A 121,896-nucleotide genomic window follows, 5' to 3' on the forward strand; every position below is an offset into this window, starting at 1 on the left:
TTTTGGCCCTCTGAGCAGCAGGCCTCACCTGGTCCTCCTCCCTCATGTTTCACTCCCTCTGTCAACACGCAATTTCCCTCGGGAGAATAAAGTTGTATCTTATCTTATCTGAAATGTTAGTGTTCTTCTGATGAAGGCATCATGTAAATTGTGATATACATGAACTTGAGTGTAGTCATGTGTACACGGTGACTTGAACTGGGTCTGTCTCACCTATAAAGAGCCTCTGTGTGGCTGCTCTCCTCGTTTACGGCCATACCACTCTGAACAAGCCCGATCTTGTCTGATCTCGGAAGCTAAGCAGCGTCCGGCCAGCTTAGTACTTGGATGGGAGACCGCCTGGGAATACCCGGTGCCGTAAGCATTTTGGCCCTCTGAGCAGCAGGCCTCACCTGGTCCTCCTCCCTCATGTTTCACTCCCTCTGTCAACACGCAATTTCCCTCGGGAGAATGGAGTTGTATCTTATCTTATCTGAAATGTAAGTGTTCTTCTGATGAAGGCATCATGTAAATTGTGATATACATGAACTTGAGTGTAGTCATGTGTACACGGTGACTTGAACTGGGTCTGTCTCACCTATAAAGAGCCTCTGTGTGGCTGGTGTCCTCGTTTATGGCCATACCACTCTGAACACGCAGGATCTCTTCTGATCTCGAAAGCTAAGCAGTGTCGGGCCAGGTTAGTACTTGGATGGGAGACCGCCTGGGAATACCCGGTGCCGTAAGCATTTTGGCCCTCTGAGCAGCAGGCCTCACCTGGTCCTCCTCCCTCACGTTCTACTCCCTCTGTGAACACGCAATTTCCCTCGGGAGAATAAAGTTGTATCTTATCTTATCTTATATGAAAGCATACATTCAGAAAATGAGTATTGCACATGCGCATAATATGAGATCATTGAATGCACATGAGAAGTGAAGTACACGAGCCACTGTGTGACGATGATGATGATGAGGATGAAAGTGAGCGTCAGAGATGTAAGTGGTCCCTCTGTATGTTCTATGTGATGATTATCAGTTTCATTAGGTTAGACTTCATTATCCAGAAATGTGTGTTTCTGGTGAAGGCATCATGTAAATTGTGATATACATGAACTTGAGTGTAGTTATGTGTACACGGTGACTTGAACTGGGTCTGTCTCACCTATAAAGAGCCTCTGTGTGGCTGCTCTACTCGTTTACGGCCATACCACTCTGAACACGCCCGATCTCGTCTGATCTCGGAAGCTAATCAGCGTCGGGCCAGTTCAGTACTTGGATGGGAGACCGCCTGGGAATACCCGGTGCTGTAAGCATTTTGGCCCTCTGAGCAGCAGGCCTCACCTGGTCCTCCTCCCTCATGTTTCACTCCCTCTGTCAACACGCAATTTCCCTCGGAGAATAAAGTTGAATCTTATCTTATCTGAAATGTTAGTGTTCTTCTAATGAAGGCATCATGTAAATTGTGATATACATGAACTTGAGTGTAGTCATGTGTACACGGTGACTTGAACTGGGTCTGTCTCAACTATAAAGAGCCTCTGTGTGGCTGCTCTCCTCGTTTACGGCCATACCACTCTGAACACGCCCAATCTGATCTGATCTCTGAAGCTAATCAGCGTCGGGCCAGGTTAGTACTTGGATGGGAGACCGCCTGGGAATACCCGGTGCAGTAAGCATTTTGGCCCTCTGAGCAGCAGGCCTCACCTGGTCCTCCTCCCTCATGTTTCACTCCCTCTGTCAACACGCAATTGCCCTCGGGAGAATACAGTTGTATCTTATCTTATCTGAAATGTTAGTGTTCTTCTGATGAAGGCATCATGTAAATTGTGATATACATGAACTTGAGTGTAGTCATGTGTACACGGTGACTTGAACTGCGTCTGTCTCACCTATAAAGAGCCTCTGTGTGGCTGCTCTCCTCGTTTACGTCCATACGACTCTGAACACGCCTGATCTCGTCTGATCTCGGAAGCTTATCAGCGTCGGGCCAGGTTAGTACTTGGATGGGAGACCGCCTGGGAATACCCGGTGCCGTAAGTATTTTGGCCCTCTGAGCAGCAGGCCTCACCTGGTCCTCCTCCCTCATGTTTCACTCCCTCTGTCAACACGCAATTTCCCTCGGGAGAATAAAGTTGTATCTTATCTTATCTGAAATGTGTGCTTATGATGAAGGCATCATGTCCATTGTGATATACATGAACTTGAGTGTAGTCATGTGTACACGGTGACTTGAACTGGGTCTGTCTCACCTATAAAGAGCCTCTGTGTGGCTGCTCTACTCGTTTACGGCCATACCACTCTGAACACGCCCGATCTCGTCTGATCTCGGAAGCTAATCAGCGTCGGGCCAGGTTAGTACTTGGATGGGAGACCGCCTGGGAATACCCGGTGCTGTAAGCATTTTGGCCCTCTGAGCAGCAGGCCTCACCTGGTCCTCCTCCCTCATGTTTCACTCCCTCTGTCAACACGCAATTTCCCTCGGAGAATAAAGTTGTATCTTATCTGATCTGAAATGTTAGTGTTCTTCTAATGAAGGCATCATGTAAATTGTGATATACATGAACTTGAGTGTAGTCATGTGTACACGGTGACTTGAACTGGGTCTGTCTCAACTATAAAGAGCCTCTGTGTGGCTGCTCTCCTCGTTTACGGCCATACCACTCTGAACACGCCCGATCTCGTCTGATCTCGGAAGCTAATCAGCATCGGGCCAGGTTAGTACTTGGATGGGAGACCGCCTGGGATTCCCGGTGCCGTAAGCATTTTGGCCCTCTGAGCAGCAGGCCTCACCTGGTCCTCCTCCCTCATGTTTCACTCCCTCTGTCAACACGCAATTTCCCTCGGGAGAATAAAGTTGTATCTTATCTTATCTGAAATGTTAGTGTTCTTCTGATAAAGGCGTCATGTAAATTGTGATATACATGAACTTGAGTGTAGTCATGTGTACACGGTGACTTGAACTGGGTCTGTCTCACCTATAAAGAGCCTCTGTGTGGCTGTTCTCCTCGTTTACGGCCATACCACTCTGAACAAGCCCGATCTTGTCTGATCTTGGAAGCTAAGCAGCGTCGGGCCAGCTTAGTACTTGGATGGGAGACCGCCTGGCAATACCCGGTGCCGTAAGCATTTTGGCCCTCTGAGCAGCAGGCCTCACCTGGTCCTCCTCCCTCATGTTTCACTCCCCCGGCCACAGCAATTTCCCTCGGGAGAATGGAGTTGTATCTTATCTTATCTGAAATGTTAGTGTTCTTCTGATGAAGGCATAATGTAAATTGTGATATACATGAACTTGAGTGTAGTCATGCGTACACGGTGACTTGAACTGGGTCTGTCTCACCTATAAAGAGCCTCTGTGTGGCTGCTCTCCTCGTTTACGTCCATACCACTCTGAACAAGCCCGATCTTGTCTGATCTCGGAAGCTAAGCTGCGTCCGGCCAGCTTAGTACTTGGATGGGAGACCGCCTGGGAATACCCGGTGCCGTAAGCATTTTGGCCCTCTGAGCAGCAGGCCTCACCTGGTCGTCCTCCCTCATGTTTCACTCCCCCGGCCACAGCAATTTCCCTCGGGAGAATGGAGTTGTATCTTATCTTATCTGAAATGTTAGTGTTCTTCTGATGAAGGCATCATGTAAATTGTGATATACATGAACTTGAGTGTAGTCATGCGTACACGGTGACTTGAACTGGGTCTGTCTCACCTATAAAGAGCCTCTGTGTGGCTGCTCTCCTCGTTTACAGCCATACCACTCTGAACACGCCCAATCTTATCTGATCTCTGAAGCTAATCAGCGTCGGGCCAGGTTAGTACTTGGATGGGAGACCGCCTGGGAATACCCGGTGCCGTAAGCATTTTGGCCCTCTGAGCAGCAGGCCTCACCTGGTCCTCCTCCCTCATGTTTCACTCCCTCTGTCAACACGCAATTGCCCTCGGGAGAATACAGTTGTATCTTATCTTATCTGAAATGTGTGCTTATGATGAAGGCATCATGTCAATTGTGATATACATGAACTTGAGTGTAGTCATGTGTACACGGTGACTTGAACTGGGTCTGTCTCACTTATAAAGAGCCTCTGTGTGGCTGCTCTCCTCGTTTACGGCCATACTGCTCTGAACACGCCCGATCTCGTCTGATCTCGGAAGCTAATCAGCGTCGGGCCAGGTTAGTACTTGGATGGGAGACCGCCTGGGAATACCCGGTGCCGTAAGCATTTTGGCCCTCTGAGCAGCAGGCCTCACCTGGTCCTCCTCCCTCATGTTTCACTCCCTCTGTCAACACGCAATTTCCCTCGGGAGAATAAAGTTGTATCTTATCTTATCTGAAATGTTAGTGTTCTTCTGATGAAGGCATCATGTAAATTGTGATATACATGAACTTGAGTGTAGTCATGCTTACACGGTGACTTGAACTGGGTCTGTCTCACCTATAAAGAGCCTCTGTGTGGCTGCTCTCCTCGTTTACGGCCATACCACTCTGAACACGCCTGATCTCGTCTGATCTCGGAAGCTAAGCAGCGTCGGGCCAGGTTAGTACTTGGATGGGAGACCGCCTGGGAATACCCGGTGCCGTAAGCGTTTTGGCCCTCTGAGCAGCAAGCCTCACCTGGTCCTCCTCCCTCATGTTTCACTCCCTCTGTCAACACCCAATGTCCCTCAGGAGAATAAAGTTGTATCTTATCTTATCTTATATGGAAGCATACATTCAGAAAATGAGTATTGCACATGGGCATAATATGAGATGATTGAATGCACATGAGGAGTGAAGTACACGAGCCACTGTGTGACGATGATGATGATGATGATGATGATGATGAGGATAAAAGTGAGCGCCAGAGATGTAAGTGGTCCCTCTGTATGTTCTATGTGATGATTATCAGTTTCATTAGGTAAGACTTCATTATCCAGAAATGTGTGTTTCTGATAAAGGCATCATGTAAATTGTGATATACATGAACTTGAGTGTAGTCATGTGTACACGGTGACTTGAACTGGGTCTGTCTCACCTATAAAGAGGCTCTGAGTGGCTGCTTTCCTCGTTTACGGCCATACCACTCTGAACACGCCCGATCTTGTCTGATCTCGGAAGCTAAGCAGCGTCGGGCCAGGTTAGTACTTGGATGGGAGACCGCCTGGGAATACCCGGTGCAGTAAGCATTTTGGCCCTCTGAGCAGCAGGCCTCACCTGGTCCTCCTCCCTCATGTTTCACTCCCTCTGTCAACACCCAATGTCCCTCGGGAGAATAAAGTTGTATCTTATCTTATCTTATATGAAATCATACATTCATAAATGAGTATTGCACATGGGCATAATATGAGATGATTGAATGCACATGAGGAGTGAAGTACACGAGCCACTGTGTGACGATGATGATGATGATGATGATGATGATGAGAAGGATGAAAGTGAGCGCCAGAGATGTAAGTGGTCCCTCTGTATGTTCTATGTGATGATTATCAGTTTCATTAGGTAAGACTTCATTATCCAGAAATGTGTGTTTCTGATGAAGGCATCATGTAAATTGTGATATACATGAACTTGAGTGTAGTCATGTGTACACGGTGACTTGAACTGGGTCTGTCTCACCTACAAAGAGCCTCTGTGTGGCTTCTCTCCTCGATTACGTCCATACCACTCTGAACACGCCCGATCTCGTCTGATCTCGGAAGCTAATCAGCTTCGGGCCAGGTTAGTACTTGGATGGGAGACCGCCTGGGAATACCTGGTGCCGTAAGCATTTTGGCACTCTGAGCAGCAGGCCTCACCTGGTCCTCCTCCCTCATGTTTCACTCCCTCTGTGAACACGCAATTTCCCTCGGGAGAATAAAGTTGTTTCTTATCTTTTCTGAAATGTTAGTGTTCTTCTTATGAAGGCATCATGTAAACGAGGAGAGCAGCCACACAGAGGCTCTTTATAGGTGAGACAGACCCAGTTCAAGTCACCGTGTACACATGACTACACTCAAGTTCATGTATATCACAATTTACATGATGCCTTCATCAGAAACACACATTTCTGGATAATGAAGTCTTACCTAATGAAACTGATAATCATCACATAGAACATAAAGAGGGACCACTAACATCTCTGACGCTCACTTTCATCATCATCATCATCATCATCATCATCGTCACGCAGTGGCTCGTGTACTTCACTTCTCATATGCATTCAATCTTCTCATATTTTGACCATGTGCAATACTCATTATCTGAATGTATGCTATCATATAAGATAAGATAAGATACAACTTTATTCTCCCGAGGGAAATTGCGTTTTGACAGAGGGAGTGAAGCATGAGGGAGGAGGACCAGGTGAGGCCTGATGCTCAGAAGGCTAAAATGCGTACGGCACCAGGTATTCCCAGGTGGTCTCCCATCCAAGTACTAACCTGGCCCGACGCTGCTTAGCTTCCGAGATCAGACGAGATCGGGCGTGTTCAGAGTGGTATGGCCGCAAACGAGGAGAGCAGCCACACAGAGGCTCTTTATAGGTGAGACAGACCAGGTACAAGTCACCGTGTACACATGACTACACTCAAGTTCATGTATATCACAATTTACATGACGCCTTCATCAGAAACACACATTTCTGGATAATGAAGTCTTACCTAATGAAACTAATAATCACATAGAACATACAGAGGGACCACTAACAACTCTGACGCTCACTTTCATCATCATCATCATCATCGTCACACAGTGGCTCGTGTACTTCACTTCTCATGTGCATTCATTCTTCATATATTATGACCATGTACAATACTCATTTTCTGAATGTATTGTGACGCCTACCTGTGCCCCTTCAGGCTCGGCCCTGCCAGTGCACGGGTAGAGGCTGAACCTGAGCCTGAGTGCTTAATCGTCTGCACCTGTGTTAGGGTGGGGGCCTATATAAAGGGTGCTGTCTCTCTCATCTGTTGCTCTTCTTTACCTACTGACGCATTCATGCACGCACCCCCATGCAACATCTAAGATTACCTTGGTTATTCACACACTCATGCACGACCTCTAACATTACTTTTGTCATACTCCTATTTTTGATTGATTGATTGCTACAAAGAGTAATACATTCTTATTAGTCTTTTGTCTTGTCCCTCATTATGTGACGGTAAATGAGTCTGCCGTGACATAATTTGGGGGCTCGTCTGGGAACGCCTGTTGAAAAACCTGGATCAGGGACTTTCATGAGTTCAGGTGAGAACGTCTGTCTGCTTGCATTGGCTATTAGTTCTTTTCGTGCAGTCTCTGGCGTAGGAAGAGTGCTCCAGCTGGGCTTTGCCTTTCCTTAGGAGCACTGTTTATTGTTTTACCTTTGTTGTTTTAGTTTGTTATTTTTGAGACAATCCTGGTCCGAAGTTGTCATAACTTCTGTCAGGGGCACGCTTCGTACAGCTTGTCTGTAGCGAGCTCAGCGTTAACCAGTCGCCCCAAGGCCGGCACATCTCAGAAGAGCTAGCTAGGACAGGTAGCTTCTTGGGCTAGGTATTCAGGGACGCCAGTAGACTGCTTTATTAGACACACCTTGTCAGTGGGAATTAGCGCTGGCAAACGGACGATTTCACCTGGATGCATGGGAATATTTTGGTTTGTGCTTGCGAAGGTAGTGAGTGCTTGTTGATTGTTTGAACTTTAATGTTCTTGGTGTTTAGCTAAGCTAAAGCTTGGTAAACAATTAGCTGTTTGTAGATTTGTGTCTACTTGGTTCTGGTTATTGGCTGTCAGTTCATTTATGTGGTGCACGGCTTAGTGTATCACAGTCTGTTTGCCATTGTGGAGAACTAGTGGCCTAGCCTGTCATTTTCTTTGTGCAAAAAAATAAATAAAATAAAATAAAATTAGATTTTGTTTTTGTAGCTGCTAGTGGCCGCTTGGTAGCCCATTGCTGTGCACTAGAGGGTAGCTTGTGCTTCCTTAAACACCTATTGTGGCAGAATATGTAGCACATGGATATTTTGTGTGAACTGGGCATAGTGTTTGTACTGGCTAGTGAGTTTGACTGAGTTAAAATGGCAACCCCTGAAAGTTTTGTTGACGAGCCGTCTTTGGAGGTGTTGTCTAGTTTAACCAAGGTGCAACTCTGTACAGTGGCTGAGCATTATGACCTTGACAACTCAAGAAAAAAGCTTGAAAGAGACATTGTTTCAGTCTGTAAGAAGCCAGCTTGTACTTAAAGGAGTGTTGGAATCGGAAGCTGCTCCGTCAGACCGGTTGGAACTTGAGAAATTGAAGGCTGAGAAAGAGGTTAGGGTTCTTAAAGAGAAAGAGCTTGACTCAAAAAGGAAACTCGAATATGAGCTCGAGTTGAAGCGGATGGAGAATGAGGAGCGTGAGCATGGCCGAGAGCATGCTTTGAACATGATGAAGCTTGAGCTCGACTTGAAACAGCTGCCACCTCAGCCCACTTCTCCTGTCCATCCACAACCTGGTTTTGATATCACTAAGAATATTTGCCTTGTTCCACCCTTTATAGAAAAAGATGTTGAGAAATATTTTTCTCATTTTGAGAGAGTGGCGACCAAATGGCGACCAAATGAAATGGCCCAACGAGGTGTGGCCTCTGTTGCTACAATGTGTGTTTACAGGGAAGGCGCAGGAGGTGTTCTCTGCCCTAAGCTTAGAACAGGCTATGCAGTATGAGGATTTGAAAACCTCATCCTCCAAGCCTATGAGCTTGTCCCTGAGGCGTATCGACAAAGGTTCAGGAAGACGGAACAGCAAACGTTTGTAGAGTTTGCACGTGAGAAGGAGCATCTGTTTGATAGGTGGTGCTGTTCACAAAAAGCAGATTCCAGGGAAGACATACGACAACTTGTACTCGTAGAGGATTTCATGAATTGTCTCCCTGAGTCTGTGGCTGTCCACCTGTCTGAACAGGAAGTACAAAAGTTAAACGAGGCTGCTGTTCTTGCCGATAAGTTTGTGCTTACGCATAAGCGTGTACCTGGTAGTGGCTGCGTAAGCCATCAGAACAGAACACGACACCCTTAAGTATCAGCAACAGTCTGGAGGTGGAAATGATGCTCCGCGCTCATCTCCCCCTGTTAATTCTAGCCATCCTCCTACTAACAACACAGAGGTAATTTGCAACTATTGCAAGAAGGTTGGCCATATGAAATATGACTGTGTGGACCTTCGAAAGAGGAAAGAGAAAGAAAAGGCCAAGAGTTTTGGCCTGGTGGCTTCCTGTGGAAGCGCCCTGTCTTCTTGGAATGGTACTCTGAGTGTTGGACCTGTGGTTGCTCCTAAACAAGATAGATGTAGGGTCGACGCCGATTACACTCCCTTTGTCACCAAAGGCTCTGTGTCTTTGCCTGATGGACATTGTAGTGTGCCAGTACGCATACTAAGACACTGGGGCAGCTCAGTCTTTTATGCTGGCTGGTGTTTTGCCTTTGTCTGACAGTACTTCCACCGGAACACATGTTCTAGTCAAGGGTTTTGAAATGACTCCTGTTCAGGTGCCGTTGCATCGAGTTTGCCTCTCTTCGAAACTGGTCAAAGGTGATGTGGTGGTGGGAGTTCGGCAATATCTCCCTGTACCAGGTATTTCATTCATCTTGGGCAATGACTTAGCTCGGGGGAAGGTTTGGGGTAACACCGAGGCCGTCTCGCCACCCGCTGTCTTGGATTCGGTGCCTGAAGTACCACCAAAACCTGATGAGTGCTCACGGCGGCATCCTGATGTGTTTCCTAGTTGTGCTGTCACCCGTGCCATGGTAAAACGTGGCCTTGATTCTGATTTGGTGTCTCTAAACGACACTTTTCTCACTAAACCTGATGTTGCAAGTAGTGGTTCCTCACACTCACCTGTAGGGGAGCTAGGAACTACCAGCACTAACTTTGATGACTCCAATGGAGGAGGTGATGACTCAAATGTTGAGACCAAGACTGTGAAAGTAGTCCCTCCTTTGGGAGTGAGTAATGGTGAGTCCACAGTCACCATTTTGAGTTTGAATGAGCTTGAGCGCTGTTCTTTGCCTGATTTGTTCAAGATTTCACGTGAAGAATTGATTAGAGAGCAGTTAGTTGACTCTTCTCTTACATCTTTATTTGTGTTAGCATCTCAAGAGAAGCCTGAGGATGAATCCTCCTACTTTGTGCAAGATGGCTTGTTGTGTAGAAAGTATGTGTTCAAGAAAGAGACTTTTTCCAACTCTTTTGTACAGGTCGTAGTTCCTTGTAAGTTCAGGAAGGTGGCGCTAGACCTAGCTCACAAGGAGGTCGCTGGACACACTGGGGTGCGGAAGACTTATGACCGATTGTGCGTCGGTTTTGTTGGCCTAAGTTCAGGAAAGATGTTTCCTTGTATATAAAATCATGTCATGTGTGCCAGTTAACCGGAAAACCTTATTTTTCTTCTGTACCAGATGTACCTGTTGGGTTAATTGCCACCACGCCTCTAGGGGGCTCTACTGATCCAGACCATGTGGTTTCTTCGGTTGGTAATAGTTCTGAAAGTCTGGGTGCGGTCAGTGAGGAGTCCAGTGAGGTAGTGAGAGGTCCATCACAAGCGATGGTGGAGGGTCGTCTGCGAAATTCTGAGTTCCTAGCAGAGGTACCTTTGCATATTTCCCATATCATTGGTTTGATTAAGTCTTGTCCTGCTCTGTTCCCTGATGTCCCTACCCGTACATCTGCGATTGAACATGATATTGACGTTGGCGGAGCTTTGCCAATTAAACAACATGCCTATCGTGTCAATCCTAGGAAGAGGGAATTGTTGCAGAAGAAAGTGGACTATCTGTTAGCCCATAATCTCGCTGAGCCTAGCTTTAGTGCATGGAGTTCACCCTGTTTGTTATTGAACAAACCAGATGGGACCTTTCGTTTCTGCACTGACTATCGTAGACTTAATTCAGTCACCAAGCCAGACTGCTATCCATTACCCCGATGTGATGATTGTATAGACCGTGTTGGCTCAGCCAAATTTGTGAGCAAATTTGACCTTCTAAAAGGATATTGGCAGGTCCCTTTAACAGCCAGGGCTAAGGAATTATCTGCTTTCGTTACATCTGATAGTTTCCTGCAGTACCGCGTGATGCCATTTGGGGTCAAAAATGCTCCCGCCACTTTTCAGAGGCTCATCAACCGGATCTTGGCAGGTATGCAAGGTTGTGATGCCTACCTTGATGATGTTGTTCTGTATAGTACCAACTGGACCCATCATTTAGACCTGATCAGAGCTCTTTACTCGTCTTGCTGCCGCTAACCTCACTATAAACCTTGCCAAGTGTGAGTTTGGCAAGGCTAGTGTTACTTATCTTGGTAAGATAGTTGGTGGAGGACAAGTTCGACCTGTAGGAGCCAAGATTGAAGCAATATGCAACTTTACCATACCGGAGAACCGCCGGGAACTCCGGAGGTTTCTTGGTATGGCAGGTTACTATAGGGCCTTTTGTAAGAACTTTTCTTCTGTCGTTACACCTTTGACAAACCTCCTTAGCCCTAAAGTTCTATTTCATTGGTCTCCCAGATGTCAAGAAGCGTTTGACAATGTCAAGCTTTTGCTTGCTTCTTCCCCTGTGCTATCTGCTCCAAACTTTGACCGTCCTTTCAGTGTGGCTGTTGATGCCAGTGAGAGTGGCGCTGGTGCAGTTCTGTTACAGCTAGGATCAGATGGGGTAGAACACCCGGTAGGATATTTCTCAAAGAAATTTAATCGCCATCAGCAAGTCTAGTCCACCATGGAGAGAGAAGCGCTAGCTTTAATCCTGACCTCAAACACTTTGAGGTCTACTTGGGCTCATCTTAGAGTCCAATAGACATTTTCACTGACCACAACCCATTGGTCTTTATCAATCGTATGCAAAACCAGAATCGGCGCATTATGCGTTGGAGCTTAATTCTCCAACAGTATCCTTTAAACATTCAACATATCAGAGGCAAGGACAACATTGTGGCAGATGCGTTGTCCAGAGTCTAAAGGAGTTTTTGTCTGTCCCCACTGTGGTGTGGTAGAAATCTGTAGTATGTGTGTTTGTGTTACATTTCCCTCGTCCTAGGGGCCCCAGGATGAAAGAAAATGTGGCACACAGGAGGTCTTACTTTTAGTTTAGTTTGTTTGTTTGAGGTTTACTTATAGCAAACCTCTTAGTGAGGGTGGTGTGACGCCTACCTGCGCCCCTTCAGGCTCGGCCCTGCCAGTGCACGGGTAGAGGATGAACCTGAGCCTGAGCGCTTAATCGTCTGCACCTGTGTTAGGGTGGGGGCCTATATAAAGGGTGCTGTCTCTCTCATCTGTCGCTCTTCTTTACCTACTGACGCTTTCATGCACGCACCCCCATGCAACATCTAAGATTACCTTGGTTATTCACAAACTCATGCACGACCTCTAACATTACTTTTGTCATACTCCTATTTTTGATTAATTGATTGCTACAAAGAGTAATACATTCTTACTATTTGAACAGGATCGGGCTTGTTTTTGTTTTTTTTCTTTTATTTTCAAAAAATAAATATTTTTACAAATACATTTTACACAAGTAAATACAAGTCATTTCAAATCAAATCATTTCCAACAATCCATAACACCATTCATCACATCTTTTTTTTTTTTTTCCTTCACCCCTCACCCTTGACCTATTGACATTTGCACCCCGCCCTGATTTCCACACACAAATAGACAGTTATCTTCCAGCACCTTTTGTTTGAAATTCTTGTCCCCACCATCCCACAGCAGACTCGCATTCCTTTTCATAAAGTTACAGAAAAATCTCCAGATGTTCACTTTTTTGTCCTCGAAATGTGAATAGTTTCTCTGAAGTCTGATGACATGTTTGGCATAACTCAGAATGTAATTGATAAGCCATTTGTTCACCCCTGCTTTCCTTTCCTTATACCCAAATAGAAAAAATCTCTCCCAATTTTCCTTTCCCGTGATTGTGACTCCACATTTTTGAAAGCATTGGTGCAGTTTCTCAAAAAACACTTAACTCCTTACATTCAAAAATAAAGTGCCTAAATGTCTCCACTTCCACCCCACATATATCACAAACCTTGCTGTTGTGTCTATTTATCTGGTTTAGCACCAAATTGACAAATATTCTATTGTGTCTGAGCATGAAATTTGAATCAAAGCACTCTGATGAAATGAACTTCACATTTAGATCTGACCAAATGTGCTCCCTCTGAAGTCCATGGAACTGCCTTAGTCATATTTCCTCAGCTGCCGCTTTCTTCTTTTCCTTTCCCAAAAAGACTCTATATAGTATCTTGGAGTTAACTGATTGTATGTCATGCTCTTTCCCTTCTTGGATGAGGGAGAAACTGCCCAACTCCAGAGCCTCCTCCCCTTCACCAGCGCCACCCAGCTACGAGGTAACTCCTCTAAAATTATCTGGCATAGTCTTTTGATCTCTATTGGTCTTACTTTCCCTAATCTTCCCCTGACCTCCTGGATCACCTCCTCCTGCAGAAATCCACCACCTCTTTGGATAAAGTGCTTCACCTGATTTAAACCTAGTTCCTCCAAGTACCTCCCTGAAAATACCTTCCCCTGACACCTTATTGCCGGATTTCTGAAAACTGGTTGGTGTAACACCTGCTCCGCAGTCTCACATCTAAACTTTAAATCCCCCAGTAAAATATTCCACGCTTCAAGTATTTCCCCTGTAAATGCATTTACTTGTGCTCTTTCCCTTTGCTCCGTTTCCCTACATAGAATAAACACTCTATTATCCCACCCCCGTAGGCAAGAGTCGAGACACTTCTGCCACGCGTAAATCTTTGCGTTTCCCATAAATTTCCCTAACAGTCGAATCCTTGCACTAAGCTTTTTACTTTTCAGGTCCACCAATTTCAAACCGCCCTCCTTCTGCCCATTGATGAGCACCTTCCTGGCTATCAAATGTTGTTTTTTATTCCAGATGAAAGCACTCATCATGTCATTCAGCTTTCCTATCACCCTGTCCGGCATTTCACAGACTCTTAGCGCATACTGACACTTGGACAGGAGGAGGGCGTTAGTTACTATCACTTTACCCCTTAGATTCAATTTCCTCCCGGACCAGAAATCCAATCGCATTTTGATTTTTCCCTCTATTTCACCCCACGTTTGTTTTGTTGCTGCATCTCGATTCTTACCTACGTATACACCCAAAACCTTCACCATTTCATTTCTCTTTACAAAATTCCATTTATTTACACAGTCGAAACCATCACCAAAGCCCATTAGCTCGGTTTTTTCCCCATTGATTTTGGCCCCAGATGCCCTCTCATAGCACTCTACATGCTGCAGAACCCTGTCTACACTCCTCTCATCCCTAACCGTAATACTTATGTCATCTGCGTACTGGTAGATTTTCGTGTCCGTTTTATCTTCCATTTCAATCCCCAAAATCCCTGGGTCCCTCCTAATGAGGGCAGACAAGGGTTCTGCCGCTACGGAGTATAACATAGCTGAAAGCGGGCATCCTTGCCTGATTGACCTCTCCAGAGCGAAGCTCTCAGTCAACCTCCCGTTTATTTTCACCCTACTGATGGCATTCCTATATATTGACCTAATCCATTTAGTGAAACCTTCCCCGAAACCCATCTTTTCCAGTGTTTTAAACAAAAAATCATGATCCACCCTATCAAACGCCTTCTCTAAATCAACCCCTATGTACAGCCCTCCCTTCTGATTCATTTTGTCAAAGATGTCCTGGATCGATAAGATGATGTCACTAATGTCTCTCCCTACCACACCATAACACTGACAGGGATTCACCACTGTGCCTATCACCTCCAATCTGTTTGCCAGGATTTTAGTCAGTATTTTACAATCTGTATTTAGCAGACTAATTGGCCTATAATTCCCCAAATCACCTTTGTCACCCTTATTTTTATACACCACTCGGATTAACCCTGTGAAGAAGTCCCCAGATGCTTTCCCCTCCCGCTCCATGCATTGAAAGATTCTCAGGAGAATTGGCTTCATCACCTGTTTAAAGGTGATGTAAAATTCCCCCGATAACCCATCCAGCCCTGGACTTTTGTTCTTATTCAAACCTTTTCTTGCTCTTTCCAATTCTTCCTCTGTTATGTTTTTATCACAGTCTGCTCTGTCCTCTTCCCCTAATTTTTTTTCTATCCCTTCAAAAACCCTGTGGTATGTACAGTTTACCTCCATCTTTGAAAAAAGTGTTTTAAAATGTTTATGAGCCACCTCCAGCATTTCCTCTGTCTTCTCCATTGTCTTCCCCTCTTCATTTTTCAGGTTTTGCAGATGAGCTTTCTTTTGCTGTCTTTTTTCAAGCCCTAAAAAGACACTTGTATTCTTTTCCCCTTCTAAAATGTCCTTCATCCTCGATCTGATAGCTGCCCCTCTGCTCCGTTTCTTCTCAAGCTCATCTAATTGTTTTCTCAGCATGAGATATTTTAGATTGTTGAAGTTTTCCTCTGCAATCGACCTTTCCATCTCTTTATTAATCTGGTCTCTTAAACTATACTCAGTCCTTCTTTCCTTCTCCATTTTATTTTTACAATAGTTTATTGTCACTTTTTTGATGTGCAATTTCACCTCTTCCCACCACTCCCCCATATTTATACAACCCTCTCCCTGCAGTTCTCTTTTTCTTTCTTTCAGTAGATTTTCAACTTTCTCCCTATATTTTTCATCCAGCAAAACACTGTTATTTAAACACCATAACCCTCCACCTTTGTGCTCTTTCTCCCCCAGCTCCACCCATAACCTTGCATGATCGCTAAACCCTGTGAACTCATACCAGCATTTTGAAATCTTTTTTTCCAGCCCAGATGCTAATAGACATAAGTCAATCCTGGACTGTTTAAGTTTCCCCAGAACCGTCTGTCATCTGGAAAAGCCCCTTTCTCCCATATTGCGCACCCTCCACAGATCTACCAGGTTGAAATAGTCAAAAAGCTCATTTAGCGATTTCCTACTTACATCACTTTTGTATGTATTGTTGCTTGATATATCCAACCTCGTAAGTGCACAGTTAAAATCCCCCACTACACAAATGTTCCCTCCCAAATGCGGTTTTAGTTGATCAAAGAAAATTCCACGCTTGTTGTCCTCATTCAGTGCATAAATATTCAAAAGTTTGTAAAGCACATTCCTGTAAATAAATTCAATACCAATCACCCTTCCCTCATCATCCTTCACTATTTCCTTAACATTTTTTATCTTATCTCCTTTAGCAATAATAGCGACTCCAGCTCATCCATTTACACCGTTGTTTGCCCAAACTTTTCCAGCCCATGTATCCCTCAGATAGCTTCTCCACTCCCTTGTCCACTTAGTCTCTTGTACACAGAGGATGTCAAAAGTATCCACCCTTAAAACATCTCTCATCTTGTTAATACATCTTAAGCCGTTTGTGTTTTGCGATAGTATTTTTAACATTGTAAATACATAGAGATAAATCAGGCCCATCATCTTTATGCTACAGTTCACGTCTTACTTTTTCCTCTTTTTGATCCCCTTGCCTTCAGCATCCATTGCAGTCTTCTCTTCCCCAGCTCCTGGCTGTTTCCGAGGTCCATATCAGCCTCCGAGTTCCCCGACTCTTGAGACCCCGTCAAGCATATCTCTGAGTCTGATTCTGGGGGCCGCTGAAGCTAAACAATTTTCACCTTCCTCTCCTTTCTCTCCGATGTATCCACACTCTGTCCCTCTGCTGCGTCTCCATGTCCCGACACCTCAGCTGTCGATCCTCTCACCACCATTCCTTGCTCTCCATCCGACTCCAGTATGTCTCTTCCTTTCTCCGCTTCCCACTCCGCACGATCCTTCTCGGTCTCCTCCCTCTCAGAGATATTCTCTCTCGATTCTTCCTGCTCCTCACGTTGATTTCCTCCCGTCCCTGGAGCATGATCAATGTCCTCACAAACACATCCGCTGCTCTCCTTTTTGCAGCTCTGGCATTTGTTCCCTCTGCCCATGCACTCCCTTGCATAGTGCCCCTGCTCTCCACATTTTCTACAAAGGAAATCTGGACAGTCGCTCAGGATATGACCAGTCTGTATGCACTGTCTGCACACTTTCACCTGTTTGTCGTGTAAAACTCTGAAGAACTCTGCTCCAAAAGCCGTCTCAAACTTGGTCGAATATGGGAGTGATTGGACCGTCTCTGTGAATTTAACTTTCACGTATCTTGTTCCGTCAGCAAATCTAGTTCCCGGCCACATTCTCCTGATGATCGGGGATACTGCACTCACTCCCAAACTGTTCAGCTTGGCCAGAATGAGGCTGTCCGTGAAATACGCCGGCAGCCCCAGAAACGAGACCACCAGCTCATCATTACATAACTCCTTGGACATGATCGCGGTCTGTCCAATTTTTATGCCGTCCAAAAGTCTTTCTTTCCCCTTCGGGTGATTCATTGTGATCTCGTATTTATTTCTGCCCGTGTACCGGCAGGCGATGATTTTCCCACAAGTGTCTTGTGTAGGGGCAAATACCAGTTCGCAAGCATTAAATTGTGAGGCCTACCACACAGGTCAAAACCTTAGCCACATGGCCTCCATGTGGCCTGAAGATAAGCAGGATCCTTTGTCTCAGGACAGAACTACAAAACTACATCACCCACTGTACCTGGGGTCAACCCCTTTTCACATCTTATCAGTGGGGAGCTATAAAAGGTTTGATTTGTCCCCAAGACTTTCTCTCTGTGCTACTGCTCGACTGCTGAAGACGTCAAGAGAGATCTCTCTCTCCCTGAACAAAGGCCCAAACTTTGTTTCAGTGAACACCTTTTTCCTCTCTCTAAACCCGTGGAGATCCCCCCCTTTGGTTGCTCGACCTGAATCCTGATTACACCCGAGGAAAGAAGCGTTTCCTCCTGTTTTCTTCCAATTCCCCATCGACCAACTACCAGGCCTTCCCTGGATCTTCAACACAATGGACTGCTCGACTACCTCTACGGTGAATTACCACACAGACGTAATTCCACCAAGTAAGGCTTAGACGTCTGGGCAGACAAAGAGTTAGGAAGTGATATTATGTGCATTAGATATAGGATACCATGTGTTCTTAACTAAGCTTAATATTACAAGTGTGTTCTTTAATTTTTCCTCGGTGTTAATCAACACCGATTGCATGTGCGCCGTTCTCTCTCTCTTTCTCTCTCTCTCTCAATCCTTTGTTCTGGTAAACTGCTAATGTGCTACACCGGCGTGTGTCTGTGATGTTGTGTATTGTAAGCCTTGCTTTGAGCCTCTCAGCCTGCCTCACAAGTTACCTGATTCAAGACTGTCTCTACCCCATCTTCTGCCGTGTCGAGGGGCGGAGCACGCACGCACGCACGCACGCACCAGCACACACCCACATATAGGGAAGCTAGGAAGAAAGCCACCATCTTGGGACCCCTCCCATTCACATGTGTTTAGCCGCCATTGCTACATAGCCTGTTTCTAAGCTGGATCCCGCCATCTTAGTTTGATCCAGATCCTACTAGTGGGCGCGTTATAACTCCACCACTTCCTGTACATCATTCCCTCCCACACACACTCGCGCACACACACACACACACACACACACACTCCAGTTTTGTCTTCCTTGCATTCAAATCTGTTGCCTGAACTTCTTGACATTGTTTATGTTTTCTGATTTGTTCTATTGATGGTAATGACCTTAGTTATTATTGTGAGTAAATAAATCTTTTCATATTTTCACAAGAAGTGTCTGAAATTGTTTGCTCTGAATGTCTATGATTATCAGCCTCTACGCGCGTCAAGTCTCACCCTTCTAGATTGATTTCGAGCGCAAAACTAATCTTTAAATTATTCCCGTTTTATTAATTTATTAATTAATCTGATCATTTTAATTGATAATTAAGACTTATGGTGAATCTTTAAGGTTAGGTCAATTATCTGCTATCTTGGTTCCCTGTGCCAACAAACAGGGTGGTGCCCCGAGGACATTCATCTATTAAAGTTATTAATGTTATTTATTTTATTTTTATTTTATTTTATTTCATTTTTGATAGCAATCTTTGATAACGCAATATCACCCACACTTGTATTGCCTGGATCAGCTCCATTGCGGTCACTTTATCTTCTCCAATCAGCTCCAGGGCCAGCGTTAAATTTTGCTGAAACACTTCAGCTTTATCCTTAATAATCTGTATCTCTTCCTCTCTGATGATCTCTCTCTCCTGCCCTATTCCTCCTTCCGCATTTTCGGCCACGTCAGGAGCCGTCACCGCACGTGTGTCCTCCATTTCTCCTGTCATATTCTGACCGTCCACCGTCTTTCACCATCGGCTCTTTTGCCTGGAACGTCTGGTCCGGGCCCGGTGCAGCGACTCTGGCTCCCTTTCCTCTGGTTCTCACCACACTTGGAGCACAGTATAAACTATTTACCATCCAGAAAACACAAACCAAACAGACAAAAAACTTAAAGTGTCCCCCAGACTGTCGAAACTGCTGGGGGTGGATCCAAAAACCCAGCTATCAAAGAAACGAAAAATCTTTATAGGTGAGACAGACCAGGTTCAAGTCACCGTGTACACATGACTGCAATCATGTATATCACAATTTACATGATGCCTTCATCAGAAACACACATTTCTGGATAATGAAGTCCTACTTAATGAAACTGATAATCATCACATAGAACATAAAGAGGGACCACTAACATCTCTGACGCTCACTTTCATCATCGTCATCATCATCATCATCGTCACACAGTGGCTCATGTACTTCACTTCTCATGTGCATTCAATCTTCTCATATTATGACCATGTGCAATACTCATTTTCTGAATGTATGATTTCATATAAGATAAGATAAGATGCAACTTTATTCTCCCGAGGGAAATTGCGTGTTCACAGAGGGAGTAAAACATGAGGGAGGAGGACCAGGTGAGGCCTGCTGCTCAGAGGGCCAAAATGCTTACGGCACAGGGTATTCCCAGGCAGTCTCCCATCCAAGTATTAACCTGGCACGACGCTGCTTAGCTTCCGAGATCGGACGAGATCAGGTGTGTTCAGATTGGTATGGACGTAAACGAGGAGAGCAGCCACACAGAGGCTCTTTATAGGTGAGACAGAGCCGGATTCCTTCTCAACCGAAATGTATCCCAGCTTTTTCATGTCAAATCAATATTTACATTTTAGCCACAGATCTTTTGTTATTTGTTTTCCTCCACTGCACAGATGGATTCCTTCAATTAAATGTGAGTCCATTCTAAGGCACCTTGTGTTTGAAAGGTAGAAGTTACTTTGAAGTTCTCAGTAGTTATTTACCATTTTACATCTCCTGAAATGTTTTGGTAACTTTGTAAAGCTGTGCAGCATTGAATGAAGTGTAAAAAGTAAAAAGCCACTGATCTACAGCAGCAATCATATTCCTGAAATTGGACTGAAGGAGAAACATCTCCCCCTGCTGCTCAGAGGGCCAAAATGCTTACAGCACCGGGTATTCCCAGGCGGTCTCCCATCCAAGTACTAACCTGGCACGACGCTGCTTAGCTTCCGAGATCAGACGAGATCAGGCGTGTTCAGAGTGGTATGGCCGCAAACGAGGGGAGCAGCCACACAGAGGCTCTTTATCGGTGAGACTACCCGGTTAAAGTCACCGTGTATGTTGCACACTTGAAGAAAGTAACACTCTCAACGGTGTGCTGGGAAAAGTTTTTTCGTTTAATCCAAAGTTTCCACAATACAGCTCACTTCACAATTCACATCTCCCTCCTGCCGTTCTCAGTGGCTGCTTCTTCTCTGTCTCACCGTCATGCAACTGCATTATATCCCAGTACTACAGCGCCACTTCTGGCCAAAACATGCAACAACATCGTAACAAAAGAAAATAAAAGGCCACAACTTAATGGAAAGGGACCAAAGAAAAGACAAAATGGAGGGTATGCCACACTCTCCCCTGCTTAACTAAATGTCGTCCCGACATTTCCCGTCTCAGTTCATCCTGTTTTAGACAATTTGATCACTTCCAGGTTAGAGTCCATTATTCAAGACACATATCTAATGACAGATTTCACATCACACTTATCTCCCCTTAATGTCATGTGTTAAACAGAGGAAGTCATTGTGCACTATGAAAACCATCTATTTACTCCGCTGTGTTCATGGGCAGCTTGTCTTGACTGGAATAGGCGTGACCTTTGACCTGTAGCGAAATCACATAGAATCTCGCACTTCACATATACTAATAACTCTTTTCTTCATATCGTTTCGTTATTAGAGTCTCTTTACAGTTAGTCTTTTCAACCATACTTCTGTAAATACAATATCTTACAACCACCATTTCCTCTTCAGTTATATTTGTGCGATTCTAAATGTGAGAACTGACTTTGTGTGGGCCTATATAAACTAAAAGTATTTTTTTCTTTTAAACAACACATTAACATTTTCCATCCATCATATGACTTTGACATGAACTGACAAATTGTATTCATCTTAAAACTGGATGGCTTGAACTTACAACTCTAAAATGGATCATATAATCTCATAACTTTAATTCAATTAACTGTGGGCTGCCCCAACCTATCATATGTGAGTGTTTTGGGTGCAGGTCTATTTCTGAAAGGATATCGTCTCGCAGGTGGTGAAGATGATGGATACTCTTCTCCCTCATTGCTTGCGGTCTCCAGCTCAGCATCTTCTATATCCTCACTCAGGCCTGCTGTCACAGTCACTTCATTTTCCAGTCCAGTCCTTATCTGTTCTTCTTGCTCTCTGTCCGTGTCTGATGTCCACAGGGTCTGTTCTCCCATCACATCGTCTCCCTCAGGTGCTGGTGTTGCAGCCCGTGGCTGGAACTCTGTAGCCTCTGGTCTGAGGTTGCTTCTGGTTTGTGCTGCGGAGTCTCCTTGGGGCCATCTGGACATGCATCGCCAGTCATCCTCTTCAGAGTCAGATGAACACTCGGGTTCTGCATTCTGTTTTGTAGGTGTCTTTTTCTCTTTGTGTGGTCTCTCACCTCTTTTCTTTTCAGGCTTGTGTGACTCAACTGGCAGGAAGTCACAGGGGAGCAGCAGATTTCGATGAAGCACTCTGGTGCGGCCCTGGCTATCCTCTGGTTGTACTTCATAAACTGGACTTTCTGGGTGTTTTCTCTTGACCACTACATGGACTTTGTCTTCCCAGAATGACCTGAGTTTTCCGGGTCCACCTCTTTCAGTCAAGTTCCTAATGAGAACTCTGCAGCCAGGATACAGCTCTGCACCTTGAACCTTCCGGTCATACAGGTTTTTCCCCCTCTCTCCGCTTGCCTTGCCTTGGAGGCTAACTGGTACGCCTCCTCCATCCTCTGTTTCCATTTCTCGGCGTAGTCATCATGAGATGCACTGCCATCACTGTGAGGGATACTGAACATGATGTCAATAGGCAATCTGGGGTTACGACCAAAGAGCAGGTCCCCTGACACTGCCACTGATCTTCTTCTCTCTGGACAATCCCTGCCCCCTTATCTCCAGGCCTGCACGCCCAACTCCACCGGCCCCTTGGTTGTCGGACTCGGTGCGCACTCAGAGACGGAGCTTGAGAGCGGCTGAGCGCAAATGGAGGAACGGCAAACTCCTGGAGGACCTTTATGCCTTCCAATCGCTACTTTCCTCTTTCTCCTCCTCTTTCTCTGCAGCTAAAGCTGCCTTCTTCTGCACGAAAATTCAAACCTCTGCTTCCAACCCCAAAAAACTCTCAAACTTTCTCATCCCTTCTCCAACCCCCACCCCCTCCTCCTTTCTCCTTTCTCCTCCCAGACGATTTCGCCAACTTCTTTGACAAGAAGGTCAACGACATCCGATCCTCCTTCCATCATCCACCAGCAGTCCTGTCTCTACCACCCTCTCCATCATCTCCCTCCCCAACTCCCTCTCTGTCCCAATTCTCTCCCCTCTCTGCCCAGGAGGTCCTCCAGCTCATCACATCTAGCCGCCCCACCACCTGCTCTCTTGACCCTGTCCCCTCCTCTCTCCTTCAGTCTGCTGCACCGGATCTTCTTCCCTACCTGACCCACGTCATCAACACGTCTCTGGCCTCTGGCTCTTTCCCCTCTGCTTTCAAGACTGCTAGAGTCACTCCGCTTCTAAAGAAACCAACTCTTGACCCTTCAGACATCAAGAACTACAGACCGGTATCCCTTCTACCCTTCCTATCTAAAACTCTTGAACGTGCTGTCTTCAACCAACTGTCCCTGTACCTCCACCAGAACAACCTTTTGGACCCCCACCAGTCCGGCTTCAAGGTGGGCCACTCGACCGAGACGGCCCTCCTGGCAGTGACCGAGTCACTCCAAACTGCTAGAGCGAACTCTCTCTCCTCTGTCCTGATTCTCCTGGACCTGACTGCAGCATTCGACACGGTGAACCACCAGATCCTTCTCTCTACCCTTGAGGGAATGGGTGTCTCTGGCTTTGCGCTCTCCATGTTCGCGTTCTACCTGACAGGTCGCTCCTACCAGGTAACACTGAGAGGTTCTGTTTCAAAGCCACGTAGGCTCACCACTGGGGTTCCGCAAGGTTCGGTCTTGGGCCCTCTTCTTTTCTCCCTCTACACAACATCTCTTGGTTTGGTTATCCACTCCCATAACTTCTCCTACCACTGCTATGCTGATGACACCCAGCTGATTCTGTCGTTTCCTCCTTCTGACGCCCAAGTGGAGACGCGCATCGCTGCTTGCCTGGCAGACATCTCGGGGTGGATGTCGAAGCACCACCTGAAGCTCAACCTGGACAAGACTGAGATGGTGTTTCTCCCAGGGCAGGGCTGCCCGCACCGAGACCTGGCCATCACCATAGATGACTCCGTGGTGACGTCTACTCGGACCGCGAGGAATCTGGGTGTGACCCTGGACGACCAACTGTCGTTCTCGGCAAACATCGCTTCGGTGACGCGTTCCTGCAGATTCCTCCTCTACAACATCCGTAGGATTTGTCCCTTCCTCACCGACAAGGCAGCGCAGGTGCTGATCCAGGCTCTTGTCATCTCCCGCCTGGACTACTGCAACTCCCTCCTTGCTGGCGCCCCGGCTTCCGCCATCAGACCTGGAGCTCGTCCAGAAAGCTGCTGATCGTCTGGTGTTCAACCTTCACAAGTTCTCCCACACAACTTGCCTTCTCCGTTCTCTACACTGGCTCCCCGTAGCTGCTCGCATCCAGTTTAAAACTCTGGTGCTAGCCTACAGGGCAGTGAAAGGAACAGCTCCTTCATACCTCCAGGCTATGGTCAAGCCCTACACCCCCGGCCGACCACTTCGCTCTGCTGCCTCCAGGCGACTGGCTGCCCCGGCGCTCAGCGGCCCCTGCTTGCGATCGATGCGGTCACGGCTTTTCTCTGTTCTGGCACCTCAGTGGTGGAATGATCTCCCGACTGATGTCAGGACAGCGGAGTCGCTGCCCATCTTTCGCCGCAGGCTGAAGACCCATCTCTTCAAGAAACACTACTCGGATCCTCCCTCTTCAAGAAACACTACCCGGATCCTCCCTCTTAGGACATCACCTACTCTGTCCTAGCTCTTCTGATGCTCTTGTTTTCTAATCTTTCATTTCTAATCTGTCCTTTTTTTTTCTCATTCATCATAGTACCTAACTTATTGCACTTCTACTCTAGCGGGGTGGTGCGAGAACCTTGGATGCCAGAGTATTTTTGGAGCTCTGCTGCAGCTCTGCTGCAGTTCGAGCACTGTTGTTAGTACATGCATACGCCTGAGCGAATCGTGTAAAATGGTACATGACCACCAGAATGTACTCATATCCTCCTTTACACTTCTCTAGGTGCATGAAGTCAATTGAGACCAGCTCAAAGGGGTATGTTGTCACAATACTGGTAAGTGGTGCTCTTACTGCTTTCTGTGGTCTTTTCCGTTTCACACAGCTACAGACCTTGTTGATGTGATGCATTACATTTACATTACATTACGAGCATTTGGCAGACGCTTTTATCCAAAGCGACTTAAATTACATTACCACCCTACGCAGAGGGGGGAGCAATTGAGGGTTCGGTGCCTTGCTCAGGGGCACCTTGGCAGGGACTCGAACCGGCGACCCTCCAGTTCCCAAGCGGACGCTCTACCCACTGAGCTACTGCTCAACGTCTCTCTGCATATGAGGCCAAAAGAAACGCTCACGGATCAGATGGAGTGTCCGTTCAACGCCCAAGTGTCCCATCTCTTCATGCAGCTCTCTCAGGATGAGGGGACGGAACTTTGGAGGCACAACCAGTTGTGTTCGTGTTGCTGTCTGTCGCCAGAGAACATCCTCAGCATCAATCACCAACTTCGCTTTCTCCCTTGCAAACACTGCCAACTCACTGTGAGTGTCTTTCACCCTCGGCCACTGATGTTGTGCGACCTGCTGTTTCACCTGCTTCAGCAGTAGATCCTCGTCTTGAGCGGCTCTCAGTGCTTGAGGGGCGATCTGCTTTGCTGCGTTCATCCGCGGCTCACTGCTCAGCTCTGCGATGGCTGTGGTGATGGTCACTGGACACAGCAACGGCTCTCTCTCCACCTGGTGAACTGACAACCCTTTGGAGACACTGGCCAAGATCTCAGACTGTATCTGTTGTGAACAGGTTAGCATATACTTCTATATGTCAAGGGGCATTCTCGATAGCCCGTCTGCGTCAGAATTAGACTTCCCTGGCCTGTACTTAATTGAAAATCGGAAGTCTGCCAATTCAGCCACCAATCTCAGCAATGTGGCATTCAATTTAGCTGTTGTCAGCACATATGTCAGAGGGTTATTATCTGTATATACTACAAACGATGGAGTGTAATACAAATAATCCCTAAACCTCTCGCATATAGCCCATTTCATTGCTAAAAACTCTAGCTTACCAGAATGTAGATGGTAATTCTTCTCTGGAGTAGAGAGTGTGCGGGAGCCATACGCAATGACCTTTAACCTTCCCTCCTGTTTTTGATAGAGCACCGCTCCAAGTCCCTCCTGGGACGCATCACAATGCTGATGAAGGGTTCTTCAAAGTTTGGGTAGCCCAGCGCAGGAGGACTGGAGAGGTAATCTATCAGCTGACTGAGAACTTTACTGTGTTCTTCTGTCCACCTGATACGTTGATGTGAGGGTACCTGGCTTTGAATTGTCTTTCTCACCCCAGCCTGCTTCTTTGTGCCTTTTAGGGGTCTCACTGCCTGGTATCTCAGTGCACAGCAGTGCATAGAGAGGCTTAGCTATGCGAGAGAAGTTTGGGATATAGGCTCGGTAGTATGAGATGAATCCTAGCACTTTCCGCACCTCACCCACTGTCGCTGGCTTCCTCTGCTTCATCTCTTGCACTGGGGCTACTTCTGCAGGATCCATTGTGTAGCCTTCCTTCGATACGATCTTTCCCAGAAATCTGACCTGGTTCTTAAAGAGCTCACATTTCTTTGCAGTCAATTTCACCCCGTGCTGTTGGTAGCGCTGAAGCACTTTTCTCACATCATTCAGGTGATTATTAAATGTTTGGCTATGAACCAGATTATCGTCTAGATATGGCTCGCAAATTTCATCTCTGAGTCCAGATAGACACTCTTCCATGCTGCGCTGGAATGCGGAGGGTGCTGTAGACAAGCCAAAAGGGATTCGGATCCACTCATATAGGCCCCAGGGTGTTATAAAAGCTGTGAGTGGTCTACTACTTTCTTCCACGAACCCCTGATGGTAGGCCTTGCCTTGATCTAACACTGAAAACCATGCACTCCCATGTAAACTATCTAGCATATCTTGAATGCGGGGAATAGGGTGGCGATCTGGCAGAGACTTACGGTTGAGTTCTCTGTAGTCACAGCACAGACGGAGGTTCCCATCTTTTTTCCGCACACAGACAATGGGAGATGAGTAATGTGACCTAGATTTTTGGATCCAGCCCCTATTTAACAAGTCCTCTAAGTACTGTTTTACTTCTTTGTGAAGTGGCTTAGGCACAGACACATAGGTACGTCTTACCGGTGTTGTATCTGTGAGTCTGATTTTCAGTTGTAGGGAAGGGATGTATCCCACATCATCATCGTCTCTGGCGAACGCTCTGCATTCCTCCCTCAACATCTGCTTCACTTGTCGCTGCTGAGCAAGGGGGAGGTGAATCAGTGTGATTGGTGGGTCCCACCTTTCCTCGTCCACCGCTGTCCTTCCATCAGGCTCAGGCTCATCCTCTCTGCTGACCTCTGGACGTTCGACTGGAGAAGTTGGTCGGGGAGTGACTGGCTTGGCGTCCACTGGATAGACAGCTTTGACCAGTTGAACCTGCCCCAACACTGTGCGTGGGCTCAGGGTGACATCATGACAGGTGTTATTGGTGATGGGCAGTGCTATGTGAGAATATGTCCCTTCGTTAAGAGTCATCATGCTCTCTGACATACTCAGGCCATCTTGCCAGGGGGCATGTTCATCAGGCAGAAAAAGGGCTTCTTGACTGGACAGTAGAGGACCTGTTCTCACAGCACATTTTATAGTTCTCACCTGACCCGCTGGGATCACTTCCTTCTGCCTGCCCACTCTCACTAGGCCGTCACTGCACTCAGGGTCACTGTTTTGAATAATTTTCACTAACATTTCAGTCTTTTTACAGCTAAAAGAGAAAGCTGTGCTCACAACCTGTGTTATTACTTCATGTGGACCCTCCACACCATTCTTTAACAACAGTTCAATTACATTGTAACCAATGATTGGCTCTTCTGCTGCTCCTTTCTCACCTGTCACGAGCATGGGCACCTGAAGCGTGAACTCTGGAGCATGTGATGGTTCTAGGTGGAACGTGACCTCCACCCAGCCTAGGAAAGGGATGTCGGTCTGGTTGACGGCTTTCCCCACAAGAGGACCAGGGCCGAGGAGTTCTTCAGTGCTCCGTACCTTCACCTTTGGGATGCAGTTCTTCCTCCAGGTCTCATTGATAAGGCAGACTTGCGATCCAGTGTCCCATAAGGCTTGAGTCTTCACCCCATCTAGGTAGCAACTCACCATGCACTTCTTTCCAATAAGTCTCAGCAGCTGTGAATGGTGACGAGGGGAGATGTGGCTAATATAAGCAGAACCTGCCAATCTTCCACCTGGGGAACACCTTTCTGCTCGCAATCTCTCTTCTAATTGGACAATGCTTTCTCTGCGAATAGTAGGGGTGTTGAGTGACCTGCTATGCTGTTCTTGAGTGTCAGGGGAGGTACATTCTACACTCTGTCCTTTGATATTAGCTGAATCGGTGTTGCCTCTTGAGTTCCTTTGGCCTCTGCATCCTCTTGAGAGGTGTCCACTCAGGCCACATTTGAAGCAGTGGTCACACTGTTCCTCTTCACCCCGGTCTTGACATCCTCTGCATGCCCTCTTCCCTCTGTTTTGGAACTGGTGAGATGGTCGTGCTGAGTACTGAACATTCTTCCTCAGCTCAGCCACTTCCTCTCTCAGCTGTTTCACTGCATCCATCAGTTCAGTTTCTGAAGAGCTTTTTGGAGTTTTTATCTTCTGGCTTTTAACACAGGCCTTGACTGAAGTGCTGTGTTCAGATGGCTGGTCATGGTCTGTTTCCCTGTCACTATACAGCTGGTAAGTAGTTGTTTCTGTTTTTAGCTCATTTATTCTGGCTGGCTTATTTGGGATACTTTTCTTCAATTTCTGCTGTGTCTCCCAATCAACAGCAGCAGCATCATTCATTTTCTCTATCAATATCTCGTCAGTCACTCCTAGATCATCTAGGTGAGGTTTCAGCTGCATTTTTACATTACCACTCAGTAGTCCTGTACTGACTGGCCTAAGAAACTTCTTCTGAATGAGGTCTGGGCTATACTGTACATCTGAGCTGGCATCTTCTGCAGCCGCCAGTAGCCTCTCTTTGAGTTCAACTGCACGTAAAAAGGAAATTCTGAGGAGATTCTTTTGCATCTTGAGTTATGTTAATGAGTCTGTGGAACATATCTGTAGTGCTGTTTTCTTTGAAATGGGCTTTAAGAATCGTCTTCAACTGCACGAGTGTCAAATTATTTTTAGCTTCCAGCATATCACGTAAACTGAGCCCTGGTGTAGCAGCTTTTACTACGGCTTAAACAATTTCTACATCACTGTGGCCTTTACGTTTTCCAGAGTCTATTTGGTGCATGAGGTTAGTGTATGATAACTTGTCTTTCTACCCCAATTCTCCTATCTGGCCATTAATCCGAAATTCGCGTCTGATAACCACTTGAGGGGCTCTGGAGAATGGGAGTTCTGGCGGGCTAGCCGTCCTGTTCATTTTTTCCCGAAGCCGACTCATTTCCTCCTCGAGCATTTTGGTCGACGTCTGGAATGTCAACTGCATTTCAGCATACTGTTTTTGTAGACTTTGTAGCTCCTCTTCATTTTTATCATACCTCTCTGGTTTGGGCGCGTTTTCTCTCAATCGCTTAGCTGTAGCTAACAGCTCTTGCCCAAATGTCTCTGCTACATCTTGTTCCTCCACTTCAAAAGCATTCACTACTAACTCATTAATTGCTCAGATCAACGTGTGTTTCTTCTCCTTGTCTGATGAAACTTTAGCTCGGATACACACCTCTTTTAGCTGTTCCACGTTTAGCCGACACAGTAGCTCCGTTAGCTGATCCTGTAACTGCTCCAGCTCCATTTTTACGTGTTCCAACGTTCGTTCTTTTTTTTTCTTAAGACTGCTTTTTGCATCACGTTGAGTCCCTGTTCAGGCGCCAATTTTGTTGCACACTTGAAGAAAGTAACACTCTCAACGGTGTGCTGGGAAAAGTTTTTTCGTTTAATCCAAAGTTTCCACAATACAGCTCACTTCACAATTCACATCTCCCTCCTTCCGTTCTCAGTGGCTGCTTCTTCTCTGTCTCACCGTCATGCAACTGCATTATATCCCAGTACTACAGCGCCACATCTGGCCAAAACATACAACAACATCGTAACAAAAGAAAAATAAAAGGCCACAACTTAATGGAAAGGGACCAAAGAAAAGACAAAATGGAGGGTATGCCACATGTACACATGACTACACTCAAGTTCATGTATATCACAATTTACATGATGCCTTCATCAGAAACACACATTTCTGGATAATGAGTCTTACCTAATGAAACTGATAATCATCACATAGAACATAAAGAGGGACCACTAACATCTCTGACGCTCACTTTCATCATCATCATCATCATCATCATCATCCTCATCATCGTCACACAGTGGCCTCCTTTCTTTGGCCCTTTGTCATTTCAAAGAGCTCTATGGACAAATGCTGCTAGAAATGCTTGCTTGCCTGACTGACACCACAAACAAGTTGGGATTCTGCCTTATTTCCCAACATTTTTGATTTGTAAATGGTTGGATGTTCTCAATAGCCCAGTTTTCTAAAACAAGCGCCCAACGTGGGGCTCGAACCCACGACCCTGAGATTAAGAGTCTCATGCTCTACCGACTGAGCTAGCCGGGCGTATTTAACTGCTATCTTTTGAGATTTTTCAGAGCAATTTTGAATAGTAAAAAAAACATCATATTTCACTGTTATACATTTTACTCAAAAGCTGCTTTGAAATAGGACTTCAAAGGTCCAACTGTTGTTTTGGCATTTCAAAGGACTCTGTTGACGACTGCTGCTAGAAATGCTTCCTTGCCTGACTGACACCACAAACAAGTGGGATTCTAAGTCAGTACCTCACATTTGGGTACTCAAATGGTTGGGTATTCTCAAGAGCTCCTCCTTTCTTTGGCCCGTTGGCATTTCAAGGAGCTCTATGGACAAATGCTGCTAGAAATGCTTACGTGCCTGACTGACACCACAAACAAGTGGGATTCTACGTTAGTACCTCACATTTGGGTACCCAAATGGTTGGCTATTCTTTATAGCTCCTCCTTTCTTTGTCCCGTTGGCATATCAAGGAGCTCTATGGACAACTGCTGCTAGAAATGCTTGCTTGCCTGACTGACACCACAAACAAGGTGGAATTCTGCCTTATTTCCCAACATTTGTCATTTGTAAATGGTTGGATGTTCTCAGTAGCTCCTCTTTCAAAACCAATCACCAAACGTGGGGCTCCAACCCACGACCCTGAGATTTAGAGTCTCATGCTCTACCGACTGAGCTAGCCGGGCATATTTAACCGTCATCTTTTGAGATTTTTTGTAGCAATTTAGAATAGTAAAAAAACTGATTATATTTCACTGGTATACATTTTACCCAAAAGCTGCTTTGAAATAGGACTTCAAAGGTCTGACTGTTGTTCTGGAATTTCAAAGGACTCTATTGAAGACTGCTGCTAGAAATGCTTCCTTGCATGACTGACACCGCAAAGAAGTGGGATTCTACTTCAGTACCTCACATTTGGGTACTCAAATGGATGGCTATTCTTAATAGCGCCTCCTTTCTTTGACCCGTTGGCATATCAAGGAGCTCTATGGACAACTGCTGCTAGAAATGCTTGCTTGCCTGACTGACACCACAAAGGAGGTGGGATTGTGCCTTATTTCCCAACATTTTTGATTTGTAAATGGTTGGAAGTTCCCAGTAGCTCCTCTTTCAAAACCAACGTGGGGCTCGAACCCACGACCCTGAGATTAAGAGTCTCATGCTCTACAGACTGAGCTAGCCGGGCATGTTAACAAGGCATCTTCTGAGATTTTTTGTAGCAATTTAGAATGGAAAAAAAACAGATTATATTTCACTGGTATACATTTTACCCAAAAGCTGCTTTGAAATAGGACTTCAAAGGTCTGACTGTTGTTTTGGCATTTCAAAGGACTCTATTGAATACTGCTGCTAGAAATGCTTCCTTGCCTGACTGACACCGCAAACAAGTGGGATTCTACTTCAGTACCTCATGCTCTACCGACTGAGCTAGCCGGGCATATTTAACTGTTATCTTTTGAGATCTTTCGGAGCAATTTAGAATAGTAAAAAAACTGATTATATTTCACTGGTATACATTTTACCCAAAAGCTGCTTTGAAATAGGACTTCAAAGGTCTGACTGTTGTTCTGGAATTTCAAAGGACTCTATTGAAGACTGCTGCTAGAAATGCTTCCTTGCATGATTGACACCGCAAAGAAGTGGGATTCTACTTCAGTACCTCACATTTGGGTACTCAAATGGATGGATATTTTTAATTGCTCCTCCTTTCTTTGACCCTTTGGCATTTCAAGGAGCTCTATGGACATCTGCTGCTAGAAATGCTTCCTTGCCTGACTCCCCAAACAAGTGGCATTCTACTTCAGTACCTCACATTTGGGTACTCAAATGGATGGCTATTCTTAATAGCGCCTCCTTTCTTTGACCCGTTGGCATATCAAGGAGCTCTATGGACAACGGCTGCTAAGAATGTTTGCTTGCCTGACTGACTGACACCACAAACAAGGTGGGATGCTGCTTTATTTCCCAACATTTGTGATTTGTAATGGTTGGATGTTCTCAGTAGCTCCTCTTTCAAAACCAATCGCCCAACGTGGGGCTCGAAACCACGACCCTGAGATTAAGAGTCTCATGCTGCTAGAAATGCTAGAAATGCTTCCTTGCCTGACTCCCCAAACAAGTGGCATTCTACTTCAGTACCTCACATTTGGGTACTCAAATGGATGGCTATTCTTAATAGCGCCTCCTTTCTTTGACCCGTTGGCATATCAAGGAGCTCTATGGACAACTGCTGCTAGAAATGCTTCCTTGCCTGACTGACACCGCAAACAAGTGGGATTCTACTTCAGTACCTCACATTTGGGTACTCAAATGGATAGCTATTCTTAATAGCGCCCCCTTTCTTTGACCCTTTGGCATTTCAAGGGGATCTATGGACAACTGCTGCTAGAAATGCTTGCTTGCCTGACTGACTGACACCACAAACAAGGTGGGATGCTGCTTTATTTCCCAACATTTTTTATTTGTAAATGGTTGGATGTTCTCAGTAGCCCCCTTTTCTAAAACAATAGCCCACTAGGGGCTCAAACCCACGACCCTGAGATTAAGAGTCTCATGCTCTACCGACTGAGCTAGCCGGGCATATTTAACTGTCATCTTTTGAGATTTTTTGTAGCAATTTAGAATAGTAAAAAAACTGATTATATTTCACTGGTATACATTTTACCCAAAAGCTGCTTTGAAATAGGACTTCAAAGGTCTGACTGTTGTTCTGGAATTTCAAAGGACTCTATTGAAGACTGCTGCTAGAAATGCTTCCTTGCATGACTGACACCGCAAAGAAGTGGGATTCTACTTCAGTACCTCACATTTGGGTACTCAAATGGATGGCTATTTTTAATAGCGCCTCCTTTCTTTGACCCGTTGGCATATCAAGGAGCTCTATGGACAACTGCTGCTAGAAATGCTTGCTTGCCTGACTGACATCACAAAGGAGGTTGGATTCTGCCTTATTTCTCAACATTTGTGATGTTTAAATGGTTGGATGTTCTCAGTAGCTCCTCTTTCAAAACCAATCACCCAAAATGGGGCTCGAACCCACGACCCTGAGATTAAGAGTCTCATGCTCTACAGACTGAGCTAGCCGGGCTGTTTAGCAGGCATCTTCTGAGATTTTTTGTATCAATTTAGAATGGAAAAAAAAACAGATTATATTTCACTGGTATACATTTTACCCAAAAGCTGCTTTGAAATAGGACTTCAAAGGTCTGACTGTTGTTTTGGCATTTCAAAGGACTCTATTGAATACTGCCGCTAGAAATGCTTCCGTGCCTGACTGACACCGCAAACAAGTGGGATTCTACTTCAGTACCTCACATTTGGGTACTCAAATGGATGGCTATTCTTAATAGCGCCCCCTTTCTTTGACCCTTTGGCATTTCAAGGGGATCTATGGACAACTGCTGCTAGAAATGCTTGCTTGCCTGACTGACTGACACCACAAACAAGGTGGGATGCTGCTTTATTTCCCAACATTTTTTATTTGTAAATGGTTGGATGTTCTCAGTAGCCCCCTTTTCTAAAACAATAGCCCAACGTGGGGCTCAAACCCACGACCCTGAGATTAAGAGTCTCATGCTCTACCGACTGAGCTAGCCGGGCATATTTAACTGTCATCTTTTGAGATTTTTTGTAGCAATTTAGAATAGTAAAAAAACTGATTATATTTCACTGGTATACATTTTACCCAAAAGCTGCTTTGAAATAGGACTTCAACGGTCTGACTGTTGTTCTGGAATTTCAAAGGACTCTATTGAAGACTGCTGCTAGAAATGCTTCCTTGCATGACTGACACCGCAAAGAAGTGGGATTCTACTTCAGTACCTCACATTTGGGTACTCAAATGGATGGCTATTTTTAATAGCGCCTCCTTTCTTTGACCCGTTGGCATATCAAGGAGCTCTATGGACAACTGCTGCTAGAAATGCTTGCTTGCCTGACTGACACCACAAAGGAGGTTGGATTCTGCCTTATTTCTCAACATTTGTGATGATTAAATGGTTGGATGTTCTCAGTAGCTCCTCTTTCAAAACCAATCACCCAACATGGGGCTCGAACCCACGACCCTGAGATTAAGAGTCTCATGCTCTACAGACTGAGCTAGCCGGGCTGTTTAGCAGGCATATTCTGAGATTTTTTGTAGCAATTTAGAATGGAAAAAAAAACAGATTATATTTCACTGGTATACATTTTACCCAAAAGCTGCTTTGAAATAGGACTTCAAAGGTCTGACTGTTGTTTTGGCATTTCAAAGGACTCTATTGAATACTGCTGCTAGAAATGCTTCCGTGCCTGACTGACACCGCAAACAAGTGGGATTCTACTTCAGTACCTCACATTTGGGTACTCAAATGGATGGCTATTCTTTATAACGCCCCCTTTCTTTGACCCTTTGGCATTTCAAGGGGATCTATGGACAACTGCTGCTAGAAATGCTTGCTTGCCTGACTGACTGACACCACAAACAAGGTGGGATGCTGCTTTATTTCCCAACATTTTTTATTTGTAAATGGTTGGATGTTCTCAGTAGCCCCCTTTTCTAAAACAATAGCCCAACGTGGGGCTCAAACCCACGACCCTGAGATTTAGAGTCTCATGCTCTACCGACTGAGCTAGCCGGGCATATTTAACTGTCATCTTTTGAGATTTTTTGTAGCAATTTAGAATAGTAAAAAAACTGATTATATTTCACTGGTATACATTTTACCCAAAAGCTGCTTTGAAATAGGACTTCAACGGTCTGACTGTTGTTCTGGAATTTCAAAGGACTCTATTGAAGACTGCTGCTAGAAATGCTTCCTTGCATGACTGACACCGCAAAGAAGTGGGATTCTACTTCAGTACCTCACATTTGGGTACTCAAATGGATGGCTATTTTTAATAGCGCCTCTTTTCTTTGACCCGTTGGCATATCAAGGAGCTCTATGGACAACTGCTGCTAGAAATGCTTGCTTGCCTGACTGACACCACAAAGGAGGTTGGATTCTGCCTTATTTCTCAACATTTGTGATGTTTAAATGGTTGGATGTTCTCAGTAGCTCCTCTTTCAAAACCAATCACCCAACTTGGGGCTCGAACCCACGACCCTGAGATTAAGAGTCTCATGCTCTACCGACTGGATAGCCGGGCTGTTTAGCAGGCATCTTCTGAGATTTTTTGTAGCAATTTAGAATGGAAAAAAAAACAGATTAAATTTCACTGGTATACATTTTACCCAAAAGCTGCTTTGAAATAGGACTTCAAAGGTCTGACTGTTGTTTTGGCATTTCAAAGGACTCTATTGAATACTGCTGCTAGAAATGCTTCCTTGCCTGACTGACACCGCAAACAAGTGGGATTCTACTTCAGTACCTCACATTTGGGTACTCAAATGGATGGCTATTCTTAATAGCGCCCCCTTTCTTTGACCCTTTGGCATTTCAAGGGGATCTATGGACAACTGCTGCTAGAAATGCTTGCTTGCCTGACTGACTGACACCACAAACAAGGTGGGATGCTGCTTTATTTCCCAACATTTTTTATTTGTAAATGGTTGGATGTTCTCAGTAGCCCCCTTTTCTAAAACAATAGCCCAACGTGGGGCTCAAACCCACGACCCTGAGATTAAGAGTCTCATGCTCTACAGACTGAGCTAGCCAGGCATATTTAACTGTCATCTTTTGAGATTTTTTGTAGCAATTTAGAATAGTAAAAAAACTGATTATATTTCACTGGTATACATTTTACCCAAAAGCTGCTTTGAAATAGGACTTCAAAGGTCTGACTGTTGTTCCGGAATTTCAAAGGACTCTATTGAAGACTGCTGCTAGAAATGCTTCCTTGCATGACTGACACCGCAAAGAAGTGGGATTCTACTTCAGTACCTCACATTTGGGTACTCAAATGGATGGCTATTTTTAATAGCGCCTCTTTTCTTTGACCCGTTGGCATATCAAGGAGCTCTATGGACAACTGCTGCTAGAAATGCTTGCTTGCCTGACTGACACCACAAAGGAGGTTGGATTCTGCCTTATTTCTCAACATTTGTGATGTGTAAATGGTTGGATGTTCTCAGTAGCTCCTCTTTCAAAACCAATCACCCAACGTGGGGCTCGAACCCACGACCCTGAGATTAAGAGTCTCATGCTCTACAGACTGAGCTAGCCGGGCTGTTTAGTAAGGCATCTTCTGAGATTTTTTGTAGCAATTTAGAATAGTAAAAAAACTGATTATATTTCACTGGTATACATTTTACCCAAAAGCTGCTTTGAAATAGGACTTAAAAAGGTCTGACTGTTGTTTTGGCATTTCAAAGGACTCTATTGAATACTGCTGCTAGAAATGCTTCCTTGCCTGACTGACACCGCAAACAAGTGGGATTCTACTTCAGTACCTCACATATGGGTACTCAAATGGATGGCTATTCTTAATAGCGCCCCCTTTCTTTGACCCTTTGGCATTTCAAGGGGATCTATGGACAACTGCTGCTAGAAATGCTTGCTTGCCTGACTGACTGACACCACAAACAAGGTGGGATGCTGCTTTATTTCCCAACATTTTTTATTTGTAAATGGTTGGATGTTCTCAGTAGCCCCCTTTTCTAAAACAATAGCCCAACGTGGGGCTCAAACCCACGACCCTGAGATTAAGAGTCTCATGCTCTACCGACTGAGCTAGCCGGGCATATTTAACTGTCATCTTTTGAGATTTTTTGTAGCAATTTAGAATAGTAAAAAAACTGATTATATTTCACTGGTATACATTTTACCCAAAAGCTGCTTTGAAATAGGACTTCAAAGGTCTGACTGTTGTTCTGGAATTTCAAAGGACTCTATTGAAGACTGCTGCTAGAAATGCTTCCTTGCATGACTGACACCGCAAAGAAGTGGGATTCTACTTCAGTACCTCACATTTGGGTACTCAAATGGATGGCTATTTTTAATAGCGCCTCTTTTCTTTGACCCGTTGGCATATCAAGGAGCTCTATGGACAACTGCTGCTAGAAATGCTTGCTTGCCTGACTGACACCACAAAGGAGGTTGGATTCTGCCTTATTTCTCAACATTTGTGATGTGTAAATGGTTGGATGTTCTCAGTAGCTCCTCTTTCAAAACCAATCACCCAACGTGGGGCTCGAACCCACGACCCTGAGATTAAGAGTCTCATGCTCTACAGACTGAGCTAGCCGGGGTGTTTAGCAAGGCATCTTCTGAGATTTTTTGTAGCAATTTAGAATAGTAAAAAAACTGATTATATTTCACTGGTATACATTTTACCCAAAAGCTGCTTTGAAATAGGACTTCAAAGGTCTGACTGTTGTTCTGGAATTTCAAAGGACTCTATTGAAGACTGCTGCTAGAAATGCTTCCTTGCATGACTGACACCGCAAAGAAGTGGGATTCTACTTCAGTACCTCACATTTGGGTACTCAAATGGATGGCTATTTTTAATAGCGCCTCTTTTCTTTGACCCGTTGGCATATCAAGGAGCTCTATGGACAACTGCTGCTAGAAATGCTTGCTTGCCTGACTGACACCACAAAGGAGGTTGGATTCTGCCTTATTTCTCAACATTTGTGATGTGTAAATGGTTGGATGTTCTCAGTAGCTCCTCTTTCAAAACCAATCACCCAACGTGGGGCTCGAACCCACGACCCTGAGATTAAGAGTCTCATGCTCTACAGACTGAGCTAGCCGGGGTGTTTAGCAAGGCATCTTCTGAGATTTTTTGTAGCAATTTAGAATAGTAAAAAAACTGATTATATTTCACTGGTATACATTTTACCCAAAAGCTGCTTTGAAATAGGACTTCAAAGGTCTGACTGTTGTACTGGAATTTCAAAGGACTCTATTGAAGACTGCTGCTAGAAATGCTTCCTTGCATGATTGACACCGCAAAGAAGTGGGATTCTACTTCAGTACCTCACATTTGGGCACTCAAATGGATGGCTATTCTTAATTGCTCCTCCTTTCTTTGACCCTTTGGCATTTCAAGGAGCTCTATGGACATCTACTGCTAGAAATGCTTGCTTGCCTGACTGACACCACAAAGGAGGTGGGATTCTGCCTTATTTCCCAACATTTTTGATTTGTAAATGGTTGGAAGTTCTCAGTAGCTCCTCTCTCAAAACCAACCGCCCAACATGGGGCTCGAACCCACGACCCTGAGATTAAGAGTCTCATGCTCTACCGACTGAGCTAGCCGGGCTGTTTAGCAAGCATCTTCTGAGATTTTTTGAAGCAATTTAGAATGGGAAAAAAAACAGATTATGTTTCACTGGTATACATTTTACCCAAAAGCTGCTTTGAAATAGGACTTCAAAGGTCTGACTGCTGTTTGGCAATGCAAAGGACTCTGTTGACGACTGCTGCTAGAAATGCTTCCTTGCCTGACTGACACCGCAAACAAGTGGGATTCTACTTCAGTACCTCACATTTGGGTACTCAAATGGATGGCTATTCTTAATAGCGCCTCCTTTCTTTGACCCGTTGGCATATCAAGGAGCTCTATGGACAACTGCTGCTCAGAATGCTTGCTTGCCTGACTGACTGACACCACAAACAAGGTGGGATGCTGCTTTATTTCCCAACATTTGTGATTTGTAATGGTTGGATGTTCTCAGTAGCTCCTCTTTCAAAACCAATCGCCCAACGTGAGGCTCAACCCACGACCCTGAGATTAAGAGTCTCATGCTCTACCGACTGAGCTAGCCAGGCAGGCATCTTCTGAGATTTTTTGTAGCAATTTAGAATGGAAAAAAAAACAGATTATATTTCACTGGTATACATTTTACCCAAAAGCTGCTTTGAAATAGGACTTCAAAGGTCTGACTGTTGTTTTGGCATTTCAAAGGACTCTACTGAATACTGCTGCTAGAAATGCTTCCTTGCCTGACTGACACCGCAAACAAGTGGGATTCTACTTCAGTACCTCACATTTGGGTACTCAAATGGATGGCTATTCTTAATAGTGCCTCCTTTCTTTGACCCGTTGGCATATCAAGGAGCTCTATGGACAACTGCTGCTCAGAATGCTTGCTTGCCTGACTGACTGACACCACAAACAAGGTGGGATGCTGCTTTATTTCCCAACATTTGTGATTTGTAATGGTTGGATGTTCTCAGTAGCTCCTCTTTCAAAACCAATCGCCCAACGTGGGGCTCAAACCCACGACCCTGAGATTAAGAGTCTCATGCTCTACCGACTGAGCTAGCCAGGCAGGCATCTTCTGAGATTTGTTGTAGTAGTTCAGAATGGAAAAAAAAACAGATCATATTTCACTGGTATACATTTTACCCAAAAGCTGCTTTGAAATAGGACTTCAAAGGTCTGACTGTTGTACTGGAATTTCAAAGGACTCTATTGAAGACTGCTGCTAGAAATGCTTCCTTGCATGATTGACACCGCAAAGAAGTGGGATTCTACTTCAGTACCTCACATTTGGGTACTCAAATGGATGGCTATTCTTAATTGCTCCTCCTTTCTTTGACCCTTTGGCATTTCAAGGAGCTCTATGGACATCTACTGCTAGAAATGCTTGCTTGCCTGACTGACACCACAAAGGAGGTGGGATTCTGCCTTATTTCCCAACATTTTTGATTTGTAAATGGTTGGAAGTTCTCAGTAGCTCCTCTCTCAAAACCAACCGCCCAACGTGGGGCTCGAACCCACGACCCTGAGATTAAGAGTCTCATGCTCTACCGACTGAGCTAGCCGGGCTGTGTAGCAGGCATATTCTGAGATTTTTTGAAGCAATTTAGAATGGGAAAAAAAACAGATTATGTTTCACTGGTATACATTTTACCCAAAAGCTGCTTTGAAATAGGACTTCAAAGGTCTGACTGTTGTTTTGGCATTTCAAAGGACTCTATTGAATACTGCTGCTAGAAATGCTTCCTTGCCTGACTGACACCGCAAACAAGTGGGATTCTACTTCAGTACCTCACATTTGGGTACTCAAATGGATGGCTATTCTTAATAGCGCCTCCTTTCTTTGACCCGTTGGCATATCAAGGAGCTCTATGGACAACTGCTGCTCAGAATGCTTGCTTGCCTGACTGACTGACACCACAAACAAGGTGGGATGCTGCTTTATTTCCCAACATTTGTGATTTGTAATGGTTGGATGTTCTCAGTAGCTCCTCTTTCAAAACCAATCGCCCAACGTGGGGCTCGAACCCACGACCCTGAGATTAAGAGTCTCATGCTCTACCGACTGAGCTAGCCGGGCATGTTAACAAGTCATCTTCTGAGATTTTTTGTAGCAATTTAGAATGGAAAAAAAAACAGATTATATTTCACTGGTATACATTTTACCCAAAAGCTGCTTTGAAATAGGACTTCAAAGGTCTGACTGTTGTTTTGGCATTTCAAAGGACTCTATTGAATACTGCTGCTAGAAATGCTTCCTTGCCTGACTGACACCGCAAACAAGTGGGATTCTACTTCAGTACCTCACATTTGGGTACTCAAATGGATGGCTATTCTTAATTGCTCCTCCTTTCTTTGACCCTTTGGCATTTCAAGGAGCTCTATGGACATCTACTGCTAGAAATGCTTGCTTGCCTGACTGACACCACAAAGGAGGTGGGATTCTGCCTTATTTCCCAACATTTTTGATTTGTAAATGGTTGGAAGTTCTCAGTAGCTCCTCTCTCAAAACCAACCGCCCAACGTGGGGCTCGAACCCACGACCCTGAGATTAAGAGTCTCATGCTCTACCGACTGAGCTAGCCGGGCTGTTTAGCAAGCATCTTCTGAGATTTTTTGAACCAATTTAGACTTGGAAAAAAAACAGATTATGTTTCACTGGTATACATTTTACCCAAAAGCTGCTTTGAAATAGGACTTCAAAGGTCTGACTGCTGTTTGGCAATGCAAAGGACTCTGTTGACGACTGCTGCTAGAAATGCTTCCTTGCCTGACTGACACCGCAAACAAGTGGGATTCTACTTCAGTACCTCACATTTGGGTACTCAAATGGATGGCTATTCTTAATAGCGCCTCCTTTCTTTGACCCTTTGGCATATCAAGGAGCTCTATGGACAACTGCTGCTCAGAATGCTTGCTTGCCTGACTGACTGACACCACAAACAAGGTGGGATGCTGCTTTATTTCCCAACATTTGTGATTTGTAATGGTTGGATGTTCTCAGTAGCTCCTCTTTCAAAACCAATCGCCCAACGTGAGGCTCAACCCACGACCCTGAGATTAAGAGTCTCATGCTTTACCGACTGAGCTAGCCAGGCAGGCATCTTCTGAGATTTTTTGTAGCAATTTAGAATGGAAAAAAAAACAGATTATATTTCACTGGTATACATTTTACCCAAAAGCTGCTTTGAAATAGGACTTCAAAGGTCTGACTGTTGTTTTGGCATTTCAAAGGACTCTACTGAATACTGCTGCTAGAAATGCTTCCTTGCCTGACTGACACCGCAAACAAGTGGGATTCTACTTCAGTACCTCACATTTGGGTACTCAAATGGATGGCTATTCTTAATAGTGCCTCCTTTCTTTGACCCGTTGGCATATCAAGGAGCTCTATGGACAACTGCTGCTCAGAATGCTTGCTTGCCTGACTGACTGACACCACAAACAAGGTGGGATGCTGCTTTATTTCCCAACATTTGTGATTTGTAATGGTTGGATGTTCTCAGTAGCTCCTCTTTCAAAACCAATCGCCCAACGTGGGGCTCAAACCCACGACCCTGAGATTAAGAGTCTCATGCTCTACCGACTGAGCTAGCCAGGCAGGCATCTTCTGAGATTTGTTGTAGTAGTTCAGAATGGAAAAAAAAACAGATCATATTTCACTGGTATACATTTTACCCAAAAGCTGCTTTGAAATAGGACTTCAAAGGTCTGACTGTTGTACTGGAATTTCAGAGGACTCTATTGAAGACTGCTGCTAGAAATGCTTCCTTGCATGATTGACACCGCAAAGAAGTGGGATTCTACTTCAGTACCTCACATTTGGGTACTCAAATGGATGGCTATTCTTAATTGCTCCTCCTTTCTTTGACCCTTTGGCATTTCAAGGAGCTCTATGGACATCTACTGCTAGAAATGCTTGCTTGCCTGACTGACACCACAAAGGAGGCGGGATTCTGCCTTATTTCCCAACATTTTTGATTTGTAAATGGTTGGAAGTTCTCAGTAGCTCCTCTCTCAAAACCAACCGCCCAACGTGGGGCTCGAACCCACGACCCTGAGATTAAGAGTCTCATGCTCTACCGACTGAGCTAGCCGGGCTGTGTAGCAGGCATATTCTGAGATTTTTTGAAGCAATTTAGAATGGGAAAAAAAACAGATTATGTTTCACTGGTATACATTTTACCCAAAAGCTGCTTTGAAATAGGACTTCAAAGGTCTGACTGTTGTTTTGGCATTTCAAAGGACTCTATTGAATACTGCTGCTAGAAATGCTTCCTTGCCTGACTGACACCGCAAACAAGTGGGATTCTACTTCAGTACCTCACATTTGGGTACTCAAATGGATGGCTATTCTTAATAGCGCCTCCTTTCTTTGACCCGTTGGCATATCAAGGAGCTCTATGGACAACTGCTGCTCAGAATGCTTGCTTGCCTGACTGACTGACACCACAAACAAGGTGGGATGCTGCTTTATTTCCCAACATTTGTGATTTGTAATGGTTGGATGTTCTCAGTAGCTCCTCTTTCAAAACCAATCGCCCAACGTGGGGCTCGAACCCACGACCCTGAGATTAAGAGTCTCATGCTCTACCGACTGAGCTAGCCGGGCATGTAACCAAGTCATCTTCTGAGATTTTTTGTAGCAATTTAGAATGGGGAAAAAAACAGATTATATTTCACTGGTATACATTTTACCCAAAAGCTGCTTTGAAATAGGACTTCAAAGGTCTGACTGTTGTTTTGGCATTTCAAAGGACTCTATTGAATACTGCTGCTAGAAATGCTTCCTTGCCTGACTGACACCGCAAACAAGTGGGATTCTACTTCAGTACCTCACATTTGGGTACTCAAATGGATAGCTATTCTTAATTGCTCCTCCTTTCTTTGACCCTTTGGCATTTCAAGGAGCTCTATGGACATCTACTGCTAGAAATGCTTGCTTGCCTGACTGACACCACAAAGGAGGTTGGATTCTGCCTTATTTCTCAACATTTGTGATGTGTAAATGGTTGGATGTTCTCAGTAGCTCCTCTTTCAAAAACAACCCCCCGGGGGGCCGAACCCACGACCCTGAGATTAAGAGTCTCATGCTCTACCGACTGAGCTAGCCGGGCATGTTAACAAGTCATCTTCTGAGATTTTTTGTAGCAATTTAGAATGGAAAAAAAAACAGATTATATTTCACTGGTATACATTTTACCCAAAAGCTGCTTTGAAATAGGACTTCAAAGGTCTGACTGTTGTTTTGGCATTTCAAAGGACTCTATTGAATACTGCTGCTAGAAATGCTTCCTTGCCTGACTGACACCGCAAACAAGTGGGATTCTACTTCAGTACCTCACATTTGGGTACTCAAATGGATGGCTATTCTTAATTGCTCCTCCTTTCTTTGACCCTTTGGCATTTCAAGGAGCTCTATGGACATCTACTGCTAGAAATGCTTGCTTGCCTGACTGACACCACAAAGGAGGTGGGATTCTGCCTTATTTCCCAACATTTTTGATTTGTAAATGGTTGGAAGTTCTCAGTAGCTCCTCTCTCAAAACCAACCGCCCAACGTGGGGCTCGAACCCACGACCCTGAGATTAAGAGTCTCATGCTCTACCGACTGAGCTAGCCGGGCTGTGTAGCAGGCATATTCTGAGATTTTTTGAAGCAATTTAGAATGGGAAAAAAAACAGATTATGTTTCACTGGTATACATTTTACCCAAAAGCTGCTTTGAAATAGGACTTCAAAGGTCTGACTGTTGTTTTGGCATTTCAAAGGACTCTATTGAATACTGCTGCTAGAAATGCTTCCTTGCCTGACTGACACCGCAAACAAGTGGGATTCTACTTCAGTACCTCACATTTGGGTACTCAAATGGATGGCTATTCTTAATAGCGCCTCCTTTCTTTGACCCGTTGGCATATCAAGGAGCTCTATGGACAACTGCTGCTCAGAATGCTTGCTTGCCTGACTGACTGACACCACAAACAAGGTGGGATGCTGCTTTATTTCCCAACATTTGTGATTTGTAATGGTTGGATGTTCTCAGTAGCTCCTCTTTCAAAACCAATCGCCCAACGTGGGGCTCGAACCCACGACCCTGAGATTAAGAGTCTCATGCTCTACCGACTGAGCTAGCCGGGCTGTGTAGCAGGCATATTCTGAGATTTTTTGAAGCAATTTAGAATGGGAAAAAAAACAGATTATGTTTCACTGGTATACATTTTACCCAAAAGCTGCTTTGAAATAGGACTTCAAAGGTCTGACTGTTGTTTTGGCATTTCAAAGGACTCTATTGAATACTGCTGCTAGAAATGCTTCCTTGCCTGACTGACACCGCAAACAAGTGGGATTCTACTTCAGTACCTCACATTTGGGTACTCAAATGGATGGCTATTCTTAATAGCGCCTCCTTTCTTTGACCCGTTGGCATATCAAGGAGCTCTATGGACAACTGCTGCTCAGAATGCTTGCTTGCCTGACTGACTGACACCACAAACAAGGTGGGATGCTGCTTTATTTCCCAACATTTGTGATTTGTAATGGTTGGATGTTCTCAGTAGCTCCTCTTTCAAAACCAATCGCCCAACGTGGGGCTCGAACCCACGACCCTGAGATTAAGAGTCTCATGCTCTACCGACTGAGCTAGCCGGGCATATTTAACTGTCATCTTTTGAGATTTTTTGTAGCAATTTAGAATAGTAAAAAAACAGATTATATTTCACTGGTATACATTTTACCCAAAAGCTGCTTTGAAATAGGACTTCAAAGGTCTGACTGTTGTTTTGGCATTTCAAAGGACTCTATTGAATACTGCTGCTAGAAATGCTTCCTTGCCTGACTGACACCGCAAACAAGTGGGATTCTACTTCAGTACCTCACATTTGGGTACTCAAATGGATAGCTATTCTTAATTGCTCCTCCTTTCTTTGACCCTTTGGCATTTCAAGGAGCTCTATGGACATCTACTGCTAGAAATGCTTGCTTGCCTGACTGACACCACAAAGGAGGTTGGATTCTGCCTTATTTCTCAACATTTGTGATGTGTAAATGGTTGGATGTTCTCAGTAGCTCCTCTTTCAAAAACAACCCCCCGGGGGGCCGAACCCACGACCCTGAGATTAAGAGTCTCATGCTCTACCGACTGAGCTAGCCGGGCATGTTAGCAAGTCATCTTCTGAGATTTTTTGTAGCAATTTAGAATGGAAAAAAAAACAGATTATATTTCACTGGTATACATTTTACCCAAAAGCTGCTTTGAAATAGGACTTCAAAGGTCTGACTGTTGTTTTGGCATTTCAAAGGACTCTATTGAATACTGCTGCTAGAAATGCTTCCTTGCCTGACTGACACCGCAAACAAGTGGGATTCTACTTCAGTACCTCACATTTGGGTACTCAAATGGATGGCTATTCTTAATAGCGCCTCCTTTCTTTGACCCGTTGGCATATCAAGGAGCTCTATGGACAACTGCTGCTCAGAATGCTTGCTTGCCTGACTGACTGACACCACAAACAAGGTGGGATGCTGCTTTATTTCCCAACATTTGTGATTTGTAATGGTTGGATGTTCTCAGTAGCTCCTCTTTCAAAACCAATCGCCCAACGTGGGGCTCGAACCCACGACCCTGAGATTAAGAGTCTCATGCTCTACCGACTGAGCTAGCCGGGCATGTAACCAAGTCATCTTCTGAGATTTTTTGTAGCAATTTAGAATGGAAAAAAAAACAGATTATATTTCACTGGTATACATTTTACCCAAAAGCTGCTTTGAAATAGGACTTCAAAGGTCTGACTGTTGTTTTGGCATTTCAAAGGACTCTATTGAATACTGCTGCTAGAAATGCTTCCTTGCCTGACTGACACCGCAAACAAGTGGGATTCTACTTCAGTACCTCACATTTGGGTACTCAAATGGATAGCTATTCTTAATTGCTCCTCCTTTCTTTGACCCTTTGGCATTTCAAGGAGCTCTATGGACATCTACTGCTAGAAATGCTTGCTTGCCTGACTGACACCACAAAGGAGGTTGGATTCTGCCTTATTTCTCAACATTTGTGATGTGTAAATGGTTGGATGTTCTCAGTAGCTCCTCTTTCAAAAACAACCCCCCGGGGGGCCGAACCCACGACCCTGAGATTAAGAGTCTCATGCTCTACCGACTGAGCTAGCCGGGCATGTTAACAAGTCATCTTCTGAGATTTTTTGTAGCAATTTAGAATGGAAAAAAAAACAGATTATATTTCACTGGTATACATTTTACCCAAAAGCTGCTTTGAAATAGGACTTCAAAGGTCTGACTGTTGTTTTGGCATTTCAAAGGACTCTATTGAATACTGCTGCTAGAAATGCTTCCTTGCCTGACTGACACCGCAAACAAGTGGGATTCTACTTCAGTACCTCACATTTGGGTACTCAAATGGATGGCTATTCTTAATTGCTCCTCCTTTCTTTGACCCTTTGGCATTTCAAGGAGCTCTATGGACATCTACTGCTAGAAATGCTTGCTTGCCTGACTGACACCACAAAGGAGGTGGGATTCTGCCTTATTTCCCAACATTTTTGATTTGTAAATGGTTGGAAGTTCTCAGTAGCTCCTCTCTCAAAACCAACCGCCCAACGTGGGGCTCGAACCCACGACCCTGAGATTAAGAGTCTCATGCTCTACCGACTGAGCTAGCCGGGCTGTTTAGCAAGCATCTTCTGAGATTTTTTGAAGCAATTTAGAATGGGAAAAAAAACAGATTATGTTTCACTGGTATACATTTTACCCAAAAGCTGCTTTGAAATAGAACTTCAAAGGTCTGACTGCTGTTTGGCAATGCAAAGGACTCTGTTGACGACTGCTGCTAGAAATGCTTCCTTGCCTGACTGACACATTACATTACATTACATTACATTACGATCATTTGGCAGACGCTTTTATCCAAAGCGACTTACATTACATTATATTACCACCCTTCGCAGAGGGGGGAGCAATCGAGGGTTCGGTGCCTTGCTCAGGGGCACCTCGGCAGGGACTCGAACCGGCAACCCTCCGCTTCTCCGGAAGCTCTACCCACTCGACTACTGTTTCCCTGTACCGCAAACAAGTGGGATTCTACTTCAGTACCTCACATTTGGGTACTCAAATGGATGGCTATTCTTAATAGCGCCTCCTTTCTTTGACCCGTTGGCATATCAAGGAGCTCTATGGACAACTGCTGCTCAGAATGCTTGCTTGCCTGACTGACTGACACCACAAACAAGGTGGGATGCTGCTTTATTTCCCAACATTTGTGATTTGTAATGGTTGGATGTTCTCAGTAGCTCCTCTTTCAAAACCAATCGCCCAACGTGAGGCTCAACCCACGACCCTGAGATTAAGAGTCTCATGCTCTACCGACTGAGCTAGCCGGGCTGTTTAGCAGGCATATTCTGAGATTTTTTGAAGCAATTTAGAATGGGAAAAAAAACAGATTATGTTTCACTGGTATACATTTTACCCAAAAGCTGCTTTGAAATAGGACTTCAAAGGTCTGACTGTTGTTTTGGCATTTCAAAGGACTCTATTGAATACTGCTGCTAGAAATGCTTCCTTGCCTGACTGACACCGCAAACAAGTGGGATTCTACTTCAGTACCTCACATTTGGGTACTCAAATGGATGGCTATTCTTAATAGCGCCCCCTTTCTTTGACCCTTTGGCATTTCAAGGGGATCTATGGACAACTGCTGCTAGAAATGCTTGCTTGCCTGACTGACTGACACCACAAACAAGGTGGGATGCTGCTTTATTTCCCAACATTTTTTATTTGTAAATGGTTGGATGTTCTCAGTAGCCCCCTTTTCTAAAACAATAGCCCAACGTGGGGCTCAAACCCACGACCCTGAGGTTAAGAGTCTCATGCTCTACCGACTGAGCTAGCCGGGCATATTTAACTGTCATCTTTTGAGATTTTTTGTAGCAATTTAGAATAGTAAAAAAACTGATTATATTTCACTGGTATACATTTTACCCAAAAGCTGCTTTGAAATAGGACTTCAAAGGTCTGACTGTTGTTCTGGAATTTCAAAGGACTCTATTGAAGACTGCTGCTAGAAATGCTTCCTTGCATGACTGACACCGCAAAGAAGTGGGATTCTGCCTTATTTCCCAACATTTTTGATTTGTAAATGGTTGGAAGTTCTCAGTAGCTCCTCTCTCAAAACCAACCGCCCAACGTGGGGCTCGAACCCACGACCCTGAGATTAAGAGTCTCATGCTCTACCGACTGAGCTAGCCGGGCTGTTTAGCAAGCATCTTCTGAGATTTTTTGAAGCAATTTAGAATGGGAAAAAAAACAGATTATGTTTCACTGGTATACATTTTACCCAAAAGCTGCTTTGAAATAGGACTTCAAAGGTCTGACTGCTGTTTGGCAATGCAAAGGACTCTGTTGACGACTGCTGCTAGAAATGCTTCCTTGCCTGACTGACACCGCAAACAAGTGGGATTCTACTTCAGTACCTCACATATGGGAACTCAAATGGATGGCTATTCTTAATAGCGCCCCCTTTCTTTGACCCTTTGGCATTTCAAGGGGATCTATGGACAACTGCTGCTAGAAATGCTTGCTTGCCTGACTGACTGACACCACAAACAAGGTGGGATGCTGCTTTATTTCCCAACATTTTTTATTTGTAAATGGTTGGATGTTCTCAGTAGCCCCCTTTTCTAAAACAATAGCCCAACGTGGGGCTCAAACCCACGACCCTGAGATTAAGAGTCTCATGCTCTATCGACTGAGCTAGCCAGGCATATTTAACTGTCATCTTTTGAGATTTTTTGTAGCAATTTAGAATAGTAAAAAAACTGATTATATTTCACTGGTATACATTTTACCCAAAAGCTGCTTTGAAATAGGACTTCAAAGGTCTGACTGTTGTTCTGGAATTTCAAAGGACTCTATTGAAGACTGCTGCTAGAAATGCTTCCTTGCATGACTGACACCGCAAAGAAGTGGGATTCTACTTCATTACCTCACATTTGGGTACTCAAATGGATGGCTATTTTTAATAGCGCCTCTTTTCTTTGACCCGTTGGCATATCAAGGAGCTCTATGGACAACTGCTGCTAGAAATGCTTGCTTGCCTGACTGACACCACAAAGGAGGTTGGATTCTGCCTTATTTCTCAACATTTGTGATGTGTAAATGGTTGGATGTTCTCAGTAGCTCCTCTTTCAAAACCAATCACGCAACGTGGGGCTCGAACCCACGACCCTGAGATTAAGAGTCTCATGCTCTACAGACTGAGCTAGCCGGGGTGTTTAGCAAGGCATCTTCTGAGATTTTTTGTAGCAATTTAGAATAGTAAAAAAACTGATTATATTTCACTGGTATACATTTTACCCAAAAGTTGCTTTGAAATAGGACTTAAAAAGGTCTGACTGTTGTTTTGGCATTTCAAAGGACTCTATTGAATACTGCTGCTAGAAATGCTTCCTTGCCTGACTGACACCGCAAACAAGTGGGATTCTACTTCAGTACCTCACATTTGGGTACTCAAATGGATGGCTATTCTTAATAGCGCCCCCTTTCTTTGACCCTTTGGCATTTCAAGGGGATCTATGGACAACTGCTGCTAGAAATGCTTGCTTGCCTGACTGACTGACACCACAAACAAGGTGGGATGCTGCTTTATTTCCCAACATTTTTTATTTGTAAATGGTTGGATGTTCTCAGTAGCCCCCTTTTCTAAAACAATAGCCCAACGTGGGGCTCAAACCCAAGACCCTGAGATTAAGAGTCTCATGCTCTACCGACTGAGCTAGCCGGGCATATTTAACTGTCATCTTTTGAGATTTTTTGTAGCAATTTAGAATAGTAAAAAAACTGATTATATTTCACTGGTATACATTTTACCCAAAAGCTGCTTTGAAATAGGACTTCAAAGGTCTGACTGTTGTTCTGGAATTTCAAAGGACTCTATTGAAGACTGCTGCTAGAAATGCTTCCTTGCATGACTGACACCGCAAACAAGTGGGATTCTACTTCAGTACCTCACATTTGGGTACTCAAATGGATGGCTATTTTTAATAGCGCCTCTTTTCTTTGACCCGTTGGCATATCAAGGAGCTCTATGGACAACTGCTGCTAGAAATGCTTGCTTGCCTGACTGACACCACAAAGGAGGTTGGATTCTGCCTTATTTCTCAACATTTTTTATTTGTAAATGGTTGGATGTTCTCAGTAGCCCCCTTTTCTAAAACAATAGCCCAACGTGGGGCTCAAACCCACGACCCTGAGATTAAGAGTCTCATGCTCTACCGACTGAGCTAGCCGGGCATATTTAACTGTCATCTTTTGAGATTTTTTGTAGCAATTTAGAATAGTAAAAAAACTGATTATATTTCACTGGTATACATTTTACCCAAAAGCTGCTTTGAAATAGGACTTCAAAGGTCTGACTGTTGTTCTGGAATTTCAAAGGACTCTATTGAAGACTGCTGCTAGAAATGCTTCCTTGCATGACTGACACCGCAAACAAGTGGGATTCTACTTCAGTACCTCACATTTGGGCACTCAAATGGATGGCTATTCTTAATTGCTCCTCCTTTCTTTGACCCTTTGGCATTTCAAGGAGCTCTATGGACATCTACTGCTAGAAATGCTTGCTTGCCTGACTGACACCACAAAGGAGGTGGGATTCTGCCTTATTTCCCAACATTTTTGATTTGTAAATGGTTGGAAGTTCTCAGTAGCTCCTCTCTCAAAACCAACCGCCCAACGTGGGGCTCGAACCCACGACCCTGAGATTAAGAGTCTCATGCTCTACCGACTGAGCTAGCCGGGCTGTTTAGTAAGCATCTTCTGAGATTTTTTGAAGCAATTTAGAATGGGAAAAAAAACAGATTATGTTTCACTGGTATACATTTTACCCAAAAGCTGCTTTGAAATAGGACTTCAAAGGTCTGACTGTTGTTTGGCAATGCAAAGGACTCTGTTGACAACTGCTGCTAGAAATGCTTCCTTGCCTGACTGACACCGCAAACAAGTGGGATTCTACTTCAGTACCTCACATTTGGGTACTCAAATGGATGGCTATTCTTAATAGCGCCTCCTTTCTTTGACCCGTTGGCATATCAAGGAGCTCTATGGACAACTGCTGCTCAGAATGCTTGCTTGCCTGACTGACTGACACCACAAACAAGGTGGGATGCTGCTTTATTTCCCAACATTTGTGATTTGTAATGGTTGGATGTTCTCAGTAGCTCCTCTTTCAAAACCAATCGCCCAACGTGAGGCTCAACCCACGACCCTGAGATTAAGAGTCTCATGCTCTACCGACTGAGCTAGCCGGGCATGTTACCAAGTCATCTTCTGAGATTTTTTGAAGCAATTTAGAATGGGAAAAAAAACAGATTATGTTTCACTGGTATACATTTTACCCAAAAGCTGCTTTGAAATAGGACTTCAAAGGTCTGACTGTTGTTCTGGAATTTCAAAGGACTCTATTGAAGACTGCTGCTAGAAATGCTTCCTTGCATGACTGACACCGCAAAGAAGTGGGATTCTACTTCAGTACCTCACATTTGGGTACTCAAATGGATGGCTATTCTTAATTGCTCCTCCTTTCTTTGACCCTTTGGCATTTCAAGGAGCTCTATGGACATCTACTGCTAGAAATGCTTGCTTGCCTGACTGACACCACAAAGGAGGTTGGATTCTGCCTTATTTCTCAACATTTGTGATGTGTAAATGGTTGGATGTTCTCAGTAGCTCCTCTTTCAAAAACCACCCCCCGGGGGGCTCGAACCCACGACCCTGAGATTAAGAGTCTCATGCTCTACCGACTGAGCTAGCCAGGCATGTCAACAAGTCATCTTCTGAGATTTTTTGTAGCAATTTAGAATGGAAAAAAAAACATTATATTTCACTGGTATACATTTTACCCAAAAGCTGCTTTGAAATAGGACTTCAAAGGTCTGACTGCTGTTTGGCAATGCAAAGGACTCTGTTGACGACTGCTGCTAGAAATGCTTCCTTGCCTGACTGACACCGCAAACAAGTGGGATTCTACTTCAGTACCTCACATTTGGGTACTCAAATGGATGGCTATTCTTAATTGCTCCTCCTTTCTTTGACCCTTTGGCATTTCAAGGAGCTCTATGGACATCTACTGCTAGAAATGCTTGCTTGCCTGACTGACACCACAAAGGAGGTGGGATTCTGCCTTATTTTCCAACATTTTTGATTTGTAAATGGTTGGAAGTTCTCAGTAGCTCCTCTCTCAAAACCAACCGCCCAACGTGGGGCTCGAACCCACGACCCTGAGATTAAGAGTCTCATGCTCTACCGACTGAGCTAGCCGGGCTGTTTAGCAAGCATCTTCTAAGATTTTTTGAAGCAATTTAGAATGGGAAAAAAAACAGATTATGTTTCACTGGTATACATTTTACCCAAAAGCTGCTTTGAAATAGGACTTCAAAGGTCTGACAGCTGTTGGGCAATGCAAAGGACTCTCTTGACGACTGCTGCTAGAAATGCTTCCTTGCCTGACTGACACCGCAAACAAGTGGGATTCTACTTCAGTACCTCATGCTCTACCGACTGAGCTAGCCGGGCATATTTAACTGTTATCTTTTGAGATCTTTCGGAGCAATTTAGAATAGTAAAAAAACTGATTATATTTCACTGGTATACATTTTACCCAAAAGCTGCTTTGAAATAGGACTTCAAAGGTCTGACTGTTGTACTGGAATTTCAAAGGACTCTATTGAAGACTGCTGCTAGAAATGCTTCCTTGCATGATTGACACCGCAAAGAAGTGGGATTCTACTTCAGTACCTCACATTTGGGTACTCAAATGGATGGCTATTCTTAATAGCGCCTCCTTTCTTTGACCCTTTGGCATTTCAAGGAGCTCTATGGACATCTACTGCTAGAAATGCTTGCTTGCCTGACTGACACCACAAAGGAGGTGGGATGCTGCCTTATTTCCCAACATTTTTGATTTGTAAATGGTTGGAAGTTCTCAGCAGCTCCTCTCTCAAAACAACCACCCAACGTGGGGCTCGAACCCAGGACCCTGAGATTAAGAGTCTCATGCTCTACCGACTGAGCTAGCCGGGCTGTTTAGCAAGCATCTTCTGAGATTTTTTGAAGCAATTTAGAATGGGAAAAAAAAACAGATTATGTTTCACTGGTATACATTTTACCCAAAAGCTGCTTTGAAATAGGACTTCAAAGGTCTGACTGCTGTTTGGCAATGCAAAGGACTCTGTTGACGACTGCTGCTAGAAATGCTTCCTTGCCTGACTGACACCGCAAACAAGTGGGATTCTACTTCAGTACCTCACATTTGGGTACTCAAATGGATGGCTATTCTTAATAGCGCCTCCTTTCTTTGACCCATTGGCATATCAAGGAGCTCTATGGACAACTGCTGCTCAGAATGCTTGCTTGCCTGACTGACTGACACCACAAACAAGGTGGGATGCTGCTTTATTTCCCAACATTTGTGATTTGTAATGGTTGGATGTTCTCAGTAGCTCCTCTTTCAAAACCAATCGCCCAACGTGAGGCTCAACCCACGACCCTGAGATTAAGAGTCTCATGCTCTACCGACTGAGCTAGCCAGGCAGGCATCTTCTGAGATTTTTTGTAGCAATTTAGAATGGAAAAAAAAACAGATTATATTTCACTGGTATACATTTTACCCAAAAGCTGCTTTGAAATAGGACTTCAAAGGTCCGACTGTTGTTTTGGCATTTCAAAGGACTCTATTGAATACTGCTGCTAGAAATGCTTCCTTGCCTGACTGACACCGCAAACAAGTGGGATTCTACTTCAGTACCTCACATTTGGGTACTCAAATGGATGGCTATTCTTAATAGCGCCTCCTTTCTTTGACCCGTTGGCATATCAAGGAGCTCTATGGACAACTGCTGCTCAGAATGCTTGCTTGCCTGACTGACTGACACCACAAACAAGGTGGGATGCTGCTTTATTTCCCAACATTTGTGATTTGTAATGGTTGGATGTTCTCAGTAGCTCCTCTTTCAAAACCAATCGCCCAACTTGGGGCTCGAACCCACGACCCTGAGATTAAGAGTCTCATGCTCTACCGACTGAGCTAGCCGGGCATGTTACCAAGTCATCTTCTGAGTTTTTTTGTAGCAATTTAGAATGGAAAAAAAAACAGATTATATTTCACTGGTATACATTTTACCCAAAAGCTGCTTTGAAATAGGACTTCAAAGGTCTGACTGTTGTTTTGGCATTTCAAAGGACTCTACTGAATACTGCTGCTAGAAATGCTTCCTTGCCTGACTGACACCGCAAACAAGTGGGATTCTACTTCAGTACCTCACATTTGGGTACTCAAATGGATGGCTATTCTTAATTGCTCCTCCTTTCTTTGACCCTTTGGCATTTCAAGGAGCTCTATGGACATCTACTGCTAGAAATGCTTGCTTGCCTGACTGACACCACAAAGGAGGTGGGATTCTGCCTTATTTCCCAACATTTTTGATTTGTAAATGGTTGGAAGTTCTCAGTAGCTCCTCTCTCAAAACCAACCGCCCAACGTGGGGCTCGAAGCCACGACCCTGAGATTAAGAGTCTCATGCTCTACCGACTGAGCTAGCCGGGCTGTTTAGCAAGCATCTTCTGAGATTTTTTGAAGCAATTTAGAATGGGAAAAAAAAACAGATTATGTTTCACTGGTATACATTTTACCCAAAAGCTGCTTTGAAATAGGACTTCAAAGGTCTGACTGTTGTTTTGGCATTTCAAAGGACTCTACTGAATACTGCTGCTAGAAATGCTTCCTTGCCTGACTGACACCGCAAACAAGTGGGATTCTACTTCAGTACCTCACATTTGGGTACTCAAATGGATGGCTATTCTTAATTGCTCCTCCTTTCTTTGACCCTTTGGCATTTCAAGGAGCTCTATGGACATCTACTGCTAGAAATGCTTGCTTGCCTGACTGACACCACAAAGGAGGTGGGATTCTGCCTTATTTCCCAACATTTTTGATTTGTAAATGGTTGGAAGTTCTCAGTAGCTCCTCTCTCAAAACCAACCGCCCAACGTGGGGCTCGAAGCCACGACCCTGAGATTAAGAGTCTCATGCTCTACCGACTGAGCTAGCCGGGCTGTTTAGCAAGCATCTTCTGAGATTTTTTGAAGCAATTTAGAATGGGAAAAAAAAACAGATTATGTTTCACTGGTATACATTTTACCCAAAAGCTGCTTTGAAATAGGACTTCAAAGGTCTGACTGCTGTTTGGCAATGCAAAGGACTCTGTTGACGACTGCTGCTAGAAATGCTTCCTTGCCTGACTGACACCACAAACAAGGTGGGATGCTGCTTTATTTCCCAACATTTGTGATTTGTAATGGTTGGATGTTCTCAGTAGCTCCTCTTTCAAAACCAATCGCCCAACGTGAGGCTCAACCCACGACCCTGAGATTAAGAGTCTCATGCTCTACCGACTGAGCTAGCCGGGCATGTTACCAAGTCATCTTCTGAGATTTTTTGAAGCAATTTAGAATGGGAAAAAAAACAGATTATGTTTCACTGGTATACATTTTACCCAAAAGCTGCTTTGAAATAGGACTTCAAAGGTCTGACTGTTGTTCTGGAATTTCAAAGGACTCTATTGAAGACTGCTGCTAGAAATGCTTCCTTGCATGACTGACACCGCAAAGAAGTGGGATTCTACTTCAGTACCTCACATTTGGGTACTCAAATGGATGGCTATTCTTAATTGCTCCTCCTTTCTTTGACCCTTTGGCATTTCAAGGAGCTCTATGGACATCTACTGCTAGAAATGCTTGCTTGCCTGACTGACACCACAAAGGAGGTTGGATTCTGCCTTATTTCTCAACATTTGTGATGTGTAAATGGTTGGATGTTCTCAGTAGCTCCTCTTTCAAAAACCACCCCCCGGGGGGCTCGAACCCACGACCCTGAGATTAAGAGTCTCATGCTCTACCGACTGAGCTAGCCAGGCATGTCAACAAGTCATCTTCTGAGATTTTTTGTAGCAATTTAGAATGGAAAAAAAAACATTATATTTCACTGGTATACATTTTACCCAAAAGCTGCTTTGAAATAGGACTTCAAAGGTCTGACTGCTGTTTGGCAATGCAAAGGACTCTGTTGACGACTGCTGCTAGAAATGCTTCCTTGCCTGACTGACACCGCAAACAAGTGGGATTCTACTTCAGTACCTCACATTTGGGTACTCAAATGGATGGCTATTCTTAATTGCTCCTCCTTTCTTTGACCCTTTGGCATTTCAAGGAGCTCTATGGACATCTACTGCTAGAAATGCTTGCTTGCCTGACTGACACCACAAAGGAGGTGGGATTCTGCCTTATTTTCCAACATTTTTGATTTGTAAATGGTTGGAAGTTCTCAGTAGCTCCTCTCTCAAAACCAACCGCCCAACGTGGGGCTCGAACCCACGACCCTGAGATTAAGAGTCTCATGCTCTACCGACTGAGCTAGCCGGGCTGTTTAGCAAGCATCTTCTAAGATTTTTTGAAGCAATTTAGAATGGGAAAAAAAACAGATTATGTTTCACTGGTATACATTTTACCCAAAAGCTGCTTTGAAATAGGACTTCAAAGGTCTGACTGCTGTTGGGCAATGCAAAGGACTCTCTTGACGACTGCTGCTAGAAATGCTTCCTTGCCTGACTGACACCGCAAACAAGTGGGATTCTACTTCAGTACCTCATGCTCTACCGACTGAGCTAGCCGGGCATATTTAACTGTTATCTTTTGAGATCTTTCGGAGCAATTTAGAATAGTAAAAAAACTGATTATATTTCACTGGTATACATTTTACCCAAAAGCTGCTTTGAAATAGGACTTCAAAGGTCTGACTGTTGTACTGGAATTTCAAAGGACTCTATTGAAGACTGCTGCTAGAAATGCTTCCTTGCATGATTGACACCGCAAAGAAGTGGGATTCTACTTCAGTACCTCACATTTGGGTACTCAAATGGATGGCTATTCTTAATAGCGCCTCCTTTCTTTGACCCTTTGGCATTTCAAGGAGCTCTATGGACATCTACTGCTAGAAATGCTTGCTTGCCTGACTGACACCACAAAGGAGGTGGGATGCTGCCTTATTTCCCAACATTTTTGATTTGTAAATGGTTGGAAGTTCTCAGCAGCTCCTCTCTCAAAACAACCACCCAACGTGGGGCTCGAACCCAGGACCCTGAGATTAAGAGTCTCATGCTCTACCGACTGAGCTAGCCGGGCTGTTTAGCAAGCATCTTCTGAGATTTTTTGAAGCAATTTAGAATGGGAAAAAAAAACAGATTATGTTTCACTGGTATACATTTTACCCAAAAGCTGCTTTGAAATAGGACTTCAAAGGTCTGACTGCTGTTTGGCAATGCAAAGGACTCTGTTGACGACTGCTGCTAGAAATGCTTCCTTGCCTGACTGACACCGCAAACAAGTGGGATTCTACTTCAGTACCTCACATTTGGGTACTCAAATGGATGGCTATTCTTAATAGCGCCTCCTTTCTTTGACCCATTGGCATATCAAGGAGCTCTATGGACAACTGCTGCTCAGAATGCTTGCTTGCCTGACTGACTGACACCACAAACAAGGTGGGATGCTGCTTTATTTCCCAACATTTGTGATTTGTAATGGTTGGATGTTCTCAGTAGCTCCTCTTTCAAAACCAATCGCCCAACGTGAGGCTCAACCCACGACCCTGAGATTAAGAGTCTCATGCTCTACCGACTGAGCTAGCCAGGCAGGCATCTTCTGAGATTTTTTGTAGCAATTTAGAATGGAAAAAAAAACAGATTATATTTCACTGGTATACATTTTACCCAAAAGCTGCTTTGAAATAGGACTTCAAAGGTCCGACTGTTGTTTTGGCATTTCAAAGGACTCTATTGAATACTGCTGCTAGAAATGCTCCCTTGCCTGACTGACACCGCAAACAAGTGGGATTCTACTTCAGTACCTCACATTTGGGTACTCAAATGGATGGCTATTCTTAATAGCGCCTCCTTTCTTTGACCCATTGGCATATCAAGGAGCTCTATGGACAACTGCTGCTCAGAATGCTTGCTTGCCTGACTGACTGACACCACAAACAAGGTGGGATGCTGCTTTATTTCCCAACATTTGTGATTTGTAATGGTTGGATGTTCTCAGTAGCTCCTCTTTCAAAACCAATCGCCCAACTTGGGGCTCGAACCCACGACCCTGAGATTAAGAGTCTCATGCTCTACCGACTGAGCTAGCCGGGCATGTTACCAAGTCATCTTCTGAGTTTTTTTGTAGCAATTTAGAATGGAAAAAAAAACAGATTATATTTCACTGGTATACATTTTACCCAAAAGCTGCTTTGAAATAGGACTTCAAAGGTCTGACTGTTGTTTTGGCATTTCAAAGGACTCTACTGAATACTGCTGCTAGAAATGCTTCCTTGCCTGACTGACACCGCAAACAAGTGGGATTCTACTTCAGTACCTCACATTTGGGTACTCAAATGGATGGCTATTCTTAATTGCTCCTCCTTTCTTTGACCCTTTGGCATTTCAAGGAGCTCTATGGACATCTACTGCTAGAAATGCTTGCTTGCCTGACTGACACCACAAAGGAGGTGGGATTCTGCCTTATTTCCCAACATTTTTGATTTGTAAATGGTTGGAAGTTCTCAGTAGCTCCTCTCTCAAAACCAACCGCCCAACGTTGGGCTCGAAGCCACGACCCTGAGATTAAGAGTCTCATGCTCTACCGACTGAGCTAGCCAGGCTGTTTAGCAAGCATCTTCTGAGATTTTTTGAAGCAATTTAGAATGGGAAAAAAAAACAGATTATGTTTCACTGGTATACATTTTACCCAAAAGCTGCTTTGAAATAGGACTTCAAAGGTCTGACTGCTGTTTGGCAATGCAAAGGACTCTGTTGACGACTGCTGCTAGAAATGCTTCCTTGCCTGACTGACACCGCAAACAAGTGGGATTCTACTTCAGTACCTCACATTTGGGTACTCAAATGGATGGCTATTCTTAATAGCGCCTCCTTTCTTTGACCCGTTGGCATATCAAGGAGCTCTATGGACAACTGCTGCTCAGAATGCTTGCTTGCCTGACTGACTGACACCACAAACAAGGTGGGATGCTGCTTTATTTCCCAGCATTTGTGATTTGTAATGGTTGGATGTTCTCAGTAGCTCCTCTTTCAAAACCAATCGCCCAACGTGAGGCTCAACCCACGACCCTGAGATTAAGAGTCTCATGCTCTACCGACTGAGCTAGCCGGGCTGTTTAGCAGGCATATTCTGAGATTTTTTGAAGCAATTTAGAATAGGAAAAAAAACAGATTATGTTTCACTGGTATACATTTTACCCAAAAGCTGCTTTGAAATAGGACTTCAAAGGTCTGACTGTTGTTCTGGAATTTCAAAGGACTCTATTGAAGACTGCTGCTAGAAATGCTTCCTTGCATGACTGACACCGCAAAGAAGTGGGATTCTACTTCAGTACCTCACATTTGGGTACTCAAATGGATGGCTATTCTTAATTGCTCCTCCTTTCTTTGACCCTTTGGCATTTCAAGGAGCTCTATGGACATCTACTGCTAGAAATGCTTGCTTGCCTGACTGACACCACAAAGGAGGTGGGATTCTGCCTTATTTCTCAACATTTGTGATGTGTAAATGGTTGGATGTTCTCAGTAGCTCCTCTTTCAAAAACAACCCCCCGGGGGGCTCGAACCCACGACCCTGAGATTAAGAGTCCCATGCTCTACCGACTGAGCTAGCCGGGCATGTTAACAAGTCATCTTCTGAGATTTTTTGTAGCAATTTAGAATGGAAAAAAAAACATTATATTTCACTGGTATACATTTTACCCAAAAGCAGCTTTGAAATAGGACTTCAAAGGTCTGACTGTTGTTTTGGCATTTCAAAGGACTCTATTGAATACTGCTGCTAGAAATGCTTCCTTGCCTGACTGACACCGCAAACAAGTGGGATTCTACTTCAGTACCTCACATTTGGGTACTCAAATGGATGGCTATTCTTAATTGCTCCTCCTTTCTTTGACCCTTTGGCATTTCAAGGAGCTCTATGGACATCTACTGCTAGAAATGCTTGCTTGCCTGACTGACACCACAAAGGAGGTGGGATTCTGCCTTATTTCCCAACATTTTTGATTTGTAAATGGTTGGAAGTTCTCAGTAGCTCCTCTCTCAAAACCAACCACCCAACGTGGGGCTCGAAGCCACGACCCTGAGATTAAGAGTCTCATGCTCTACCGACTGAGCTAGCCGGGCTGTTTAGCAAGCATCTTCTGAGATTTTTTGAAGCAATTTAGAATGGGAAAAAAAACAGATTATGTTTCACTGGTATACATTTTACCGAAAGGTGATTTGAAATAGGACTTCAAAGGTCTGACTGCTGTTTGGCAATGCAAAGGACTCTGTTGACGACTGCTGCTAGAAATGCTTCCTTGCCTGACTGACACCTCAAACAAGTGGGATTCTACTTCAGTACCTCACATTTGGGTACTCAAATGGATGGCTATTCTTAATAGCGCCTCCTTTCTTTGACCCGTTGGCATATCAAGGAGCTCTATGGACAACTGCTGCTCAGAATGCTTGCTTTCCTGACTGACTGACACCACAAACAAGGTGGGATGCTGCTTTATTTCCCAACATTTGTGATTTGTAATGGTTGGATGTTCTCAGTAGCTCCTCTTTCAAAACCAATCGCCCAACGTGAGGCTCAACCCACGACCCTGAGATTAAGAGTCTCATGCTCTACCGACTGAGCTAGCCGGGCTGTTTAGCAGGCATATTCTGAGATTTTTTGAAGCAATTTAGAATGGGAAAAAAAACAGATTATGTTTCACTGGTATACATTTTACCCAAAAGCTGCTTTGAAATAGGACTTCAAAGGTCTGACTGTTGTTTTGGCATTTCAAAGGACTCTATTGAATACTGCTGCTAGAAATGCTTCCTTGCCTGACTGACACCGCAAACAAGTGGGATTCTACTTCAGTACCTCACATTTGGGTACTCAAATGGATGGCTATTCTTAAAAGCGCCTCCTTTCTTTGACCCGTTGGCATATCAAGGAGCTCTATGGACAACTGCTGCTCAGAATGCTTGATTGCCTGACTGACTGACACCACAAACAAGGTGGGATGCTGCTTTATTTCCCAACATTTACATGTAATGGTTGGATGTTCTCAGTAGCTCCTCTTTCAAAACCAATCGCCCAACGTGGGGCTCGAACCCACGACCCTGAGATTAAGAGTCTCATGCTCTACTGACTGAGCTAGCCGGGCATGTTACCAAGTCATCTTCTGAGATTTTTTGTAGCAATTTAGAATGGAAAAAAAAACAGATTATATTTCACTGGTATACATTTTACCCAAAAGCTGCTTTGAAATAGGACTTCAAAGGTCTGACTGTTGTTTTGGCATTTCAAAGGACTCTATTGAATACTGCTGCTAGAAATGCTTACTTGCCTGACTGACACCGCAAACAAGTGGGATTCTACTTCAGTACCTCACATTTGGGTACTCAAATGGATGGCTATTCTTAATTGCTCCTCCTTTCTTTGACCCTTTGGCATTTCAAGGAGCTCTATGGACATCTACTGCTAGATATGCTTGCTTGCCTGACTGACACCACAAAGGAGGTGGGATTCTGCCTTATTTCCCAACATTTTTGATTTGTAAATGGTTGGAAGTTCTCAGTAGCTCCTCTCTCAAAACCAACCGCCCAACGTGGGGCTCGAACCCACGACCCTGAGATTAAGAGTCTCATGCTCTACCGACTGAGCTAGCCGGGCTGTTTAGCAGGCATCTTCTGAGATTTTTTGAAGCAATTTAGAATGGGAAAAAAAACAGATTATGTTTCACTGGTATACATTTTACCCAAAAGCTGCTTTGAAATAGGACTTCAAAGGTCTGACTGCTGTTTGGCAATGCAAAGGACTCTGTTGACGACTGCTGCTAGAAATGCTTCCTTGCCTGACTGACACCGCAAACAAGTGGGATTCTACTTCAGTACCTCACATTTGGGTACTCAAATGGATGGCTATTCTTAATAGCGCCTCCTTTCTTTGACCCGTTGGCATATCAAGGAGCTCTATGGACAACTGCTGCTCAGAATGCTTGCTTGCCTGACTGACTGACACCACAAACAAGGTGGGATGCTGCTTTATTTCCCAACATTTGTGATTTGTAATGGTTGGATGTTCTCAGTAGCTCCTCTTTCAAAACCAATCGCCCAACGTGAGGCTCAACCCACGACCCTGAGATTAAGAGTCTCATGCTCTACCGACTGAGCTAGCCGGGCTGTTTAGCAGGCATATTCTGAGATTTTTTGAAGCAATTTAGAATGGGAAAAAAAACAGATTATGTTTCACTGGTATACATTTTACCCAAAAGCTGCTTTGAAATAGGACTTCAAAGGTCTGACTGTTGTTCTGGAATTTCAAAGGACTCTATTGAAGACTGCTGCTAGAAATGCTTCCTTGCATGACTGACACCGCAAAGAAGTGGGATTCTACTTCAGTACCTCACATTTGGGTACTCAAATGGATGGCTATTCTTAATTGCTCCTCCTTTCTTTGACCCTTTGGCATTTCAAGGAGCTCTATGGACATCTACTGCTAGAAATGCTTGCTTGCCTGACTGACACCACAAAGGAGGTGGGATTCTGCCTTATTTCCCAACATTTTTGATTTGTAAATGGTTGGAAGTTCTCAGTAGCTCCTCTCTCAAAACCAACCGCCCAACGTGGGGCTCGAACCCACGACCCTGAGATTAAGAGTCTCATGCTCTACCGACTGAGCTAGCCGGGCTGTTTAGCAAGCATCTTCTGAGATTTTTTGAAGCAATTTAGAATGGGAAAAAAAACAGATTATGTTTCACTGGTATACATTTTGCCCAAAAGCTGCTTTGAAATAGGACTTCAAAGGTCTGACTGCTGTTTGGCAATGCAAAGGACTCTGTTGACGACTGCTGCTAGAAATGCTTCCTTGCCTGACTGACACCGCAAACAAGTGGGATTCTACTTCAGTACCTCACATTTGGGTACTCAAATGGATGGCTATTCTTAATAGCGCCTCCTTTCTTTGACCCGTTGGCATATCAAGGAGCTCTATGGACAACTGCTGCTCAGAATGCTTGCTTGCCTGACTGACTGACACCACAAACAAGGTGGGATGCTGCTTTATTTCCCAACATTTGTGATTTGTAATGGTTGGATGTTCTCAGTAGCTCCTCTTTCAAAACCAATCGCCCAACGTGAGGCTCAACCCACGACCCTGAGATTAAGAGTCTCATGCTTTACCGACTAAACTAGCCGGGCTGTTTAGCAGGCATATTCTGAGATTTTTTGAAGCAATTTAGAATGGGAAAAAAAACAGATTATGTTTCACTGGTATACATTTTACCCAAAAGCTGCTTTGAAATAGGACTTCAAAGGTCTGACTGTTGTTTTGGCATTTCAAAGGACTCTATTGAATACTGCTGCTAGAAATGCTTCCTTGCCTGACTGACACCGCAAACAAGTGGGATTCTACTTCAGTACCTCACATTTGGGTACTCAAATGGATGGCTATTCTTAATAGCGCCTCCTTTCTTTGACCCGTTGGCATATCAAGGAGCTCTATGGACAACTGCTGCTCAGAATGCTTGCTTGCCTGACTGACTGACACCACAAACAAGGTGGGATGCTGCTTTATTTCCCAACATTTGTGATTTGTAATGGTTGGATGTTCTCAGTAGCTCCTCTTTCAAAACCAATCGCCCAACGTGGGGCTCGAACCCAGGACCCTGAGATTAAGAGTCTCATGCTCTACCGACTGAGCTAGCCGGGCATGTTAACAAGTTATCTTCTGAGATTTTTTGTAGCAATTTAGAATGGAAAAAAAAACAGATTATATTTCACTGGTATACATTTTACCCAAAAGCTGCTTTGAAACAGGACTTCAAAGGTCTGACTGTTGTTTTGGCATTTCAAAGGACTCTATTGAATACTGCTGCTAGAAATGCTTCCTTGCCTGACTGACACCGCAAACAAGTGGGATTCTACTTCAGTACCTCACATTTGGGTACTCAAATGGATGGCTATTCTTAATAGCGCCTCCTTTCTTTGACCCGTTGGCATATCAAGGAGCTCTATGGACAACTGCTGCTCAGAATGCTTGCTTGCCTGACTGACTGACACCACAAACAAGGTGGGATTCTGCCTTATTTCCGGACATTTTTGATTTGTAAATGGTTGGAAGTTCTCAGTAGCTCCTCTCTCAAAACCAACCGCCCAACGTGGGGCTCGAACCCACGACCCTGAGATTAAGAGTCTCATGCTCTACCGACTGAGCTAGCCGGGCTGTTTAGCAAGCATCTTCTAAGATTTTTTGAAGCAATTTAGAATGGGAAAAAAAACAGATTATGTTTCACTGGTATACATTTTACCCAAAAGCTGCTTTGAAATAGGACTTCAAAGGTCTGACTGCTGTTGGGCAATGCAAAGGACTCTGTTGACGACTGCTGCTAGAAATGCTTCCTTGCCTGACTGACACCGCAAACAAGTGGGATTCTACTTCAGTACCTCATGCTCTACCGACTGAGCTAGCCGGGCATATTTAACTGTTATCTTTTGAGATCTTTCGGAGCAATTTAGAATAGTAAAAAAACTGATTATATTTCACTGGTATACATTTTACCCAAAAGCTGCTTTGAAATAGGACTTCAAAGGTCTGACTGTTGTACTGGAATTTCAAAGGACTCTATTGAAGACTGCTGCTAGAAATGCTTCCTTGCATGATTGACACCGCAAAGAAGTGGGATTCTACTTCAGTACCTCACATTTGGGTACTCAAATGGATGGCTATTCTTAATTGCTCCTCCTTTCTTTGACCCTTTGGCATTTCAAGGAGCTCTATGGACATCTACTGCTAGAAATGCTTGCTTGCCTGACTGACACCACAAAGGAGGTGGGATTCTGCCTTATTTCCCAACATTTTTGATTTGTAAATGGTTGGAAGTTCTCAGTAGCTCCTCTCTCAAAACCAACCGCCCAACGTGGGGCTCGAACCCAGGACCCTGAGATTAAGAGTCTCATGCTCTACCGACTGAGCTAGCCGGGCTGTTTAGCAAGCATCTTCTGAGATTTTTTGAAGCAATTTAGAATGGGAAAAAAAAACAGATTATGTTTCACTGGTATACATTTTACCCAAAAGCTGCTTTGAAATAGGACTTCAAAGGTCTGACTGCTGTTTGGCAATGCAAAGGACTCTGTTGACGACTGCTGCTAGAAATGCTTCCTTGCCTGACTGACACCGCAAACAAGTGGGATTCTACTTCAGTACCTCACATTTGGGTACTCAAATGGATGGCTATTCTTAATAGCGCCTCCTTTCTTTGACCCGTTGGCATATCAAGGAGCTCTATGGACAACTGCTGCTCAGAATGCTTGCTTGCCTGACTGACTGACACCACAAACAAGGTGGGATGCTGCTTTATTTCCCAACATTTGTGATTTGTAATGGTTGGATGTTCTCAGTATCTCCTCTTTCAAAACCAATCGCCCAACGTGAGGCTCAACCCACGACCCTGAGATTAAGAGTCTCATGCTCTACCGACTGAGCTAGCCAGGCAGGCATCTTCTGAGATTTTTTGTAGCAATTTAGAATGGAAAAAAAAACAGATTATATTTCACTGGTATACATTTTACCCAAAAGCTGCTTTGAAATAGGACTTCAAAGGTCCGACTATTGTTTTGGCATTTCAAAGGACTCTATTGAATACTGCTGCTAGAAATGCTTCCTTGCCTGACTGACACCGCAAACAAGTGGGATTCTACTTCAGTACCTCACATTTGGGTACTCAAATGGATGGCTATTCTTAATAGCGCCTCCTTTCTTTGACCCGTTGGCATATCAAGGTGCTCTATGGACAACTGCTGCTCAGAATGCTTGCTTGCCTGACTGACTGACACCACAAACAAGGTGGGATGCTGCTTTATTTCCCAACATTTGTGATTTGTAATGGTTGGATGTTCTCAGTAGCTCCTCTTTCAAAACCAATCGCCCAACGTGAGGCTCAACCCACGACCCTGAGATTAAGAGTCTCATGCTCTACCGACTGAGCTAGCCGGGCTGTTTAGCAGGCATCTTCTGAGATTTTTTGTAGCAATCTAGAATGGAAAAAAAAACAGATTATATTTCACTGGTATACATTTTACCCAAAAGCTGCTTTGAAATAGGACTTCAAAGGTCTGACTGTTGTTTTGGCATTTCAAAGGACTCTATTGAATACTGCTGCTAGAAATGCTTCCTTGCCTGACTGACACCGCAAACAAGTGGGATTCTACTTCAGTACCTCACATTTGGGTACTCAAATGGATGGCTATTCTTAATTGCTCCTCCTTTCTTTGACCCTTTGGCATTTCAAGGAGCTCTATGGACAACTACTGCTAGAAATGCTTGCTTGCCTGACTGACACCACAAAGGAGGTGGGATTCTGCCTTATTTCCCAACATTTTTGATTTGTAAATGGTTGGAAGTTCTCAGTAGCTCCTCTCTCAAAACCAACCGCCCAACGTGGGGCTCGAACCCACGACCCTGAGATTAAGAGTCTCATGCTTTACCGACTGAGCTAGCCGGGCTGTTTAGCAAGCATCTTCTGAGATTTTTTGAAGCAATTTAGAATGGGAAAAAAAAACAGATTATGTTTCACTGGTATACATTTTACCCAAAAGCTGCTTTGAAATAGGACTTCAAAGGTCTGACTGCTGTTTGGCAATGCAAAGGACTCTGTTGACGACTGCTGCTAGAAATGCTTCCTTGCCTGACTGACACCGCAAACAAGTGGGATTCTACTTCAGTACCTCACATTTGGGTACTCAAATGGATGGCTATTCTTAATAGCGCCTCCTTTCTTTGACCCGTTGGCATATCAAGGAGCTCTATGGACAACTGCTGCTCAGAATGCTTGCTTGCCTGACTGACTGACACCACAAACAAGGTGGGATGCTGCTTTATTTCCCAGCATTTGTGATTTGTAATGGTTGGATGTTCTCAGTAGCTCCTCTTTCAAAACCAATCGCCCAACGTGAGGCTCAACCCACGACCCTGAGATTAAGAGTCTCATGCTCTACCGACTGAGCTAGCCGGGCTGTTTAGCAGGCATATTCTGAGATTTTTTGAAGCAATTTAGAATGAGAAAAAAAACAGATTATGTTTCACTGGTATACATTTTACCCAAAAGCTGCTTTGAAATAGGACTTCAAAGGTCTGACTGTTGTTCTGGAATTTCAAAGGACTCTATTGAAGACTGCTGCTAGAAATGCTTCCTTGCATGACTGACACCGCAAAGAAGTGGGATTCTACTTCAGTACCTCACATTTGGGTACTCAAATGGATGGCTATTCTTAATTGCTCCTCCTTTCTTTGACCCTTTGGCATTTCAAGGAGCTCTATGGACATCTACTGCTAGAAATGCTTGCTTGCCTGACTGACACCACAAAGGAGGTTGGATTCTGCCTTATTTCTCAACATTTGTGATGTGTAAATGGTTGGATGTTCTCAGTAGCTCCTCTTTCAAAAACAACCCCCCGGGGGGCTCGAACCCACGACCCTGTGATTAAGAGTCTCATGCTCTACCGACTGAGCTAGCCGGGCATGTTAACAAGTCATCTTCTGAGATTTTTTGTAGCAATTTAGAATGAAAAAAAAAACATTATATTTCACTGGTATACATTTTACCCAAAAGCAGCTTTGAAATAGGACTTCAAAGGTCTGACTGTTGTTTAGGCATTTCAAAGGACTCTATTGAATACTGCTGCTAGAAATGCTTCCTTGCCTGACTGCCACCGCAAACAAGTGGGATTCTACTTCAGTACCTCACATTTGGGTACTCAAATGGATGGCTATTCTTAATTGCTCCTCCTTTCTTTGACCCTTTGGCATTTCAAGGAGCTCTATGGACATCTACTGCTAGAAATGCTTGCTTGCCTGACTGACACCACAAAGGAGGTGGGATTCTGCCTTATTTCCCAACATTTTTGATTTGTAATGGTTGGAAGTTCTCAGTAGCTCCTCTCTCAAAACCAACCGCCCAACATGGGGCTCGAACCCACGACCCTGAGATTAAGAGTCTCATGCTCTACCGACTGAGCTAGCCGGGCTGTTTAACAGGCATGTTCTGAGATTTTTTGAAGCAATTTAGAATGGGAAAAAAAACAGATTATGTTTCACTGGTATACATTTTACCCAAAAGCTGCTTTGAAATAGGACTTCAAAGGTCTGACTGTTGTTTTGGCATTTCAAAGGACTCTATTGAATACTGCTGCTAGAAATGCTTCCTTGCCTGACTGACACCGCAAACAAGTGGGATTCTACTTCAGTACCTCACATTTGGATACTCAAATGGATGGCTATTCTTAATAGCGCCTCCTTTCTTTGACCCGTTGGCATATCAAGGAGCTCTATGGACAACTGCTGCTCAGAATGCTTGCTTGCCTGACTGACTGACACCACAAACAAGGTGGGATGCTGCTTTATTTCCCAACATTTGTGATTTGTAATGGTTGGATGTTCTCAGTAGCTCCTCTTTCAAAACCAATCACCCAACGTGGGGCTCGAACCCAGGACCCTGAGATTAAGAGTCTCATGCTCTACCGACTGAGCTAGCCGGGCATGTTAACAAGTCATCTTCTGAGATTTTTTGTAGCAATTTAGAATAGTAAAAAAAACATTATATTTCACTGGTATACATTTTACCCAAAAGCTGCTTTGAAATAGGACTTCAAAGGTCTGACTGTTGTTTTGGCATTTCAAAGGACTCTATTGAATACTGCTGCTAGAAATGCTTCCTTGCCTGACTGACACCGCAAACAAGTGGGATTCTACTTCAGTACCTCATGCTCTACCGACTGAGCTAGCCGGGCATATTTAACTGTTATCTTTTGAGATCTTTCGGAGCAATTTAGAATAGTAAAAAAACTGATTATATTTCACTGGTATACATTTTACCCAAAAGCTGCTTTGAAATAGGACTTCAAAGGTCTGACTGTTGTACTGGAATTTCAAAGGACTCTATTGAAGACTGCTGCTAGAAATGCTTCCTTGCATGATTGACACCGCAAAGAAGTGGGATTCTACTTCAGTACCTCACATTTGGGTACTCAAATGGATGGCTATTCTTAATTGCTCCTCCTTTCTTTGACCCTTTGGCATTTCAAGGAGCTCTATGGACATCTACTGCTAGAAATGCTTGCTTGCCTGACTGACACCACAAAGGAGGTGGGATTCTGCCTTATTTCCCAACATTTTTGATTTGTAAATGGTTGGAAGTTCTCAGTAGCTCCTCTCTCAAAACCAACCGCCCAACGTGGGGCTCGAACCCAGGACCCTGAGAGTAAGAGTCTCATGCTCTACCGACTGAGCTAGCCGGGCTGTTTAGCAAGCATCTTCTGAGATTTTTTTTAAGCAATTTAGAATGGGAAAAAAAAACAGATTATGTTTCACTGGTATACATTTTACCCAAAAGCTGCTTTGAAATAGGACTTCAAAGGTCTGACTGCTGTTTGGCAATGCAAAGGACTCTGTTGACGACTGCTGCTAGAAATGCTTCCTTGCCTGACTGACACCTCAAACAAGTGGGATTCTACTTCAGTACCTCATGCTCCACCGACTGAGCTAGCCGGGCATATTTAACTGTTATCTTTTGAGATCTTTCGGAGCAATTTAGAATAGTAAAAAAACGGATTATATTTCACTGGTATACATTTTACCCAAAAGCTGCTTTGAAATAAGACTTCAAAGGTTTGACTGTTGTACTGGAATTTTAAAGGACTCTATTGAAGACTGCTGCTAGAAATGCTTCCTTGCATGATTGACACCGCAAAGAAGTGGGATTCTACTTCAGTACCTCACATTTGGGTACTCAAATGGATGGCTATTCTTAATTGCTCCTCCTTTCTTTGACCCTTTGGCATTTCAAGGAGCTCTATGGACATCTACTGCTAGAAATGCTTGCTTGCCTGACTGACACCACAAAGGAGGTGGGATTCTGCCTTATTTCCCAACATTTGTGATTTGTAATGGTTGGATGTTCTCAGTAGCTCCTCTTTCAAAACCAATCGCCCAACGTGAGGCTCAACCCACGACCCTGAGATTAAGAGTCTCATGCTCTACCGACTGAGCTAGCCAGGCAGGCATCTTCTGAGATTTTTTGTAGCAATTTAGAATGGAAAAAAAAACTGATTATATTTCACTGGTATACATTTTACCCAAAAGCTGCTTTGAAATAGGACTTCAAAGGTCTGACTGCTGTTTGGCAATGCAAAGGACTCTATTGAATACTGCTGCTAGAAATGCTTCCTTGCCTGACTGACACCGCAAACAAGTGGGATTCTACTTCAGTACCTCACATTTGGGTACTCAAATGGATGGCTATTCTTAATAGCGCCTCCTTTCTTTGACCCGTTGGCATATCAAGGAGCTCTATGGACAACTGCTGCTCAGAATGCTTGCTTGCCTGACTGACTGACACCACAAACAAGGTGGGATGCTGCTTTATTTCCCAACATTTGTGATTTGTAATGGTTGGATGTTCTCAGTAGCTCCTCTTTCAAAACCAATAACCCAACGTGGGGCTCGAACCCAGGACCCTGAGATTAAGAGTCTCATGCTCTACCGACTGAGCTAGCCGGGCATGTTAACAAGTCATCTTCTGAGATTTTTTGTAGCAATTTAGAATGGAAAAAAAAACATTATATTTCACTGGTATACATTTTACCCAAAAGCTGCTTTGAAATAGGACTTCAAAGGTCTGACTGTTGTTTTGGCATTTCAAAGGACTCTATTGAATACTGCTGCTAGAAATGCTTCCTTGCCTGACTGACACCGCAAACAAGTGGGATTCTACTTCAGTACCTCATGCTCTACCGACTGAGCTAGCCAAGCATATTTAACTGTTATCTTTTGAGATCTTTCGGAGCAATTTAGAATAGTAAAAAAACTGATTATATTTCACTGGTATACATTTTACCCAAAAGCTGCTTTGAAATAGGACTTCAAAGGTCTGACTGTTGTACTGGAATTTCAAAGGACTCTATTGAAGACTGCTGCTAGAAATGCTTCCTTGCATGATTGACACCGCAAAGAAGTGGGATTCTACTTCAGTACCTCACATTTGGGTACTCAAATGGATGGCTATTCTTAATTGCTCCTCCTTTCTTTGACCCTTTGGCATTTCAAGGAGCTCTATGGACATCTACTGCTAGAAATGCTTGCTTGCCTGACTGACACCACAAAGGAGGTGGGATTCTGCCTTATTTCCCAACATTTTTGATTTGTAAATGGTTGGAAGTTCTCAGTAGCTCCTCTCTCAAAACCAACCGCCCAACGTGGGGCTCGAACCCAGGACCCTGAGAGTAAGAGTCTCATGCTCTACTGACTGAGCTAGCCGGGGTGTTTAGCAAGCATCTTCTGAGATTTTTTTGAAGCAATTTAGAATGGGAAAAAAAAACAGATTATGTTTCACTGGTATACATTTTACCCAAAAGCTGCTTTGAAATAGGACTTCAAAGGTCTGACTGCTGTTTGGCAATGCAAAGGACTCTGTTGACGACTGCTGCTAAAAATGCTTCCTTGCCTGACTGACACCGCAAACAAGTGGGATTCTACTTCAGTACCTCATGCTCCACCGACTGAGCTAGCCGGGCATATTTAACTGTTATCTTTTGAGATCTTTCGGAGCAATTTAGAATAGTAAAAAAACGGATTATATTTCACTGGTATACATTTTACCCAAAAGCTGCTTTGAAATAAGACTTCAAAGGTTTGACTGTTGTACTGGAATTTCAAAGGACTCTATTGAAGACTGCTGCTAGAAATGCTTCCTTGCATGATTGACACCGCAAAGAAGTGGGATTCTACTTCAGTACCTCACATTTGGGTACTCAAATGGATGGCTATTCTTAATTGCTCCTCCTTTCTTTGACCCTTTGGCATTTCAAGGAGCTCTATGGACATCTACTGCTAGAAATGCTTGCTTGCCTGACTGACACCACAAAGGAGGTGGGATTCTGCCTTATTTCCCAACATTTGTGATTTGTAATGGTTGGATGTTCTCAGTAGCTCCTCTTTCAAAACCAATCGCCCAACGTGAGGCTCAACCCACGACCCTGAGATTAAGAGTCTCATGCTCTACCGACTGAGCTAGCCAGGCAGGCATCTTCTGAGATTTTTTGTAGCAATTTAGAATGGAAAAAAAAACTGATTATATTTCACTGGTATACATTTTACCCAAAAGCTGCTTTGAAATAGGACTTCAAAGGTCTGACTGCTGTTTGGCAATGCAAAGGACTCTATTGAATACTGCTGCTAGAAATGCTTCCTTGCCTGACTGACACCGCAAACAAGTGGGATTCTACTTCAGTACCTCACATTTGGGTACTCAAATGGATGGCTATTCTTAATAGCGCCTCCTTTCTTTGACCCGTTGGCATATCAAGGAGCTCTATGGACAACTGCTGCTCAGAATGCTTGCTTGCCTGACTGACTGACACCACAAACAAGGTGGGATGCTGCTTTATTTCCCAACATTTGTGATTTGTAATGGTTGGATGTTCTCAGTAGCTCCTCTTTCAAAACCAATCGCCCAACTTGGGGCTCAAACCCACGACCCTGAGATTAAGAGTCTCATGCTCTGCCGACTGAGCTAAAAGGGCTGTTTAGCAAGCATCTTCTGAGATTTTTTTGAAGCAATTTAGAATGGGAAAAAAAAACAGATTATGTTTCACTGGTATACATTTTACCCAAAAGCTGCTTTGAAATAGGACTTCAAAGGTCTGACTGCTGTTTGGCAATGCAAAGGACTCTGTTGACGACTGCTGCTAGAAATGCTTCCTTGCCTGACTGACACCGCAAACAAGTGGGATTCTACTTCAGTACCTCATGCTCCACCGACTGAGCTAGCCGGGCATATTTAACTGTTATCTTTTGAGATCTTTCGGAGCAATTTAGAATAGTAAAAAAACGGATTATATTTCACTGGTATACATTTTACCCAAAAGCTGCTTTGAAATAGGACTTCAAAGGTCTGACTGCTGTTTGGCAATGCAAAGGACTCTGTTGACGACTGCTGCTAGAAATGCTTCCTTGCCTGACTGACACCGCAAACAAGTGGGATTCTACTTCAGTACCTCATGCTCCACCGACTGAGCTAGCCGGGCATATTTAACTGTTATCTTTTGAGATCTTTCGGAGCAATTTAGAATAGTAAAAAAACGGATTATATTTCACTGGTATACATTTTACCCAAAAGCTGCTTTGAAATAAGACTTCAAAGGTTTGACTGTTGTACTGGAATTTCAAAGGACTCTATTGAATACTGCTGCTAGAAATGCTTCCTTGCATGATTGACACCGCAAAGAAGTGGGATTCTACTTCAGTACCTCACATTTGGGTACTCAAATGGATGGCTATTCTTAATTGCTCCTCCTTTCTTTGACCTGTTGGCATATCAAGGAGCTCTATGGACAACTGCTGCTCAGAATGCTTGCTTGCCTGACTGACTGACACCACAAACAAGGTGGGATGCTGCTTTATTTCCCAACATTTGTGATTTGTAATGGTTGGATGTTCTCAGTAGCTCCTCTTTCAAAACCAATCGCCCAACGTGGGGCTCGAACCCACGACCCTGAGATTAAGAGTCTCATGCTCTACCGACTGAGCTAGCCAGGCAGGCATCTTCTGAGATTTTTTGTAGCAATTTAGAATGGAAAAAAAAACTGATTATATTTCACTGGTATACATTTTACCGAAAGGTGATTTGAAATAGGACTTCAAAGGTCTGACTGTTGTTTTGGCATTTCAAAGGACTCTATTGAATACTGCTGCTAGAAATGCTTCCTTGCCTGACTGACACCGCAAACAAGTGGGATTCTACTTCAGTACCTCACATTTGGGTACTCAAATGGATGGCTATTCTTAATAGCGCCTCCTTTCTTTGACCCGTTGGCATATCAAGGAGCTCTATGGACAACTGCTGCTCAGAATGCTTGCTTGCCTGACTGACTGACACCACAAACAAGGTGGGATGCTGCTTTATTTCCCAACATTTGTGATTTGTAATGGTTGGATGTTCTCAGTAGCTCCTCTTTCAAAACCAATCGCCCAACGTGGGGCTCGAACCCACGACCCTGAGATTAAGAGTCTCATGCTCTACCGACTGAGCTAGCCAGGCAGGCATCTTCTGAGATTTTTTGTAGGAGTTAAGAATGGAAAAAAAAACAGATCATATTTCACTGGTATACATTTTACCCAAAAGCTGCTTTGAAATAGGACTTCAAAGGTCTGACTGTTGTACTGGAATTTCAAAGGACTCTATTGAAGACTGCTGCTAGAAATGCTTCCTTGCATGATTGACACCGCAAAGAAGTGGGATTCTACTTCAGTACCTCACATTTGGGTACTCAAATGGATGGCTATTCTTAATTGCTCCTCCTTTCTTTGACCCTTTGGCATTTCAAGGAGCTCTATGGACATCTACTGCTAGAAATGCTTGCTTGCCTGACTGACACCACAAAGGAGGTGGGATTCTGCCTTATTTCCCAACATTTTTGATTTGTAAATGGTTGGAAGTTCTCAGTAGCTCCTCTCTCAAAACCAACCGCCCAACGTGGGGCTCGAACCCACGACCCTGAGATTAAGAGTCTCATGCTCTACCGACTGAGCTAGCCGGGCTGTTTGGCAATTTCTGAGATTTTTTGAAGCAATTTAGAATGGGAAAAAAAACAGATTATGTTTCACTGGTATACATTTTACCCAAAAGCTGCTTTGAAATAGGACTTCAAAGGTCTGACTGCTGTTGGGCAATGCAAAGGACTCTGTTGACGACTGCTGCTAGAAATGCTTCCTTGCCTGACTGACACCGCAAACAAGTGGGATTCTACTTCAGTACCTCACATTTGGGTACTCAAATGGATGGCTATTCTTAATAGCGCCTCCTTTCTTTGACCCGTTGGCATATCAAGGAGCTCTATGGACAACTGCTGCTCAGAATGCTTGCTTGCCTGACTGACTGACACCACAAACAAGGTGGGATGCTGCTTTATTTCCCAACATTTGTGATTTGTAATGGTTGGATGTTCTCAGTAGCTCCTCTCTCAAAACCAATCGCCCAACGTGAGGCTCAACCCACGACCCTGAGATTAAGAGTCTCATGCTCTACCGACTGAGCTAGCCAGGCAGGCATCTTCTGAGATTTTTTGTAGCAATTTAGAATGGAAAAAAAAACAGATTATATTTCACTGGTATACATTTTACCCAAAAGCTGCTTTGAAATAGGACTTCAAAGGTCTGACTGTTGTTTTGGCATTTCAAAGGACTCTATTGAATACTGCTGCTAGAAATGCTTCCTTGCCTGACTGACACCGCAAACAAGTGGGATTCTACTTCAGTACCTCACATTTGGGTACTCAAATGGATGGCTATTCTTAATAGCGCCTCCTTTCTTTGACCCGTTGGCATATCAAGGAGCTCTATGGACAACTGCTGCTCAGAATGCTTGCTTGCCTGACTGACTGACACCACAAACAAGGTGGGATGCTGCTTTATTTCCCAACATTTGTGATTTGTAATGGTTGGATGTTCTCAGTAGCTCCTCTTTCAAAACCAATCGCCCAACGTGGGGCTCAAACCCACGACCCTGAGATTAAGAGTCTCATGCTCTACCGACTGAGCTAGCCAGGCAGGCATTTCCGAGATTTTTTGAAGCAATTTAGAATGGGAAAAAAAACAGATCATATTTCACTGGTATACATTTTACCCAAAAGCTGCTTTGAAATAGGACTTCAAAGGTCTGACTGTTGTACTGGAATTTCAAAGGACTCTATTGAAGACTGCTGCTAGAAATGCTTCCTTGCATGATTGACACCGCAAAGAAGTGGGATTCTACTTCAGTACCTCACATGTGGGTACTCAAATGGATGGCTATTCTTAATTGCTCCTCCTTTCTTTGACCCTTTGGCATTTCAAGGAGCTCTATGGACATCTACTGCTAGAAATGCTTGCTTGCCTGACTGACACCACAAAGGAGGTGGGATTCTGCCTTATTTCCCAACATTTTTGATTTGTAAATGGTTGGAAGTTCTCAGTAGCTCCTCTCTCAAAACTTACCGCCCAACGTGGGGCTCGAACCCACGACCCTGAGATTAAGAGTCTCATGCTCTACCGACTGAGCTAGCCGGGCTGTTTAGCAAGCATTTTTGAGATTTTTTGAAGCAATTTAGAATGGGAAAAAAAACAGATTATATTTCACTGGTATACATTTTACCCAAAAGCTGCTTTGAAATAGGACTTCAAAGGTCTGACTGCTGTTTGGCATTTCAAAGGACTCTATTGACGACTGCTGCTAGAAATGCTTCCTTGCCTGACTGACACCGCAAACAAGTGGGATTCTACTTCAGTACCTCACATTTGGGTACTCAAATGGATGGCTATTCTTAATAGCGCCTCCTTTCTTTGACCCGTTGGCATATCAAGGAGCTCTACGGACAACTGCTGCTCAGAATGCTTGCTTGCCTATCTGACTGACACCACAAACAAGGTGGGATGCTGCTTTATTTCCCAACATTTGTGATTTGATATGGTTGGATGTTCTCAGTAGCTCCTCTTTCAAAACCAATAGCCCAACGTGGGGCCTGAACCAAAGACCCTGAGAAAAAGAATCTCATGCTTTACCGACTGAGCTAGCCGGGCATGTTAACAAGGCATCTTCTGAGATTTTTTGTAGCAATTTAGAATGGAAAAAAAACCAGATTATATTTCACTGGTATACATTTTACCCAAAAGCTGCTTTGAAATAGGACTTCAAAGGTCTGACTGTTGTTTTGGCATTTCAAAGGACTCTATTGAATACTGCTGCTAGAAATGCTTCCTTGCCTGACTGACACCGCAAACAAGTGGGATTCTACTTCAGTACCTCATGCTCTACCGACTGAGCTAGCCGGGCATATTTAACTGTTATCTTTTGAGATCTTTCGGAGCTATTTAGAATAGTAAAAAAACTGATTATATTTCACTGGTATACATTTTACCCAAAAGCTGCTTTGAAATAGGACTTCAAAGGTCTGACTGTTGTTTGGCATTTCAAAGGACTCTATTGAATACTGCTGCTAGAAATGCTTCCTTGCCTGACTGACACCGCAAACAAGTGGGATTCTACTTCAGTACCTCACATTTGGGTACTCAAATGGATGGCTATTCTTAATAGCTCCTCCTTTCTTTGACCTGTTGGCATATCAAGGAGCTCTATGGACAACTGCTGCTCAGAATGCTTGCTTGCCTGACACCACAAACAAGGTGGGATGCTGCTTTATTTCCCAACATTTGTGATTTGTAATGGTTGGATGTTCTCAGTAGCTCCTCTTTCAAAACCAATCGCCCAACGTGGGGCTCAAACCCACGACCCTGAGATTAAGAGTCTCATGCTCTACCGACTGAGCTAGCCAGGCAGGCATCTTCTGAGATTTTTTGTAGCAATTTAGAATGGGAAAAAAAACAGATCATATTTCACTGGTATACATTTTACCCAAAAGCTGCTTTGAAATAGGACTTCAAAGGTCTGACTGTTGTACTGGAATTTCAAAGGACTCTATTGAAGACTGCTGCTAGAAATGCTTCCTTGCATGATTGACAACGCAAAGAAGTGGGATTCTACTTCAGTACCTCACATTTGGGTACTCAAATGGATGGCTATTCTTAATAGCGCCTCCTTTCTTTGACCCGTTGGCATATCAAGGAGCTCTACGGACAACTGCTGCTCAGAATGCTTGCTTGCCTATCTGACTGACACCACAAACAAGGTGGGATGCTGCTTTATTTCCCAACATTTGTGATTTGATATGGTTGGATGTTCTCAGTAGCTCCTCTTTCAAAACCAATAGCCCAACGTGGGGCCTGAACCAAAGACCCTGAGAAAAAGAATCTCATGCTCTACCGACTGAGCTAGCCGGGCATGTTAACAAGGCATCTTCTGAGATTTTTTGTAGCAATTTAGAATGGAAAAAAAACCAGATTATATTTCACTGGTATACATTTTACCCAAAAGCTGCTTTGAAATAGGACTTCAAAGGTCTGACTGTTGTTTTGGCATTTCAAAGGACTCTATTGAATACTGCTGCTAGAAATGCTTCCTTGCCTGACTGACACCGCAAACAAGTGGGATTCTACTTCAGTACCTCATGCTCTACCGACTGAGCTAGCCGGGCATATTTAACTGTTATCTTTTGAGATCTTTCGGAGCTATTTAGAATAGTAAAAAAACTGATTATATTTCACTGGTATACATTTTACCCAAAAGCTGCTTTGAAATAGGACTTCAAAGGTCTGACTGTTGTTTGGCATTTCAAAGGACTCTATTGAATACTGCTGCTAGAAATGCTTCCTTGCCTGACTGACACCGCAAACAAGTGGGATTCTACTTCAGTACCTCACATTTGGGTACTCAAATGGATGGCTATTCTTAATAGCTCCTCCTTTCTTTGACCTGTTGGCATATCAAGGAGCTCTATGGACAACTGCTGCTCAGAATGCTTGCTTGCCTGACACCACAAACAAGGTGGGATGCTGCTTTATTTCCCAACATTTGTGATTTGTAATGGTTGGATGTTCTCAGTAGCTCCTCTTTCAAAACCAATCGCCCAACGTGGGGCTCAAACCCACGACCCTGAGATTAAGAGTCTCATGCTCTACCGACTGAGCTAGCCAGGCAGGCATCTTCTGAGATTTTTTGTAGCAATTTAGAATGGGAAAAAAAACAGATCATATTTCACTGGTATACATTTTACCCAAAAGCTGCTTTGAAATAGGACTTCAAAGGTCTGACTGTTGTACTGGAATTTCAAAGGACTCTATTGAAGACTGCTGCTAGAAATGCTTCCTTGCATGATTGACACCGCAAAGAAGTGGGATTCTACTTCAGTACCTCACATTTGGGTACTCAAATGGATGGCTATTCTTAATTTTTCCTCCTTTCTTTGACCCTTTGGCATTTCAAGGAGCTCTATGGACATCTACTGCTAGAAATGCTTGCTTGCCTGACTGACACCACAAAGGAGGTGGGATTCTGCCTTATTTCCCAACATTTTTGATTTGTAAATGGTTGGAAGTTCTCAGTAGCTCCTCTCTCAAAACTTTCCGCCCAACGTGGGGCTCGAACCAACGACCCTGAGATTAAGAGTCTCATGCTCTACCGACTGAGCTAGCCGGGCTGTTTAGCAAGCATTTTTGAGATTTTTTGAAGCAATTTAGAATGGGAAAAAAAACAGATTATATTTCACTGGTATACATTTTACCCAAAAGCTGCTTTGAAATAGGACTTCAAAGGTCTGACTGCTGTTTGGCATTTCAAAGGACTCTGTTGACGACTGCTGCTAGAAATGCTTCCTTGCCTGACTGACACCGCAAACAAGTGGGATTCTACTTCAGTACCTCACATTTGGGTACTCAAATGGATGGCTATTCTTAATAGCGCCTCCTTTCTTTGACCCGTTGGCATATCAAGGAGCTCTATGGACAACTGCTGCTAAGAATGCTTGCTTGCCTATCTGACTGACACCACAAACAAGGTGGGATGCTGCTTTATTTCCCAACATTTGTGATTTGATATGGTTGGATGTTCTCAGTAGCTCCTCTTTCAAAACCAATAGCCCAACGTGGGGCCTGAACCAAAGACCCTGACAAAAAGAATCTCATGCTTTACCGACTGAGCTAGCCGGGCATGTTAACAAGGCATCTTCTGAGATTTTTTGTAGCAATTTAGAATGGAAAAAAAAACAGATTATATTTCACTGGTATACATTTTACCCAAAAGCTGCTTTGAAATAGGACTTCAAAGGTCTGACTGTTGTTTGGCATTTCAAAGGACTCTATTGAATACTGCTGCTAGAAATGCTTCCTTGCCTGACTGACACCGCAAACAAGTGGGATTCTACTTCAGTACCTCACATTTGGGTACTCAAATGGATGGCTATTCTTAATAGCTCCTCCTTTCTTTGACCTGTTGGCATATCAAGGAGCTCCATGGACAACTGCTGCTCAGAATGCTTGCTTGCCTGACTGACTGACACCACAAAGGAGGTGGGATGCTGATTTATTTCCCAACATTTGTGATTTGTAATGGTTGGATGTTCTCAGTAGCTCCTCTTTCAAAACCAATCACCCAACGTGGGGCTCGAACCCACGACCCTGAGATTAAGAGTCTCATGCTCTACCGACTGAGCTAGCCAGGCAGGCATCTTCTGAGATTTTTTGTAGCAATTTCGAATGGAAAAAAAAACAGATTATATTTCACTGGTATACATTTTACCCAAAAGCTGCTTTGAAATAGGACTTCAAAGGTCTGACTGTTGTTTTGGCATTTCAAAGGACTCTATTGAATACTGCTGCTAGAAATGCTTCCTTGCCTGACTGACACCGCAAACAAGTGGGATTCTACTTCAGTACCTCACATTTGGGTACTCAAATGGATGGCTATTCTTAATTGCTCCTCCTTTCTTTGACCCTTTGGCATTTCAAGGAGCTCTATGGACATATACTGCTAGAATTGCTTGATTGCCTGACTGACACCACAAAGGAGGTGGGATTCTGCCTTATTTCCCAACATTTGTGATTTGTAATGGTTGAATGTTCTCAGTAGCTCCTCTTTCAAAACCAACCGCCCAACGTTGGGCTCGAACCCACTACCCTGAAATTAAGAGTCTCATGCTCTACCGACTGAGCTAGCCGGGCTGTTTAGCAGGCATCTTCTGAGATTTTTTGTAGCAATTTAGAATGGAAAAAAAAACAGATTATATTTCACTGGTATACATTTTACCCAAAAGCTGCTTTGAAATAGGACTTCAAAGGTCTGACTGTTGTTTGGCAATGCAAAGGACTCTGTTGACGACTGCTGCTAAAAATGCTTCCTTGCCTGACTGACACCGCAAACAAGTGGGATTCTACTTCAGTACCTCATGCTCCACCGACTGAGCTAGCCGGGCATATTTAACTGTTATCTTTTGAGATCTTTCGGAGCAATTTAGAATAGTAAAAAAACGGATTATATTTCACTGGTATACATTTTACCCAAAAGCTGCTTTGAAATAAGACTTCAAAGGTTTGACTGTTGTACTGGAATTTCAAAGGACTCTATTGAAGACTGCTGCTAGAAATGCTTCCTTGCATGATTGACACCGCAAAGAAGTGGGATTCTACTTCAGTACCTCACATTTGGGTACTCAAATGGATGGCTATTCTTAATTGCTCCTCCTTTCTTTGACCCTTTGGCATTTCAAGGAGCTCTATGGACATCTACTGCTAGAAATGCTTGCTTGCCTGACTGACACCACAAAGGAGGTGGGATTCTGCCTTATTTCCCAACATTTGTGATTTGTAATGGTTGGATGTTCTCAGTAGCTCCTCTTTCAAAACCAATCGCCCAACGTGAGGCTCAACCCACGACCCTGAGATTAAGAGTCTCATGCTCTACCGACTGAGCTAGCCAGGCAGGCATCTTCTGAGATTTATTGTAGCAATTTAGAATGGAAAAAAAAACTGATTATATTTCACTGGTATACATTTTACCCAAAAGCTGCTTTGAAATAGGACTTCAAAGGTCTGACTGCTGTTTGGCAATGCAAAGGACTCTATTGAATACTGCTGCTAGAAATGCTTCCTTGCCTGACTGACACCGCAAACAAGTGGGATTCTACTTCAGTACCTCACATTTGGGTACTCAAATGGATGGCTATTCTTAATAGCGCCTCCTTTCTTTGACCCGTTGGCATATCAAGGAGCTCTATGGACAACTGCTGCTCAGAATGCTTGCTTGCCTGACTGACTGACACCACAAACAAGGTGGGATGCTGCTTTATTTCCCAACATTTGTGATTTGTAATGGTTGGATGTTCTCAGTAGCTCCTCTTTCAAAACCAATCGCCCAACTTGGGGCTCAAACCCACGACCCTGAGATTAAGAGTCTCATGCTCTGCCGACTGAGCTAAAAGGGCTGTTTAGCAAGCATCTTCTGAGATTTTTTTGAAGCAATTTAGAATGGGAAAAAAAAACAGATTATGTTTCACTGGTATACATTTTACCCAAAAGCTGCTTTGAAATAGGACTTCAAAGGTCTGACTGCTGTTTGGCAATGCAAAGGACTCTGTTGACGACTGCTGCTAGAAATGCTTCCTTGCCTGACTGACACCGCAAACAAGTGGGATTCTACTTCAGTACCTCATGCTCCACCGACTGAGCTAGCCGGGCATATTTAACTGTTATCTTTTGAGATCTTTCGGAGCAATTTAGAATAGTAAAAAAACGGATTATATTTCACTGGTATACATTTTACCCAAAAGCTGCTTTGAAATAGGACTTCAAAGGTCTGACTGCTGTTTGGCAATGCAAAGGACTCTGTTGACGACTGCTGCTAGAAATGTTTCCTTGCCTGACTGACACCGCAAACAAGTGGGATTCTACTTCAGTACCTCATGCTCCACCGACTGAGCTAGCCGGGCATATTTAACTGTTATCTTTTGAGATCTTTCGGAGCAATTTAGAATAGTAAAAAAACGGATTATATTTCACTGGTATACATTTTACCCAAAAGCTGCTTTGAAATAAGACTTCAAAGGTTTGACTGTTGTACTGGAATTTCAAAGGACTCTATTGAAGACTGCTGCTAGAAATGCTTCCTTGCATGATTGACACCGCAAAGAAGTGGGATTCTACTTCAGTACCTCACATTTGGGTACTCAAATGGATGGCTATTCTTAATTGCTCCTCCTTTCTTTGACCCGTTGGCATATCAAGGAGCTCTATGGGACAACTGCTGCTCAGAATGCTTGCTTGCCTGACTGACTGACACCACAAACAAGGTGGGATGCTGCTTTATTTCCCAACATTTGTGATTTGTAATGGTTGGATGTTCTCAGTAGCTCCTCTTTCAAAACCAATCGCCCAACGTGGGGCTCGAACCCACGACCCTGAGATTAAGAGTCTCATGCTCTACCGACTGAGCTAGCCAGGCAGGCATCTTCTGAGATTTTTTGTAGCAATTTAGAATGGAAAAAAAAACTGATTATATTTCACTGGTATACATTTTACCGAAAGGTGATTTGAAATAGGACTTCAAAGGTCTGACTGTTGTTTTGGCATTTCAAAGGACTCTATTGAATACTGCTGCTAGAAATGCTTCCTTGCCTGACTGACACCGCAAACAAGTGGGATTCTTCTTCAGTACCTCACATTTGGGTACTCAAATGGATGGCTATTCTTAATAGCGCCTCCTTTCTTTGACCCGTTGGCATATCAAGGAGCTCTATGGACAACTGCTGCTCAGAATGCTTGCTTGCCTGACTGACTGACACCACAAACAAGGTGGGATGCTGCTTTATTTCCCAACATTTGTGATTTGTAATGGTTGGATGTTCTCAGTAGCTCCTCTTTCAAAACCAATCGCCCAACGTGGGGCTCGAACCCACGACCCTGAGATTAAGAGTCTCATGCTCTACCGACTGAGCTAGCCAGGCAGGCATCTTCTGAGAATTTTTGTAGGAGTTAAGAATGGAAAAAAAAACAGATCATATTTCACTGGTATACATTTTACCCAAAAGCTGCTTTGAAATAGGACTTCAAAGGTCTGACTGTTGTACTGGAATTTCAAAGGACTCTATTGAAGACTGCTGCTAGAAATGCTTCCTTGCATGATTGACACCGCAAAGAAGTGGGATTCTACTTCAGTACCTCACATTTGGGTACTCAAATGGATGGCTATTCTTAATTGCTCCTCCTTTCTTTGACCCTTTGGCATTTCAAGGAGCTCTATGGACATCTACTGCTAGAAATGCTTGCTTGCCTGACTGACACCACAAAGGAGGTGGGATTCTGCCTTATTTCCCAACATTTTTGATTTGTAAATGGTTGGAAGTTCTCAGTAGCTCCTCTCTCAAAACTTTCCGCTCAACGTGGGGCTCGAACCCACGACTCTGAGATTAAGAGTCTCATGCTCTACCGACTGAGCTAGCCGGGCTGTTTGGCAATTTCTGAGATTTTTTGAAGCAATTTAGAATGGGAAAAAAAACAGATTATGTTTCACTGGTATACATTTTACCCAAAAGCTGCTTTGAAATAGGACTTCAAAGGTCTGACTGCTGTTGGGCAATGCAAAGGACTCTGTTGACGACTGCTGCTAGAAATGCTTCCTTGCCTGACTGACACCGCAAACAAGTGGGATTCTACTTCAGTACCTCACATTTGGGCACTCAAATGGATGGCTATTCTTAATTGCTCCTCCTTTCTTTGACCCTTTGGCATTTCAAGGAGCTCTATGGACATCTACTGCTAGAAATGCTTGCTTGCCTGACTGACACCACAAAGGAGGTGGGATTCTGCCTTATTTCCCAACATTTTTGATTTGTAAATGGTTGGAAGTTCTCAGTAGCTCCTCTCTCAAAACCAACCGCCCAACGTGGGGCTCGAACCCACGACCCTGAGATTAAGAGTCTCATGCTCTACCGACTGAGCTAGCCGGGCTGTTTAGTAAGCATCTTCTGAGATTTTTTGAAGCAATTTAGAATGGGAAAAAAAACAGATTATGTTTCACTGGTATACATTTTACCCAAAAGCTGCTTTGAAATAGGACTTCAAAGGTCTGACTGTTGTTTGGCAATGCAAAGGACTCTGTTGACAACTGCTGCTAGAAATGCTTCCTTGCCTGACTGACACCGCAAACAAGTGGGATTCTACTTCAGTACCTCACATTTGGGTACTCAAATGGATGGCTATTCTTAATAGCGCCTCCTTTCTTTGACCCGTTGGCATATCAAGGAGCTCTATGGACAACTGCTGCTCAGAATGCTTGCTTGCCTGACTGACTGACACCACAAACAAGGTGGGATGCTGCTTTATTTCCCAACATTTGTGATTTGTAATGGTTGGATGTTCTCAGTAGCTCCTCTTTCAAAACCAATCGCCCAACGTGAGGCTCAACCCACGACCCTGAGATTAAGAGTCTCATGCTCTACCGACTGAGCTAGCCAGGCAGGCATCTTCTGAGATTTTTTGTAGCAATTTAGAATGGAAAAAAAAACAGATTATATTTCACTGGTATACATTTTACCCAAAAGCTGCTTTGAAATAGGACTTCAAAGGTCTGACTGTTGTTTTGGCATTTCAAAGGACTCTATTGAATACTGCTGCTAGAAATGCTTCCTTGCCTGACTGACACCGCAAACAAGTGGGATTCTACTTCAGTACCTCACATTTGGGTACTCAAATGGATGGCTATTCTTAATAGCGCCTCCTTTCTTTGACCCGTTGGCATATCAAGGAGCTCTATGGACAACTGCTGCTCAGAATGCTTGCTTGCCTGACTGACTGACACCACAAACAAGGTGGGATGCTGCTTTATTTCCCAACATTTGTGATTTGTAATGGTTGGATGTTCTCAGTAGCTCCTCTTTCAAAACCAATCGCCCAACGTGGGGCTCAAACCCACGACCCTGAGATTAAGAGTCTCATGCTCTACCGACTGAGCTAGCCAGGCAGGCATTTCCGAGATTTTTTGAAGCAATTTAGAATGGGAAAAAAAACAGATCATATTTCACTGGTATACATTTTACCCAAAAGCTGCTTTGAAATAGGACTTCAAAGGTCTGACTGTTGTACTGGAATTTCAAAGGACTCTATTGAAGACTGCTGCTAGAAATGCTTCCTTGCATGATTGACACCGCAAAGAAGTGGGATTCTACTTCAGTACCTCACATGTGGGTACTCAAATGGATGGCTATTCTTAATTGCTCCTCCTTTCTTTGACCCTTTGGCATTTCAAGGAGCTCTATGGACATCTACTGCTAGAAATGCTTGCTTGCCTGACTGACACCACAAAGGAGGTGGGATTCTGCCTTATTTCCCAACATTTTTGATTTGTAAATGGTTGGAAGTTCTCAGTAGCTCCTCTCTCAAATCTTACCGCCCAACGTGGGGCTCGAACCCACGACCCTGAGATTAAGAGTCTCATGCTCTACCGACTGAGCTAGCCGGGCTGTTTAGCAAGCATTTTTGAGATTTTTTGAAGCAATTTAGAATGGGAAAAAAAACAGATTATATTTCACTGGTATACATTTTACCCAAAAGCTGCTTTGAAATAGGACTTCAAAGGTCTGACTGCTGTTTGGCATTTCAAAGGACTCTGTTGACGACTGCTGCTAGAAATGCTTCCTTGCCTGACTGACACCGCAAACAAGTGGGATTCTACTTCAGTACCTCACATTTGGGTACTCAAATGGATGGCTATTCTTAATAGCGCCTCCTTTCTTTGACCCGTTGGCATATCAAGGAGCTCTACGGACAACTGCTGCTCAGAATGCTTGCTTGCCTATCTGACTGACACCACAAACAAGGTGGGATGCTGCTTTATTTCCCAACATTTGTGATTTGATATGGTTGGATGTTCTCAGTAGCTCCTCTTTCAAAACCAATAGCCCAACGTGGCGCCTGAACCAAAGACCCTGAGAAAAAGAATCTCATGCTTTACCGACTGAGCTAGCCGGGCATGTTAACAAGGCATCTTCTGAGATTTTTTGTAGCAATTTAGAATGGAAAAAAAACCAGATTATATTTCACTGGTATACATTTTACCCAAAAGCTGCTTTGAAATAGGACTTCAAAGGTCTGACTGTTGTTTTGGCATTTCAAAGGACTCTATTGAATACTGCTGCTAGAAATGCTTCCTTGCCTGACTGACACCGCAAACAAGTGGGATTCTACTTCAGTACCTCATGCTCTACCGACTGAGCTAGCCGGGCATATTTAACTGTTATCTTTTGAGATCTTTCGGAGCTATTTAGAATAGTAAAAAAACTGATTATATTTCACTGGTATACATTTTACCCAAAAGCTGCTTTGAAATAGGACTTCAAAGGTCTGACTGTTGTTTGGCATTTCAAAGGACTCTATTGAATACTGCTGCTAGAAATGCTTCCTTGCCTGACTGACACCGCAAACAAGTGGGATTCTACTTCAGTACCTCACATTTGGGTACTCAAATGGATGGCTATTCTTAATAGCTCCTCCTTTCTTTGACCTGTTGGCATATCAAGGAGCTCTATGGACAACTGCTGCTCAGAATGCTTGCTTGCCTGACACCACAAACAAGGTGGGATGCTGCTTTATTTCCCAACATTTGTGATTTGTAATGGTTGGATGTTCTCAGTAGCTCCTCTTTCAAAACCAATCGCCCAACGTGGGGCTCAAACCCACGACCCTGAGATTAAGAGTCTCATGCTCTACCGACTGAGCTAGCCAGGCAGGCATCTTCTGAGATTTTTTGTAGCAATTTAGAATGGGAAAAAAAACAGATCATATTTCACTGGTATACATTTTACCCAAAAGCTGCTTTGAAATAGGACTTCAAAGGTCTGACTGTTGTACTGGAATTTCAAAGGACTCTATTGAAGACTGCTGCTAGAAATGCTTCCTTGCATGATTGACACCGCAAAGAAGTGGGATTCTACTTCAGTACCTCACATTTGGGTACTCAAATGGATGGCTATTCTTAATTTTTCCTCCTTTCTTTGACCCTTTGGCATTTCAAGGAGCTCTATGGACATCTACTGCTAGAAATGCTTGCTTGCCTGACTGACACCACAAAGGAGGTGGGATTCTGCCTTATTTCCCAACATTTTTGATTTGTAAATGGTTGGAAGTTCTCAGTAGCTCCTCTCTCAAAACTTTCCGCCCAACGTGGGGCTCGAACCCACGACCCTGAGATTAAGAGTCTCATGCTCTACCGACTGAGCTAGCCGGGCTGTTTAGCAAGCATTTTTGAGATTTTTTGAAGCAATTTAGAATGGGAAAAAAAACAGATTATATTTCACTGGTATACATTTTACCCAAAAGCTGCTTTGAAATAGGACTTCAAAGGTCTGACTGCTGTTTGGCATTTCAAAGGACTCTGTTGACGACTGCTGCTAGAAATGCTTCCTTGCCTGACTGACACCGCAAACAAGTGGGATTCTACTTCAGTACCTCACATTTGGGTACTCAAATGGATGGCTATTCTTAATAGCGCCTCCTTTCTTTGACCCGTTGGCATATCAAGGAGCTCTATGGACAACTGCTGCTAAGAATGCTTGCTTGCCTATCTGACTGACACCACAAACAAGGTGGGATGCTGCTTTATTTCCCAACATTTGTGATTTGATATGGTTGGATGTTCTCAGTAGCTCCTCTTTCAAAACCAATAGCCCAACGTGGGGCCTGAACCAAAGACCCTGACAAAAAGAATCTCATGCTTTACCGACTGAGCTAGCCGGGCATGTTAACAAGGCATCTTCTGAGATTTTTTGTAGCAATTTAGAATGGAAAAAAAAACAGATTATATTTCACTGGTATACATTTTACCCAAAAGCTGCTTTGAAATAGGACTTCAAAGGTCTGACTGTTGTTTTGGCATTTCAAAGGACTCTATTGAATACTGCTGCTAGAAATGCTTCCTTGCCTGACTGACACCGCAAACAAGTGGGATTCTACTTCAGTACCTCATGCTCTACCGACTGAGCTAGCCGGGCATATTTAACTGTTATCTTTTGAGATCTTTCGGAGCTAATTAGAATAGTAAAAAAACAGATTATATTTCACTGGTATACATTTTACCCAAAAGCTGCTTTGAAATAGGACTTCAAAGGTCTGACTGTTGTTTGGCATTTCAAAGGACTCTATTGAATACTGCTGCTAGAAATGCTTCCTTGCCTGACTGACACCGCAAACAAGTGGGATTCTACTTCAGTACCTCACATTTGGGTACTCAAATGGATGGCTATTCTTAATAGCTCCTCCTTTCTTTGACCTGTTGGCATATCAAGGAGCTCCATGGACAACTGCTGCTCAGAATGCTTGCTTGCCTGACTGACTGACACCACAAAGGAGGTGGGATGCTGATTTATTTCCCAACATTTGTGATTTGTAATGGTTGGATGTTCTCAGTAGCTCCTCTTTCAAAACCAATCACCCAACGTGGGGCTCGAACCCACGACCCTGAGATTAAGAGTCTCATGCTCTACCGACTGAGCTAGCCAGGCAGGCATCTTCTGAGATTTTTTGTAGCAATTTCGAATGGAAAAAAAAACAGATTATATTTCACTGGTATACATTTTACCCAAAAGCTGCTTTGAAATAGGACTTCAAAGGTCTGACTGTTGTTTTGGCATTTCAAAGGACTCTATTGAATACTGCTGCTAGAAATGCTTCCTTGCCTGACTGACACCGCAAACAAGTGGGATTCTACTTCAGTACCTCACATTTGGGTACTCAAATGGATGGCTATTCTTAATTGCTCCTCCTTTCTTTGACCCTTTGGCATTTCAAGGAGCTCTATGGACATCTACTGCTAGAATTGCTTGATTGCCTGACTGACACCACAAAGGAGCTGGGATTCTGCCTTATTTCCCAACATTTGTGATTTGTAATGGTTGAATGTTCTCAGTAGCTCCTCTTTCAAAACCAACCGCCCAACGATGGGCTCGAACCCACTACCCTGAAATTAAGAGTCTCATGCTCTACCGACTGAGCTAGCCGGGCTGTTTAGCAGGCATCTTCTGAGATTTTTTGTAGCAATTTAGAATGGAAAAAAAAACAGATTATATTTCACTGGTATACATTTTACCCAAAAGCTGCTTTGAAATAGGACTTCAAAGGTCTGACTGTTGTTTTGGCATTTCAAAGGACTCTATTGAATACTGCTGCTAGAAATGCTTCCTTGCCTGACTGACACCGCAAACAAGTGGGATTCTACTTCAGTACCTCACATTTGGGTACTCAAATGGATGGCTTTTCTTAATAGCGCCTCCTTTCTTTGACCCGTTGGCATATCAAGGAGCTCTATGGACAACTGCTGCTCAGAATGCTTGCTTGCCTGACTGACTGACACCACAAACAAGGTGGGATGCTGCTTTATTTCCCAACATTTGTGATTTGTAATGGTTGGATGTTCTCAGTAGCTCCTCTTTCAAAACCAATCGCTCAACGTTGGGCTCGAAATCACGACCCTGAGATTAAGAGTCTCATGCTCTACCGACTGAGCTAGCCGGGCTGTTTAGCAAGCATTTTTGAGATTTTTTGAAGCAATTTAGAATGGGAAAAAAAACAGATTATATTTCACTGGTATACATTTTACCCAAAAGCTGCTTTGAAATAGGACTTCAAAGGTCTGACTGCTGTTTGGCATTTCAAAGGACTCTGTTGACGACTGCTGCTAGAAATGCTTCCTTGCCTGACTGACACCGCAAACAAGTGGGATTCTACTTCAGTACCTCACATTTGGGTACTCAAATGGATGGCTATTCTTAATAGCGCCTCCTTTCTTTGACCCGTTAGCATATCAAGGAGCTCTATGGACAACTGCTGCTAAGAATGCTTGCTTGCCTATCTGACTGACACCACAAACAAGGTGGGATGCTGCTTTATTTCCCAACATTTGTGATTTGATATGGTTGGATGTTCTCAGTAGCTCCTCTTTCAAAACCAATAGCCCAACGTGGGGCCTGAACCAAAGACCCTGAGAAAAAGAATCTCATGCTTTACCGACTGAGCTAGCCGGGCATGTTAACAAGGCATCTTCTGAGATTTTTTGTAGCAATTTAGAATGGAAAAAAAAACAGATTATATTTCACTGGTATACATTTTACCCAAAAGCTGCTTTGAAATAGGACTTCAAAGGTCTGACTGTTGTTTTGGCATTTCAAAGGACTCTATTGAATACTGCTGCTAGAAATGCTTCCTTGCCTGACTGACACCGCAAACAAGTGGGATTCTACTTCAGTACCTCATGCTCTACCGACTGAGCTAGCCGGGCATATTTAACTGTTATCTTTTGAGATCTTTCGGAGCTATTTAGAATAGTAAAAAAACTGATTATATTTCACTGGTATACATTTTACCCAAAAGCTGCTTTGAAATAGGACTTCAAAGGTCTGACTGTTGTTTGGCATTTCAAAGGACTCTATTGAATACTGCTGCTAGAAATGCTTCCTTGCCTGACTGACACCGCAAACAAGTGGGATTCTACTTCAGTACCTCACATTTGGGTACTCAAATGGATGGCTATTCTTAATAGCTCCTCCTTTCTTTGACCTGTTGGCATATCAAGGAGCTCTATGGACAACTGCTGCTCAGAATGCTTGCTTGCCTGACTGACTGACACCACAAACAAGGTGGGATGCTGCTTTATTTCCCAACATTTGTGATTTGTAATGGTTGGATGTTCTCAGCAGCTCCTCTTTCAAAACCAATCACCCAACGTGGGGCTCGAACCCACGACCCTGAGATTAAGAGTCTCATGCTCTACCGACCGAGCTAGCCGGGCATGTTAACAAGGCATCTTCTGAGATTTTTTGAAGCAATTGAGAATGGAGAAAAAAAACAGATTATATTTCACTGGTATACATTTTACCCAAAAGCTGCTTTGAAATAGGACTTCAAAGGTATGACTGTTGTTTTGGCATTTCAAAGGACTCTATTGAATACTGCTGCTAGAAATGCTTCCTTGCCTGACTGACACCGCAAACAAGTGGGATTCTACTTCAGTACCTCACATTTGGGTACTCAAATGGATGGCTATTTTTAATAGCGCCTCTTTTCTTTGACCCTTTGGCATTTCAAGGAGCTCTATGGACATCTACTGCTAGAAATGCTTGCTTGCCTGACTGACACCACGAAGGAGGTGGGATTCTGCCTTATTTCCCAACATTTTTGATTTGTAAATGGTTGGAAGTTCTCAGTAGCTCCTCTCTCAAAACCAACCGCCCAACGTAGGGCTCGAACCCACGACCCTGAGATTAAGAGTCTCATGCTCTACCGACTGAGCTAGCCGGGCTGTTTCGCAGGCATCTTCTGAGATTTTTTGAAGCAATTTAGAATGGGAAAAATAAAAGATTATGTTTCACTGGTATACATTTTTCCCAAAAGCTGCTTTGAAATAGGACTTCAAAGGTCTGACTGCTGTTTGGCATTTCAAAGGACTCTGTTGACGACTGCTGCTAGAAATGCTTCCTTGCCTGACTGACACCGCAAACAAGTGGGATTCTACTTCAGTACCTCACATTTGGGTACTCAAATGGATGGCTATTCTTAATAGCGCCTCCTTTCTTTGACCCGTTGGCATATCAAGGAGCTCTATGGACAACTGCTGCTAAGAATGCTTGCTTGCCTATCTGACTGACACCACAAACAAGGTGGGATGCTGCTTTATTTCCCAACATTTGTGATTTGATATGGTTGGATGTTCTCAGTAGCTCCTCTTTCAAAACCAATAGCCCAACGTGGGGCCTGAACCAAAGACCCTGAGAAAAAGAATCTCGTGCTTTACCGACTGAGCTAGCCGGGCATGTTTACAGGGCATCTTCTAAGATTTTTTGGAGCAATTAAGAATAGAAAAAAAAACAGATTAAATTTCACTGCTATAAATTTTTCCCAAAAGCTGCTTTGAAATAGGACTTCAAAGGTCTGACTGTTGTTTTGGCATTTCAAAGGACTCTATTGAAGACTGCTGCTAGAAATGCTTCCTTGCCTGACTGACACCGCAAACAAGTGGGATTCTACTTCAGTACCTCACATTTGGGTACTCAAATGGATGGCTGTTTTTAATAGTGCCCCCTTTCTTTGACCCGTTGGCATATCAAGGAGCTCTATGGACAACTGCTGCTAAGAATGCTTGCTTGCCTGACTGACTGACACCACAAACAAGGTGGGATGCTGCTTTATTTCCCAACATTTGTGATTTGTAATGGTTGGATGTTCTCAGTAGCTCCTCTTTCAAAACCAATCGCCCAACGTGGGGCTCCAACCCATGACCCTGAGATTAAGAGTCTCATGCTCTACCGACTGAGCTAGCCGGGCATTTTTAACTGTTATCTTTTGAGATTTTTTGTAGCAATTTAGAATAGTAAAAAAACTGATTATATTTCACTGGTATACATTTTACCCAAAAGCTGCTTTGAAATAGGACTTCAAAGGTCTGACTGTTGTTTGGCATTTCAAAGGACTCTATTGAATACTGCTGCTAGAAATGCTTCCTTGCCTGACTGACACCGCAAACAAGTGGGATTCTACTTCAGTACCTCATGCTCTACCGACTGAGCTAGCCGGGCATAATTAACTGTTATCTTTTGAGATCTTTCGGAGCAATTTAGAATAGTAAAAAAACGTATTATATTTCACTGGTATACATTTTACCCAAAAGCTGCTTTGAAATAGAACTTCAAAGGTCTGACTGTTGTTCTGGAATTTCAAAGGACTCTATTGAAGACTGCTGCTAGAAATGCTTCCTTGCATGACTGACACCCCAAAGATGTGGGATTCTACTTCAGTACCTCACATTTGGGTACTCAAATGGATGGCTATCCTTAATTGCTCCTCCTTTCTTTGACCCTTTGGCATTTCAAGGAGCTCTATGGACATCTACTGCTAGAAATGCTTGCTTGCCTGACTGACACCACAAAGGAGGTGGGATTCTGCCTTATTTCCCAACATTTGTGATTTGTAATGGTTGGATGTTCTCAGTAGCTCCTCTTTCAAAAACAACCGCCCAACGTGGGGCTCGAACCCCGGCCTTGAGATTAAGAGTCTCATGCTCTACCGACTGAGCTAGCCGGGCTGTTTCTGAGGCATCTTCTGAGATTTTTTGTAGCAGTTTAGAATGGAAAAAAAAACAGATTAAATTTCACTGGTATACATTTTACCCAAAAGCTGCTTTGAAATAGGACTTCAAAGGTCTGACTGTTGTTTTGGCATTTCAAGGAGCTCTATGGACAACTGCTGCTAAGAATGCTTGCTTGCCTGACTGATTGACACCACAAACAAGGTGGGATGCTGCTTTATTTCCCAACATTTGTGATTTGTAATGGTTGGATGTTCTCAGTAGCTCCTCTTTCAAAACGAATCGCCCAACGTGGGGCTTGAACCCACGACCCTGAGATTAAGAGTCTCATGCTCTACCGACTGAGCTAGCCGGGCATTTTTAACTGTTATCTTTTGAGATTTTTGTAGCAATTTAGAATAGTGAAAAAACAGATTATATTTCACTGGTATACATTTTACCCAAAAGCTGCTTTGAAATAGGACTTCAAAGGTCTGACTGTTGTTAGGCATTTCAAAGGACTCTGTTGACGACTGCTGCTAGAAATGCTTCCTTGCCTGACTGACACCGCAAACAAGTGGGATTCTACTTCAGTACTGTTAGAATTATAGTTTGACCCAATAGGGCGGAGGTCACATGAAGATAGGTGTCACAAGAATTAGACAACCGACAAACCCATAAATGGAGTTGTTATTCATAATAAACTCAAGAGATAAATACAAGGTCACAATGTGTTAGGTGGGGGGGCAACTGATGGGGAGCCCTGCATAATTAAACGGCAAAGGCTATAACGCTATTGGCTTATAAAAGTGTGAAACAAAGGAAACAATGAAATGTAACCCGTCTTTTTAAATACTGAAGCCAGAATAAAGACGGGGCTCTTCTTGGCGGACTCCTGAAGTCAGCGTGGTGAGACCTGAATATATTCAGAAAAAAGAAGTTGTTGGCTCCTTTTGTTCATTCCTTCCCCTCAGGTTGCTGAAGAAAACGAATGCAGAATTTCAGACGAGAGAAATTCAACAGTACCTCACATTTGGGTACTCAAATGGATGGCTATTCTTAATAGCGCCTCCTTTCTTTGACCCGTTGGCATATCAAGGAGCTCTATGGACAACTGCTGCTAAGAATGCTTGCTTGCCTGACTGACTGACACCACAAACAAGGTGGGATGCTGCTTTATTTCCCAACATTTGTGATTTGTAATGGTTGGATGTTCTCAGTAGCTCCTCTTTCAAGACCAATGGCCCAACGTGGGGCTCGAACCAAAGACCCTGAGATTAAGAGTCTCATGCTTTACCGACTGAGCTAGCCGGGCATGTTAACGAGGCATCTTCTGAGATTTTTTGAGCAATTTAGAATAGAAAAAAAACAGATTAAATTTCACTGGTATACATTTTACCCAAAAGCTGCTTTGAAATAGGACTTCAAAGGTCTGACTGTTGTTTTGGCATTTCAAAGGACTCTATTGAATACTGCTGCTAGAAATGCTTCCTTGCCTGACTGACACCGCAAAAAAGTGGGATTCTACTTCAGTACCTCATGCTCCACCGACTGAGCTAGCCGGGCATATTTAACTGTTATCTTTTGAGATCTTTCGGAGCAATTTAGAATAGTAAAAAAACGGATTATATTTCACTGGTATACATTTTACCCAAAAGCTGCTTTGAAATAGGACTTCAAAGGTCTGACTGTTGTTCTGGAATTTCAAAGAACTCTATTGAAGACTGCTGCTAGAAATGCTTCCTTGCATGATTGACACCGCAAAGAAGTGGGATTCTACTTCAGTACCTCACATTTGGGTACTCAAATGGATGGCTATTCTTAATTGCTCCTCCTTTCTTTGACCCTTTGGCATTTCAAGGAGCTCTATGGACATCTACTGCTAGAAATGTTGCTTGCCTGACTGACACCACAAAGGAGGTGGGATTCTGCCTTATTTCCCAACATTTTTGAATTGTAAATGGTTGGAAGTTCTCAGTAGCTCCTCTCTCAAAAACAACCGCCCAACGTGAGGCTCAACCCACGACCCTGAGATTAAGAGTCTCATGCTCTACTGACTGAGCTAGCCGGGCTGTTTAGCAAGCATCTTCTGAGATTTTTTGAAGCAATTTAGAATGGGAAAAAAAACAGATTATGTTTCACTGGTATACATTTTACCCAAAAGCTGCTTTGAAATAGGACTTCAAAGGTCTGACTGTTGTTTGGCATTTCAAAGGACTCTGTTGACGACTGCTGCTAGAAATGCTTCCTTGCCTGACTGACACCGCAAACAAGTGGGATTCTACTTCAGTACCTCACATTTGGGTACTCAAATGGATGGCTATTCTTAATAGCGCCTCCTTTTTTTGACCCGTTGGCATATCAAGGAGCTCTATGGACAACTGCTGCTAGAAATGCTTGCTTGCCTGACTGACTGACACCACAAACAAGGTGGGATGCTGCTTTATTTCCCAACATTTTTAATTTGTAAATGGTTGGATGTTCTCAGTAGCCCCCTTTTCTAAAACAATAGCCCAACTTGGGGCTCGAACCCACGACTCTGAGATTAAGAGTCTCATGCTCTACCGACTGAGCTAGCCGGGCATATTTAACCGTTATCTTTTGAGATTTTTTGTAGCAATTTAGAATAGTAAAAAAACTGATTATATTTCACTGGTATACATTTTACCCAAAAGCTGCTTTGAAATAGGACTTCAAAGGTCTGACTGTTGTTCTGGAATTTCAAAGGACTCTATTGAAGACTGCTGCTAGAAATGCTTCCTTGCATGACTGACACCGCAAAGAAGTGGGATTCTACTTCAGTACCTCACATTTGGGTACTCAAATGGATGGCTATTCTTAATTGCTCCTCCTTTCTTTGACCCTTTGGCATTTCAAGGAGCTCTATGGACATCTACTGCTAGAAATGCTTGCTTGCCTGACTGACACCACAAAGGAGGTTGGATTCTGCCTTATTTCTCAACATTTGTGATGTGTAAATGGTTGGATGTTCTCAGTAGCTCCTCTTTCAAAGACAACCCCCTGGGGGGCTCGAACCCACGACCCTGAGATTAAGAGTCTCATGCTCTACCGACTGAGCTAGCCGGGCTGTTTAGTAGGCATCTTCTGAAATTTTTTGTAGCAATTTAGAATGGGAAAAAAAAACATTATATTTCACTGGTATACATTTTACCCAAAAGCTGCTTTGAAATAGGACTTCAAAGGTCTGACTGTTGTTTTGGCATTTCAAAGGACTCTGTAGACAACTGCTGCTAAAAATGCTTGCTTGCCTGACTGACACCACAAACAAGTGGGGTTCTACGTCAGTACCTCAAATTTGAGTAATCAAATGGTTGGGTATTCTCAAGAGCTCCTCTTTTCTTTGGCCCTTTGGCATTTCAAGGAGCTCTATGGACAACTGCTGCTAGAAATGCTTACTTGCCTGACTGACGCCACAAACAAAGTGGGATTCTGCCTTATTTCCCAACATTTTTGATTTGTAAATGGTTGGAAGTTCTCAGTAGCCCCCTTTTCTAAGACAATCGCCGAACGCTGGGCTCAAACCCACGACCCTGAGATTAAGAGTCTCATGCTCTACCAACTGAGCTAGCCAGGCATATTTAATTGCTATCTTTTGAGATTTTTCAGAGCAATTTAGAATAGTAAAAAAACTGATTATATTTCACTGGTATACATTTTACCTAAAAGCTGCTTTGAAATAGGACTTCAAAGGTCTGACTGTTGTTCTGGAATTTCAAAGGACTCTATTGAAGACTGCTGCTAGAAATGCTTCCTTGCCTGACTGACACCACAAACAAGTGGGATTTTACGTCAGTACCTCACATTTGGGTACTCAAATGGTTGGCTATTCTTTATAGCTCCTCGTTTCTTTGACCAGTTGGCATATCAAGGAGCTCTATGGACAACTGCTGCTAGAAATGCTTGCTTGCCTGACTGACACCACAAACAAGTGGGGTTCTACGTCAGTACCTCAAATTTGAGTACTCAAATGTTTGGGTATTCTCAAGATTTCCTCCTTTCTTTGGCCCTTTGTCATTTCAAAGAGCTCTATGGACAACTGCTGCTAGAAATGCTTGCTTGCCTGACTGACACCACAAACAAGGTGGGATTCTGGCTTATATCCCAGCATTTTTGATTTGTAAATGGTTGGATGTTCTCAGTAGCCCCCTTTTCTAAAACAATCGCCTAACGTGGGGCTTGAACCCAGGACCCTGAGATTAAGAGTCTCATGCTCTACCGACTGAGCTAGACAGGCATATTTAACTGCTATCTTTTGAGATTTGTTGGAGGAATTTAGAATAGTAAAAAAAACGATTATATTTCACTGGTATACATTTGACCTAAAAGCTGCTTTGAAATAGGACTTCAAAGGTCTGACTGTTGTTTTGGCATTTCAAAGGACTCTATTGACGACTGCTGCTAGAAATGCTTCCTTGTCTGACTGACACCACAAACAAGTGGGATTCTACGTCAGTACCTCACATTTGTGTACTCAAATGTTTGGCTATTCTTAATAGCTCCTCCTTTCTTTGGCCCTTTGGCATTTCATGGTGCTCTATGGACAACTGCTGCTAGAAATGCTTGCTTGCCAGACTGACACCACAAACAAGGTGGGATTCTACCTGGTACCCAACATTTGTTTCCTCAAATGGTTGGATGTTCTCAGTAGCTCCTCTTTCAAAAACAATCACCCAACGTGGGGCTCGAACCCAAGTCCCTGAGTCTCATGCTCTACCGACGGAGCTAGCCAGGCATGTTTAGCAGGCATCTTTTGAGATTTTTTGGAGCAATTCAGAATAGTGGGATTAGAGTTAGGGTTAGAACAGGTGCAGGAACATTATTGGAACACTATTGTACAGCTCTAGCCACAAATGCTTCTCCAAAATGCTTTTTTACTCTGTAGTTTTCTGTTCTTCTCCATGATTCCCTCCTCTGACTGTTGTCTTTTAATCAAGAAGGTTTGCTGCACTGTGCCAACGTAAACTGAAGTCTAAGCTGAAGCAGACGTTCCAGAGTGTGTGTGAGGGGGTCGCTAAAGCAGGAAAGCAAACCCCTCTGAATGAGACCTACACAGAGCTCTACATCACAGAGGGAGGGGCTGGAAGGGTCTACCATGAACATGAGGTCACACACATTGAAGCGGCATCCAGGAAACCACAGAGAGCAGAAACAACAATCAGATGTGAAGACATCTTTAAAGCCTCACCTCACTTTGTCATCAGAACACTGATGACAAAGTGCATTGCTGGCATCGGGATAACCCTCTTAACAGAGAAGTTCTCTCTGGACTGGGCTGAAGGCAAAGCCAACTGGCACATCCAGCTCACATTTCCATTCACCTTCAGAGAACTGAATGTGCTGAGAGGGAGAAAGTACAGCTTGGTGGAGCTTCTTCATCACTTCTTTACTGAAACCAAAGAAGCAGGAATCTGCAGCTTTGAAGACTTCCAGGTCGTCTTCATCCTGGATGGTCTGGATGAGTGTCGACTTCTTTTGGACTTCCACAAAGGTGAGATCCTGACCCAAGTTAGAGAGTCCACCTCAGTGGATCTTCTGCTGACAAACTTCAGGAAGAGACTCAGCGATGATGAGCAGGCCAACAGCATCATCTCCCACATCAAGACCTCACAAAGCCTCCACATCATGTGCCACATTCCAGTCTTCTGCTGGATCACTGCCACAGTTCTGGAGGACATAATGAAGACCATAGAGAGAGGAGAGCTGCCCAAGACCCTGACTGAGATGTACATCCACTTCCTGGTGGTTCAGACCAAACTGAAGAACATCAAGTATGATGGAGGAGCAGAGACAGATCCACTCTGGAATACAGAGAGCAGGAAGATGATGGAGTCTCTGGGAAAACTGGCCTTTGATCAGCAGCAGAAAGGAAACCTGATCTTCCATGAATCAGACCTGAGTGTGGCATCGACATCACAGCAGCTTCAGTGTACTCAGGAGTGTTCGCACAGGTCTGAGCTCAGGGCGGCTCTCCATGAACACACTGTCTCCTGCTCAGTGGTCTGCTCTGGCCTTCTTCTTACTGTCATCAGAGGAAGATCTGGATGTGTTTGACCTGAAGACATACTCTGCTTCAGAGGAGGCTCTTCTCAGGCCGCTGCCAGTGATCTGAACTGAGTGTCTGTGAAGCTCTGTCCTCAGTCCTCTGCTCCCGGTCCTCCAGTCTCAGAGACCTGGACCTGAGTAACAATGACCTGCAGGATTTAAGAGTGAAGCTGCTGTCTGCTGGACTGGAGAGTCCACACTGTCAGCTGGAGACTCTCAGGTCAGGACTCTGCTCTTTGTATCAGGGACCATATAAATGTTCCTACTGAAGAAGTCATGACGCGAACATCACTTAGACGTTTCTGTTTCCTGGAGGATATTTGAGCTCCTTCCTCCTCCATGTTTGACCAAACTCCCATTCACACACACACTCTCACTCTCTCTCTCTCTCTCTCTCTCTCTCTCTCTCTCTCTCTCTCAACCAACCACGAGACGCAGGAGAGAAGGTGCTGTCTGCTGGAGTGGAGAGTCCTCGCTGGAGACTGCACACTCTCAGGTAAGGACACAACTACAGAGTGGACACTCAGGTGTGGACAGTCTCCCTGTGGGTGAAGGTAAAAACCCTGTCTCCAAATCAATAATCACTAACGTGCTGTGTGTGTGTGTGTGTGTGTGTGTGTGTGTGTGTGTGTGTGTGTGTGTGTGTGTGTGTGTGTGTGTGTGTGTGTGTGTGTGTGTGTGTGTGTGTGTGTGTGTGTGTGTGTGTGTGTGTGTGTGTGTGTGTGTGTGTGTGTGTGTGTGTGTGTGTCTTCCTGCAGGATGGATCATGGTGGACAGCAGTGGATCAAAGCTGGTCTGAGGAAATGTAAGTTTGATGTGACTTTGATCCATTTTCTTTGCACTAATGACAGCTTAATCCCCACATCTTCTCAGTGACTGCTGTGGGCTTGCTTTGTGCTGCAGATTGTTTCAAATCGAGGTTGTAGCTTGAGAGAGAAGCAGTGAGAGAGGAGCAGCCACATCCTGAACTAAGACTGACACTCTTAGTTCAGTTTCAATGTCCAGCTTCCACCTGTATTTGTTTTTTATCGAGGCTCACATAGGTTGGATGTGGCAAAAGGTGGCCACGGCTCTCCTACCTAGCAGCGGGTAATCACTCATTCTCCTGCTGCCATACCAAGAAGTATCGCCTCCTTCATCTGCCTTGCCTTACAAAGGACCCCCACTTTGGGAACCACTGCTTTAGCGATTGAACAACGTGCCACTCTGCCTCACAATGCCCATTAAATCCTGAGTGTAGCATGTCACAGCCGGAGCTCCATCTGTTGCGGTTCACGATGAGTTTGTTGGTCAAAGTAGCTGCTAGCAGCGTTCTACCAGCAGCTGAAATTTGCTGCTCCTACATTCGGAACAACTTAGACAAAGACTTGAAAAAGTCTTAGCTGATTTCTTCTGGAGTTAGTTTCCCTTCTAAAGGACTTGTGACTGCGTCTGTCTCCTCTGTTGCTCATCCAGATGCTCTCCATCCAAATGGAGGTTTGACTGCGATAGAATGGTCGATAGTTTCACCCTGTTTGTTCTCATGTCTGCCTGTGTGATGCTGCTTTCTTGGCCAAGACATTTGCATCTGAATTAGACTTGACCTGCTTACATAAAGGTTCTATTAGAGAGATTAGGAGAGGAAACAAGCTGGAAATTCCTAAGAGAAGTGGTTGATTCATTGATAATGAAAAAGATCATTAGTTGATTGCTGGATTTGTTTTCTAAATCCAAACATTGATGTTGATGTTGATGTTGATGGAAACTTTCAGATTATTGATTTGTGATAAAATAGGGGGGGGGAATTCAGTTGTGGTTTCCTGTTTAGATCTGATGATCTGTGAGGATCAAAACAAAGAAAGGCTTGTTATTGATTGAGTATTTAGATATTAATCGTGTGTCAGTAGAAAGTGACAGTGAGTCAGAGTTCAAAGTGCAGTAGTGAATAAATGAGTGAATAATAAAGGCAGCAGCTGTGTTTGATGATAAACTGCTGCTGTTTCTGTCTTTTTCTGTCCATTAGATGTTTGTGAACTGGAACTGGACCCAAACACAGCGAACAGAAGACTCAAACTGTCTGACAACAACAGGAAGGTGACACGTGAGAGAGGAGCAGCCACATCCTGATCATCCAGAGAGGTTTGATCTCAGTCCTCAGCTGCTGTGTAGAAATGGTCTGACTGGTCGCTGTTACTGGGAGGTGGAGAGGAGACATTGATATAACAGTGAGTTACAGAGGAATCAAGAGGAAAGGAGACAGAGGAGACATCTACTTTGGAGGAAAAAATCAGTCCTGGAGTCTAAGATGCTGTGATCCTCACGATTGCTCTGTCAGGCACAATAACTATCGATCTAAGATGGCGCTGCGTATGGCAGTCTCGGTGTTTCGGTGCGACTTGTTTTTTGTTATTTGTTTGTTTGCTTGTTTGTCAAACTCCGCTCTTGGGGCCTCTCTCAGCAGAGAGGAGCTCCTAAACATCAGGGGATCTACTCCAGTGGATCTGCTTCCCACTTTTCTAATTTCATCTGTAGAAATACTGGACATTATAGTCAAGGGCTCACTAGCCCTTGCTAACGCAGTGAAACGCCGCAGGAGAGGAAAGCGAGCCGGCGTACTTGTGCGTCCCCGAAGGCGCGGATTACGTACTCCGCTTCCGGGGATTTTTCTCTCTAATGTGCGCTCACTGTGCAACACACTTGATGAACTCCATTCACTGGTGGGGAGAAACAGAGACTTCTCTGCAGCTTCAGTTCTGTGCTTCACAGAGACCTGGCTCAGCGGTTTAACGCCAGACACCGCGCTTCAGCTGACGGGCTTCGAGCTGCTCAGAGCGGACCGTGTAACCGAACTTTCTGGCAAATCGAAAAGTGGAGGTATCTGTTTTTACACCAACAGTGGCTGGTGCAAAGATGTGACAGTTATCCCACAGCACTGCTCTCCTACTCTGAAAATATTCATTATCAATTGCAAACCCTTTTATTCCCCCCGTGAGTTCGCTTCATTCATTCTGGTCGGTGTTTACATTCCACCGAGCGCCAATGCGCAAGAGGCTCAACACGCACCTGACGATCAGATTCTGTGTGTGGAACGAACCAATCCGGCTAGTAATTGTCCTCGGCGACTTAAACAAAGGAAATCTAACCCATGAACTCCCCAAATAAAGACAATTCATTAAATGTCCGACCAGAGAGGAGAACACCTTGGATCATTGTTACACCACAGTCAGTGGGGCTTATCACGCCGTCCCCCGTGCACCACTGGGACACTCGGACCACGCCATGGTCCATCTGATTCCCATATACAGGCAGAAACTCAAACTGTGTAAACCTGTTGTGAGGACCTGTGAGGCTCTAGAGAATCTTCAGGCATGCTTTGACTGTACTGACTGGGACGTTTTCATGTCTGACACCGTCAGCCTGGACGAGTACACAGAGGCTGTGACGTCATACATCAGCTTCTGTGAGGACAGCTGTGTACCGACACGTACCAGGGTGAGTTTCAACAACGACAAACCCTGGTACACAGAAAAACTCATGCAGCTCCGCCCGCAGAAGGTGCAGGCATTTAGGAGTGGGGAGAGAGACGGGTTCAAAGAGGCTAAATACAGATTAAGCAAGGCCGTGACAGATGCTAAGAAACTGTACTCGGTGAAACTGAAGCAGCAGTTTGCAGCTAATGACACTGCATCTGTGTGGAAGGGTCTCCGTAAAATCACAAACTATAAGCCTAAACCCGCTCAGTCCTTAAATGATCTGTGCCTCGCCAACAGGTTGAATGAGTTTTACTGTCGCTTTGATGGTCAAGCTGTCAGTTCTGACACCGTCCCACATGACACCTACGGCAATCACCTTCCCCTCCACCTCCTCACATTTGGCCATCACAGAGGCCCCCTCCTCCCCCACCTCATCAACGACCCTCTCACTTCTAGAGAGGGACGTTAAGAGGCTGTTCAAGAGAAAGAACCCCCGCAAAGCTGCCGGCCCGGACTCTGTCTCCCCCTCCACGCTGAAGCACTGAACCGATCAGCTGTCTCCGGTGTTCACCGACATCTTTAACACCGCATTGGAGACATGCCATGTACCAGCCTGCTTCAAAGCGTCCACCATCATCTCTATCCCCAAGAAGCCAAGGACCACAGGACTTAACGACTGCAGACTCGTCGCTCTTACCTCTGTAGTCATGAAGTATTTTGAGCGCCTGGTGCTGCACCACCTGAAATCCCTCACCGACTCCCTCCTGGACCCCCTGCAGTTCGCCTACAGAGCCAACAGGTCTGTAGACGACGCTGTCAACATGGCCCTTCACTTCACCCTCCAGCACCTGGACGCCGCATGAACCCATGCCAGGATCCTGTTTGTTGACTTCAGCTCTGCCTTTAACACCATCATCCCCTCACTGCTGCAGGACAAGCTCTCCCAGCTCCACGTGGCCGACTCCACCTGCAGGTGGATCACAGACTTCCTGACTGACAGGATGCAGCATGTGAAGCTGGTGAAACACGTCTCTGCCTCACGCTCCATCAGCATCGGTTCCCCTCAAGGCTGCGTTCTTTCCCCTCTGCTCTTCTCCTTATACACAAACGACTGCACCTCCAGTCATCAGTCAGTCCAACTCCTGAAGTTCACGGACGACACCACCCTCATTGGACTCATCTCTGATGGGGACGAGTCTGCCTACAGGCAGGAGACTGACGGTCTGGTGAATTGGTGCAGGTGTAACAATCTGGAGCTTAATGCTCTGAAAACAAAAGAGATGGTCGTGGATTTCCGACTGAACGCAGCCCCGACCGCCCCCATCACTCTGTGTGACTCCCCAGTTGACACTGTGGAGTCCTTTCATTTCCTGGGAGCCATCATCTCCTAGGACCTCAAGTGGGAGCTCAACATCAGCTCCCTCACCAAAAAAGCCCAGCAAAGGATGTGCAGCAGCTGAAGAAGTTCAGCCTGCCAAAGACATTGATGGTACACTTCTACTCTGCCATCATTGAGTCCATCCTCACCTCCTCCATCACCGCCTGGTTCGCTGCAGCCACTGCCAAGGACAAGGGCAGGCTGCCTCGTATCATCCGCTGTGCAGAGAAGGTGACCTGTACGCCTCCCGGACCCTGAAGCGGGAAGGCAAGATTCTGGCCGACCCCTCCCACCCTGGACACAAACTGTTTTCAACCCTCCCCTCGGGCAGGAGGCTGAGGTCCGTCAGGACCAAAACCTCACGCCACAAATCGAGTTTCTTTCCCTCTGCAGTGGGCCTTATCAACAAGGCCCAGGTCTTCCACTGACTCATAATAAACCTCTGCACATTCACTTTATTTAACAGTATTCTTAAGTTAATTTATTACAATAAACCCCTGCACATTTTTTACCACTTTATTCATCAGTATTCATTTAGTTAACTTATTTAATTTAGTGTGTTTTTAATTTAAGTATTCGCCGAGCTGCTGTTCCTATATGTTGTTTTATATGTTGTTTCTTGTTGTCTTTTCTATATGTTATACGTTCGCACCTAGAACCAGAGCAAATTCCTCTTAAGTGTAAACTTAATTGGCAAATAAAGCAATTCTGATTCTGATTCTGATTCCGATAACAAAGAGACGTCCCTCAGTGTCCCTGTGTCCTGTCTGTCCCTCAAAGTGTAGAAGTGTATGTGGACTGTCCTGCTGGCACTCTGTCCTTCTACAGCGTCTCTGACACACTGATCCACCTCTACACCTTCACAACCACACTCTCTATGCTGGATTTGGGTTCTGGAGGACCATTGGCTCATCTGGTTCATCAGTGACTCTGTATTATCTGTAGGTCTCTCTCTCTCTCTCTCTTTCTCTCTCTCTCTCTATCTTTCCTGAAACCTGTGAAAAGGAAAGAATGAAAGACTGAAAGTGTGGAGCAAGAAAGAAAGAATAAAGACAATTTATGAGTCACTTTGAATTCTTTGGAGTCTAAAGTCATTTGGACACTTTGGGCTTTGATTGACGACTTGAAGCTGTTTTGACCTGTCATGTACAGCAAAGTGTTTAGCAGTAAAAATCGCTTCTTTGATCAGATTTGTTCTTGATGCTTTTTCTGTCCATAAACCACAAAATCACCAAAAAGTCTGAGAATAGATTTGTTGCTTTTCAGACATATTTAGAGATGGATTTCAGATATTTGACATGTTCTGCTGGATCCTGTCACAAAAGCATCATCCTCATTTACTGACAGAAGCCTGAGAACGAGGAGGAGGATGACGAAGATGAGGATGAGGATGATTATGGTTTAGACCACAGTGGAGAATCATTACTGCAGAATATATTCAGCTAAAGAGATCAAATACAGAAATCAGCAACAATCAAACAGCTGTGCAGGACTAAATGTTGAATGAAGCATTTTGTAGTTTTCATTTGGTGTGTGAAAATAGATTCTGTAGCACATTGAGAAGCTCAGATTCCACTTAAGAACTTCTGCTTTCAGACCTCCTGGACCTCAGCAGACTTTAATACAACTATTACACAAGAGTAACTGTCAGATTAATGTTGAGACATCACGGGTAACTTAGCAAACTACCGTAACTATGATTACCTGAGCCGATCATTTCACCACTACTTACTTTAATTGCAGTGAATACTAAGAAGAAGAGGATGGCAAAACCAAACATATTTCATGGTTATTTACTCTGTAGCATTCTGTCGTAGTTCCGAAACTCCTTTGTACCTATATACCTTTGAGGAGCCTCTGTGTGACTGTACTACTCATTTACGGCCATACCACTCTGAACACGCCCGATCTCGGAAGTTAAGCAGGGTCAGGCCGGTGTAGTACTTGGATGGTAGACCGCCTGGGAATACCCGGTGCTGTAATTATTTTGACCCTCTGAGCAGCAGGGGGCACTGTTTCTCCTTTTCCAATTTCAGGAATATTATTGCCACTGTGACTCAGTGCCTTTTTACTTTTTACACTTCACTCAATGCTGCACAGCTTTACAAAGGTACCAAGACATTTAAGGAGATGTAAAATGAAACATAATTACTGAAAACTTCTACAATTAGCAAATTAATAAACATTACGGTTACATTACCAAGGAAAGAAGAAAACATTTATTCAGAAAAATAGTATTGCACATGGCCATAGGTCAGCTGTTATTAGTACTTGCACTCTTTCCATTATTAATATTACTACTACACAAGAAGAGTGTAAGTGTGTGGCACATTTCAAACACAAGGTGCCTGAGGAATGGACTCACATTTATTTAAAAGAATCCAGCCGTGCAGTGAAAAGAAAAAGAAATCACAAAAGATGTGGCTACAATGTAAAAATTGATTTGACAATATTTAAAATGAAGCTGGGATACATTTAGGTTCATAAGGAATCTGGGTCTGTCTCACCTATAAAGAGCCTCAGTGTGGCTGCTCTCCTCGTTTACGGCCATACCACTCTGAACACGCCCCATCTCGCCTGATCTCGTCTGATCTCGGAAGCTAAGCAGGGTTGGGTGGGGTTAGTACTTCAATGGGAGATACCCCGTGCCGTAAGTGTTTTGGCCCTCTGAGCAGCAGGGGGCGCTGTTTCTCCTTCAGTCCAATTTCTGGAATTATTATTTCCGCTGTAACTCAGTGCCACTTTTTACACTTCACTCAATGCTGCACAGCTTTACAAAGGTACAATAACATTTAAGAAGCTTGAAAATGGAACATAATAACTGTGAATATTCTACAATTGGCAAATGAGCCAACATTACAGATAGATAAAGAAAGATATATTTTATTGGAATGTATGTACTTTGTACCGCTTATTGCTCACACACACTCGCTTATCTTGCTCTAGAGGTGATTCTTTTGTTTCATACTCGACTGTGCTGTAACTGCACAGCAATTTCCCTCTGGAGAATAAAGTTGTATCTTTTCTTATCTTATATGAAAGCATACATTAAGAAAATTAGTATTGCACATGGTCATGATATAAGAAGAATGAATGCACATGAGAAGTGAAGTACACAAGCCACTGTGTGACGATGATGATGAGGATGATGATGAAAGTGAGCATCAGAGATGTTAGTGGTCCCTCTTTATGTTCTATGTGATGATTATCAGTTTCATTAGGTAAGACTTTGTTATCCGGAAATGTGTGTTTCTGATGAAGGCATCATGTAAATTGTGATATACATGAACTTGAGTGTAGTCATGTGTACACAGTGACTTGAACCTGGTCTGTCTCACCTATAAAGAGCCTCTGTGTGGCTGCTCTCCTCGTTTACTGGTGCATGGACAACAACCTCACACTGAACATTAAAAAGACAAAAGAACTCATCATTGACTTCAGGAGACACCATGAGGACCACAGTCCTCTTGTCATCAGGGGAGAGGAGGTGGAGAGGGTTCGCTGCTTCAAGCTCCTGGGGACTTACGTTAGTGAAGACCTTAATTGGACTGTGAACACCTCGGCCCTCGTCAAAAAGGCGCAGCAGCGACTCTATTTCCTCCGCACACTGAAGAAGAACCACCTGTCTGCAGAGCTGCTCAGGGCCTTCTACCAATGCTTTATAGAAAGCGTCCTAACATACTGTCTGACAGCTTGGTATGCAAACTGCACTGAGGCAGATCGCCAAAAACTCACTCAGGACTGTTGAAAGGACTTCCCCTGCCCTCTCTGGATGACATTTTTAAGACTCGTTGTCTCCGCAGTGCCAACACCATCCTGAAAGATGCATCCCACCCTTGTAACTCCCTGTTCTGTCTGTTACCCTCTGGAAGGTGATACAGATCACTGAAGCAGCACCACCAGACTGAAGAACAGCTTCTTTGTAAGGGCCATAAGTGAGCTTAACAAAATCAAACATTAGACAAGTTAGTACCCCAAAAGTCAATTGCAATATTGGGACATATTAGGACATATTGGGCATATTAGGACATATTGGGCATCTTGAGCTATGGGCATCTTCAGCTATGATATCATGTGATGTCATATGGGGTGTCGTGTGATGTCATGTGATGTTGTGATGTCATGGTGTCATACGGAGTGTCATGATGTCAAGTGGGATGTGGTGTGTGATGTGATGTGATGTCATATGATGTCATATGATGTCATGATGTCATATGGTGATGTCGAGACATGTCATATGAGACATCTTGAGCTATTGGACCACTTATGTTTTAATGTATGAATGGAACTGTGTGGTGTTTATTTATTGTTATTTATTATTTATTTGAAGTTGTTTATTAATAGTTAAACAACTTTAATTAAATGTAAGTTTAATTTACAGTCATTCAGCAGACGCTTTTAAGATTCTTTATCACTCATCATTTTGCATGCAATTCAAGGCAAATCGCATGCAATTGAAATTTATCTTGCACCCCCTCATATCACACACACACAAACACATGCATTACAGGCGGGGTGCAAGGCAGCCGTTATACGGCGCCCATGGAGCAGTTGGGGGTTCGGTGCCTTGCTCACGTGCACCTTGGCAGTGCTCTGGAGGCAAACTGGCAACTCACCAGCTACCAGTCTGCTTACTTGGTCCATACGGGACTCGAACCAGCGACCCTCCGGTTCCCAAGCTGAATCCCTATGGACTGAGCTGGACTGAGCTACTGCCAAATAAAGTTGTATCTTATCTTATCTTATATGAACACATACATTCAGAAAATGATTTTTGCACAAGGTCATAATATGTGAAGAATGAACACACATGAGAAGTGAAGTACAAGAGCCACTGTGTGACGATGATGATGATGATGATGTCAGAGATGTTAGTGGTCCCTCTTTATGTTCTGTTGTAGCCAATTTGATGTGTGCTATATGATGTGTGCGTGCGTGTGTGTGTGTGCGTGGGTTAGGCTGTGTGAGTATAATTGTTGTTGCTGCTCCATTTGCACACCTGAGGACACTGGAGGTAATTATTCATGAAGTCTATAAGGGAGAGTCACAGGTGAACGGTGATTGGGGAATTAGGAACTGGGAAGCAACACAGTTTTTCAACCGTAAACGTAACGTAAACCTGTTGTTTGGTAGTGTTTTTGTTTGTTTTATATCACTGGCTAGATTCTATATTCAGTGTGCCCAGTGTTTTTGGGTAAAGCTTTCTTCAATCTAAATCAAATTAAAATGTGAAACGCATATCAAATGGAGGACCTCATTCTTGCATCGTGACGCGTTGGAATTTACTTCAAATTCCCTCAAGTGGCTTTTTTTGTTGTTCGATTGCCACTACATTTTGTTAAAAAAACTGGCTACAAGGTTTGTTGAAAAACTGGCTACAAACTTGGTTGAAAAACGTCACTCAAGGAAGGACAGCGCTGCGCTCCGCTGAGTCTATGCCAGCTGAAGCCACCAGGAGATTTTGTAGAAAACCGCCGCTCAATGAATGGATCAGGCAGATTTGCGACGCTGAAGGACAGCGCTGCGCTCCGAGGACTCAATGCCAGCTGAAGCCACTCGATTGAATGCCAATAACTGAAAACAGTCGCGAAAGAAAACTGTCAAAAACCACGGTAGGACCATTTCAGAATTGTTACAAGCTGTGTGGAAGAGATTGGCTTTCTGACAAACGGGATACAGGTAAATCCTACTATAATTCTAAATAAAGCCTTCGGCACCTCAATCAATCAATCAATATACAGTAACGTGGAAATGAATGCACCTATCAATCAAGATGAAATGGAGGAGGAGCTTGGTAAAAGAACGGTCAAACTCACGGTTAAAGTATTGGAAACAAAAATATTATCACATCAAAAGGAAAGGAATTCCAGGATAAAGAAACTACACAAACTAACAAAGGAGGTTCAGCAACTGATGCTTTCAAACAAAAATCTGTCTGAGGTGCAGAACAAATGTGAAACGTGTGGAAACAAAAGAGTTCCATGAATCATTGCAATCATTATTACCTGAGAATGAAATGTCAAGATAGAATGAATTGCACAGCAATAAAGAAATAATACAAGAACTGCGTCTTGCCAATTGTGCCTGTACAGATAAAGGATAAGCAAGGCAGCAAAATACTGAAGATCTATGCATTCTTAGATCCCGGCAGCACCGCCACTTTCTGTTCTGAGCGACTCATGAAGGATCTAAAGGTGAAAGGAAGACGCGCCAATATCCTATTGAGAACAATGAACCAAGAAAGGTTTGCCAATAGTCATTGTCATGTCTTTGGTAAAGATATTGTTAATTGTGTAAAAAAGGTTTGAGTAAAATTGTTAGAGAGAGACCTCGTTTCGGTAGAGCATAGTTTGTTTTCCGTTCAGAGTGAGAGCTCCTCTCCGCATAGACAATCTTTGAAGTTTCTTCGCTGCAAAGTCAGTTTGAATAGCAGAAAGAGGTCCAAACTCGACTCATACACGGCAAATGTGTTTTCCTTCGGTTGAACTTCGGCAACTATTCGTCTTTGTAAGTATAAATGTGTTCAGGAGCACCTAGGTTGAGGTCACATGTATTTATTTGAACGTTTGAGAATTAGAATTATTGGTTGTTACACCAAGCTAGCTACATGCCTCACGTACGATGCTAATTACAAGTGTATGCTAGCAACTTGTACGCATGTATGTTCCATGTACTGTGTAGTTTGTAATACACACTCCTTTTCGTTTGTTTCAGTTACAATATAATGTAGATATGTTTAATAAACATACAAGAGACCTCCAAACAAGAAAAGCAAGCCTTGTGTACGGAGTCTTCTTCATTAGTTCGCTAGCTGTCTAGCTTCACGTGTCGTGAGGACAGCATAGTAAAAAGACGACCACTCGGCGGGTTCAAGCATCACAAAGCTACATTAAGCCAACATGAGTCTACGTTCCGGCAAATACAACCTGAGAGAATACGAGCAACAGAAGGAAACAGATCCAGAGCTGTTGTGCAATGCAGAGCAGCAAGGTGCTGGTGCAGCCACAGACCAGCCGGGCCCTACAGACCAACCGTCACCGGAGAAACAGCAACAATCACCTCCACGCAGCAACAAGTCCAAGGCTCCCAGCAGGTATTCACACTCAACATCTACAACCGGTTCATCTGCCATAAAGGCCTACGCCAAAGCACAAGCGGCCAAAGCTCAACTCGCTTTTGCAGAAAGAGAAGCAGAAATGATGAGACAGAAAGCGGAGTTAGAAGCAAACATGCTGAAACAAAAGGCTGATTTAGATGCCAGTCTCCACATACTACAATGTGAAAAAGGAGTAGCTGCAGCTGAAGCAGAGGCTGCAGCCTTCAAAGAATCAGACAGTCAAAGCGGGGAGTCAGGTATGGAACCTCTTACTGAAGCTGAGCCATTTAGTGCAGTACAGCGCACCAGTGAATACGTGGAGCAACACCGCAACCTACTAGTGCAAACACAGCCACCAGTTGACCAAGTTATAGTTGCAGCTCAGCACGTTCTCCCACCACCAAAGAGCGACATTAAACATGAATCAAAAGTAAAAGTAGGTCCAACTCACACCTACCCATTTGACCCTCTAGCTAGCACTTTCCAACCCACAAACAACACCCAAGCTGAATCAAATAGTGCACAAGAATTCGCAAAGTATCTCATCCATAAAGAACTAGTCAGCACTGGTTTATTACAATTCGATGACAGACCAGAGAACTATTGGGCTTGGAAAGCTTCATTTGTTAGTGCAACTAAAGACTTGAATCTGTCGGCTAGAGAGGAACTAGACCTCCTGACAAAGTGGTTAGGGCCAAAGTCTTTCGAGTAGGCCAAACGGATGCGTGCCATACACATCCTCAATCCTGCTGCAGGAATAAAAATGATCTGGGAACGCCTTGAGGAGTGTTATGGCTCCTCAGAGGCTATTGAGGATGCTCTCTTAAAAAAGATTGAAGAGTTCCCCAGATTAACAAACAAAGATAGCAGCAAACTAAGAGAACTTGGTGACATGCTGTTGGAGTTACAGTGCGCCAAACTCAATGGTACACTCCCAGGGCTCGCGTACCTGGACACAGCACGAGGGGTGAGACAAATAATGGAGAAACTCCCTTTCAATCTGCAGGAAAGGTGGACCTCTGTTGGAACACAAGACCAATAGAGTGTCATTTCCCCCTTTCTCAGTTTTTGTGCAGTTTGTTCAGCAACAAGCAAAAATGAAAAATGACCCAAGCTTTGCCTTATCCAGCTGCAACAATCAAGTGTCCACTCGCACAGAAAGGTCCACACCATACAACCGAAAGGCCACTGTGTCAGTTAACAAAACAGACATAGATTACAACCAAAGTGGTGCAGAACAAAAGAAAATAGAAGAACCAGATCGTCTCTGCCCGATTCACAAAAAACCACACCCCCTCAAAAAATGTAAGTCATTTCGAGATAAACCAATTGAGGACCGCCAAGCCTTTCTCAGAGAGCATCGCATTTGTTTCAGGTGTTGTGGTTCAGTGCAGCATATCGCAAAAAACTGCAAGGCAGCAGTTAAGTGTGTGGAGTGTGACAGTCCCAAGCACATTTCAGCACTTCATCCAGGTCCCACTCCTGTCCCCAGAAAAGACACCGAGGAGAGTGCAGACACCGAGGAGAAACCAGAGAGCCCTCCTGCGGTCGTCTCCAAGTGCACAGAGGTATGTGGTCAGAGTGAAAGCCCACGCTCCTGTTCTAAAATCTGTTTAGTGAAAGTCTATCCAGAAGGGCAACAGGATAAAGCACGTAAAATGTATGCTGTGATTGACGAGCAGAGCAACAGGTCCCTGGCGAGGACAGAGTTCTTCAACCTGTTTGAAATCAAAACTACTCCTGCTCCTTACACGTTTAAGACCTGCTCAGGCAAAGAAGAGACTGCAGGCAGGAGGGCTGCAAACTTTTCCATACAATCCATGGATGGAAAATCAAATATCAAGCTGCCTCCTTTGATCGAATGTGACGCAGTGCCAGACGACAGATCTGAAATAGCTTCACCTGAGATCGCGCAGCATCATCCTCATCTCCGTCCAATTGCAAACAAAATCCCACCTTTCGATCACCACGCTCCTATCCTTCTCCTCCTGGGAAGAGATATCCTCAGGGTGCACAAGGTACGTGAGCAGATTAACGGGCCCAATAACACTCCTTATGCCCAAAGGCTGGACTTGGGTTGGGTTGTAGTGGGGGAGGTATGCTTAGGTAAAGCTCACAGCACAACAGCAGTCAATGTTTATAAGACACACATGCTAGACAATGGACGCACAACTTACTTTGAGCCATGTCCAAACGTCATAAAAGTAAAAGAGGACTACAGTGTCAGATCCCCGCAAAACGCACTGACAGTAACAAACAGTGTGGACACAACAGACAACACACACAAACTAGGTCAGTTTGTATTTGAGAGAACTGAGTCAGATGACAAAGTAGCACTGTCTATAGATGACAAAACTTTCCTAACTCTGATGGACAATGCAGTTAGTCAAAACAAAGAGAACACTTGGGTCGCTCCTTTGCCCTTCTGCTCTCCAAGAAGGAGGCTCCCCAGTAACAGAGACCTAGCACTAAAACGTCTCTACTCACTCAAAAAGACTCTAGAAAAGAAACCAGACATAAAAGATCACTACATTCAGTTCATGCAGAAAATGCTAGATAACAACCAAGCTGAACTTGCTCCACCTCTGCCTGAAGGTAGAGAACACTGGTATTTGCCAACGTTCGGCGTATACCACCCGCAAAAACCAGATCAAATACGAGTCGTATTTGATTCTAGTGCAGAGTGTAAAGGCACGGCCCTAAACCAAGTACTGCTTAGTGGACCAGATCTAAACAACTCGCTGTTAGGAGTTCTGCTGTGGTTTAGAAAAGAGCCAATAGCCCTGACAGTTGACGTGCAGCAAATGTTTTATTGCTTTGAGGTGTGTGAGGAACACAGAGACTATCTTCGCTATCTCTGGTTTGAGGACAATGACATCACAAAAAATGTTATTGAGTATAGAATGAAAGTACATGTTTTCGGGAACAGCCCGTCACCCGCTGTTGCCATTTACTGCATGCGACGGGCAGCAAAAGAGGGTGAACGAGAACATGGCATAGATGCCAGACAGTTTGTTGAAAGACAATTTTATGTTGATGACGGGCTCACATCTGTTGCCACTCCTGAACAAGCAGTTGACCTGTTAACAAGAACAAAAAACATGTTAGCAGAATCCAATCTACGGCTCCATAAAGTAGCATCAAACTGCAGCCTAGTCATGGAAGCGTTCCCTGTGGAGGACCGCGCAAAAGACTTGAAAGATTTGGACCTAGGAGTAGATCCTCTCCCAGTTCAGAGAAGCTTAGGACTCTGTTGAGACTTACAAACTGACAGTTTCACTTACCTTGTACCCAATGAGACAAAACCATTCACACGCAGGGGAGTACTGTCAACAGTCAATAGTTTATATGATCCTTTGGGCTTTGCTGCTCCCATAATCATGCAGGGCAAAGCACTACTCAGAGAATTGTCATCTGAAGAGAGAGACTGGGACGCACCCCTTCCCCCAGAAAAGGAGGAAGTGTGGGTCTCATGGAAAGACTCATTAAAAGCCCTTGAAGATTTGCGAATCAAAAGGTGTTACAGCACAGGCTCATTGAGCAACATGAAAAGTAATGATCTGTGCATTTTCTCTGATGCATCTACTGTAGCTATTGGTGCGGTAGCTATCTTGCGCTCCTTAGACAGTCAGGGTCAGTACCACCTAGGGTTTGTGATGGGGAAGTCCAAACTCGCTCCTCGGCCTGCACACACTGTCCCACGGCTAGAACTTTGCGCAGCGGTACTTGCAGTAGAAATGTACGAGTTGATTAGAGACGAGCTAGACATTGGAATCGATGTGTTCGAAAGTTTTTCACTAATAGTCGCATTGTTTTGGGATACATACACAACTCCTCCAAAAGATTCTACATGTATGTAGCCAACCGTGTCACACGCATTAGGTTATCCACACAACCTGACCAATGACACTATGTACCAACTGAGGTAAATCCGGCTGACCAGGCAACCAGGTTCATCCCAGCCGCTGAGCTCGAAAACAGTATCTGGTTCAGTGGCCCAAGCTTTATTTGTTCAGATAAACTCTGTGAATCAAATAAAGACAATGCATTCTCACTTGTGGAACCTCAAAACGACAAAGAAATTCGCCCTGAAGTGAAAACACTCACAACAGCAGTATTAGAATCACAGCTAAGTTCAGAATGTTTCCAAAGATACTCAAGCTGGACATCAGCATGCAAGGCAACAGCAAAACTCATTCACGTTGCTGCTTCTTCAACAAACAAGTGGAGAAAAGGGATGGAAAAGTCTTAAAGAAAGTACAAACGTGAAAGAACTCACTCAAGCCAAAAATGTCATCATCTATCAGTTGAACATGACTCATACAAAGAGACATTGAAAAAGTTAAAAGAAGGAAAGAAGATCAACTCAAAAAATGACACACTAAAAAAGCTCAGTCCAGTAGTGGATAAAAATGGACTGTTACGCGTCGGTGGTCGTCTCTCCTTCGCCGACCTCACAGAGGATGAAAAGCACCCTTTGATTATCCCTTCCTCCAGCCACATTGCCACGCTCCTCGTCAGACACTTCCACGAACAGTCAGTCCATCAGGGACGACACATCACGGAAGGCGCTGTCCGTGGTTTCTGGATAGTTGGAGGTAAGCGCCTTGTGTCCTCTGTAATACATAACTGTGTCACATGCCGCAAGTTGAGAGGTAAAGTGCAGACCCAGAAAATGGCAGACTTGCACCTGAACACCTGAACCTCCTTTCACAACGGTAGGACTGGATGTGTTTGGGCCATGGACAATAGTAACACGCCGCACAAGAGGTGGCTGTGCCCTTAGCAAACGGTGGGCTGTCATTTTCTCATGCATGACTACCAGAGCACCGGCACCCGCACCTGTCGCCGGTGCTAACGACATAGCTAACGCTAACAACGTTCATTCCATCTACGCCGCTACAGTCAAGTTGCCGGACTTTTGGCAGAATAACCCTCGTCCATGGTTTCAACACATCGAAGCCCAATTCCAGCTGAGAGGAATAACGCAGGATGTGACAAAATACTTTCACGTAGTAGCGGCATTAGATGCTTCCACAACGGCGCGAGCGATGATGCTGTTGGAGGCTCCGCCGGCTACCGGTAAATACGAAGCCATTAAGTCATTCCTTCTGAAATTATTCGAACTGTCAGAACTGGAGAAAGCGGACCGTTTACTGTCCCTGAACGGCCTCGGCGACGGCAAACCGTCGGAGTTAATGGAAATGATGCTGGCTGTGCTGGGATCAGCTGACCCATCATTCCTTTTCGCACACATTTTCCTGAGGCAGCTTCCGGTGCCTGTACGCACAGCACTGGCCAGTTACCCCCTCGCCCCCGCCAAAGATTATCGTGCTCTGGCTGCTGAAGCAGACAGGGTTTTTCTGGCCAACCGACAGCAGTTTGTCCATGCCCTGCTACCCCACCAGAGTACCCCAAGCCCACCCCTGGACGACTATATGGACACCGCAGCTGCAGTGACAGCCCGACGCCAAGCGGAAGACGGACTCTGTTACTACCACGCCAGGTTTGGGGCCAAGGCCAAACAGTGTCGCAAACCCTGCAGTTATAAGGTACGGGGAAACGCCAGGGCCGGCGCTCATTAGCAGCTATGGGCACCGGCCGGGTCTCCAAGCTGTTGTTCATCACAGACTCCTTGTCTGGCCGGCGGCTGCTAGTTGACTCTGGTGCTCAACGCAGCATCTTGTCAGCGCAGGCTGTGAACACTATGGCTGGCGAACACGGCCCCCGGATGGACGCCGCCAACGGCACGCCCATACGTACGTATGGCACCAGGCGTGTGGACGTGTGTTTCGGCGGGCGGCGTTTTAGCTGGGACTTTGTTATGGCTGCTGTGTCCACGCCACTCCTAGGTGCGGATTTCCTCTGCGCTTTCAACCTGCTGGTGGATGTTAAAAACTGTCGCCTGATCGATGCCCTCTCCTTCGCTTCATACCCCTGTACACTCGGGGGGGCTGGGGCGCTATGCCTTTCAAACACACTCACCACAGGGGATCCGTATCAACGCCTTCTCGCTGGTTTTCCTGACCTAACCACACCCACGTTCTCCTCTGCAGTGGCCAAGCACGGCGTTGAACATCATATAACCACCGTGGGCCCCCCGGTCTACGCCCGGGCCCGGCGCCTCGACTCGAACAAGCTAGCCATTGCCAAGGAGGAGTTTTTGACCATGGAACGACTCGGCATTGTCCGTCGCTCTAACAGCCCGTGGGCTTCCCCCTCTACACATGGTCACTAAGGCTGACGGGGGTTGGCGCCCGTGAATAACGCCACGACCCCGGACCGATACCCCGTCCCGCACATACAGGATTTCTCTGCCCACCTAGCGGGGGCTGTCATTTTTTCTAAGGTGGACCTTGTACGTGGGTACCACCAGGTGCCGGTCCACCCACAGGATGTGCCAAAGACAGCGGTCATCACGCCCTTTGGAATTTTTGAGTTCTTGCGTATGCCGTTCGGCCTCAAGGGAGCAGCACAGACATTTCAACGCCTTATGGACTCTGTGCTGCATGACATGCCATTTTTGTTTGTTTACTTAGACGACATTCTCGTGGCCAGCGCATCCATTGAGGAGCACATGATACACCTCCGACAGCTGTTCGAGAGGCTCAGTGAACATGGCCTCATCATCAACCCGACTAAGTGCCTGTTCGGTCGGTCGTCCATCACCTTCCTCGGACATCATGTCATTCCACAAGGGGCCGTCCCTCTTCCCGCCAGGGTGGACGCCATCACCAGTTTCCCCCGCCCCCGTACTGTACAGTCTCTGCAGGAGTTCCTGGGCATGGTAAATTTTTACAACCGCTTCCTTCCCCGTGCGGCCCACATCATGCGTCCCCTGTACAGGGCCCTGCGGGGTAAAGCACCTAAGGACGAGTTGGACTGGTCCTCAGAGATGGACCAGGCTTTTGTGGCTGCCAAGACCGCGCTAGCCAACGCTGCCCTCCTGGCTCACCCGTCCCCCACTTCCCCCATCGCCATCACATCGGATGCCTCTGACTATGCGGTGGGGGCAGTGTGTGAGCAATGGGTGGGTGGTGCCTGGCAGCCGCTGGCCTTCTTCAGCAAACAGCTCCGTGACAATGAACACAAGTACAGCACCTTCGACAGAGAACTACTGGGCCTTTTCCTCGCCACCAGGCACTTTAGATTCTTGTTGGAAGTTCAGCGGTTCACTGCTTTCGTGGACCACAAGCCGCTGATGTTCTCCATGGCAAAGACCTCAGAGCCGTGGTCTGGGCGTCAGCAGCGGCAACTCTCGGCGATCTCCGAGTTCACCACAGACATCCAGCACGTGTCAGGCAAGGACAACTTCGTTGCCGACTGCCTTTCTCGAGCGGTCGTTGGGTCCGTCCACTTGGGGCTCGACTACGCCGTTGTGGCAGCGGACCAAGCCACGGACACGGACATTCAGGCCTACCGGTCGTCCCCCACGGCGCTGCAGCTGGAGGACGTAACGTTCGACAGAACTAACACCACCCTCCTCTGTGACGTTTCCACAGGTCGGCCACGCCCCCTGGTGCCTGCTGCCTGGCGGCGCCGGGTTTTCGACACTATCCACGGCCTTTCCCACCCTGGTGTGATGGTCTTTGTGAGCGGTTCCATCGAGACATGAAGGCCGCACTTCGAGCCAGCCTCACGGACTGCAACTGGGTTGACCGACTTCCGTGGGTCATGCTCGGCCTTCGCTCTGCCCCCAAGGAAGACCTGCAGGCCTCCTCTGCCGAGCTAGTGTACGGCCAGCCTCTGCGGGTCCCTGGAGAATTCCTTCCGAATGTCACGGTTCCCTGGTCAGCCGCCTCTCATCGGAGTGCGTCCCGGGACGTCGCCGATGCCTTTGTTCCTGTTCCGACATCTCGCCACGGCCTTCCCTGATCCTACGTCCCCAAGGACCTGCCATTAGCGAGTTATGTTTTCATCAGGCACGACAGACATCGGTCCCCGCTGCGACCCCCCTACGATGGGCCCTTTCGTGTCCTGGAAGCGGGTGATAAGAACTTTATTGTGGACATGGGGGGCAGGCCGGAGCGGGTTGCTATAGACCGGCTCAAACCTGCTCACTTAGATATTGATGTACCGGTTCAGTTGGCTCAGCCCCCGCAGCGGGGGCGCCCTCCTATTTCGGCCCCGGCTCCAACCAGTATCCCTGTCCCGGCCCCGCTTGTGGACAGCTCTCCAGCCATGCTTAAGTCCCCTCCTACGAAGCGCAGCCGTTACGGCCGCGTAGTGCGCCCCCCGCCACGTTGACGGTTTTCCTTGTGCCTGTTCATGGACTGTTCGCTTGTGCGGGTGATGGTGCGGTTTTTGTGGACTATCTATTTGACAATTCACTAGTTCTGTGGTATTGTTGCACTTTTGGGATTGGTGAATTCTGGGGGGGGCCTGTGTGGTGACCCACATAGAGAGACATTCACTTAAGATGATCTGTGCCTTTAAGAGCTGTGCCTTTAAGAGCGGCAGAGGGGGTGGGTTCCGGTTCAAAACGATTTATGTTAGTGTGAAATAAACAACCAAGACAACGTCTATCTCCGTCTCCAGTCTCGTTGTTTCTTTCCCTACACTCAAGACTTTTTGTCAAATTCAGTAAAATTTCATTGCCTTTAGGGCTGTCACTTTGTATTCGAAATACGAATATGCATTCGAACATGCGTGAAATATCGTAGATATTCAAACGCATTGCTTGATATTTGATATCCGTTCGAATTAAAATGTTCTCAAAAGTGACAGCCCTAATGCCTGCCAGCAGTCTGATACGTGTGTGTGCTGAAAGAGTTCTGTGTTCATCCACAACCATGGTTCTGTAAATGTGCAACAAAGTGGCTCAGATTGAGCCTTGCAACATTATTTCAGTCAATCCGCAAGGGCATTCAAAGTGTTTTCTCATAGCTAATGCCACCATTTTATTAAATGTTTATATAATGTTCTGTACTTGTTGTTTGGATTAATGTATGCACTGAACCTCAGCTATCCTGCTGACCTCCGCTACACTTTTGAAGTTATCCAAAAGATTTGGATGGAACTGGATGGAGGGAAACTTTCCAACAGAGCACTTGCTCTAAAAAACAGACTCTCTCAGTGAACGGGTCACACTGTTTTTACTGCACTTTTTTGTTTTTATTTTCAGTGACAAGTTTATGCAGGGTTTATTACTTTCTGTTTGCAAATCTACTTTTGATATATCAAAGTTGTCAGCTGTGAAAGGGTGTTTACAGGGTTAACCCTCACGGTTACATTTTTTTTGAAGCCCTTGCTCTTTTTTTGCCTCAGTGTGTGGCATGTTTGGTTTACTGTTGTACAGTAAGATTACTTATTACTGTTATTTTCTATTTGCTCTTAATGGTTCACAGTATGTTTTTGTATTACTGTGATAAGTTCTTAGTACACTAAAAATGCACAAGTTGGATGATGTGTATCATTAATCCATTGCACTTTATGCAGAATTTACTTTATTTTGTTGTACATTTACCGTGAAAACAGTTTTGGTGGTTTGTATTTTGTGTTTTCAATTTTCTGCTGCTAATTCAATGGTTAGTGTTTGTATTTTATGCTGAAGTTACTGTATGGCAACTGCACTTTGTACTTTGTACATGTAAAGTTTGTGATCTGCAAAGTTTTAAGGATCAATACAGTAATTTTCTAAGTGCAGTTTTGACTTCTGTATTTGCACACACAATTGTCTACAATGCGTTAGCTGTTAAATTCAGTGACCTAACTTGGGTTGTAACAACATGATACAATTGCTTTGAAGTTACATAATACATTTATATGATATTAGCATTAACAAATCAAGTTAGTTACATTTCAAATCAGGTTATCTGAACATGGTAAAATCAACTTTATTTTTTTAAATACTCAAACATGATTTACATATTT

The 121,896-nt window shown here is 44.3% G+C and overlaps 1 long non-coding RNA gene, 62 other non-coding genes and 9 pseudogenes across 63 annotated transcripts; 16 read left to right on the forward strand and 56 right to left on the reverse strand.

Annotated features, from left to right (window-relative positions):
- The first annotated feature begins 245 nt into the window (after window positions 1-245).
- On the forward strand, window positions 246-364 carry LOC142998213 (5S ribosomal RNA; annotated as a pseudogene).
- Window positions 365-609: 245 nt separating this feature from the next.
- Window positions 610-728, forward strand: LOC142997858 (5S ribosomal RNA). The gene has a single exon (XR_012962565.1). It is a non-coding gene; the product is annotated as a 5S ribosomal RNA (ribosomal RNA).
- A 445-nt stretch (window positions 729-1,173) lies between these two features.
- On the forward strand, window positions 1,174-1,292 carry LOC142997544 (5S ribosomal RNA). Its single transcript, XR_012962265.1, has one exon. It is a non-coding gene; the product is annotated as a 5S ribosomal RNA (ribosomal RNA).
- A 244-nt stretch (window positions 1,293-1,536) lies between these two features.
- On the forward strand, window positions 1,537-1,655 carry LOC142998287 (5S ribosomal RNA; annotated as a pseudogene).
- Window positions 1,656-1,900: 245 nt separating this feature from the next.
- Window positions 1,901-2,019, forward strand: LOC142998309 (5S ribosomal RNA; annotated as a pseudogene).
- A 241-nt stretch (window positions 2,020-2,260) lies between these two features.
- Window positions 2,261-2,379, forward strand: LOC142997107 (5S ribosomal RNA). The gene has a single exon (XR_012961845.1). It is a non-coding gene; the product is annotated as a 5S ribosomal RNA (ribosomal RNA).
- A 244-nt stretch (window positions 2,380-2,623) lies between these two features.
- Window positions 2,624-2,741, forward strand: LOC142998006 (5S ribosomal RNA; annotated as a pseudogene).
- Window positions 2,742-2,986: 245 nt separating this feature from the next.
- On the forward strand, window positions 2,987-3,105 carry LOC142998294 (5S ribosomal RNA; annotated as a pseudogene).
- Window positions 3,106-3,348: 243 nt separating this feature from the next.
- On the forward strand, window positions 3,349-3,467 carry LOC142998361 (5S ribosomal RNA; annotated as a pseudogene).
- A 243-nt stretch (window positions 3,468-3,710) lies between these two features.
- LOC142998262 (5S ribosomal RNA) lies at window positions 3,711-3,829 on the forward strand (annotated as a pseudogene).
- A 241-nt stretch (window positions 3,830-4,070) lies between these two features.
- Window positions 4,071-4,189, forward strand: LOC142997323 (5S ribosomal RNA). The gene has a single exon (XR_012962053.1). It is a non-coding gene; the product is annotated as a 5S ribosomal RNA (ribosomal RNA).
- Window positions 4,190-4,434: 245 nt separating this feature from the next.
- Window positions 4,435-4,553, forward strand: LOC142997069 (5S ribosomal RNA). Its single transcript, XR_012961808.1, has one exon. It is a non-coding gene; the product is annotated as a 5S ribosomal RNA (ribosomal RNA).
- A 460-nt stretch (window positions 4,554-5,013) lies between these two features.
- Window positions 5,014-5,132, forward strand: LOC142997613 (5S ribosomal RNA). The gene has a single exon (XR_012962329.1). It is a non-coding gene; the product is annotated as a 5S ribosomal RNA (ribosomal RNA).
- A 462-nt stretch (window positions 5,133-5,594) lies between these two features.
- On the forward strand, window positions 5,595-5,713 carry LOC142997934 (5S ribosomal RNA). The gene has a single exon (XR_012962636.1). It is a non-coding gene; the product is annotated as a 5S ribosomal RNA (ribosomal RNA).
- Window positions 5,714-6,316: 603 nt separating this feature from the next.
- LOC142997132 (5S ribosomal RNA) lies at window positions 6,317-6,435 on the reverse strand. The gene has a single exon (XR_012961868.1). It is a non-coding gene; the product is annotated as a 5S ribosomal RNA (ribosomal RNA).
- Window positions 6,436-19,809: 13,374 nt separating this feature from the next.
- LOC142998362 (5S ribosomal RNA) lies at window positions 19,810-19,928 on the reverse strand (annotated as a pseudogene).
- Window positions 19,929-20,322: 394 nt separating this feature from the next.
- Window positions 20,323-20,441, reverse strand: LOC142997778 (5S ribosomal RNA). Its single transcript, XR_012962487.1, has one exon. It is a non-coding gene; the product is annotated as a 5S ribosomal RNA (ribosomal RNA).
- Window positions 20,442-30,205: 9,764 nt separating this feature from the next.
- Window positions 30,206-30,278, reverse strand: trnak-cuu (transfer RNA lysine (anticodon CUU)). Its single transcript has one exon. It is a non-coding gene; the product is annotated as a tRNA-Lys (tRNA).
- A 3,500-nt stretch (window positions 30,279-33,778) lies between these two features.
- On the reverse strand, window positions 33,779-33,851 carry trnak-cuu (transfer RNA lysine (anticodon CUU)). Its single transcript has one exon. It is a non-coding gene; the product is annotated as a tRNA-Lys (tRNA).
- Window positions 33,852-36,838: 2,987 nt separating this feature from the next.
- trnak-cuu (transfer RNA lysine (anticodon CUU)) lies at window positions 36,839-36,911 on the reverse strand. Its single transcript has one exon. It is a non-coding gene; the product is annotated as a tRNA-Lys (tRNA).
- Window positions 36,912-38,362: 1,451 nt separating this feature from the next.
- On the reverse strand, window positions 38,363-38,435 carry trnak-cuu (transfer RNA lysine (anticodon CUU)). The gene has a single exon. It is a non-coding gene; the product is annotated as a tRNA-Lys (tRNA).
- A 939-nt stretch (window positions 38,436-39,374) lies between these two features.
- trnak-cuu (transfer RNA lysine (anticodon CUU)) lies at window positions 39,375-39,447 on the reverse strand. Its single transcript has one exon. It is a non-coding gene; the product is annotated as a tRNA-Lys (tRNA).
- A 427-nt stretch (window positions 39,448-39,874) lies between these two features.
- Window positions 39,875-39,947, reverse strand: trnak-cuu (transfer RNA lysine (anticodon CUU)). The gene has a single exon. It is a non-coding gene; the product is annotated as a tRNA-Lys (tRNA).
- Window positions 39,948-40,385: 438 nt separating this feature from the next.
- trnak-cuu (transfer RNA lysine (anticodon CUU)) lies at window positions 40,386-40,458 on the reverse strand. The gene has a single exon. It is a non-coding gene; the product is annotated as a tRNA-Lys (tRNA).
- Window positions 40,459-40,894: 436 nt separating this feature from the next.
- trnak-cuu (transfer RNA lysine (anticodon CUU)) lies at window positions 40,895-40,967 on the reverse strand. Its single transcript has one exon. It is a non-coding gene; the product is annotated as a tRNA-Lys (tRNA).
- Window positions 40,968-41,906: 939 nt separating this feature from the next.
- Window positions 41,907-41,979, reverse strand: trnak-cuu (transfer RNA lysine (anticodon CUU)). Its single transcript has one exon. It is a non-coding gene; the product is annotated as a tRNA-Lys (tRNA).
- Window positions 41,980-42,406: 427 nt separating this feature from the next.
- Window positions 42,407-42,479, reverse strand: trnak-cuu (transfer RNA lysine (anticodon CUU)). Its single transcript has one exon. It is a non-coding gene; the product is annotated as a tRNA-Lys (tRNA).
- Window positions 42,480-42,917: 438 nt separating this feature from the next.
- Window positions 42,918-42,990, reverse strand: trnak-cuu (transfer RNA lysine (anticodon CUU)). The gene has a single exon. It is a non-coding gene; the product is annotated as a tRNA-Lys (tRNA).
- A 941-nt stretch (window positions 42,991-43,931) lies between these two features.
- On the reverse strand, window positions 43,932-44,004 carry trnak-cuu (transfer RNA lysine (anticodon CUU)). The gene has a single exon. It is a non-coding gene; the product is annotated as a tRNA-Lys (tRNA).
- A 438-nt stretch (window positions 44,005-44,442) lies between these two features.
- trnak-cuu (transfer RNA lysine (anticodon CUU)) lies at window positions 44,443-44,515 on the reverse strand. The gene has a single exon. It is a non-coding gene; the product is annotated as a tRNA-Lys (tRNA).
- Window positions 44,516-44,953: 438 nt separating this feature from the next.
- Window positions 44,954-45,026, reverse strand: trnak-cuu (transfer RNA lysine (anticodon CUU)). Its single transcript has one exon. It is a non-coding gene; the product is annotated as a tRNA-Lys (tRNA).
- A 943-nt stretch (window positions 45,027-45,969) lies between these two features.
- trnak-cuu (transfer RNA lysine (anticodon CUU)) lies at window positions 45,970-46,042 on the reverse strand. The gene has a single exon. It is a non-coding gene; the product is annotated as a tRNA-Lys (tRNA).
- Window positions 46,043-46,983: 941 nt separating this feature from the next.
- trnak-cuu (transfer RNA lysine (anticodon CUU)) lies at window positions 46,984-47,056 on the reverse strand. Its single transcript has one exon. It is a non-coding gene; the product is annotated as a tRNA-Lys (tRNA).
- A 1,508-nt stretch (window positions 47,057-48,564) lies between these two features.
- Window positions 48,565-48,637, reverse strand: trnak-cuu (transfer RNA lysine (anticodon CUU)). The gene has a single exon. It is a non-coding gene; the product is annotated as a tRNA-Lys (tRNA).
- A 1,967-nt stretch (window positions 48,638-50,604) lies between these two features.
- On the reverse strand, window positions 50,605-50,677 carry trnak-cuu (transfer RNA lysine (anticodon CUU)). Its single transcript has one exon. It is a non-coding gene; the product is annotated as a tRNA-Lys (tRNA).
- A 435-nt stretch (window positions 50,678-51,112) lies between these two features.
- Window positions 51,113-51,185, reverse strand: trnak-cuu (transfer RNA lysine (anticodon CUU)). Its single transcript has one exon. It is a non-coding gene; the product is annotated as a tRNA-Lys (tRNA).
- A 1,448-nt stretch (window positions 51,186-52,633) lies between these two features.
- On the reverse strand, window positions 52,634-52,706 carry trnak-cuu (transfer RNA lysine (anticodon CUU)). The gene has a single exon. It is a non-coding gene; the product is annotated as a tRNA-Lys (tRNA).
- A 1,698-nt stretch (window positions 52,707-54,404) lies between these two features.
- On the reverse strand, window positions 54,405-54,477 carry trnak-cuu (transfer RNA lysine (anticodon CUU)). Its single transcript has one exon. It is a non-coding gene; the product is annotated as a tRNA-Lys (tRNA).
- Window positions 54,478-54,913: 436 nt separating this feature from the next.
- trnak-cuu (transfer RNA lysine (anticodon CUU)) lies at window positions 54,914-54,986 on the reverse strand. The gene has a single exon. It is a non-coding gene; the product is annotated as a tRNA-Lys (tRNA).
- A 436-nt stretch (window positions 54,987-55,422) lies between these two features.
- Window positions 55,423-55,495, reverse strand: trnak-cuu (transfer RNA lysine (anticodon CUU)). The gene has a single exon. It is a non-coding gene; the product is annotated as a tRNA-Lys (tRNA).
- A 1,293-nt stretch (window positions 55,496-56,788) lies between these two features.
- On the reverse strand, window positions 56,789-56,861 carry trnak-cuu (transfer RNA lysine (anticodon CUU)). The gene has a single exon. It is a non-coding gene; the product is annotated as a tRNA-Lys (tRNA).
- Window positions 56,862-58,559: 1,698 nt separating this feature from the next.
- trnak-cuu (transfer RNA lysine (anticodon CUU)) lies at window positions 58,560-58,632 on the reverse strand. The gene has a single exon. It is a non-coding gene; the product is annotated as a tRNA-Lys (tRNA).
- Window positions 58,633-61,606: 2,974 nt separating this feature from the next.
- Window positions 61,607-61,679, reverse strand: trnak-cuu (transfer RNA lysine (anticodon CUU)). Its single transcript has one exon. It is a non-coding gene; the product is annotated as a tRNA-Lys (tRNA).
- A 436-nt stretch (window positions 61,680-62,115) lies between these two features.
- Window positions 62,116-62,188, reverse strand: trnak-cuu (transfer RNA lysine (anticodon CUU)). The gene has a single exon. It is a non-coding gene; the product is annotated as a tRNA-Lys (tRNA).
- A 944-nt stretch (window positions 62,189-63,132) lies between these two features.
- trnak-cuu (transfer RNA lysine (anticodon CUU)) lies at window positions 63,133-63,205 on the reverse strand. Its single transcript has one exon. It is a non-coding gene; the product is annotated as a tRNA-Lys (tRNA).
- Window positions 63,206-64,152: 947 nt separating this feature from the next.
- trnak-cuu (transfer RNA lysine (anticodon CUU)) lies at window positions 64,153-64,225 on the reverse strand. The gene has a single exon. It is a non-coding gene; the product is annotated as a tRNA-Lys (tRNA).
- A 440-nt stretch (window positions 64,226-64,665) lies between these two features.
- trnak-cuu (transfer RNA lysine (anticodon CUU)) lies at window positions 64,666-64,738 on the reverse strand. Its single transcript has one exon. It is a non-coding gene; the product is annotated as a tRNA-Lys (tRNA).
- Window positions 64,739-65,424: 686 nt separating this feature from the next.
- Window positions 65,425-65,497, reverse strand: trnak-cuu (transfer RNA lysine (anticodon CUU)). The gene has a single exon. It is a non-coding gene; the product is annotated as a tRNA-Lys (tRNA).
- A 1,447-nt stretch (window positions 65,498-66,944) lies between these two features.
- Window positions 66,945-67,017, reverse strand: trnak-cuu (transfer RNA lysine (anticodon CUU)). Its single transcript has one exon. It is a non-coding gene; the product is annotated as a tRNA-Lys (tRNA).
- Window positions 67,018-68,465: 1,448 nt separating this feature from the next.
- On the reverse strand, window positions 68,466-68,538 carry trnak-cuu (transfer RNA lysine (anticodon CUU)). Its single transcript has one exon. It is a non-coding gene; the product is annotated as a tRNA-Lys (tRNA).
- A 1,197-nt stretch (window positions 68,539-69,735) lies between these two features.
- trnak-cuu (transfer RNA lysine (anticodon CUU)) lies at window positions 69,736-69,808 on the reverse strand. The gene has a single exon. It is a non-coding gene; the product is annotated as a tRNA-Lys (tRNA).
- A 4,223-nt stretch (window positions 69,809-74,031) lies between these two features.
- trnak-cuu (transfer RNA lysine (anticodon CUU)) lies at window positions 74,032-74,104 on the reverse strand. The gene has a single exon. It is a non-coding gene; the product is annotated as a tRNA-Lys (tRNA).
- A 429-nt stretch (window positions 74,105-74,533) lies between these two features.
- Window positions 74,534-74,606, reverse strand: trnak-cuu (transfer RNA lysine (anticodon CUU)). Its single transcript has one exon. It is a non-coding gene; the product is annotated as a tRNA-Lys (tRNA).
- A 427-nt stretch (window positions 74,607-75,033) lies between these two features.
- trnak-cuu (transfer RNA lysine (anticodon CUU)) lies at window positions 75,034-75,106 on the reverse strand. Its single transcript has one exon. It is a non-coding gene; the product is annotated as a tRNA-Lys (tRNA).
- A 935-nt stretch (window positions 75,107-76,041) lies between these two features.
- On the reverse strand, window positions 76,042-76,114 carry trnak-cuu (transfer RNA lysine (anticodon CUU)). Its single transcript has one exon. It is a non-coding gene; the product is annotated as a tRNA-Lys (tRNA).
- Window positions 76,115-76,540: 426 nt separating this feature from the next.
- trnak-cuu (transfer RNA lysine (anticodon CUU)) lies at window positions 76,541-76,613 on the reverse strand. Its single transcript has one exon. It is a non-coding gene; the product is annotated as a tRNA-Lys (tRNA).
- Window positions 76,614-77,804: 1,191 nt separating this feature from the next.
- Window positions 77,805-77,877, reverse strand: trnak-cuu (transfer RNA lysine (anticodon CUU)). Its single transcript has one exon. It is a non-coding gene; the product is annotated as a tRNA-Lys (tRNA).
- A 1,185-nt stretch (window positions 77,878-79,062) lies between these two features.
- On the reverse strand, window positions 79,063-79,135 carry trnak-cuu (transfer RNA lysine (anticodon CUU)). The gene has a single exon. It is a non-coding gene; the product is annotated as a tRNA-Lys (tRNA).
- Window positions 79,136-79,562: 427 nt separating this feature from the next.
- On the reverse strand, window positions 79,563-79,635 carry trnak-cuu (transfer RNA lysine (anticodon CUU)). Its single transcript has one exon. It is a non-coding gene; the product is annotated as a tRNA-Lys (tRNA).
- Window positions 79,636-80,582: 947 nt separating this feature from the next.
- Window positions 80,583-80,655, reverse strand: trnak-cuu (transfer RNA lysine (anticodon CUU)). The gene has a single exon. It is a non-coding gene; the product is annotated as a tRNA-Lys (tRNA).
- Window positions 80,656-83,356: 2,701 nt separating this feature from the next.
- Window positions 83,357-83,429, reverse strand: trnak-cuu (transfer RNA lysine (anticodon CUU)). The gene has a single exon. It is a non-coding gene; the product is annotated as a tRNA-Lys (tRNA).
- A 429-nt stretch (window positions 83,430-83,858) lies between these two features.
- trnak-cuu (transfer RNA lysine (anticodon CUU)) lies at window positions 83,859-83,931 on the reverse strand. Its single transcript has one exon. It is a non-coding gene; the product is annotated as a tRNA-Lys (tRNA).
- Window positions 83,932-84,861: 930 nt separating this feature from the next.
- trnak-cuu (transfer RNA lysine (anticodon CUU)) lies at window positions 84,862-84,934 on the reverse strand. Its single transcript has one exon. It is a non-coding gene; the product is annotated as a tRNA-Lys (tRNA).
- Window positions 84,935-85,873: 939 nt separating this feature from the next.
- Window positions 85,874-85,946, reverse strand: trnak-cuu (transfer RNA lysine (anticodon CUU)). Its single transcript has one exon. It is a non-coding gene; the product is annotated as a tRNA-Lys (tRNA).
- Window positions 85,947-86,372: 426 nt separating this feature from the next.
- Window positions 86,373-86,445, reverse strand: trnak-cuu (transfer RNA lysine (anticodon CUU)). The gene has a single exon. It is a non-coding gene; the product is annotated as a tRNA-Lys (tRNA).
- A 1,191-nt stretch (window positions 86,446-87,636) lies between these two features.
- trnak-cuu (transfer RNA lysine (anticodon CUU)) lies at window positions 87,637-87,709 on the reverse strand. Its single transcript has one exon. It is a non-coding gene; the product is annotated as a tRNA-Lys (tRNA).
- A 427-nt stretch (window positions 87,710-88,136) lies between these two features.
- On the reverse strand, window positions 88,137-88,209 carry trnak-cuu (transfer RNA lysine (anticodon CUU)). Its single transcript has one exon. It is a non-coding gene; the product is annotated as a tRNA-Lys (tRNA).
- Window positions 88,210-89,408: 1,199 nt separating this feature from the next.
- Window positions 89,409-89,481, reverse strand: trnak-cuu (transfer RNA lysine (anticodon CUU)). Its single transcript has one exon. It is a non-coding gene; the product is annotated as a tRNA-Lys (tRNA).
- Window positions 89,482-92,200: 2,719 nt separating this feature from the next.
- trnak-cuu (transfer RNA lysine (anticodon CUU)) lies at window positions 92,201-92,273 on the reverse strand. Its single transcript has one exon. It is a non-coding gene; the product is annotated as a tRNA-Lys (tRNA).
- A 2,065-nt stretch (window positions 92,274-94,338) lies between these two features.
- trnak-cuu (transfer RNA lysine (anticodon CUU)) lies at window positions 94,339-94,411 on the reverse strand. Its single transcript has one exon. It is a non-coding gene; the product is annotated as a tRNA-Lys (tRNA).
- A 6,184-nt stretch (window positions 94,412-100,595) lies between these two features.
- On the forward strand, window positions 100,596-102,280 carry LOC142997008 (uncharacterized). Its single transcript, XR_012961798.1, has 3 exons — window positions 100,596-100,624; window positions 100,856-100,902; window positions 102,100-102,280. It is a non-coding gene; the product is annotated as an uncharacterized LOC142997008 (long non-coding RNA).
- Window positions 102,281-106,803: 4,523 nt separating this feature from the next.
- On the forward strand, window positions 106,804-106,912 carry LOC142998336 (5S ribosomal RNA; annotated as a pseudogene).
- Window positions 106,913-121,896: the final 14,984 nt, after the last annotated feature.

Source organism: Genypterus blacodes, unplaced genomic scaffold (genome assembly GCF_046128005.1).
Source record: "Genypterus blacodes isolate CSIRO-AG114 ecotype Tasmania unplaced genomic scaffold, CSIRO-AGI_Gbla_v1 ptg000039l_1, whole genome shotgun sequence".
In the NCBI taxonomy this organism is placed as follows: domain Eukaryota; kingdom Metazoa; phylum Chordata; class Actinopteri; order Ophidiiformes; family Ophidiidae; genus Genypterus; species Genypterus blacodes.